The 112,896-nt window shown below is 44.3% G+C and overlaps 1 protein-coding gene across 1 annotated transcript; it reads right to left on the bottom strand.

Annotated features, from left to right (window-relative positions):
- Nucleotides 1-251: 251 nt before the first annotated feature.
- On the bottom strand, nucleotides 252-76,051 carry MEST (mesoderm specific transcript). Its single transcript, XM_082255541.1, has 12 exons — nucleotides 75,990-76,051; nucleotides 55,204-55,358; nucleotides 53,463-53,542; nucleotides 46,303-46,380; nucleotides 46,086-46,222; nucleotides 37,011-37,069; nucleotides 28,749-28,789; nucleotides 26,487-26,557; nucleotides 25,323-25,424; nucleotides 21,720-21,796; nucleotides 18,890-18,953; nucleotides 252-709 (listed from the first exon to the last, which is right to left on the bottom strand). The coding sequence occupies exons 2-12, from the start codon at nucleotides 55,355-55,357 to the stop codon at nucleotides 592-594; spliced, it is 981 nt and encodes a 326-aa protein (XP_082111667.1). The 5' UTR covers nucleotide 55,358; nucleotides 75,990-76,051; the 3' UTR covers nucleotides 252-591.
- Nucleotides 76,052-112,896: the final 36,845 nt, after the last annotated feature.

Consider the following 112,896-nt stretch of genomic DNA (forward strand, 5'->3'; position numbering starts at 1 on the left):
ATACAACCAGCCTGCCCAATACATGTTTTGAATCTCGGCCAGGCCCTGCTGAAATGGCCAAAATTCAAACTGTCTATGGCCAGATTAAACTTCCAAAAGGTCTTAACTAGTGGTCTTCAAGTTGTGTGTCAACAATATGTGCTGTGATAGAGCCTGCAGATAATGACAATCAAGCATCTGCTTTGTTCTGTCTCAAGAAGTGCCCCTAAAGCCAGCACAATTCCAAGTTAGAGGGAATTACCAAAAAGTCCCATCTATTTTTTGCTTGTGTCAATGCATTGCATCTTACAAGGTAGTTATCTGCCAAGACAACACCACCTACCCATGTATACATCATTACATTTCAGCACACATACCGTAAATAACGAGGTTAGTATTCCCTTAAAACTGATCAGTCAGCTTTAGGTCACGCTCTCAAATGGAAAGCAATGGAAAATGGCTCAGTATTTGCCTAGACAAAGTCACTGAATTGCCATCCCTGAGATCTTTAATCACTTGTATCTGAATGTAGTTCCAGCTGAGGAGTAAGGTCATCAAAATTATTATTGCATTTATTCACACCACAGCTTGTCATCTGAAACTGAAGAGCCCTCAGAATGAATTGATAAAACTTAGATAGGCATTTAGGAAGCCAGTAGGATCCTCCAGCTGGGGGTAGTGACTAATGTGGTCATCCAGAATAGTAAAGGTTGACTTCGGTATTAGTTTTCTGTGGAAAAAATAACAGCCTGAAATTAAAAGCTTTTTAGTCATTCAGATTTCATCTCAAATCATACAGATTTCCACTATATACTGACAATATTTTGCAGGCAGAATGGCAACTATTTCAAATATGCTTAATAGTTTGAAAGCTATTGGGGAGGAATTACTAAAGTGAGAACGCTGTTCACGTACCAAAGCGAATGACAGTAAACAAGGTAAACCTGTGTGTGAATAACCAATCACATGCAAAGAAAAAATAAAAATTTTGCAAGCACGCCTAATTACAGTAAGGGAAAAAAGTATTTGATCCCCTGCTGATTTTGTACATTTGTCAACTGACAAAGAAAAGATCAGTCTATAATTTCAATGGCAGGTTTATTTTACCAGTAAGACAGGACAAAAAAATCCAGAAAAACGCATTTCAAAAGGTTTTAAACTGATTTGCATTTTAATGGAGTGAAATAAGTATTTGATCCCCTATCAATCAAAAAGATTTCTGGCTCCCACTTATCTTCTATACTGGTAACAAGCTGAGATTAGTAGCACTCTCTTAAAAGGGAGATCCTATTCTCAGCTTGTTACCTGTATAAAAGACACCTATCCACAGAATCAATCAGATTCCAATCTCTCCACCATGGTCAAGACCAAAGAGCTGTCCAAGGAGGTCAGGCACAAGATTTTAGATCTACATAAGGGTGGAATGGGCTACAAGACAATCAACAAGCAGCTTGGTCAGAGGGTGACAACAGTTGGTGCAATTATTCACAAATGGAAGAAACGCAAAATAACTGTCCATCTCCCTCGGTCTGTGGCTCCATTCAAGATCTCCTCTTGGAGTTTCAATGATGATAAGAATGGTAAAGAATCAGCCCAGAACTACACGGGAGAATCTTGTCAATGATCCCAAGGCAGCTAGGAGCAACTATTGGTAACACTACGCCGTGAAGAACTGAAATCCTGCAGCGCCCATAAGGTCCCCAGGCTCAAAAAAGCATATGTACAGGCCCATCTGAAGTTCGCTAATGAATATCTAAATGATTCAGATGATAACTGGGTGAAAGTGTGGTCAGATTAGACTGAAAATCAAGCTCTTTGGCATTGACTCAACTCGCCGGGTTTGGAGGAGGAGGAATGCTGCCCATGACCCCAAAAATACCATCCCCACCGGCAAACATTGAGGTGGAAACACTATGCTTTGGGGGTGTTTGTCTGCTAAGGGGACAGGACAACTTCACTGCATCAAAGGGACGATGGACAGGGCCATGTACTGTAAGCCCAAAACACATGGCCAAGGCAACAAAGGAGTGGCTCAAGAAGGAGCACATTAAGGTCCTGGAGCCAGACCTTAATCCTATACAAAATGTGGAGGGAGCTGAAAGTTTGAGTTACCAAGAGGAACTGCAGTCTGCTCACATAATTTGTAATAAAAACATCTTTGCCATACTGAAGCTTGCCTCCAACCACTTTGCATATTATGTTATATGTACCGTGATTCTGTACTTGCCAAATATGCTGCAGAAATCTCCCTCCACCAAGTCTGGCTACAGCCATTTTAACTGTGGGCAGCTGAAGCTGCTGACTGTTCACTTCCTGGATTTACACATACACATACTGTATATAAAGACAAACAAACACCCTCACACCACTGCTTGCCAGCACATTTCTCCTCTCTTGATGAATAATCATGGATCTCTGCAGTCTCCTGTTATCTCGGCCCTCATCCAGCCCACTCCAGCTCTCCTTGGCTTTATTATGACTAATCCCTCTTTCCCTTGCTGGCAAACTCTCACGAAAGAGAGAGATAGAGAGCTGTACATGAGGTCATTAGCCTAGGCTTATTACCAGACAAGAAAAAGGAAGTGGGCTATAGAAGGTACATTCTAGCAGGAGAAAAAAACAATGCTTTATTATCCAAGGTTAAAACAATGGCAGAGGATTTAATAGATGGAAAAATGAAAAAATTACTGAAGAGTCACTTTAATCACTTGGAGAGGATCTAAAAAGAGTGGGACGAAATCCCTCCTGAGAGTGTGCAAACTTGGTGGCCAACTACAAGAAACGTCTGACCTCTGGGATTACCACAAAGAATTTTGCCACCAAGTACTACGTCATGTTTTGCAATGGGGTCAAATACTTATTTCACTCATTAAAATGCAAATCAATTTATAACTTTTTTGAAATGCATTTTTCTGGATTTTTTTTGTATTGTTATTCTGCGTCTCACTTTAAAAATAAACTTACCATTACAAATTATAGACTGATAATTTCTTTGTCAGTGGGCAAACATACAAAATCAGCAGGGGATCAAATACTTTTCCCTTATTGTATTTACCACGTTCGGTAACCGTTCACATTGCTTGGTGAACACTCCATTTCTTTAGTAAATTAACATCCTTAAGCCTTTATCTACACCAGTGTTTCTCAACTTTTTTTCAGTCAAGGCACCCTTTAAAAAGCATGGACATTCTGGAGGCACCCCATTCTAAAATATAAAAACTATTCTAATAGTTTTACATAATGCAGCAACATCCAAACAAGTAGAACACCCAACGTTAGAGGGGATTTAGTCTTCAAAAGCAAGTACACTTTTGCAAACTGGTCCTCACTAGTACTACAATGTTTCTCTTCTTACTTCGTTTTTCTCAATCATTTAGCGAATGTGACCCCAACGCTGATGGAGAGGGGGTACAAGGATGCTGTGCAGGCGACTGACATCTTCCATATCAACTGATGATGACATTGATCATTAGGACGCCAGCAGCTAGAAGGTTGTAATGGTGCACAATAAAAACCTGTGGCTTTTTATAACTAAAAGGCAGGCTTCATCCACACGTTGGCCTGTATACAATTTTTGGGCAAATTTGCCAAGGCACCCCTGAAAAAACCTCAAGGCACCCTGGTTGAAAAAGGCTGATATACACTAACGGCCAAAATTGTGAACAATTATAAAAACTCTGCCTTGCACACCTGAACTACTGACGCCTGATGACGGAAGGCCCAGAAGGCACTAAGCACCCTTGTAGAATGCGCCTTGACAGGGAAAGAAGGAACCTGACCCTTAATGGAATAGGCCTGCACCACCGTCTGCCTGATCCACCTGGAAATGGTCGCAGCAGATGCGGCCTGCCCCTTACGAGGTCCGTAAGAATAAATAAAGAATCAGATTTTCGAATCGACTCAGTCGCCGCCAGGTACACCAGAATTGCCCAAACTACATCCAAGGAACGTAGAGCAATTTCTTTAGGGTGTTTTGGCTTAGGACATAAAGACGACAACACATTATATTCATTCAAATAAAACCTAGAGAAAACCTTAGGAAGGAAAGCCTGACAGGGTCCTACCACCACTTCGTTCCTGTTAACCACCAGGTAAGGCGACCGACAGAACAACACAGCCAACTCCAACACCCTACGCACATAAGTATTAGCGACCAAAGAGGCAACCTTCTACGATAGCGTGAGCAGATGAAGTTCACAAATATTTTCAAATGAAACCTTTTGAAGTACCGACAATACCAAATTGAGATCTCACAGAGGTATCAGGGATCTCACCGGATGAGACAGATGGCAAACCCCCTGCACAAAAGAGTGAACCAAGGACTTAGTCGCCAACGGCCTTTGGAAAAATATGGCCAAGGCGGAAATCTGGCCCTTGATGGTGCCCAGGGCCAAACGTTGATCTACATCTAGTTGTAGAAACTCTAACAGGCGAAACACAGAAAAGGAACAGGGAGAAACCCCCCGAGACCCACACCATGTAATTTACGCCTTCCAAACTCGATGATAAACCTTCCTAAAAGTAGATTTCCTAGCTTCCAACAGTGTAGGAATCACTGACTCATACAGCCCTCTGTCCTTCAACACCTGGCTTTCAAAAGCCAGGCCGTTAAACTCATTGACTGTAAAGAAGGATGGAAGATTGGTCCTGGAGACAGATATTCCCTGAGAGGAAGATTCCAAGGTACGTCTGCTACCAGCCTTACGAGGCTTGCGTACCAAGACCAACGAGGCCGGTCTGGCGCCACCAGAATGACTGGAATCCCTTCAACCTCTATTCTGTGTAGCAGTCTCGACAGAAGCTGTATTGGAGGAAAAGTGTAAATAAGACAATATTGACCCCAGGGGGCCACCAGGGCGTCTGTGGCATCAGCCAGAGGATCCCGAGACCTTGACACAAACCTCTGCACCTTATTGTTGAGACGGGAGGCCAACAGGTCCACATGGGGAGTCCTCCACCGGAGACACAGTTGATGAAATACCTCCGGATGGAGAGACCATTCTCCCTGATCGAAAGTCTGCTGACTGAGATAGTCCGCTTGCCAATTCTCTACCCCCGGAATGTGCACAGCAGAGAGGGCCGTAACATATCATTCTACCCACCTTAGGATGCCAACTACTTCCCGAGCCACCAGGGCACTTCTTGTGCCCCCTTGATGATTGACATATGCCACAGTCGTTGCATTGTCCAATTGTATCCTCACCGGGCATCCCTGCAGACGATCCGTCCACTGGGACAGACAAAGCGTGATCGCCCGAATCTCCAGGATGTTGATCGGCAGACTGGACTCCTCTCGAGTCCAAACACCTTGAGCCAAGTATACTCCCAAGACACCTCCCCATCCAGACAGGCTGGCATCTGTCGTGACCACTGTCCAGTACCAGGGGAGAAAAGACTTGCCCTATAGCAAGGTTGGGGAATGCAGCCACCAGACCAGAGAACTCTTTGTCGCCTGACTCAGACAAATCACATTGTCCTGCAACTTGGGACACTTGTCCCATTTGACCAGAATCTCATTTTGAAGGAGTCTCATGTAGAACTGTGCAAACAGAACTGCCTCGAAGGTGGACACCATCAGGATCAACACTAGCATACATGCCCGAAGGGACGACCACTTATGGGCTAACAGTTGAATTGCAGAATGCAACTTCTGCAACATTTCCAGAGAATGGAACACTCTGGATAGAGCTGAATCCAGAGTCAGCCCCAGATAATCCAATCTCCTGGTCGGAAGCAGGGCAGACTTCTGAAAATTCAGAAGCCACCTGATCTCCCGCAAAGTCTGGAGAATCATTTCCACATCAGCCATCAGAGCCGACCGAGACTCTGCTAGCAAGAGGAAGTCGTTCATGTACCCCAGCACAGCAATCCCCCACCGATGCAGCAACGCTAAGACCGAGGCCAACAGTTTCATAAAGAACCGTGGAGCGGAGGCTAGATCAAAGGGTAATTCCACAAACTGATAGTGCTCCTTTCTCACAGTGAAGCAGAGAAAATCCTGATGCCGGGTGCAAATAGGAATGTGCAGGTAGGCATCTTTGACGTCTAAAGAAGTCAGGAAACCTCCTTGATGCAGGGAAGCCACCACCGTCCGAAAGGAATCCATGAATTATTGCACCCACGCAAATTGGTTCAGGGCCTTGAGGTCCAGAATCGGACGAACTTGCCCTCCTTCCTGGGAACTATGAACACTGGAACCAGGACGATCACGCCCTGGGATAACAAGTCCTGCCCTGCCCACAACAGAGCTTTCAGCCGATCTGGGGGCAGGTGCACATTGGAAGGAAAGCACCTTTCCGGAGGACAAGAAACAGAATTCCATCTTGGAACTGGATACAATCACCTCGTGGACCCACAGGTCGCTGACCCGGAAGGTCCACAGCCCCCAGAACCAGCAAAGACATCCCCCCACCCCAGACATGGATGAGGGCAACCGTCATGCCGAAGGGGTCTTGTCAGCAGGTCTGGAGAAGCCTATTCTCTGACTGCCAGACCAAGGCCGCTAGAAACCTCTCGAAGAGGCTTTGAAGGGCTTGGAACCTTTTTCTGAAGTTCCTGAGGGACAAAAAAAAAATTCTTGTGGCCACGAGTGAGGCACCTTCCCAGACTGTGTAAGGAAGGCACTCCCCCCCCCCCCCCCCCCCCGTCAGACTCCTAATGAACAGGTGCTCACCCTGGAAAGGCAATTTAGTCAGAGCCTTCTTGGAGGTGTGATCCGCAAACCAAACACTTCAGCCACAAAATACACCTAAGCACCACTGCCGAGACAGATAGCTTAGAGACTCACAGGAACCGCATCCAAAGACGCATCGCAGACAAACTGCAGACCTTAGACCAAGCAGTCTGCCAGTTCACCATAGGCAGGGGGAAATCAGTCGCCCCCATCATGGTCAGACGCACAGGCATCGCCCACCCAGTCAGTGTCTGAATAGGGCACCAGCCATAGTAAATATGTAAGTGGGTCTTAGAGATTCTGCCCGCCTGTCAGCCGGATTCCAAAAGCCAGGGATTCTACCACCAGAAACATGATTGCCTTAGTCAACCTGGAAATAGGGGAACCCAGAAACTCAGAAAACGCATTTACTCAGAAGCGACTCCTCAAAAGGGATTCTGGACAGCAAAGCATCTTGGGACCATCAAGGGTTGTATTAGATGCACCAGCACTTCTAGACACAATTGTCAAAATAAGCTGGATAAGAGAAACCCCATAACCGCATGGGACGGCTTATAGGTGACAAACGGAACAGATATGTCTGCAGCAGCCTCGGCTGCATCCTCCAACATAAATGGCTCCTGCACTGACGCAATCAGTGCATCTACAAGCGCCTCTTGTGTGGCACAGCAGCCATAGAGGAATCATCCTCACATTCTGACGGGTCAGGGAAATGTGGACTCAGACCCCATAGGGTGGTCCCATCCACAGCGACTGAGCCAGATGCAGCATCTGATAAGAAAGGAGAGCGCAGGGGATGCATTCCCTAAACCAATGTCCAACGCACAGGGGTTGGTGACTCAAGCCCACCAAAGTGGGCACCGACTGAGACCTGCAAAAAGGGGGGGCAAATGACAGAACCCCACAAGGGGGTCCCCCGTATGTGCCATTCCAATGAGGCCCGCATAGGAGGCCGCAAACAGACCCCCCGAAGGGGGGGGCCGCCTGCCACTAATGCGGGAAGACCCACAGACAGGCTACCCTCACAGAGCCTGCCTGAGCGCGTGGTACTCGGACCCACGGATACCAGGCTACCCCCCCCCCAGGTGTCCCAAGAGAACCCAAGAAATCAAGCCACTGCATAGCAGGTACACCGAGGACAGCACACCCTCAGGCACCAAGGCCAGAGTCACCCACAGCCTGGGCACCAGCCACCCCCAGCTCAATGCCACCCAGGGAGAGGGAGGGGCAGGAGGAAGCGAACCCTGGAGGGACCAACCACCCCACGGACTACCCGCGCCCCACACCGAATCCAAGGAAGGAGAGGAGGGGGCACTTACTTACCGATCCAGCAAAGCGTGTGGGTAACTCCCAAGACAGAAACCTCCTTTCCATCAAAGTGGGGGAGCTGTCAGCCAGAAGGAATGCTGCAACTCAGGCCAAGACCCGGTCGTATGTGACCTTGCGAGACTTTTAAAATCATGGGCCAGCCCCTGTCCAGTGGGGCTATGACGCGGCTGACCGAGCATGGAGCTACGGTCTGCACGCGCTTGCTGGCCGGGCTGAGGGGACCACTGGAACTTCAATAGTCCAGGTTGTCGCTTAGCCCGGCAGTTGCTAGAAAAAGATAAAAAACAGGAAGAAATCCAAAACCAAACAGCAAAAAAAATAGACAAAAAAAGCCAGGACCTAAGGCCTGGCAGGGAGACTAGGTAATACTCCTGAACTAGGCAAACAAAAACTGAGTATCTCTAAGCAGAGAGGGGGGATTATACCAGCTGAGGATGGCCCACAGGGCGCAGCAAACCTTTTGTGTTGTCTGCCTAATCCTACTTCTGTAGAGGGCAGCATAACCCCATGATAAAGAATATGGAGCTGTGTCTGTCAATAGACGAAAGAAAAAAACCTACATTTCACAGGATGTCCACAACGTTGGCCAGTGTAGTTTATATTACATACATTATTGCTGTTTACAACATTACCAGATATCACAGTGAAAAAAATCTAAATGCTACATGTTCAGGGTCAAATTCAATTTCAAAGCATTGTAACTAGCCTGCCACAGCAAGAATGTAAATCGGTATTACAACATCATAATCTACTCCAATAAAGATAAGCTTTTCCTTTTTCTGACATTTAGCCCTCATCCTCACAGAAGGTTTTAAAAAGGCCAGTAGCATTAGCTGTAGCTGAAGAATGAGTTTTGCTAAATCTTTGCAGTAGTTTTTTTCAGAAGAGATAGTTAGAGCGTTTTTTACAGCTGAAAAACTCCTCTTCAAACACACTAGTTCTGGGTTTTCCAGCCAGAAAACACCCATGCCAAAAAAGCTGATAGCTTATGTGTGCATGGACACATAAGATAACATGCTAGGGAGTCTACTGGCTGCAGCAAAAAATGCCTGAAGCCAAGAACAGCTCTAAAAACATCCAGTGTGCATGAGGCCTTAGTACAGGTACCAGGTTGTAAACGGAAAGCCCGATTCTCGATCAACTGATCACTGACTCCGATTGGCCATCACTGTGATCAATCACTGTAAAGTCCGCCCCTGTGTATGCTTTCGCCTCTGAATAGAGAGGAAGACATCTTTGTGGGGTCAAAAGTCAGAGTCAGTATATTTTTAAGTAGGATAGAAAGAAAAAAAAAAAGCATTATTTTTTTTCAAATTAGTGTCAGTGTGTTTTTAGGACAAAAAAAACAAAATGCGCACTGTTGTTTCTGGGCCCTACTATGGGTACAAGCAACAACACACATACGTGTGTGTTAGTTCTGTGATCGCCAAGAACAGGATACTTTATCTTGGGGTGTTTGGTGGTAGGTTAAATAAAAAAAAAACTGAATTTTTGTAAAATCTTACTTGTAAAATTCCTTTCTCTGAGTCCTCCGACAGTCGCCGCCCCGCCCCTCTTTTGGGGTTGTGTTCTTATTACCTACTGCTATGCTACCAAACTGAGTTGGGATTGGTCACTGCAGGGGGGCATTGACCATATGGGACAGCTCCCATGGGTGTGTATATGCAAATGCCTTTGTTCTTTTGACTAAGTCATTCTGCCTAGCTACTCCTGCGGAGCGGAAGTCAATACCCAACAGTGATGACTTAGAGGCGGCGGCGACTGTCGGAGGAAGCAAGAGAAAAAAATATATATATATATATGTGTGTGTGTGTGTGTATGGGGTTTGATGCATATTTAAGAAACGATTGGTTTTAGGATGAACTTTTGAGATGGGATGGTCCTGATTTTGATTGGATCAAGCAGAGGCAATGTGGCGTCATTATCCACTTCTATTCCCCCCCCCCCCCCTTTATGGAGCAGAGCAATTTTCTCATTTCTGCTGAGCCCTTTCTTTTCCTGAATATTGTCCTGCAACAATGAATATTTTTTTGCAATCCTTAGATAAATAAACGTAATAAAACAAAATAAAAGTCACTTTCTGTTTTGAGCAGTGTTCGTTAAAAATAAATAGTGTTATTGCACATAAAAAAGTGTGCATTTTATTCTGTAATTTGTCCAGTTTAAAACACAAATTATGATTTTGGTACAAAGCATTGCAAAGTTGTTTTGCAAATGAAGTAAAGTAAGGCCCCGTTCACACTGGGGCGATCCAACTTGCCGGGGCGACCTCATAGGTCGCGGCGCGCTGCTCGCATCGCGACCTCGGAGCGGCCGGCACGGACTTCATAACATTGAAGTCTATGCAGGTCGCTCCGGGTCGCCCCAAAGAAGCTCTGGACCCTTTTTCTAAGTCGGAGCGACTTGTGTCGCTCCTATTAGAACGGGTCCACAGCTTCTCTATGGCAGGCGACCAGGTCGCCTGACAGGTCGCCCCAGTGTGAACGGGGTCTAATTGTTTTCAATTTGGTGCTTTTTTCAGTGTGATGTGTAAGTATATGTAAAAGGTGTAAAAATATCCGGTGTAAAAATATTTAGAAAAACTGTTTAAATATTAGTTAGTAAAATAGAAAAAAAAAAAAACACCAGGAAAAATATAATTGAATGGAGGACAAAAAGGAGTTATTTGTAGCAGATTAGAGTAAACTAAGGGTTAATAGGGGTTAAACAGAGGAACATTTAACTTTTTTATTTACTTGTCAGGTTGCTTTAACTGACTTCACCTACAGATTGAAGTTCATCCATTTGATCTATAGATGAAGAAACCCAAAGATAAAAAATGATACAATGTTTCATTGCAGCTTTCTGTATTAGTGCCGGGTCACACTTGTGCGATGCGGGAAGGCTGCGAATTTGCAGCCTGTTCCCGCATCGCAAGCGCACATCTGGCAGTTCACACTGCCATATGCGATACGCTGGGGGTGTCAATGAAATGTTAATGACACCCCCAGTTTGATCGCATATCGCAGTGCGATCTGACAGTTCGCACAGGATCGCACAAGTGTGAACCACTGTGCGATCCGATCCTGATGCGGCTGAAAAAATGCCTCATGTGCGACTTTTGTGCGGGTGCAGTGCGAATTTAGCCATACAAAGTGTATGGCTGAATTCGCACTGCACATCCGATCGCATGTAATGAAGGAGCAGTGCGCTCCGATATTACATGCGCTCGCCGCACACGCGGAAGTGTGAACCGGCACTTAGTGGCTGAGCAATGTTGTTTAATAAACATTGCCAGACTGCTTTTTTTTTTTTGACAGCTCCTGCTGCTAACTTTCTCTGTGTACTCTCCAACGCATGTGTGATTAATAAGAGCTGAATTACCCTGCACTTTGAAAGGGGGGATTCTGGCAGCAGGGCAGAAGGACTGAATGTACAAGACACACCCTGTGTACACAGATTACTTTTTTTTGCGTGTCTATTACACCCAAAATCTGCAACTGGTTTTTGAATATACACTGCGTGCACAATTATTAGGCATTTTGACCAAATCATAATTTTTATGAATATTGTCCAACTCCAAGCTGCATAATCTTGAATGCCTATTGGATTTAGGAATATCAGATGTGTATTTGTGTAATGAGAGAGGGTATGGCCTAGAGAGATCAACACCCTATATCAAGGTGTGCATAAATATTAGGCAGCTTTTTTTCCTCAGGCATAATGGGCCAAAAAAGAGCGATTTAACTGACTCTGAAAAGTCAAAAATTGTTAAAAAAGAAAAAAAGTCTCAGAGGGATGCAGCACTCTTGATATTGCTAAGATATTGGGGCGTGATCGCAGAACCATTAAACGTTTTGTTGCAGTCAACAGGGTTGCAAGAAACGCGTTGAGAAGGGAAAAAAAAAAGACGCAAATTAACTAGTGATCGACCGATATAGTTTTTTCGTTGCCGATACCGATATTTTGCCGATCGTATATCGGTATCGGCTGATATTTTCACACATGTAAAAATTACCCCCCCAAAAAAAAAAAAAAAACACAAAATTCTACACAAATCTCTTAATAAACAGGTTAATCTTTATTTATTAAAATTGTTAACATTAAGTGCTCATTCTTCACACCTTAACTACATAAAAACTGATAGGAAAACTTCAATTGCAGGGACATTTGCTTTGCATTTCACATCATCTGATTGTGCATTAATGCATAATAAAGTGCTGCAGTAGTGGACTCACACACTGCAATATTTTACTGCAGTGCAGTCAGTGCAAACCATCTAGAAAAAAAAGCTAGGCAACAACAGCTACACAAAATACACAAACACAGTGGATTGGATGGACTGGAGTCAGTGGAAGAGGACCACCTCTGCAGTAAGGCACTGACTGCAACTAATGCAGTGCAGTGCAGTCAGTGCAAAACTGCTAGAAAAAAAAGCTAGGCAACAACAGCTATACAATATACACCATGACCACACATACACAGTGGATTGGATGGACTGGAGTCAGTGTAGGAGGACTACTTCTGCAGTAAGGCACTGACTGCAACTAATTCAGTGCAGTCAGTGCAAAACTGCTAGAAAAAGAGCAAGGCAACAGCTACACGTCACAGTGGATTGGAATGGACTGGAGCCAGTGGAGGACTACCTCTGCAGTAAGGCACTGACTGCAACTAATGCAGTGCAGTCAGTGAAAGACTGCTAGAAAAAGAGCAAGGCAACAGCTACACATGTCGCAGTGGATTGGACTGGAGTCAGTGGAGGACTACCTCTGTCTGCAGTATGGCACTCACTGCAACTACTGCAGTCAGTGCAATACTGCTAGAAAAAAATCAAGCCAACAGCTAGACAGACTGGATTCGATTGGAGTCAGTGGCACTCACTGAATCGACAGCAGTCAGTGCAAAACTGCTAGAACAAAAGCTAGGCAACAGCTAGACATTGGATTTGGACTCTTAGCAGTAGGGCACTCAATGCAACTACAGAAGTCAGTGCAAAACTGCTAGAAAAAAGCTAGGCAACAGCTAGACAGTGGATTGGATTGGAGTCAGTGGACTACCTCTGCAGTAGGGCACTCAATGCAACTACAGCAGTCAGTGCAAAACTGCTAGAAAAAAGCTAGGCAACAGCTAGACAGTGGATTGGATTGGAGTCAGTGGACTACCTCTGCAGTAGGGCACTCACTGCAACTACAGCAGTCAGTGCAAAACTGCTAGAAAAAAAGCTAGGCAACAGCTAGACAGTGGATTGGATTGGAGTCAGTGGACTACCTCTGCAGTAGGGCACTCAATGCAACTACAGCAGTCAGTGCAAAACTGCTAGAAAAAAGCTAGGCAACAGCTAGACAGTGGATTGGATTGGAGTCAGTGGACTACCTCTGCAGTAGGGCACTCACTGCAACTACAGCAGTCAGTGCAAAACTGCTAGAAAAAAAGCTTGGCAACAGCTACACAAGGGATTTGTCGGGGTTATTGGGGGTTGATTAAAATAATAATAGGTAAAAAGAAAAGGGATTTTAAAAGCCATGTATTCATATAATGCATAAGAGATTCTGAATGGCTTCCATGTTGTTTCTAAGGTCAAACAAAGTTCATATATATTTGTTAAACAAAATGTCTCGTACAAGCTTACAAGAGAGCATGGAATTTCAACAATAGGGTCCTATACTTTCAGCAGACATTTCTATTTTCTTTTGTCATAAATAGGATTTCTTTTGACATCTCGATCAGATAAAACTTAGTCAGTCTGACGCTATGTTAAGGGGGGATATCTCAGTCTGTCTATAAGTATATAACAATGGACAATACCCCAGTATATTCTAGCAGACATTTAAAGATGAACCATATAAGTTTTTATAGATACATTATCATATGTGAGAAGATATTAGCCATAATTATGTCATTATATTATGTAAGGCATATACATATATATTTAGGAATGTTATATCACATTTTGGGTTTATATTCTCAGTAATAATCTTACTTAGAATTCTTTTTCTAATAAGTGTAAGGACATATGTATCTCGTCACTAGTTGCCTCATTTCAGAGAAGTCTAGTCTAAGTGCTCAAGGTGTCGTAAATATTCCCAAACCTAGACTATATCTGACAGCCCTTTGGCATGGTCAAATAAGTAATTGCTTTTCACTAGCCGACAGGTCAGAGGTCATGAGATAAGAAGGATGGGTAATTGTTTCAAATTATGTTAAATACAGAATCTAATGAACGGTACGATACTGCCCTCTGGAGGCGAAATACCAGGTGCAGTCTTGAGATAATTTTAGATATTCCAATATAAAAATATTATATTGTGTTAAATAATATAATTATTGGAATGGCATTACTTGCCCAGGTGAATTATGGAGATACAGGTGGACATTTATGTATGTACTGGGAGTCTGGAGAAAGTTTTATGTTGTGTTATATGATTAATCTTACATATAGAGAAATCATCATTTAACTTTATTATCCAAGTATGGGGTTAATTATCAAAAGGGGTGTGTCTCTGACCTCACTAGTTTAGGTATAGAATATCCCGACCAATTGGGATAATGTTTCATCCCTCTGGGTTTTACTTATGGTAATTTTTATAGCTCTTTGTTCTTACCATATAAAAGACCAACCCAGATGAGAGATAGGACACACACACTTTACACTACTGACAACACACCTCACACTTACACCACACACGCTATTACATTTTTCAATAGACTCATCCAGACATACTCCCTGATCCACATCATTCATCTGAAACTTGAAGGGAATCCACCATCTTAAGAAAGGCATCCATCTTAGGACTCTGGTAACGATTTGAAGCTAGCAGCCATAAGTGTGGTAAATATGCCTTGCTATGTTATTTGATTTTATTCAACAATTGTTTATTCCTTCCTTATATGTTTTATATTGCATATTTAAAGGGTAATGAGATTACAATCCCAGCCGTATAAGCCATGGTAGATTTTTCTCTAAAAAGCTGATTTTTGTTTTTATACATTTTTATTAATATCAGATTAAGTGCATTATTTGCAATTTTAAGTCTTCCGTTTTGCATGGCTTATTCTCATTCCTTCTGCAGTGGAATGACTTTGGGCCCTGTGATTCGCAGACCATTGTAGTCTGTTTATATAGAACATTAATTTATGGCTTATACTATACCTGGGAAGAAATGGTAATCTTGCTTTCGTTTTGCTTTCACTTTAACTTTGTTTTAGTTTCACTTTCATTATTGAGCTAAACATCACATTGCATTGATTATTTGAAGTTAGTATTTTTCTGTAGAGTTATCTTTTTGTGTCATTTCTTGTTTGATCATATATCGTGTTTGCATGTCTTGAGAATAAATATTTTTATATATATTCCACACTGTAGACTGTACTCACTAAGATTGGTATATGCTTTTAAAAAGAAATTAATCAATTAAAAAGAATTCTCGACATTGATTTATGGAATAAGTGGAGACTCTCCTACAGCACAGATCTTTGCTTATTAACCATAAATACATACACTGCTATATTCAGAGCAGTATAAATATTCTGACATAAGTACTGTATGAGCGCAAGATATTTATTATTAAATATTCTTACAGATTGGATTGGACTCTTAGCAGTAGGGCACTCACTGCAACTACAGCAGTCAGTGCAAAACAGCTAGAAAAAAAAGGTAGGCAACAGCTAGACAGTGGATTGGAGTGGAGTGGACACTACTTTTTCAATACTCCCAGTTAAGTAGAATAATATTATAATGCAGAAAGCAGAACATTTCAGCATGTCCATGGTCACCTGTTAAAGGTCTTCTGTTTTGTTGAAATAATGCTGCAACTTCGTAAACATGCTCAGGAGTGGAGGACAGAGGAGCAGAGAGAGAGAGAGAGAGAGAGAGGGGTATCTTCTAGCATGGGAAGCAAGTCTTTTGTAGCGTGCCTCATTTTCTCTCCACCACTGAAGAGGATAACGACTTCTGTCAATTACGGCTTCTTTCAAATAGTGATAAAGTTCGTCATCAAGGCTCATCATTGCAGATTCAGAAGAAATTGAATCCTCCGCATGAGGCCCCAATAAAACACAGAAAATGTCCTGATCAATTAGACGACAATGAAGCAGATTCTCTTCTATTCGTTGATGTATTTTTGGACATTTGTCTGTTTTTTCAGCATGCTGCTCTTTATAAAAGTAGTGTTCTGGACTTGTCTTTTAGGCAGGAACCTTCTGCACCTCCATATCTTCTGTCAGCCATTGTTTCACCTTAGCCAATACATCATCAGAAGAGAAAGCATGGTTCTTGTATCAAGGATTCAAAAGACTTGCAAGCACAACATTTTTAATCTCTTCATGCTTCTCAAAACATATCAATCAAAGCTCTTTGGCTTGACAGACCATCATTTGAAAGTTGGAGGGTGTTGTGTGCAATGATGACACAGAGGTCTGACCTATCAGCAAGCCTCATTCCTTTAGGCATGTTTGCTCCACTGTCTCTAAGCTGCGCAATCATCACTCGATCTTTGTTGATTTCCCATTCTTCAAGCATGCCTAGAAACATTTCTTTACCGTACTCAGCTGTGTGGGATCCTTGCATCACTTTTGTATTCAAGACCAATTGCCTTTTTGTCCATCCGATGTCAATGAAGTGGCATGTAAGAATGAGTAGTGACTCGGACTCTGTGACCAGCAGTCCGTCGTGAATGAGAGTGAGTTGCCAGCATTCTCTGGTGGCAGCATAGCCTTTACTTTGTCAACTACCTTTTGGTGTAGCTTTGCCAGCATTTTGGTTCGATAATACTTCTCACTCTTCAGTGTGTAGCTTGGCTCAAGCATGGACATCAACCGCTTAAATCCTGAGTAAGACACCATTGTAAATGGCTGGTTATCAGTGACAATCATCTCTGTGATTACTCTGTCCAGCAGTTGGGATCTTCAATCTGAATACAGACAGTGACATCTGTTTTTTTTCACAAACATATCTGGTATTGTTGCCTGGGAATGGGATAGTTGAGGTTGTATTGAATCAAAATCACATTGATATTCATTTTTTTTCTGTGCTGCATGATACAATTCAATATGATGATCTCTTAGATGGGCCCAAAGATTTGACGTATTTTTGTTTTTTGCAGTTACTGATCCCATGCTTATGTTGTTTGTACATGTGTTGCACACTGCTGCTTTTTCTGGAGATGGTTGAGATGAGAAATAGTCCCAGACCACACTTTTACTCTTTCTCTCCTTATCCATCTCCATTTCAACTTGAAAGACACAAAACAGATTAAAGAAATGGCTTGCTGAAGTTGCTGCTGATGCTGGCACTGGCACCCTGTTGTGGGTTGGTGGCTGACGCCTGGCAGTGTGGCTGGCTTGGTGTCACCCTGTTGTGGGTGGCTTGCCGGAACACTGTGGTGGCTGGCTGGCGTCAACCTGTTCTGGGTGGCTGGCTTGCAGGAACACTGGGGTGGCACTGGCTGGCTGGCTGGCTTGGTATCACCCTGTTATGGGTGGCTGGCTGGCTTGGTGACTGGTGTCACCTTGTTATTGGTGGCTGACTTTCAGAAACAGTCTGTGTTTGCTGGTTGGCTGGCTTGGTGTGACCCTGTTATGGGTGACTGGCTGGCTTGGTGACTGGTGTCACCTTGTTATTGGTGGCTGGCTTTCAGGAACAGTCTGATTTTTTTTCATCACTTTTGGATGCATTTATTTTGCACTGCACCCTTTTTTGGGACTGTCTTTATAAATGTTTATTACACACTTGTTTATCAGCAGAACATAGTTAGTCAGATGAATATAAAATACTGCGTGAGATCATCATACACTGCTCAAAAAAATGAAAGGAACATTTTGAAAACACATCAGATCTCATTGAGGAAAAATATCATGCTGGATATCTATACTGCTATGGACTGGGTAATGTGTTAGAAATTAAAGGATGACACATCGTTTGATAGAAATTAAAATGATCAATCTACAGAGGGCTGAATCCAAAAATCAAAGTGAAAAAACGATGCAGCAGTCTAGTCCATTTTGCTGAAAATTCAATGCAACAACTTAGTAGTTTGTACGGCCCCCATGTGCTTATTTGCATGCCTGACAACGTCGGGGCATGCTCCTAATGAGACCACGAATGGTGTCCTGGGGTATTTCCTCCCAGATCTGGACCAGGGCATCACTGATCTCCTGAACAGTTTTTTTTTTTTTTTTGCATGCTAGCCACATGTTATAAAAAAATAGGTTACTACAGTAAGGAAAATTCTCGTAAGATAGGATACAACTTCCTGCGACAATGTAATGTAATCTTTAGTTACCGAGCATGCATGGTGTTGGACCAGGGCATCACTGATCTCCTGAACAGTTTTTTTTTTTTGCATGCTAGCCACATGTTATAAACAAATAGGTTACTACAGTAATGAAAATTCTCGTAAGATAGGATACAACTTCCTGCGACAATAAAATGTAATCTTTAGTTACCGAGCATGCATGGTGTTGGTCACATGATTCCCTCCCCCCCCCCCTACATAAATACTGTACTAACTACACAAAAATCGTTTGTTCTGTTATCTTATGAGAAATTTTTGTGCTTGTCCCTTCAGATAAATTCACATGAACTGTCGGGATCGGCTCTCGAAAGCTGTGTACCAACAATCTCTGAAAACACTTTTTTCCATCCGATTTTATCATTGTGTGTACCAGACTTTAGAGTCAGTCCTGTCTAGATCAGAAGCAGTTTACAAATGTAGAGCTAATGCTGGGCTTTCCTGTTCACACAACATGCACTGCACCGGGTTCATTTTTTTCAAAGGATTGTATACAAATTATATCAGATTATATAAAATTCTAAGCTTTAAAAAAAATACTAAAAATCACAAAACCCAATAACTTCCCCTTTATAAACCAAGATGGTTAACTTAGATACTTGCTACTTCTTCCCTAATTACTATAAAATGCTTCACTTACTTGTACTGCTCCATGAACTCAGGGTGGGGATTAACTGGGTCCAGTGGTCCATATATAATGTGCACTATAATTAATTACAAAGTGAAAATTAGAATCTACAACTTTACATTTACTTCTTCCTTCCAGTGTAACGTTTTGATGCAATATTAACCACTTGCCGACTGCCGCACGACTATTTACGTCGGCAGTCAGCCCCTCACAGGCAGAGTGACGTAGATCTACTTCGCTAGCCTGTGAGGGTCTAGGGAGCGAGCACGCGCCCCCGGAGGCGCGCTCCCGCTCCCACGTGGTCACGGACCCCCCGCGCGTGTGACCGGCGGACATCGGGGGTCGTCGGTGCAGAGGGAGAAAGGCAGGCGGCTGATGTAAACAAGCCGCCTGTCATTCTCCCCTGTGTAGAAACAGTGGTCATACGGTTCTACTATGTAGGACCGTTGATCACTGTTCCTACAGCTCAAGCCACAGCCAATCACAGTTAGAATCACGCCCCTAGGGACACACATCACCCCTCCCTCTCAAAAAAAAGTTAACCCCTTCACTGCCAGTGTAATTTTACAGTAACAGTGCATATGTATAGCACTGATTACTGTAGAAATGTCACTGGTAACCCCAAAAGTGTCAAAAAAGGGTCCGATCTGTCCACCGCCTTTGTTAGTAAACGCGATAACTTTTGCGCAAACCAATCAAAATACGCTTTTTGCCATTTTTTTTACCAAACATATGTAGCATAAAACAAATTGGCCGAAAATGTTAAAAAATTTTGATTTTTACATTTTTGTTTTTGGGAATTTCATATAAAAAAATGTGAAAAATATTGTTATTTTTGCAAAATTGACGCTCTTTTTTTGTTTATAGCGCATGATCAAAAAAAAAATCGCACAGGTGATCAAATACCACCAAAAGAAAGCTCTGTTTGTGGGAAAAAAAGGACGTCAAATTAGTTTAGGTACAGCGTCGCACGACCGCGCAATTGTCCGTTAAAGTCACGCAGTGCCGAATCGCAAAATAGGCCCTGGTCAGGAAGGGGGTAAAATCTTCCGGGGCTTAAGTGGTTAAGAAGAAGCTCTCGCGCTTACTACATGAGAAGATTCTAAATAAAAATAATTTTAAGTGAAAAAATTAATATCCCACTCAAATATTGCTGCAGTTGTATAAATAAATCTATATAAATAAAGTGTAAATCAAGGCATACCAACTGCGCACACCCTGTAAAACAGATGAAAAATTAATAGTAACCAGATAATTTAATAAATCAGTGAAGATTACTAAATTATCAAATCAATAAATGTGCATAAACTATGATAATAATCAATATGACTACATCACATAAAAAAGTGCATGTATATAAAGTCCACAATTCATAACATATGCTTGGAAACATAAATCAGTGATCCGGTGTTAATAAATGCCGTGCTGTGTAAAGGGTCACCCAGGGTTCCACAACCGCTGTGATTCACTCTCCTTCAGCCAGAAAACTCACCACACAATATGGCCCACCATAGACATGGTTAAGGCAAACAGAGCTGTAAATGTATACAATTCTGGCTCCAATATGCACTGCTTGGTCAGCTTATCCTCCACATATAAGAGAGAAAAACAGCCCCACTAGCAGAATAACGTTTTTAAACTTTTTATTGGATGCTAAAAAAGTACAGATCCCATCATGATTGCACTCACATATTTCACAAAAAACAGACGCTTAAAATCACATATTGCGGGGGTTCGAAGTGTTCACCCAGTCTTCACTGCCTCCACGGCGGTATGTCAGACAAGCGAGCCCCGCCGCAGCTCACCCGATCTGCCGAGTAGCCATGCTCTGACGCGTTTCGTCACATCCAACTTCGTCAAAGAGGGGGCCCCTGTTATACAGGGTGTGCGCAGTTGGTGTGCCTTGATTTACACTTTATTTATAATGTTTTGATGCAGCCAGACAGGGACCACATTTGTCAGTAAACACTGTTGACATCCATTTTTCAATCCTTCGATTGCTGGTGTAAAGCTTGCTTTAAAGGGATATTAAACCAAAAACCAAAAATGTAATATATTGCACCTTACCAATCATTAGATGAGATGGCTGCATTTGTTTTCTTTTAGGCTTTTTTCCCTCAGTTTTCACCTGGTGATGTGGCTAGTAACGCATCTCCTTTATTAGAGTGCCCCCACTCTAGGTGAAGGAGTACGGGGCATATTTGGATAGCAGCACTGTCAGTTTAGGGGGAGGGGAATGCTAGATATACTAGCAGATTTAAATACACTAACTGAAGCCAAACTCAAGCTAATACTTTATAAGCAATTACAGCCTACTGTTTTGACTTCAGGGATAAAAGGTTTTACATAAATGAAAGATGATCCTTGTAGGCACTCCTGCCAGTGTTAAATGGTTTGTCTCATCCCTGTAACAAACATCTGCAAGAGTGCTTTTTCTTTTGAAAAACAGACTTCCTGGCTAGATTATCCGATGAAAATAGAAGGAAAAAGAAGGAAAAAAAAAAGAAAAATCAGCATCAAAATCACATCTAAGAATTGCTAAGCTGCAATACAGTTTGTTTGAAATCTTTGCAAATGTATTACACCTCCCCCCCCCTTCAGAGGAAGGAGAAAGCAGACACAAATGACAGTGCATTGGGGAGAGGCAAGTAAATGCTATAGAAATATGTGCTTTGTTAAGATTTCATGTCTGAGGTTTGCAACCACAAACGTTTTGGAGGTTAGTGTCAACCCTGGTGATCTGGTTGAATACAAAAATAGAACCAATACTGTAAAACAGATACAACATAATACATGAGCTCTGTATAGAAGTGTTTTTGCTACACAGGGAAATAATACTTACAAGGGACCGATGTGTTGGACAGGGCTTCCACCCAGCGATCTCTGTGCTTTCTACGCTGGTTTATATACTGCAAAATACTAATTGCCAGAAAATAGTTAGGAAAAGATGTCACACCAACTAGGAATATATTTATAAAAAGCCTTTACTCAAACCAACCATACACTGCTCAAAAAAATTAAAGAAACACTTTGACAATACATCAGATCTCAATAGGGAAAATGCTATAATGAGATGGACTGGATAATGTGTTAGGAATGAAAGGATGCCACATTGTTTGATGGAAATGAAAATGATCAAACTCAATTCAAAGACACCCCTGAAAATCAAAGTGAAAAATTATGCAGCAGGCTAGTCAATTTTGCTGAAATTCATTGCAGCAACTCAAAACGGTACTCCGTAGTTTGTACGCGCTTCCCCAAGTGCTTGTATGCATGCCTGACAATGTCAGGGCATGCTCCTAATGAGACAACGGACAATGTCATGGGGTATTTCCTACCAGATCTGGACCAGGGCACCACTGAGCTCCTGAACAGACTGAGATGCAACCTGGCTGCGTTGGATGGACCGAAACCTATTGTCACAGAGGTGTTCTATTGGATTTAGGTCAGGGGAGTGTGGGGGCCATTCAATAGTATAAATTCCTTCATCCTCAAGGAACTGGCTGCATACTAGGGACCGACCGATTATCGGCAAAGCTGATAAATCGGGGGCCGATATGCACTTTTCCCGATATATCGGAATCAGCCCCGGAGGTTACCGATAAAGCCGATATTTCAGGAAAGTGCATGTACCGGAGTGATGCCTGCAGCTAGAGGCATCAACCTGGTACCGGCGTCCATAGCTGATGGTCGGCTGTCTTGTAATGACAACCGATGCGGCTGAGAAGCCGCTCGGCTGTCATTACCCCGCGGCTCGCCCTGGTCTCCCGTCCCACCGGAAGACCCGGACAACCAGCCTGCACAGCCGCCAAAGACCCGATCAAAGCCGCATTCAGCTCTGATCAGGTCTCCGTGCAAAAACCCGGAAGTGATGTCATGAGTGACATCATTTCTGGGTACTGTCTGGCGCCAGATTAAAAAAAATGACAGCATTCAAAACAGCCAAACTTGGCATTTTGAATGCTTTTAAGTGCAGAGGAGGGGTTTGGGGTATTTTAGACCCCCAGATCCCTCCACAAAAGTACCTGTCAAAAAAAAATAAATAATAAAAACATTTTTTTACATGTACAAAAATATAGCCAATACCGATATGCATTGGCCAAAATATCGGTATCGGCAACGAAAAACCGATATCGGTCGATCACTACTGCATACCTTGACCACATGAGGCTGGGCATTTTGTAGGGCTCTGGCAGTGCTCATCCTGTTCCTCCTTGCAAAAAGGAGCAGATACTGGTCCTGCTGAAGGGTTAAGGACCTTCTATGGCCCTGTCCAGCTCTCCTAGAGTAACTGTCTGTCTCCTGGAATCTCCTCCATGCTCTTGAGACTGTGCTGGGAGACACAGTAAACCTTCTGGCAATGGCATGTATTGATGTGCCATCCTGGAGGAGTTGGACTGCCTGTGCAACCTCTATAGGGTCCAGGTATCGCCTCATGCCATCAGTAGTGACACTGACCCTAGCCAAATGCAAAACTAATGAAAAACAGTCAAAAAAGATAAGTAGGGGGAATAAAAGGTCAGCGGCCCCCACTTTTAAACCATTCCTGTTTTGGAAATCATCTCATTGTTGCCCATCTAGTGCAACTGTTCATTTCATTAACACCAAAGCAGTTGAAACTGATTAACAACCACCTTTGCTACTTAACGGATTAGATCAATATCCCAGGAGTTTAACTGTCTTGATGCTATACTCTGATAAAAAGTATTCCTTTTTTTGAGCAGTGTATAATGGATGAAAGTGCACACACTCATGTTGAATTTGAGGGCATGCACAACCAAATTAGAGGAAGAGTTTAGGAATTACAGCTTTTAAGAATAGCCATCCCCCATTTTCAAGAGACCAAAAGTAATTGGACAATTGAATCAAAAGCAGTTTCATCAATTAAGCAGGTAAAAAGGTCTGGAGTTGATTCTAAGTGGTATTTGCATTTGGAATCTATTGCTGTGAACCTACATCATGTGGTCAAAGAAGTTGTACATGCAAATGAAATAGGCCATTGCAAGGCTTCAAATATGAAACAAATCCATCAGAGAGTTAGCAGCAACATTAGGAGTGGTCAAATCAACAGTTTGGTACATTCTGAGGAAGCAAGAACACACTGGTGAGCTGAGCTCACATAAAAAGGCCTGGACATCCACCGAAGACAACAGTGGTAGATGATCGCAGGATCCTCTCTATGGTAAAGAAGAATCAGTTCAGAACATCCAGACAAGTGAACGACACTTTCCAGGAGGTGGGTGTATCATTGTCAAAAGTCTACAATCTAGAGAAGACTTCACGGGAGAAAAGACAGAGGGTTCACCACAAGGTGCGAACCATTCATAAGCCTGGAGAATAGAAAAGCCAGATTAGACTTTGCCAAAAAACAGCTAAAAAAGCCAGACCAGTTCTGGAAAGGCATTTTTTGAACAGATAAAACTAATATTAATCTGTACAAGAATGACGAGAAGAAAAAAAAGTGTGAAGGCATGGAACAGCTCATGATCCAAAGCACACAACGTCATCTGTAAAACATGGTGGAGGCAGTATGATGGCATGGGCATGCATGGCTTCCAGTGGCACTGGGTCACTGGTGTTTATTGATGTGACAGAAGCAGCCGGATAAATTCTGCAGTGTTTAGAGATATACTGTCAGCCCAGATTCAGCCAAATGCAGCACAGTTCATTGGACAGGGCTTCACAGTACAGATGGCCAATGATGCCAAACACACTGCAAAAGCAACCAAGGAGCTTTTGAAGGAAAACTGGACTATTCTGCAATGGCCAAATCAATCACCTGATCACAACCCAATTGAGCATGCATTTCACTTGCTGAAGGCAAAAAACTAAAGGCTGCAAGACCCACAAACAAAGAACAACTGAAGACAGCTGCAGTTAAATCCTGGCAAAGCATCAGAAAGGAGGAAACCCAGTCTTTGGTAATGCCCATGGGTTACAGTCATTGCCAGTAAAGGATTCCCAACAAAATAATAAAAACAAACATTTTATGTATGATTATATTCATTCGTCCAATTACATATGACCCTCTGAAAATGGGGGGACTGTGTATAAAAAGTGTTGCAGTTCCTAAAATTTGTACTTGGTATTTATGTTCAACCCCATTGAATTAAAGCTGAAAGTCCGTACTTCAAATAAATTTGGATTGTTTAGTTTTAACTTTACTCTGGTGGCATACAGAGCCAAAAGTATGAAATTGTGCCCAAACGTATATGGACCCAACTGTGTGTGAATGTATATAATTTATTATATATTTTTTTTTTATTACATACACACACATTTTAATTCAGGTAAATATGAAATATAACATGTTAATACTATAATTCTGTTTTTAGGCCAGCAGGCAGAGCTATGGGCTTCTCGCTCTCTAGTTACAGCCTGTTGACAAAGGCCTTCCATCGAAAGAAAAAAAAAAAAACCCCAAGCCATTACTCTACAGTAGTACCTGTCTACAACCAGATTGCCTTCATTGATCCTCAGTGCTGTCCACATGTCCCAGTATTCAGCCTCTGAGGGTTGTGTGTATGGACCAAACACTTCACTGATCCTGGATCAGAGCAAAAAAGGTGTAACATACAAAAGTAAATATACAAGATGTAACAAATTGCACATATTTTTATTAAAAAGGGCTAATGTTTTTTTACATATTTATAAATTTTAGGTCCAAATTAGTCACTTTATTGGATAGCAAGAGCATATCTTTTGGATGATGTAATCACTAGATCAGGAGTTCCCAAACTGTGGGTGGGTCGTGAGCTGCATTTGAGTGAAAGAAATCACTGAGAGCGGGCCCGCTTAAATTGTGCTGTGCGAGCCCGCGCAAATTACTGAGAGCCAGAGCAGTCAAATCGCGATGGATTCAGGACCCTGCCCACGCAGTATACAGAGGCTGGTCTGCATTTCCCGCAAGGAGGATACTTGCATCAGTGAGTAACCATTTCTATGGCAATATAATGTTGTATTTGTACGTATGTGGGCTGTTATGTAGGATACAATCATGGGGTGCAGAGCCAGCTCCTCGATCCTGCTGGTGGCAGCTAGACTAGCGGCGGCATTCTCTCAGCTATAGCGGGCAGTAACGGCAGCCTCTGTGTCATAGGAGGACCAGGTGGCCCGGCGGCGTTAGGACGTCATGGCAGCTTCTGTGACCCCAGTAGAGGATCTGAAGGAGAAGAGCCAGGACACCAAGACCAGCATAGAGCTCCTCATCATGGAGACACTGGGTGAGGTGTGCTGGGCCCTGGAGAGGGCAAACAGGGGCTTCAACTTCACTGTGGACCACTGGGAGAGGAAGGAGGGTGAATGCCATATAGCCTGCTGATCACTGTCCTGGAGTGGTTGATTTCTGTCCTCTGCCTGCCTTATACTGTCTAGGATAGTGGTGATTACTTACAACTATTATTATTTGCATTTATATAGCGCCAACAAATTCTGTAGCGCTATACAATATTCAATTACAAGCGAGTGGGTCCCGAAAAATAACTGTATTCAGAAGTGGGTCTTGGCGTAAAAAAGTTTGGGAAGCCCTGCACTAGATCATTCACATCTTGGAAAACTCTACGCCTAAAACTGAATAACCCCCATACATCTCAAATTTACACCTGCTCACCCTTTGCTGAAGAAAATGAAGTTCATCAGCCTAGTAAGTATTGGCGAAAAAATACCACCATCTTTCAGCAGCTAGACGGAGAAAGTCAAAAACAGACTGTTATGTAATGTAGGTTTATACCATGACGTGACAAGAAAAAAAAAAAGGAAGGAAGCATATCATCACTGGTGCAAACAAACAGTCAGCTCTGCCAGGGTTCATTCATGGTAAAATTTACAGTATTTCATATCACTGAGGGCCCATTCAGTTTTTTTTCTATTTTGTGTGGCAACCCAATGAACTATTACAGTCTAGTGTAGCACACCACACTGCAGTAGGCAGCAAATAAGCACACAATACCAGATGGCAAAATGCCATAGTTGAGCCACAGAAAAAAAAAAAACGTTTCTTACTTACTCTAAAATCAGTTACAGAGACAACTGGTTCATCCTGCTGCCTACAGAAGGAGAATTTAAGAAGAAACTAGAAAAAAAAAAAACACACACACACTACACAATAGTCAGCCTGATATAACCCCTTCCAGTTTTTAGAAAAGCAGTACTAAGATAATAAAACACAAATCGACCGGTGTTCCTCAACAAGTTCCAGGAAACAGGTTTTATAGCAAGTATAAAAATCGTATTTTATTTCTTATTCATGGAGGGACACAAGATTCAGAGTCATTGGGACATCCAAAAGCAGTCCAACTGTGGGATGGCAACAGAACGGGGAGCTGCCTGCAGCTCAAAGAGCTGTTTTAAAGACCTTACGTCTGAAACTGGCATTGAACCAACAGAAGAAACAAGAGAAGCCCAAGTGACCAGGGGAGAGCAGGTCACTATAGGCAGCAGCCAGAACTAACCAAAGGGGAACTGCATGCCCATTTCAATCCGGAGCAGCAATGGGAAGGTGCTACCTAAGGCTGAATGCTGGGAACATGTGTGTGGAGTGTGGCACTTCATTGAATGACACAGTAATAAGTTCCTCAGCATTAGTAACAATGGAGCCTAACAGTTCTAACAAAATAGCCCCCTGTGCTCGGTCAAGGTGGCCTACTTAAGGAATCAGACTTCAGACTTGGGTTAGAGCAGAGGCTGTTGCAATGGCTCTGGACCTGGAAAGCATTCTGCAGTGAACTAACCTAGTACACGAAGGTCTGGAAAATTCCACAATGCAGAGCCCAGTGCCCAAATGATCACATTTCAAGCAGATCCCATGATAGCCCAATCCAGCAGGGTTTGGGTATGGCCAACGCTATTGCTGAGATTATGCCAATCCGGATAGCTGTGTAAAAGGCTACCTCAAGCAGCATGCAGATTGAAGTCCTAATTGAAGAAATAAAGAATTGATAAAACAGAAAAAAATGGCTAGCAGAAAAAAACGTCTCAGTAAAGACATCCACTCTCATAGGACACTAGCAAAAAAGCTGAGGCATGCTGGGAGTGGGAGGGATTATACCAGGTTGATCACTATTTTTTGCCAGTGTGCAAATCCTCCTGTAGATGGATCCCAATGGTCTTTGAATCCTGTGTTCCTTATGCAGGGCTCGACAAAACCCAGGCGCCAAGTCGCAATGGCAACTGGAAATCGCATCCTGGCGCCGGGGTTACAGTGGTCGGGATCCTCCCATGTGGCCCAACAGCGGGTTCGTGGACTAGTGTTGGGCTGGCCGATAATGGTGACTGCGGCCTTGCAGCCTGCTGGAGCAGAATACCATGTGCGAACTAGCTCCTATGTGCGAACCGACGCCCTCTGTAAACGGTGCTGTGATGAGCGTAGCTTGCTCTCACTGTCCGCCCACCTCCGAAATCATCCTCCCAGGTTGAAAGCTGATCGGTCGCCTTTTCCTTACTGACGCTAAGTGCATGGGGAGTGCCGTCTATCAATGCCGCCTAATGAGCGTCACCTGTTACTGCCCATCAGCGCAGCCTAATCAGCGTCACCTGTCAGTGCCCATCAGCGCAGCCTAATCAGCGTCGCCTGCCAGTGCCCATCAGCACAGCCTCATCAGTGTCACCTGCCAGTCCCACCTCATCAGTGCCACTCCCCCCCCCCCCCCCAATTTTCAGTCTCTTTTCAATTGGCATCAGGCGTGAGCAATTCTTATTGCCTGACACTCCGGAAATGCAGTTTAGGGCACAGGGCAGCAGATTTAAAAAAATGACTTTAACTTTTTTAACTGGCTCCTGAATTCTAAGCAAATTTGTCAAGTCCTGCCTTATTGAATAAGAAACAAATACAGTACTGATAATTTATACCTTCATAAAAAAAAAAACTCCTGACCTTTTGTATTAGTCTGGGGTGGTGAGTCTCTGGAAAAATACCTGCAATAAAAAAAAACAAAGACAAAACACTGGATTTTCATCCAAACAATAGCTACCTCAATATACAAATGTATTAACGAGTCTATATATACTGTAACAGGTGTTCATGACATAACAACTGGGTTGTCTATAAAAGTCAGGATTGCAAAATACTTTCCCAATAGAAAATGGACAAGGTAATGCAAATCCTACACACCTTATTAAAAGACCAAACACCATGGTAAGATACGAGAGTACCTACCCTATCACAACTATCCTGAGCTGATCTATAGCGAAGAGCAGTAGCCCTACTTTTCCCTTGCGGATTAGGTAGTATTATGGGCAAGCAAAGCTTATACCCCGTTATAAGAAACAACTTTTTCTTTGGAATCCTTTTAGACATGAAAGCTTCCTTCTGTGCTGGACTCTGCATGTAAAAAAAAAAAAAGTGCTGTAGAAACTGCTGGTCAGTAACTGGCTTCTGCATTTTGCTTCCAGGACAGCCTACCGCTGTCAACAGTGAGCATGTCCATGTAGGAGAGCCGGGCACGGAAGTATCAACATACTTCTATACTTGCTTTGCTCAGAATATATTAGAAAACAAAATTAATAAGAAACCTGTAATGATTCTGTCTTCTGCTGCAAGGGTATTAAATAAAATCACCGTCTATAGACAGGAGTCCTTTTAGTGTTCACATAGAATGTTCTTCCATAGTGGTCATTATAATATGCTGAACTAAATCCTCCTGCCATCATGGAAGTATCTTTTAGAGATTAAAACCTTTTACAAAATTGAAAGCTGTTTAAAATTTTGACTAAATACATTTAAAGCATGAGTTTCTAGAAATGTCCTTAGCACAAAGCTAGAGAAACAAGGACCGATGGGGCAAACAACTTGCTTCAAGCTTCAACTAATCAATATAATAACTACAATAACAAAACAAAAACAACAAAACAAGCATAAAACATTGTCAATCTGACATTGTAACAATACATTAATCAAAAGGCATGAAGTAATTAAGAGTCACTCGTTCATTTTGTAATGAGCAGTTTGTAGAACTAGAAGATCTTTTACACTTTTTTACCATGTGAAAACCTAGTTTAGTTCTTTTAACCATTTTATGGCCTACAATAATGTTCTGCCTAGCAAAGTGTTCATTGTTTTGCAGTGTTAAACCATTTGAACCAATATAAAGCAGATATTTTGTTTTGTTTTTTTTAGCATGGAAGAGAAAATATGTACAATCTACAAATGAACTTCCAGTTATGGTGGCAAAGCTCTGCTGCATGATGTCAGACTCATGGTCTGGAGCCAGATAGGAGTTTGGCATTTTTGCTGATGGTTAAATGTTTTCTCCAAACTGTATGACTTAGACGTATGATATGCCTTCACTGAGAGATACAGTTGAACTAGTATACACTTACAGAGCCAATACTTTGAAAAAGCACTAGTCTAGAGCTGCTTAAAATGCCTTTCCAAACAAAATTAAAGGAGAAAAGGAGGTATTTTGACATCTTGGGAGTACAGTACAGGAACTTTATTTTTAGACCCCGAATTATATGGCACTACTTTCAGGCGATTGAACACTTGCAATGTTTTGCTGGGAACACCCACTAGAGGATCCTATAGCCTCACCTCCGTGAGAAACTAAGGAAATTTACTATGAAATTTACAGGCATGTCAAAATTCTTATCTTAATTGTACAGAGCAAGGGCTCTTGGCCTGGGACTCAGGAAGCCCAACTTGAGAGAGCTGTGGGTGTTTGATATGAGATTGCTTTGAAAACACAAACTCTGGAGTAGAGCATGTCCATAATTATGTGGACAGCAAACTTGGAGATGGGGGTGAAGATCTCTCATTGTACAGAACCTGAATAAAGTGCAGGTGATAATATGACTTGGGCTGTCTGAACAGTGAACAACTATTATCTTGAGGAGCTTTTCTAATCCCATATGTGGTGTTTTTTTTCCTTTCTGCGACACACCAGTGTTTTTCTTTTAGATAGCACTTAGGCAATTTCCCAGTGAAGGAGGAATAACATGCTGGAGAAAAGTTTGCCCTTTGTTTGAAGTTATTGGACCTCTGAAGACGTCATGCGCTCTGACGAAACGCGCGTCAGGTGAAACGCACACTGTACGGTTTGGGAAGCCTGGTGGAACGCAAGCCGGTAGTTACCGCTCTCTACTCAAGGCACCGCTTTTAACAGATGGAAATTCAAATTTTAAACTTCTTATACTCTACTATACACATTAAAGGAAATTTTTAACGGTACTGCACTATCTGGAGCATTTTATTCTTTACCCCAACAGGACCCTGAGGATCTAGATTATCCAGGAGAGGGACCCCGGACCGCAGGGGACTACAAAGCCCAGCAGTTACCTTCCTGGCCCAGGAGGCCACTAGGCTCTTTAGGTCTTCTTACCGTATGGTAACTAAGACCCACTACTTCTGGTGAGTGTGCACCCCCTTTATTCCTTAAAGCCCACACTACAAGTACCAGCAGTTGGACTATTGGAGGATCCAGCACTAGCACCTGCACTTTCCCTAACTTGGCACTGAAGCTTTTATTTATGCACCAAAGTCACTTATGAACTTTTTTACTTGGACTTATTTAGCACAAATTTGCACATTATGGCACATATGTGATTATATTGTGATATTATTTTTATGGTGTAATATATATATTGTGATATTTATTGTGCTACACATATTACCCAGTTATAAGCTACACAATTTTATTTGAGTATATTATTTTATCTACTGGCCACTTTGACCTACCCATTATTATTATCCAGGCTATAGACAAGCAATTGCTCTTTTCTGGTTAATACTAGCAAGCGCTATATAAATTCCAGCTACTCTGGGATTTTTCTTTTTTATACACGTCACTTATCCCAGTGTTTCTCAACTCCGGTCCTCAAGGCACACTAACAGGCCAGATTTTAAGTATTGCCTTGGGGAGATGCAGACTAGAATACTGCAATCACTGAGCAGCAAATGATATCACCTGTGATGTATTTCAGTTTTCTTGCAAACCTGGCCTGTTAGTGTGCCCTGAGGACCGGAGTTGAGAAACACTGACTTCTCCTATAGCAGCTGCTAAAATCACACATTTTATTTATATATTTGTTTATTCCCCAATTCCCCCACTCTCCAAATAGGCCACACATAGGCGCGAGGGATATACGCTAATCAGTGTATATATCTTTACCAATGTACTGTGACATATTGAAGCAGAGCATGATCTCCCCCATTTGGAGACTGGGCCCCAGGGCAGTATTCCAACATAACGACCCCAAACACACCTCCAGGACAACCACTGCCTTGCTAACGAAGCTGTGGGTAAAGGTGATGGACTGGCCAAGCATGTCTCCAGACCCAAACCCTATTGAGCATCTGTGGGGCATCCTCAATGGAAGGTGGAGGAGTGCAAGGTCTCTAACATCCACCAGCTCCGTGATGTCGTCATGGAGGAGTGGAATTCTATGCCCAAGAGGTTTAAGGCAGCGCTGGAAAATAATGGTGGCCACACAAAATATTGATGCTTTGGGCCCAATGTGGACATTTGACTTAGGGGTGTACTCGCTTTTATTGCCGGCGGTTTAGACATTGATGAATGTGTGGAGTTATTTTGAGGGGACAGCAAATTTACACTGTTACACAAGCTGTACACACACTACTTTAAATTGTCGCAAAGTGTTATTTCTTCAGTGTTGTCACATGAAAATATATAATAAAATATTTACAAAAATGTGAGGGGTGTACTTACTTTTGTGAGATACTATATTTCTAGTTATATTTCCGGTGCCACTTCCTCTTTAACCACTTCCCGCCCGCCCTATAGGCAAATGATGGCGGGAAGGTGGTTGCATTATCCTGACCGGACGTCATATGACGGTAACAGGATAATGCGCTCTGCGCGCCCCCCGGGTGACACACCGCATCTCCGATCTCGGTAAAGAGCCTACTGACATAGGCTCTTTACCATGTGACCAGCTGTGTCCAATCACAGCTGGTCATATAGTAAATAGGAAGTGCCGTTGGCTTTCCTCAGTTCGTGCCTGTCAGGTACGGGTAGAGGAGAGCCGATCTGCGGCTCTCCTGACAGGGGAGGGTCTTCACTGGTAATCAGAGCATTGATTATCAGTGCAGACCCTCGGGGGGGGGGGTTGCCACTAGAACCACCAGGGATGCCCACCCATGACCCCAGGGATCCCCACCATGGCCACCAGGGATGGCAATCAGGGCTCAGGGAGCCCGCCAGTGCCCTCCCCATCAGTGCTGGCCGCCAGTGCCCTCCCCATCAGTGCTGGCCGCCAGTGCCCATCATTGCCATCAGTGCCACCCACCAGTGCCCATTATTGCCCACCAGTGCCGCCTATCAGTGCCCATCAGTGCCGCCGATCAGTGCCGCCTATCAGTGCCGCCTATCAGTGCCCAGCAGTGCCGCCTATCAGTGTCCAGCAGTGCCGCCTATCAGTGTCCAGCAGTGCCGCCTATCAGTGTCCAGCAGTGCCGCCTATCAGTGTCCAGCAGTGCCGCCTATCAGTGTCCAGCAGTGCCGCCTATCAGTGCTACCTATCAGTGCTGCATATTAGTGCCACCCCATTGGTGCCTCCTCATCAGTGCAGGAAAAAACGTATCTTTTTACAAAATTGTATAACAAACAAAAAACTTTTTTTTTTTTCAAACTTTTACCGTATTGCGCCGGAACCGGAAGGAACAATGCGATGCGGTCGCGTCTTGATGACGCACTTCCTCTTCGGTCTCCATTGGACCACTGGGCGTACCTTGCTCTCACTCCCTCGGTGACGTCAGACGCCGAGGGAGTGGAGAGGGTGTATAAATGCCGGCGCAATACGGTCAGTATTACACTAGACCACCGGGGAACGACATATGAGCTTCGAGACCATTTGCGGTAAATGAAATCTTCTAAACCCTGCTTCTCTCCTTACATCTTTTGTATATTAGATGCTGACTAAGTCCTTCCATGCCTCTCTCTTCTTTCTCCTCCCGTGCAGTCTCTTTCATTTTGAGCGTACTATTGGAAATTTGTTCAATTACAATGGCGGTGAACTTTTGAATACTGCATGATAATCCATGTGCCCAATTTTGCCAAAGTATGCATACCCTCAAAACTTGACAGACCCGCATTACGTTTGTCATTGTTATTAATACACTCAATTTTTCTCTTTGAGGGATACCTCCCATTTGGGGATACTAAGGAAACTTTGTTTTCCCTCCCTGCTTTCTTACGTTGGGGTACCTAGTGAATCAACTGCACATTCATTATAATCAGGTGAATATTTTAGCAATTTTTCAACCTGATATTTAGCCCTATACAACTGGAGATATAGCAATCTTGGGTTGAAGTGTATTTCCATGCTCTGGTCTCATTATTTCTACCCATCATTCCTAGCTTGGTTGTCACCCTCTCTATGGGTCAACTTTAAGAGGTTGGATGTCTCGGTTCCCGTACCCCTCTGTGCTCGCTTGGGTGGCGTCACCTTTATTGCCTCCACCTTCGGCATAAGAAAGGATTCAGGTCATCTTAAGGTACTTTTATTGGTATCATTGTCTTTCTAATATGTAAATCAATTGGGCACTCAACTTTAGGACCATTGAGATAAGCCCTATGTATATACACATGCTATGTTTTTTATGTTCTTTCCTTCTGTTACCTAGAAATGTTCACTCTCGAGAAATGTCTATGAAAACTCCTGAAGAAGCTATTATGAAGATGGCGAAACATGTAGAGTTGATATTTTCGAGTGCATTTTCTTGATTTTATCATTTTATATTGATGTACTGTCTTGTCCTCACCTTCTATGTGTAATAAAATGTACAATTTTTGAGAATTCAGATTTTTCTCCATCATTTTGCACCGTTAAAGTCCCACTTTGCCCCCCTCCATTGTAGCTACTTTAAACAAAGGGATGTGGTGCTTTCTACTTCTTCTCTAGCAATATTTCTTTAAAATTTTGTTTTCAATTGATTACGGGACTGAAAGATACCGATTGCACCTCACTATGCAGCTTATGTATCTTGTAATGCAACATATTTTGTCATAATTCAACTAAGGTTGCATTTATACAAGATCAATTTCAATTTGAATTTCAATTTAAAGGTACAGTGCAACATTTCTTTTGATAGATCAACTCAGTTGATTTCATACATTTAAAAAGGAACAGCGCACCATTTTGTTTTTTATTTTATATATATTCCCTATCCCATATTTGAGTTCCAGCCATTCTATAGAGGTCTAGCGTGGACTAATATTTTTGTTTCTGAGTGCATAGTAATCAATCAACTTCTAGGTTTTTTGTCTTAGCTTAATTGAAAAGCTGAAATTGGAAGCCGATTGGTTACTATGCACAGCTGCTACGGTTTTAGTTAATCACCCCTGCTGCTTCAAAGAATCCACCATAGCCAGCTTATGGCAAGAAGGTGAAGAAAGGACTTAACTAAATTCTGGAGGTGAAAAATCTGGTAAAATATCAGCCTTCTGCATATTTAAGTGCACCAGACAGTTCAGGTTGTAACTCGCAATGAAAAAATTGAGAACAAAAAAAAAAAAAAAAAACACAACCTTCTCCAACAGATAAATGCCATCCCCCGATGACACGAGACAAAAAAAAAAAGTGGAGCTTCAGGGCTACTCTAGGGGACGTTCCCAGCAATTCTTCGACAGTGTCCAATCACCTGACAATAAAATTCCAGTACTGTACAATTAAGATAAAGTGCTTTAGGATATTTCAAGAACCTGTTCACAATCCTACTATGGTCATTTTCTATCAGCCTAAGGCTGGCCATACATGTCCAACTTTTGTTGTACAATTTTCGGTCAGATCTACCACAAACCACATAATGTGAGGTCAAAGCTAAACAACACATTCACTTGTATCCAATTAGGTAGGCCTTCGTACTACATACTTGAATGTACATTTCAAGAAAATCTGACAGAAAACTGAAAGAAAATTGTATCATGTATGGCCAGCCTAAGTTAATGCAAACAAATCACTTGCGGATCTTGCCTTTTCCCTTGATTATAGCCTTTCCAGTGCCAGGCAGATGCTGCCATTGAGCCACTATTTAAATGGCTGATCCCCTGTGCACTGCCAGAACCTGGAAGCTGCATTGATGATTTTGTATACATAAACTACGTGCCCAGCGAACTTTTGTTGTAGTACGCATGCGACAGGCTCTAATGACACTCTGCGCCTAAACCACTCTTGACATTATGGCTAAAGGCTGCAAAGCTGATCAATGCCAAGGACCACAGACTCTCCTTCCTCTGGTCTTAAGGTCAGTGCTGAAGGAAATCTTTGACCATGTTAACTAAGCAAGCAGAGAAAACCAGAAACAAGGTATTTTATTCCTGGTTTTTATTGTTTAAACATAAACATATGCAATCCAATGTCAGAAGTACTATTAGGGAAGGTAACATGTTGCTTTGCCTTCTACTCTAAGAGCTGCATTTGAATTGGTGCACTTATCAGCTATAACTTTATGATCACCCACCTTATATGGAGTAGTTCCCCTTTATACCACCAAAACAGCCCTGACCCATGAAGGCATGGAAGTCACTAGACCTCTGAAGGGCAGCAATAATGTTTAGGTAGGTGGTACATTTCAAATAACTTCCACATGAATGGCAGGACCCAAGGTTTCCTAACAGAACATTGCCCTAAGTATCACACTGCCTCTGCTGGCTTGCCTTCTTCCCATACTGCATCCTGGCATCATCCCTTTTCTAGGTAAGCAATGCACTTGCACCCAGCCATCCACATGGTTCATGATTTATCAGACTAGGTCACCCTTTCCATTGCTTCGTGGTCAAGTTCTGATCCTCATGCTTTCAACACATCAACTTTAGGGACAACATGTTCACTTACTGCCCAATATTGCCCACTGACTTTCAGACACCAATGTAATAAGCTAATGTTATTCACTCCATGTCAGTGGTCAAAGTTATGACTCATTGATGTAATTTCTGGAGCAGTTCCAGATCCAGAAGACAGACAGAGGAGACAAGACACCTAGGTGGATACATCAAGTGTGCCTCTAAATTGGTTCATTCATAGAACACTGCCAGATACTACTGAGCTGCTCATCATCCACCATCAACCAACCAAAGTGATTCAGAATCCTTTAAAACATGGGTGCAGTATACCGGTTCTATTATGTTTGAGTGGCACTTTCAGATGGTATGGCCTTCCTATTACATATAAACCCTCTTACCTCCATTGGAAAGACAAAGGCTGCCAATGTTAATGTGTCCTTTTTTTCTGTTGCCATACCTACAAAAGAAATAATGTACAGGTGTGATGACTAGATGTACTTATAAATATCTGTAGACAAAACACTATAATCACGACGTTTATGTCCGGCAGAAAAAAAAAAAAAGGAGGAAGACACCTCTTGTACTGGCCTAGCCAGTGGAAGATGCCGCCTCCCGCACTCCTGTTTGAGGATAAAAATTTTACACAGAAATCCCTCCCCACCTCCATGGAGCCTGTATTGCCTGCCAAATGGGACATACCCTTTTTTTTGCTGCACCATTTAAAAGACCATTGCTATCAGCTGCCATAACCCCGATATTAACATCAAAGTAGCAACGCAACACTGCGGCGGGCGGTCTGGAAGTGGTTAAACATGAGGGGTGGGAACAGCGAAAAATACGTTCCCAAGGCTAACTATAGCCAAGTAAACAGGAGCTCAACCAAAACAACTGGAGCTCACCTGTAAAAAAAAAAATACACCCTCAGAGGACCAGGTCCACTAAACAGCAGCCTGCAAAACCTTGTGGCCAAAGGAAACATTAATATACGCCAACACATCCACTTTATAGAACTTTGTGAAGGTGTGCGCCGGCGACCAGGTAGCCGCCTTGCAAACCTGCGTCACTGACGACTGATGACAGAAGGCCCAGGAGGCACTGAGCGCCTGAGTAGAGTGTGCCTTTGCAGGGTAAGGAGGAACCTGACCCTTCATGGAATAGGCCTGAAATGGTGGGTATGACTTCCTAAAAGACTCCGTTGTTGCCAGGTACACCCTTATTGCTCGGACCACAGCCAAGGCATGCAAAGCAATTTCCTTCAGATGTTTTGGCCTGGGGCACAGGGAAGGCAACACAATGTCTTCATTAAAATGAAAATCAGAGACAACCTTTGGAAGGAACGACGGACAGGGACAAAGAACCACCTTATCTCGGTGAACCACCAAGGACGGTGAACGACAGGATAATGCTGCCAATTCCGACACCCTGTACACAGAAGTGATAGCCACCAAGAGGGCCACCTTCTGGGTCAGCGTAAGCAGGGGAATCTCCCAAACATTTAAGTAGTAGGGCTTCTGAAGGACAGAGCACCAAATTGAGATCTCAGGGCAGCAATGGAGACCGCACTGGAGGGGCCAAGTGCCTAACTCCCTGAAGAAAAGTAGGCACCAGGGAGTGTGTGGCCAAGGGCCATTGAAAGAAGATTGCTAAGGCCAACACCTGACCCTTTATAGTACTCAAGGCCAGTTTTTGCTCAACCCCCCATTAAAGGAAGGTCAAGATCCAAGCCACGGAGAGAGCGAAGATGAACCCCAAGAGATTCACACCACGCAATGTACGACTTCCACGTAAGATGATAGATCTTCCTAGAAGTAGATTTCCTAGCTTTAAATAGCTTTGGAATCTCCGATGCAGACAAACCTCTATCCATCAGCACCTGGCGCTCAACAGCCAAGCCGTCAAAGCCCTGACTGTAAAGCAGGATGGAAGATTGGTCCTTGGGACAGCAGATCCTCCCTGAGAGGAAGCTTCCAAGGAACATTGGTGACCAGCCGCACCAGATCAGCATACCAAGCCACTAAGATGACCGGAATCCCTTCTGCCTCGATCCTGCGTAGAAGTCTTGGCAGAAGCTTGAGAGGAGGGAAGGCATAAATCAGATGATACTGACCCCACGGGCCACCAGGGTGTCGGTGGCGTCCACCAGAGGATCCAGTGACCGAGCCACAAACCTCTGCACCTTACTGTGGAGCCGAGACGCCCCACTGGAGACACAACTGATGAAACACCTCCTGGATGAAGGGACCACTCCCCTTGGTCCAACGCCTGCCAACCAAGATAATCCGCCTGCCAGTTTTCCACCCCGGGAATGTGTACAGCGGAGAGGGCTGTACAAAAACATTCTGCTCGCCTTAGAATTAGCTACCTCCAGAACCGCCAGGACACTTCTTGTGCCCCCCCTGGTGATTGACATAAGCCACGGCCATGGCAATGTCCGATTAAATGCGCACTGGACATCCCTGAAGATGATCCGTCCAATGGTCCAGGCACAGTCTGATTGCTCGGAGTTCCAAGACATTGATCGGTAGTCTGGACTTTTCCAGAGCCCCTGAGCAGAATTTTTGCAGGGACCGCGTATGGAACTGTGCAAATAGAAACGCCTCAAAAGGTAGACACCATCAGGCGCAGCACCCGCATGCAAGTCTGGAGGGATGACCATCTGCTGGACATAAGGAGACGAATTGCAGACTGCAATTTCTTGTCCAGAGGAAGGAACACTCTGGCTAAGGTCAAGTCCAGAGTTAGACCTAGATAGTCCTGCTTTGTGGACGGAACCAGAGCAGACTTCTGAAAATTCAGAATCCAGCCGAACCTCAGAGTTCGTATGGTGATTTTCAGGTTTTCCACCAGAGCAGTAGGAGAAGGAGGTTGTCCAAGTAGCCCAGTACCGCGATCCCCGTTGGCGTAACAATGCTAGCACCGGGGCTAACACTTTGTGAAGACCCAAGGAGCAGAGGCGAGACCAAAGGGTAACTCTACAAACTGATAATGCTCCTCTCCCACGGGAAAGTGGAGGAAGAGCTGGTGAACAGCACATATTGGAATGTGTAGGCAAGCATCCTTGATGTCGATAGAGGCAAGAAAATCCCCCTGATGCAGCGATGCCACCACCGTGCAAATGGACTCCATCCTGAATATCTGCACCCGCACAAAGCAGTGCAGCACCTTGAGCTCAGAATTGGACGCACCTTGCCTTCCTTCCTGGGAAATGTAAAAAGGTTGGAGTAAAAACCCTGAAAAAGGTGTGATTGTCCGGGTTCCGACTTCCGACCCGGACAATCACCCCTTTGTATTAACAGGGCTTGTACCGCCCCAAACAGTGCATGTAAGCGGTCCGGGGACAGGCACAAGTTGGAAGGAAAGAACCTTGCTGGGGGACAAGAGCAAAACTCGATCTTGTAGCCAGACCAAATGACTTTGTGGACCCACTTGTCTTGTACCAAGGAAGCCCTTGGGTCCAGAAACCAGCGAAGACGTACCCCCCCCCTTCCCCCGATACCGGTGAGGGTGAACCTTCATGTTGAAGGAGCCTTATCTGCGGGTTTGGAGAAGCCTGCTCTCGGCTTGCCATCAGGTCTATTTGGAACCTCCAGAGGAGGCCCTGAAAGGCTTTGAGCCCTTGTCAGTCGACCCTGAGGGATCAAAAAACTTCTTATGAGTTGAGAAGGAGGGCCCACGTCTACAACGAGGGTTCCTGCCCTTAGTAGCCTGCGGAAGAAAGGTACTCTTTCCCCCTGTGAGGCCTTTAATGAGGCCAGGGTAGCTCCAAACAGGCAATCTCCTCTAAAGGGAAGGCCTTTTTCATAGTCTTGTCCGCAGACTAGCATTTGAGCCAAAAGACACGCTGAAGGACCACTGCTGAAACAGAAAACCGAGCCACTAGGTGGGCCGCATTTAAAGAGGCATCATAAATAAACTGCAGCCCCTGGACCAGCTTGTCCACCAGCTCAGCAAAAGGCAGGGGTTAGCTGTTCTCCCTCCAGGTCACGGCATAAAAGCTTAGCCCATTCAATCAGAGTTTCCGACACTAGGGCAATGCTGAATACCAGCCTCAGTGCCGAACCAGCCAGAGTGTACATATTGGGAGCCACAGCCTCCGCCTTCATGTCAGCCGGATCCTTAAAGGCCGGGGATTCTTTAACCGGAATCATGGCTGCCTTGTTCAATCTGGAAACCGGACGGTCCACTTCTTAAGAATGGACTCCTCATAGAGGTATCACCTAGCAAATTGCTTAGGGACCCCAAGGGAACGTTTTGGGTGTCCCCACTCTTTACACTCTTTGACAATTCTGCAAAACAGGCAGGAAAAGGGAAAAGGGAACACCTTTGCTGGTCTGGATGGCTTGTGAGTTCCAAAGGTAACCTGCGCCTCCATCGCAGCTGCATCCTCCATTTTTAAGGTCTCACGCGCAGATACAGTCAGTGCTTCCACCAGCGCCTTTTCGTGAGTGGTTGTAGAAGTGGAGGAATCATCATCACTATCGGAGAATTCTGGGTGCGTGGTCGCAGACCCAGCAGGGAGACCCACGTCCACGGTGGCCGAATTAGATTTAGGATCTGATGAGATAGATGAGGCAGGGGAAAGCAGGGGGCACTTTTTGCTTGCCTGTCGCCCGAAAACGACCTCCACTCGGGACACAAAGGACTCCAAGACCGCCGTCAGTGCATCGATGGATTGTTGGGACCCGGAGGGCCCAGCAGCCTCTGAGAGGGGTTAAGATGGGAGATGTGTTCCAAAGACTCCATGAGTCACCTGGGGAACCCCACAAAAAGTGTAAAACACTGCAAAGGGACAACCCCCACCACACTTGGCAGCAACTCCCGGCCGCCAGGCACAAGGCACCAAGCGATTCTCAGCAGAGAGGGAGAGGACCCCATCAGACTCACCAAATGTTCCTGCAGCCACCAGAATAAACTGCAGGGGGGACAGCTACTTACCATACCAGGAACCAGGTGGGCACTGTTCCAGACAGAACCCCTTGCAATCGAAATGGGGGGGGATGTCGGCTAGGAGGAACGCTGCGACTTGGGTCAAGACCCGGTCGTATGCGACCTCACGAGGCGTTTAACTCACAGGCCAGCCCCCCATCTGGTGGGGCTATGTCACGGCCGACCTAGCAAGGAGGTCTGCGTGTGCTTGCTGGCCAGACTGGGGTGACCACTGGATCTAGATTATCCAGCCCGTCACCCAGTCCGGCAGTTGAAAAAACAAGGAGAAAAATTTCAAAATCTAAAAAGAAAAAAATTGCCAGGACCAGAGATCCCAGCAAGGAACTAGGTCCTTATTGCTGACTAGGCAGAAAAAAATAGCTGAGAGAGGGAGTATATCCCCTGGGACTGCCCATAGGCATAGCCAGACTTTTTTTCTGCCTAGTGTTCTACTCCTGTAGGGGGCAGTATAACCCAATGGTTAAGAAGATAAGGAGCTGTGTCCATCAATGAACAAAAGAGAAACACCCTTGTTCCTTGAGTAGCAAATAAATGTTGAATAAAAGAAAAGCAATTTATCACTCTCTGGATTTGTACATAAGGATGCTGAATGCATGAGAGCATCAAACACCAATGTTATCTGAGGCACTCTGCTCATTCCAGAAACATTGTGCAGGGAAAGGGGGACAAAAGGAAAGGAAATGTACTTTTTTGGCCTAGAACACCAAATATTGCAAGCAACATTAAGTTGGAGTAATGTGAAAAACAAGCACCTTGAAGGAGAGCATTAGGTGAGATTTGGGCTGTTCAGTGGGCATCAAACCTGCATTTTAAGGACCCCGAATCAACACCTTTAGTAACAAGCCTATATTTATTTTTTACAGCTGAATTTCAAAAAGCAGACACTTATTGGTAGCTAATTTATGGAAAGTGACACGCTTAGGTAAACAATGTTGGTATGCAAATAATTATTTCATGGAATATATACAGTGCATTGCGAAAGTATTCGGCCCCCTTGAACTTTTCCACCTTTTGCCACATTTCAGGCTTCAAACATAAAGATATAAAACTGTAATTTTTTTGTGCAGAATCAACAACAAGTGGGACACAATCATGAAGTGGAACAACATTTATTGGATATTTCAAACTTTTTTAACAAATAAAAAACTGAAAAATTGGGCGTGCAAAATTATTCAGCCCCCTTAAGTTAAAGCGGAGTTCCACCCAAAAGTGGAACTTCCGCTTAGGGAGTCCTGACCCCCCGACATGCCACATTTGGCTTGTCATTTTTTGGGGGGGGGCGGGTACCTAGTTTTGACAGGTACCCGCTCCCACTTCCGCTCGGAGCGCCGCGGCGCCCTGAGCGGAAGTTCTCCTCTCCCCCTCCCTCCCTGCAATCTTCTGGGACACGTCAGAGGTCCCAGAAGATTGCCGGCCAATCACGGCGCGCAGCGCGACTCGCGCATGCGCAGTGGGTACCCGGCTGTGAAGCCGCAAACTGTAACAGCCGGGTGCCCACAGCAGTGATGCCGGCGCCGAGGGAGAGGATCGAGGCTTCCGGCGGCCGCATCGCTGGACCGTTGGACAGGTGAGTAAATGGCTGGAACTCCGCTTTAATACTTTGTAGCGCTACCTTTTCCTGCGATTACAGCTGTAAGTCACTTGGAGTATGTCTCTATCAGTTTTGCACATCGAGAGACTGAAATTTTTGCCCATTCCTCCTTGCAAAAGAGCTCAGTGAGGTTGGATGGAGAGCGTTTGTGAACAGCAGTTTTCAGTTCTTTCCACAGATTCTCGATTGGATTCAGGTCTGGACTTTGACTTGGCCATTCTAACACCTGGATATGTTTATTTGTGAACCATTCCATTGTAGATTTTGCTTTATGTTTTGGATCATTGTCTTGTTGGAAGACAAATCTCCGTCCCAGTCTCAGGTCTTTTGCAGACTCCATCAGGTTTTCTTCCAGAATGGTCCTGTATTTGGCTCCATCCATCTTCAAATCAATTTTAACCACCTTCCCTGTCCCTGCTGAAGAAAAGCAGGCCCAAACCATTAAAGAGGAAGTAAACCCTCCTCAGGAAGTTGTACCTATAGGTAAGCCTATGATAAGACTTACCTATAGGTACTGTAAATATCTCCTAAACATGTACCGTTTAGGAGATATTTACCTTACATGCAGCCAGTGACGTCACTGGCGCATGCGCTCTGAAGGAACGGCTGATCGTGCCGTTCCTTCAGAGCCCCGTGCCGTGACTGTCGGCTCCCGCGCGCGTGCGCAGGAGTGACGTCACCGCGGCTCCGGCCAATCAGATGGCCGGATGCCGCGATCCCGGAAGACGGGCGACTAAACATGTCGCTCGTCATACAGGTAAGAGAGCGGCACGGCGGGGGCTCGTTCTAAGGTAAGTATTTCATAATGAGCTAGTATGCGATGCATACTAGCTCATTATGTCTTTCTCTTGCAGGTTGTAAAAGAAAAAAAAAAATTTTTAACGAGTTTACAACCTCTTTAAGCTGCCACCACCATGTTTGACAGTGGGGATGGTGTGTTCAGGGTGATGAGCTGTGTTGCTTTTACGCCAAACATAACGTTTTGCATTGTTGCCAAAAAGTTCGATTTTGGTTTCATCTGACCAGAGCACCTTCTTCCACATGTTTGGTGTGTCTCCCAGGTGGCTTGTGGCAAACTTTAAAGGACACTTTTTATGGATATCTTTAAGAAATGGCTTTCTTCTTACCACTCTTCCATAAAGGCCAGATTTGTGCAGTATACGACTGATTGTTGTCCTATGGATAGAGTCTGCCACCTCAGCTGTAGATCTCTGCAGTTCATCCAGAGTGATCATGGGCATCTTGGCTGCATCTCTGATCAGTCTTCTCCTTGTATGAGCTGAAAGTTTAGAGGGAAGCCAGGTCTTTGTAGATTTGCAGTGGTCTGATACTCCTTCCATTTCAATATTATCGCTTGCACGGTGCTCCTTGGGATGTTTAAAGCTTGGGAAATTTTTTTGTATCCAAATCCGGCTTTAAACTTCTCCACAACAGTATCTTGGATCTGCCTGGTGTGTTCCTTGTTCTTCATGATGCTCTCTGCGCTTTAAACGGACCTCTGAGACTATCACAGTGCAGGTGCATTTATATGGAGACTTGATTACACACAGGTGGATTCTATTTATCATCATTAGTCATTTAGGTCAACATTGGATAATTCATAGATCCTCACTGAACTTCTGGAGAGAGTTTGCTGCACTGAAAGTAAAGGGGCTGAATAATTTTGCACGCCCAATTTTTCAGTTTTTTATTTCTTAACAAAGTTTGAAATATCCAATACATTTCGTTCCACTTCATGATTGTGTCCCACTTGTTGTTGATTCTTCACAAAAAATTACAGTTTTATGTCTTTATGTTTAAAGCCTGAAATGTGGCAAAAAGGTCGCAAAGTTCAAGGGGGCTGAATACTTTCGCAAGGCACTGTAGCTGCTGCTGATAAAAAAGGAACACCTTTCTAAACGGAATAAATAGTATGTATCAGCGCTGCTGAATAAAATATGCGCAGAATATCAATAATTATATTAAAGTGCTATAAAAAAAAATATAATAAAGTGCTATACCGTGCTTAATCACAATTAATTATTATACAACATATCATGCTTATCACAAAAAATCAATATGCAAATGTAAAACATTGGATAAAATACATTATATCATAAAGTTTCCAGTGCTTGTGTGAAAATAATGTAATATAATATAAATAAATAATATAAATAAATAAATAGTCCTCATCATAAGCAAGTGCTCCGTGCTTGTTGTGAATAAATATATAAATTATTCAACCTTCTTCCTTAATAAGTGCTCAGTGCATTGTCTGAAAACACAAAATCTTCAAAGTGCTGGTGCTTGCTGGTGCGCATAAGGCGATTTTTCATTGATTGTCTGGTGAGTAGGGGACTGAGTGGGGAGCACTTGAGCGCACCAGCACTTTGAAGATTTTGTGTTTTCAGACAAAGCACTGAGCACTTATTAAGGAAGAAGATTGAATAATTTATTTATTTATTCACAACAAGCACGGAGCACTTGTTTATGATAAGGACTATTTATTTATATAATTTATTTATATTATATTACATTATTGTCACACAAGCACTGGACACTTTATGATATAATGTATTTTATCCAATGTTTTACATTTTTTGATATACATTAATATACATTGATTGCATATTGATTTTTTGTGATAAGCATGATATGTTGTATAATTATTAATTGTGATTAAGCACGGTATAGCACTTTATTTATTATATTTTTTGATAGCACTTTAATATAATTATTGATATTCTGCACATATTTATTCAGCAGTGCTGATACATACTACTTATTGGTAGCTGTATGCCAGAGTGGGTGGACTTAGGAAACATGTCTGAGACATTGTAGCCAGTGTACTATTAGTGTAAGTAATAGCTGGATGACGTGAACAAAGCATAGCATAATATACAAGCATACTTAAGGTTTATATTTTGTCTGTCCATGTAGACATTGCAGCACTTACCTATACAGTAGTTCCTGAGCTACAGTATCGCCATAATCGTGAGACAATAAGTTTATTTTTTGATCAATTAGGCCCAGGTGGCGGACAAGTGCTTCTACAATACTGGCCTGCTCAAAAATTGAATAGCGGTGGAACCTCTGCAAAATTAAAGCAGACAATAAAATGTATTTCCTAAATATGCTGGAAAATATATGTTGAATATAACTGTTATACTCACCGGTTTGTCGCTGAAACCAAATCCTATAAAATCCAGTGCAATGACTCTGTGAAACTTCTGAGTTAATCCTTCCCAGATCTGCAAAGGAATAGGAAGCAAAGACTGCCATAAACAGTGACACTCCCAAATTTTATCTGATGCTTTATAACTAGCCACTCCAAAATGCCTTTTCATTATTAGATTAGTATTTTAACAAAAACAAGAAAAAACACCAGTGAAACACTTCTTCAGTGTTAGCCCTCTACTACATTAGCAATTTCTCAATCGTGCTACTCCGTGGCTGCAGTATTTTTAGCTATTGTAAGTCAATGCCCCCATGTATTCTACCTCTATAAGTTCCTGCATTCACTTTTGGGATAGTCATTCTTAGTCTCAAAACTAAGAATTTGCCTCTGTTGCCAGCATCACAAGTAGGAATGAAGAATGATCCTTGAGCAAAAATATACTTTCTCTTACGTCCTCCGACAGTCGCCGCCTCTTCATATTCGTCACTAATGGGGGTTATTGACCTTTGCTCCGTAGGAGTAGCTAGGCAACAGAATATATTAATATCAAAGCTTTTAACATATCCCACCCCCAGGGAGTGGTCCCCTCAGTCAATACCTCCCTGCTTCCTGCATACCAACTCAGTTTCATATGCCTAGCTCAGGAGTATGCAGGCTGTTCCTGTGCTGGGGCTCTTAGTCTCAGCTACTTTTCTCTTTTTTTGATTTTATTTGAAGTTTTTTCTCTTTTTACCTAGCTGTTTGTTTTCAGCGTTAGTTAGTTTCTTCTGATGAAGATGATCGTGCGGTGCTGGGTCTCAGTCTGGCCACCCTGGATCCCAGGGCTCAGGGCCAGGGGCTTCCCAGCCTGCCATTGAGCGTTCAGCTTAGGTTTTGCCCTGGCACATTGAACGACCCATCCCTGTTCGCTGCAGGGATGCTATCGGTGAGGTGGCTACCTCACTGGACGCCATTGCGGTTTCGCACCGCAAATCCACTGCGTCATGCTTGCTACACTCCCTGTCCTCAGTACTGCGGTTTGGTCGCTGGAGCAGGCTCCCCACGCCATCCGGACTGGTACGTGTAACTCTATGTGGGGACCTGTCTATTTGGGTGTCAGTCTGGGACTGTGTGACCCTGCGTGTCTGTGTGGCTGCTGTGCTCCCTGTCAGCTCCTGTGTGAGCTTGCTGCCTGTGTGTGGGCTGTGAAGGGGGGGGGGCTCTCCCGCTCTGCTTGGTGTCATATGAAGCAGCCTGATTTTAGACATGCTGTGCGGTGATCCGACATTTTTTTGGGGCAAAATTATGGTGGCAGGTCCTGTGAGGTACTGCACAGCGTTTTTGGCGCCAAACGCCGCCATTTTGAGCGGCGATCTATCACCACATGTCAGCGCCATGTTCTATTTGCCCGGGGTTTTCCATCAGCCGAGCGGCCATGTTTGTGTAGCCTTGCATAGGCTTCATAGGGGCGGTCAGTCTTGCATCACTCCCTTTTGCTCTGGGACAGCGATCGGTGCAGCAGCCTGTGTGATCTCTCCAGGTTTTTATATTTCCTTCTTTCCTGTATACCTTGCCCAGTTTCTTGTCCCTGTGGGGGTCAGTGTGTTTAGTGGGTGCGGTGGGCTACGCTCGCCGCGATCTTGAAGGGGCAGTACCCTTTATTGCTTATTTGGCTGGGGCATGGATTCTCAGGATTGCAAGTTTCCCCCCACCTTGGTGGGGGGCCAAGGGGCTGCTGCTTCCCCCGAGGGGGCTGATCTGGCCACTATTGTGGCAAACTTAGCTGCTCAAGTGCAGATGCTGGTGGCTGATCGATCCACAAAACGGCCCAGGGTGTCTATTTCCTCTGATTCAGAGGGTGATGGGGCTGCTATGGCCGGTGTGCCCTTCTCAGGGTCTCACTCATCCCTAGACCTCGTGGGGTCTGACGGGGAGGCTGAGGTGGAAGGGGTTGATAATTCTCCCCCTGGCTCGTCTGAAGAGCTTGCACTCATGGATGAGTTAGTTGCTTCTATCAAGCAAACGCTGCATTTGCAGGATGAACCATGTCCTCCTGCCTTGATGTCCTCTTATGGGACGCAGAGGAAACGCAGAACATCGCAGGTTTTTCCTTGCTCTACGGAATTTCAGCGCGCGGTTGATGAGCAATGGCGCAATTTAAAGAAGCCTTTTGCTGTACCGAGTAGGTTCAAACTGCGTTATCCCTTTACACCAGCTACTGATGAGCATTGGTGTGTGCCGCCTCAGGTGGATCACGCGGTGGCGATTTTGAATAAGTCTACTGCGATCCCTGCTGAGGATACCCCGGTGTTCCGGGACTCGACGGACAGGAGATTGGGATCTCTGGCCCGTCATGCCTATACGGTTGCTGGCTCTATGCTGAAGCCTATTTTTGCTTCCATTATGGCAGCCCAGGCTATTGCGGATTGGACGCAGGTGCTCAAGCGCACTCTGGTGGCTGACTCTGCCCCGCCGACAACTTTGGCTATGGTGGATCAGATTCATCAGGGTGTCATGTATTTGTGTGATGCGGACTTGGATTTAGTCCCTTTGGCTGCGCGTCTTTCTAGTGTGGCGGTCTTGAACCGTCGCCTGATATGGCTGAAATGTTGGTCGGTTGACCAATCTTCTCGCAAGACTTTGGCTAATTTGCCCTACGCGGGATCTCGCCTTTTTGGCGAATCTTTGGATACTCTGATAAAGGGTATTTCTGGGGGTAAGAGCACTCTCTTGCCCCAATCTCACAAGAATAAGTTTCTTCGTGGTAAGAAGAATGCTTCGTTTAGGCCCTCTCAGGGGTCCTTTCGTGCCTTTCGGTCGCATTATAAGGGCAAGCCCTTCAAAGGCCAAGGCTCCCAGAAGAAGCCGTGGGCGGGTAAGCAGAAGTCCGGCCAGTCTGGATCCGCTGCCCATAACAATGCGGCCTGAAGGGGCGCCCTCACCCGTTTCTGGGGTGGGGGGACGTTTGCTTGGTTTTCTTCAACCCTGGCTGGACCGCGTTCGGGACAGGTGGGTTCAGGAAATCGTTCGATCTGGATACAAGATCGAGTTTCTCTCTCGGCCGGCGGGCAGATTTTTCCCCTCAAACCTTCAGCTGACTCCGGAGCGCTTGCAGGATCTGCATCTGGCGGTGCGGGACCTGCGGGCCCAGGGAGGGGTGGTTCCGGTGCCTCATAGGGACAGATTTCGGGGTTTCTATTCCAATCTGTTCACTGTGCCCAGAAAGGAGGGCAAGGTACGTCCGATTCTGAACTTGAAAGCTCTGAACCGCTTTGTGCGGGTTCGCAAGTTCCGCATGGAATCCCTGCGCTCGGTGGTGGCTGCCCTGGTTCCGGGGGAATTCATGGCCTCCATCGACTTGAAGGATGCATACCTTCACATTCCCATTTTCGAGGGTCACCAGAGGTACCTTCGATTTGCCATTGCGGAGGATCATTATCAATTCGTGGCGTTGCCCTTTGGTCTCGCCTCGGCTCCGCGGGTTTTCACCAAGGTGCTTGCGCCGGTGCTGGCCTTGCTGAGGGCCCAGGGCATTTCTGTCCTGGGGTATCTGGACGATATCCTGATTCGGTCCGCGACCAGTCAGGGCCTGGTGAACGACCTGTCCATCACGATGCAGACTCTGCAGGAATTCGGCTGGACGATAAACTTTCCAAAATCGACGTTGTGTCCGTCGGTTCGTCTTCCCTACCTGGGGATGATCCTGGACTCTGTTCAAGCGAAGGTCTTCCTGCCAGAAGACAAGCTTCGGACACTTCAGTGCGAAGTCAGGTCCCTCAGGGACAATCAGTGCTCGTCCCTCCGGACGTGTATGAGGTGTCTGGGATTGATGGTTTCGGCCTTCGAGGCGATTCCCTTCGCCCAGTTTCACACACGGGAGCTTCAGGCGGAGGTCCTGGCCATGTGGGACGGGCGTCCGCAATCTCTGGATCTGCGGCTGTCGTTGAGCCATCTCACCCGGTGGGGTCTTTGGTGGTGGCTCCAGTCCCCGGCGGTGTCGGGGGGCAAGTCCTTTCGTCCTTTGTCATGGACGGTGATCACCACGGATGCCAGCCTGTCGGGCTGGGGTGGTGTTCTGGGCGTTCTGTCCGCCCAGGGAACTTGGTCGGAAGAAGAATCCTCCCTTTCGATCAACATTCTGGAATTGCGAGCGATAAATCTCTGTCTTCTGCGTTGGACGGACAGGGTTCAGGGCCGTCCAGTTCGGGTACAAACGGACAATGCCACAGCCGTGGCCTACATCAACCACCAAGGGGGCACCAGGAGTGCCCGGGCGGCTCGGGAAGTAGCCGGCATTCTGTCTTGGGCCGAGACGCACGTCCCGGCGATCTCTGCAGTTCACATTCCGGGGGTGGAAAACTGGCAGGCGGATTATCTGAGCCGCCAGACCCTGGACCAGGGGGAATGGTCCCTTCACCCGGATGTCTTCCAGATGTTGTGCGCGAAGTGGGGGTCCCCAGATGTGGACCTGTTCGCGTCTCGTCTAAACAACAAGGTGGAAAGGTTCATGGCAAGGACGCGCGATCCTCGGGCAGACGCCTCGGACGCGTTAGTGACGCCCTGGCATCAGTATCGCCTGATGTATGCCTTTCCACCGATTCAGCTGCTGTCCAGGTTCCTTCGCAGGTTGGCCTCGGAACCAAAAACGGTGATTCTGGATGCACCGGACTGGCCTCGCCGGTCTTGGTACGCAGACCTCGTGAATCTGGCGGTCAACGCTCCGTGGCGTCTGCCACTTCGAGAAGATCTCCTGTCTCAAGGACCGATATTCCATCCTGCTTTACAGTCGCTGGCTTTAACGGCCTGGCTGTTGAAAGCCAGGTCCTGAAGGATAGGGGTCTTTCCCCTGAGGTCATTCCCACTTTGATCAAGGCCAGGAAGGCCTCTTCAGGGAAGATTTACTACCAGGCTTACTTTGCCTGGTGTGAGTCCAGGGGGTATTCCCCTCGCTCATACTCGGTGTCGAGAGTGTTGGCTTTCCTTCAAACGGGCGTGGACCAGCGTTTGGCGTTGGCCACGATTAAGGGTCAGATTTCTGCACTGGCCGTTCTCTTTCAACGTCCTGTGGCGTCTAACTCTTTGGTTAGCACCTTTGTTCAAGGGGTGCGACATTTGGTCCCTCCTAGGAGGGAGCCTTTGCCTCCATGGGATTTGAACCTTGTTCTGTCCGTGTTGCAACGTGCTCCTTTTGAAAATATCAGGGAGATCTCGTTGTCTTTGTTGTCCAAGAAGGTTGCCTTCTTAGTGGCGATCACTTCGGCTCGCAGGGTGTCAGAGCTGGCGGCCTTGTCCTGCAAGTCTCCGTATTTGGTGATTCACTTGGATAAGGTGGTCTTGCGACCTAATCCGTCTTTTCTTCCGAAGAGGATCTCGGAATTTCACCTCAATGAGGACATTGTCTTGCCTTCGCTTTGCGCGAAGCCTAAGCATTCGAAGGAGGTGGCTTTACATTCCTTGGATGCTGTTAGGGCAATCAGGGTTTACCTGTCATCAACTAAATCCTTTCGCAAGTCGGATTCTCTCTTTGTCCTTCCTGAGGACCTCGGAAGGGCATGGCGGCGTCGGCTTCTACCATCGCCAAATGGATCAGGCAGACCATTGGGCAGGCCTATGCTTTGAGGGGGAAGGTTCCTCCCGTGCCTGTGAAGGCGCACTCTACCAGATCTCTGAGTACGCCTTGGGCCTGTCATCATCGGGCTTCTGTGGCCCAGGTGTGTAAGGCGGCGACTTGGTCGTCCGTTTACACCTTCTCAAAATTTTACAAAGTGGATGTTCAGGCATCGGCAGATGCTTCTTTTGGCCGGAAAGTTCTAAGTGCGGCGGTGCCTTAGGGTCCCTTGTTTGGGCCCTTGGCTGTTGGGGTGTTTTTACCCCTAGGTTACTTGTTCTTTCCTGGGTTGTTGCTCCTGTTGAGCACGTTTTCCTGTTGCCCAGTTGGTTCTCTTACTTTGGTAAGGTTCCTTTCTCTGATGTGGGTACTGCGTTGCTTTAAGCGCGGCTGCGTTTTTTCCCACCCCTCATGTCTACACTGCTTTGGGACGTCCCCATTAGTGACGAATATGAGGAGGCGGCGACTGTCGGAGGACGTAAGAGAAAACGGAATTTTTGTAAAATCTTACCTGTAAAATTCCTTTCTCTGAGTCCTCCGACAGTCGCCGCCCCCGCCCCTCTTTTGGGGTTTTGTTTATGTACTCTACTGCTATTCTACTGAAACTGAGTTGGTATGCAGGAAGCAGGGAGGTATTGACTGAGGGGACCACTCCCTGGGGGTGGGATATGTTAAAAGCTTTGATATTAATATATTCTGTTGCCTAGCTACTCCTACGGAGCAAAGGTCAATAACCCCCATTAGTGACGAATATAAAGAGGCGGCAACTGTCGGAGGACTCAGAGAAAGGAATTTTACAGGTAAGATTTTACAAAAATTCAGTTTTTCATACATTCCTGACTAGAGACTCGAAACACATTAGCCTACGTTTTTCTCTATGGCTGGATGCAAGACTTGGCCAAAGCCCTGGCTATTTCTCTATAGTTCCAGGTAAGTTGTTTTAATTTTTTTCCCCTAGTGTTAAAGGGATAAGTTCACCTTTTGAAAATAATTCACATTTTTTTTGCAGGTATAAAAGTGTGTATTTTTTTTTCCTATGGAGCCTGCAGAGAATTGCACCCATGATCAGCAGATCGCGGGCGCAATGCCCTGATCTGGCAAACTCTCAGGATAGTTGTTTGCCCATACCTCTCAGATATAGGCAGGTAGTTACTTGAGAGCAGGAACATCAACAAACTATGAGAGCGTTTACCAGCACCCTCGCAGTTTTTTTGAGAACTACATGCATCAGCCACAATGGCTGACGGTACTTGTAGTCTATTCATTCACAAGAAACTGTGAGCATACGATGCGGCCGTGTGGGCAGAGATTTACACGAAGATTGAAACGTGTGGCCACCTTTATTTAAAAAAAACTTGAATTCCTAAAACATTCGAATGTAGTTAGAGATGCTCTTGTCATAAAACTGCAATCTACCAGGCTGCCTCAACTAATGTACAGGCAAACACTGCAAAAGAAGAACACTGGAAAAAACTGTATAGTTTGGTAAGTCTTATTTTTTTCAGTCTATGAATGATGCTTTGTGGAAACAGACAATTGCATTAACATCGGAAGCACCATAACATTACCTTGTACCAGTCATAGCTTGATGTTGGAAATCCATGTAATATAATGATCACATCTGAGCTTCCCACTGCTCCCCATGATTCTGGAAGTAACAATAATTAAAAGACAATAGTTAAAAGAAAAAGAAATCGATCATCAGAGAAATATGTAGTCTGTCACCACTGACCTTCTGAAAATGTTAGCTGTCTGGCAGTCACGTTGATTTAGTAGTTTGACTCATTAACCTAGAACAGGTTTAAAGCCAATAAAATGAAAGCTACATACCTGTACTGGGTCAGTGACTTAAAAGTTTCAAAAGGCACTGGATCGGCAAGGTAGCCAGGGAACTAACATTTTCAGAAGTGGCAGTAATGACAGCCTCTATACTTTCCTAATGCTACATTTTGCTAATTTTCCTAAAACCTTTAAAAGGCGTCTATAGATGTGAGATTCATCATTCTGTAAAACCCGAACAAGAATATTCCACCCTTTTCTCCCAAAGTAATAACTCTGGCATTACCCCATAAGGAGAGCTTTCAATCTTTACTGCAAAACAAAAGAAAAAAAAAAACTCCAGAAAAATTGTTATTTTTAATGGTCGGACAGAAAGTCAGAAATGGTGGTATGTCAATCCACTGCTTACTGATGGGGTGCTCCCAACTACGAGCCCCTCCCCATTAACTGTTTGAATAGTGTCGGATGTGGTTATGACTTGGTTTTCTGCAATATCATTTGTAGGGGCTACATGGTGGCAAAGAAAGTTAACAAGTTCTAAGACGCAGTAGCATCAGGGTTGTTTGCCAGCACTGCATAATCCATTTATCAAGGAGAGCTCCAGATATAAAAGGCCATCTATGGTAGACATCCAGGACATTCCCAAGTTTTCCTATTTAAAAGTGGAAAATTCTAAGTGCCAAAAGAAAAGTTTTACCTGTGACTCAAGCTATTCTTACTCATGAAGGCTGATTATCATTTTTGATTATGCATATGGAAGACCTGTCAAGTCTATATAGTTTTTTGTCCTTCCATAATGTGTACTTTCAAGCCATACAATGGCTGATTATCACAAATAAAGCAAGTATAAAAATAATCCTGTTTGTGGCCAGCTTTATCAATTTAAAGCGATATTAAAGCCTTGTTTTTTTTTTTTTTTTTTTAAATAACAAACATGTCACACTAACCTGCTCTGTGCAATGATTTTGCACAGAGCAGCCCGGATCCTCCTCTTCTCGGGTCTCACGCCGGCCCCCCAACTCCTTTCTCCTGCCAGGTGCCCCCACAGCAAGCAGCTTACTCTGGGAGCACTCAAGCAGGCACATTCCCGACCCACGGCTCTGTGTCCATTCATACACGGAGCCACGACTCCGCCTCGCCCCCTCCATCTGATTGGCTTACTGGCTGTTATTGCAAATGGCTCCTGCAGCTACAAATTCAATCAGGATTATGAATCCCCAGAGGCAAGGCTCTTGTGGTCATTGCTGGATCAAGAGGGGGCTCAGGTAAGCATTGGGGGGGGGGGGGCTGCTGCACACAGAAGTTTTTTTACCTTCACGCATAGAATGTATGAAGGTAAAAAACATTGTGCCTTTATATTCACTTTAATTCAATCAAAACAGCTCTACTGAAACACAAATTAAATTTCAGAATGGTTGGGGGGGGGGGGGGGGGCGAAGAGGGATCACTACTGAGAAACACTAAATTCAGAAATTCCATGAACACATTCATTCCACAAGTGATTTTGAAGGACAATGGGTATCCATGCACCTCTATAGAAAATCTGCTGCTCATTGAAGGTGAAGAACGCTCCAGTTGATCTCCATGCGAAGAGTGCAGGGGAGAGGTTAGGAGGAGGAATGTTCAGATACACAGCAAGGAGGGGAACAGTAAGAAGGCCCACCTGAATCCACCATTCCTTCATCCTGCAAGAAAGGAATATACACGTAAGAATTCTGACAAAATTGCTATTACATTACAGCTTTTAATAAATTGTATTTATTAATAATGGAATACTAGCCTATGGCTTACAGAGAGGGTGACTGCTACAAGGAACCTTCAGAAGCCCCAGGTCTCTGCTGTTACCCCTGAATGATGGGGTACTCCCAACAGGAAAAGCTCCAACACCTCCTGGTAGTGTCAAAGCTTACCACTCCCTACATTCCTACTAGCCTAATACTAGGATTGGTTGTCTCACTTGCCAATGACAATATGCTGGAGGAAGAAAGAAAGGGCAAGTCAAGTTTAAAGTTACTGAGAAGTGCCAAAGCTCCACCCATTAAAACAGCCCGGTGTTTAGGCATATGCAAAAGGGACCTGGGGTTGTTGAAGATTATGTGCAGGCAGTGACAAAAAAATAAAAAAATCACCCCCCTCCTCCCCAATCCATGACAGAGATGATTTAATTCTTTGCAGATTAAAGGAAAACAAAAAAGGGTTGGGACTTTAGATAAGGTGTGCATCCAGCCGTAGGTGTAATTCATGAACATGGTATACATGTACAAAAAAAGAGAATAAACATATGATGGAATCAGGTATTTATTGAAATCTAAAATAGGTAGTAACATTGTATTGTCATATTTGGAGCATTCATAAAATACCTTGGGTCCATGGGTGATATGGTCGAGCCATGGCACTAATAAGTAAATGGAATAATAAATATATATATCATACACACACACACACACACACACACACACACACACACACACACACACACACACACACAAATCTGGTTGATACATGATAAAAACTGCAGGGATTGCATCCTAAATGCTCTAAATTTACATACAGTAAAAGCAATACGCATCACTAGCTGTACTTACAGATCAATACAAAATGTTGCCCCAGGGGATTAGAAATGAGGGTCTACTGGAAAGGTCTCTACTGGGAACTGTGGGAGCTGTGTCTGCACACGTAGGTGTGGCACAAGGACTGCAGAGAAAAGTGCCAATCTCCATAGAGGGAATACTAATGCCTCAACTGGCCATCCAAGTGAAACTCTATAAGAGGTATTGATATATGTGTATGGTTAAAAAACAATGTATGATTGACAAAGTAACCTATATATAGTGTAGTGAGGCTATAGTAGATCCCAAAGTCAGGAGACAAGAAGAAAGAATGAGAAAAGTGCCCGAGTAGTGCAAACCATGTCCACTGTGCTAAGAATGGAATTGGAAACCTGAAAATAAGAATGAAGTGTGAAAAAGGAAAAAAAGACTCTGCCCAACAAATCAAGGCCAGAGGAGAAACAGAAATAAGTAAACCAATAAGGAGCCTAAAAAGTAAGACAAACCACAAAGGATAGAAGAACCGAATACAGTGACCTAAATCTATGTACCAGTGTAAGTAAAATTACATGTATAGTCGTAGATGGATTACCTGGTGTGGTCTGATAACTCAATGTGTGAATAAGGGGAAAAATGTGCCCAGAGAAAGTGCAGTCAACCCACAGGGAGGCAAAGATATGCTCCCTTCGGCGTGCATCAAAGAACTCCCATCGTCACGCAGCTGTTCGTGAGGAAGGCGTGCATCACAACCTTAACAGCGGATGCCGATGAGGCGTTTGGTGCCAAATGTCTCCCTCATATAGTGAACGCTGATGGTCATCACGTGCCGCACAACAACACCGCCTTGGTGACGTCATGTCTGGCACGGTGGGGCATGGCGCAGATGCGCTGCGGCACCTGCCCGCCCCCACCGCCGCATCAGGAGGGTGAGGAGGGGGGGCGGCCAGAGCGCCTCGCAGTTCCCGGGACAGACAAAACCAGTTTCCCCACCCATCCACAATCAGAGGGGGCAAACTAAAATTGCCAGGCAAGATCACACAACATGCACCAGTCAAAATGATAACCATATGGCTGAATATAAAAGTATTGTAGACCCAAAAAAAAAAAAAAAAAAAAATCATGTAAATAATTCTTTGCAGATTAAGGATGACCATCTTGAGAGATGGTCCATCTGACTGGCCTTAGGTCAAGCTGTTTGTAGAGCACTCAAACACAGGTTCCTTTGGAGAAACATTTATATTTTATTTTAGGTATGTGTAGTTAGTTAATGGTGGGTCAACTGGCTTCTGATATTTCCATTTAGTTTGGTCTCTGCAATCCTTACCATGAAGTCTCACTCAGCTCAGAGCACTAAAAAGATTCTACTAAAATCAGCAATGGAATGTAAAATAAAAATCCAACTAGGGAATAAACTTCCAATGTCATTTAGAAGGGGTGGACCTGGGAACTCCAGTGCAGAGATTTCAGTACCCGAAACCTCCAAAAGTTAGCCAGCAAGTGTTTAAACGTTATGCAGTCCTGTTATTCTATGCCGGTCACATCAAACTGTCAGTTTTGGATGCACTAAGTGTTAGTGCACTCCTTCCTTAGTGCAACACACACACTTTGATTAATTCTTCTGGAGTTATGTGGTCACAGCATACAACTGCACCAGCATTGTAAAACCAATACAAACAATAGTTTTTTTTGACAATCCAATATAATCTTACTTGAAAAATCTCCTTTCACATTGTGATTGCTGCCTATCTGCTGGCTATCTATTACCACAACTCCCTGGAATCCCTGCATGCTTTGCAGCTTCTATACTGTTTGCTTTTGATTTCTAAGGACTATATATCCCATGGTACCTTGCTGCCTGCAATCAGCGATTCCTGTACTAACTTCTCCTCCTGAAATTTCTTCCCTCGGCACCCCCGAAGTTCAGAGTAGGTTCTTTGAATTACAAGACACAGAATCCCAGCAAGTAAATGTGTGGGATCTACACAAAGTAAGTTTAAAAAATGTAAGATTATTCAGATTAACAGAAGTAGGCTAGAAATAACTGAAATACAATGTGGAAATTAATATAAAGATTTTACATTTTGAACATAGATACACTTTTAATTGGCCAAAAGGGCACATTGATTTTTCTGCACAATAAACTAGCAATACTATATTGTTTTAATGCAAAGCTTGGTGTGTATGGCATTAGAGAGAGAGATTTAATCCTATGTAGTAAATTAATAATATGTAAACAGATTCAGTATTATAGCAGTCAAATGTTATATATGTCCATTCACAACTCTGCCCCCAGCTACACACACTCAGTTCACACTGGTGCAATGCGGGAAACCTGGCAATTCCTGTGTGGGTTCCTGCGTCCCACATAAAAATCGCAGGGGGTTCACACGAACATCTGCGAACGGCTGTGGGTGTCAAAGTTAAGGACACCCCTCAAAATCGATTTGCTGATTGAAGTGAGAACTGTGAAATGGTACAGGAATCAGATTGCATAGATGTGAACACCCATGCGATCCGATTCTAGTGCGGACCAAAAAAGGGTCCTGCATCATTTTGGTCCAAATGTGATGCAAATCCAGCCATACAAACTATGGCCGAATTCACATTGCACAGACATCGCATGTGATGTGCACAGCAACGCAGTGCAAATCACATGCCAGGTCTGATCGCACCAGTGTGAGCCTAGGCTTAGACGATTCCTGAAAATCCTTCTCTTCAGAGAGGCATACCCTGCCCCCACCTAACAACTATACTTTTAATTTTAATTTTTCGCCATTGGCTCATCCCCCACAGGTATTCCCTTCTGCATCCCTTCTTCTTGACCCTTCCTTTAGATTGTAAATTCTAACAAGCAGGGCCCTCTGATTCCTCCTGTATTAAAATTGTAATGTAACTGTACTGTCTGCCCTTATGTTGTAAAGCTCTGCCAAAACTTTTGGCACTATGTTAATTCTGTATAATAATATAATACTTTAGCGCAATACATTTTCTAACAGACAATTTATACTTAAAATTAAGTCATAACGCCTGTGCCTCTACATGGCTGTAAGCAGCTTTAATAACCTAGACATTTAATCTTCTTAGCAATTCTGCTTGCTCAGGATGCAGCGCAGAAATCTGCTGTACAATCAGCTCAAACTATGACAAGACAGGGATATTCCTTAAAAATAAAATGACTTTTAAAAACAAACATATTTACTGTATTCTAGTGATAAGGAGATGGTAATTATAGGTACTTGTAAGCTGTAGCTGAATGGCATTCAGTTAACTAAAGCACCGTGTATCAAACAATTGTTATTTTAAAAATATAATACAGTTTCTGCTTTTTCAACTTTTCTTGAATCCTAGCACTGCTGGACTACTGCAGCCTCTTTGCAGTCACTGTCTACCTGGATGACGACTGCATGACATTTCTCAGAGTGCCTTTGTGTCCTTATGGTGATAGTACATCAGCACATCCATGTTGGTTGGGAGAGCACGTAGCAGGGTGACAACACAAACTAAAGACAAGGACAAAGACAAGACCCTACAGCAGGAAGACCCTGAGCAAAGACCTTCAGAAATTATTTTAATGACACCTACAGATTTAACCACTTAAGCCCCGGAAGATTTTACCCCCTTCCTGACGGTCGTGCGACACTGTACCTAAACGAATTTGACGTCCTTTTTTTCCCACAAACAGAGCTTTCTTTTGGCGGTATTTGATCACCTGTGCGATTTTTTGATCACGCGCTATAAACAAAAAAAGAGCGTCAATTTTGCAAAAATAACAATATTTTTCACATTTTTTTATATGAAATTCCCCCAAAAAAAAAAAGTAAAAATCAAAATTTTTTAAAATTTTCGGCCAATTTGTTTTATGCTACATATGTTTGGTAAAAAAAAAAAAAAATCGCAAAAAGCGTATTTTGATTGGTTTGCGCAAAAGTTATCGCGTTTACTAACAAACAAAGGGAAAGATTTTTGTCATTTTTGTTGTTTTTTTTTTAACGCGTAATGGCGGCGATCTGCGATTTTTTTTTGCGGTACTGCGACATTGCGGCGGACAGATCGGACCCTTGACTGACATTTTTGACACTTTTGGGGTTACCAGTGACATTTCTACAGTAATCAGTGCAATATATATGCACGGTTACTGTAAAAATACACTGGAAGTGAAGGGGTTAACTTTATTTGAGAGGGAGGGGCTGTGTGTGTCCCTAGGGGCGTGATTCTAACTGTGATTGGCTGTGGCTTGAGGTGTAGTTACACTGATCAACGGTTCTACATAGTAGAACCGTATGATCATTGTTTCTACACAGGGAGAACTGACAGGCAGCTTGTTTACACAAGCTGTCTGCCTTTCTCCCTCTCCCCCGCCGATCGCCGAGTGACCAGCGGACATCGGGTCCGCCGGTCACACGCGCGGGGGGGGGGGGGGGGGTCCGGGAGCGCGCCGGCGGCGCGCGCTCCCCAGACCCTCCCAGGCTAGTGACGTACCGATACGTCACTCTGCCTGTGAGGGGCTGACCGCCGCAGTATATGTTCGTGCGGCGGTCGGCAAGCGGTTAAAAAGATTATTAATGCCTTTTCAACTTCCTTTAACATGTTTATATGCCATACAAGCTTATATAAGATTTTAGTGTTTGGGTTTACGTACTTTACCTGTCTGCCTAAAAGTATTTAATACCCTCCCTTCATATACTGTACATTTATATTTTTTACTATTTATTAAATGTAAACATATTACCCAATATAAGGAGCAGCTATGAGCATATACCAGAGAACTTCAACAGACATAAAACTGCCAGAAACAAAATAAAGCAAAAAAACAAAATACAAATCAAATAAAAATACAGCAAACACAGGTTCACCAGAGAACGCGTAAGAGCCGGTTCACACTGGGGCGACTTGTCAAGCGACCTGGTCGCCTGCCATAGATTAGCACAGGACCCGTTCTAATAGAAGCGACACAAGTAAGGGTCCTGTACTACTTTGGGGCGACCTGCATTGACTTCAATGATATGAAGTCCGTGCATGCCGCTCCGAGGTCGCGGTGCATGCTGTGCACCGCGACTTCACAGGTCGCCCCGGCAAGTCGGGTCGCCCCAGTGTGAACCGGCTCTAATAGTCATTACAGTTACATTTTTTTTTAATAAAAAACCTTGATGGATTTACCTAGGGATAGCCATGTTTGCTTACTATACACAGTACAAAACATCTTCCTGCTTATTACTGTTGCTGATTGTACTTTACTATTCCCTCACTCAGCACATAAGTCTACCTCTCTGTAATGGAATATTATAATATAGGTTGTATGAACTAAAAATATCTTCTTGTTTTTATCTAAAAAATAGAGTCCTCTAAATATACATGATAACTACAAACATACTGTGCCTATTTTGTTATATGTACGCCACTGCGCTCTCTATGAAGTCCAGTATCTTGGCACCTCAAATAATGATTTGAGAATCACTTTAGTAAACCACATATTTTATTCATGGCTCTAGAGCCAACATTTAAATAATGCAAGGAAAAGCCAAAAAGGTAGAACCCGTTCCCTAGTAAAAAGGTCTCATGAAGTTCTCTTAACAATCTTTTCCCAGTAAAATGTACCAGAAGCAGGAGGCTAGGATGTTTCACCTGCTGACAATCAAGGAAGGCACAAGACCCTACAGCAAATGACCTCCACCAGCCATGTAAAAATCACATCCAAGTGCATAAACCTCTCTTCTCTGGGGAAGACACTGCTGGTTTAGCAGAGCCAGTTTTTAAATGTTCTTCAGAATGACACTCTACAAAGGCGATCACTCTCAGCATTGTCCAGCACAGAGGGCCAGTCTCTCTCCCTGTTGCAGGGGGACCCCTTATTCTCCCCTGTGACAGGGGCACTACAACACCTACATGGTGTCCGACAACTCAGACAAGACAGGGTCCACCACCGTAGAGAGAACTCTCTGTTCAGAGGAATCAGACAGTCTCAGGGATGAAGGTTGTAGTCATAAGTGGAATGCCCCATAAATGGGAGAAAGGGTCTTCACCACAGCTAGATAAATAAAGTGAACAACTGTGGCAGGAACTACCTAATCTGCAGAGACAAGATCACAGGTCTTTTCAAAAGCCAAACCCACAATGGCTCAGAGGGGGGCTGAAGAGAGTCAGGAAGAAATGGGAAAGGAGGAGGCCATCCTGAAGAAAGGGGTGTAGCCGAGTCCCGAACTCCCTTGATGGTGGAAAAAGGATGAACTCCTTTGCTTGATGACAAAAGCTGGATCATACAGGAGTGACTTGACTGTACGCGCCGAATACAATGATCCATAAAGCTTACTCTTAACAGGTTTCCTGAGCGTTCCACAAGGGCAAATGCTCTGAGAAGCAGCAGGTATCCCAGTAGTGATGTCAGGTCCTTATTCAAGCAGGGAATAGCTATGATCAACCATATAGGTCAGGAGAGGTTACTATATCTACGCAAGACTCCTGCAAAACACTGACAAGTTCCTGATTTTGTTGGTGTTTTGCATACTAACAGTGCTGCTCCCTCCTGTGCCCTAAACATCTTTAGGGAAGTGTTAAGTGATATCATGTTGCTTCAATGTGAGTGCATTATCGGTATTTTTTTTTTTAACAATAGCTATAAATTATTACGGAGAGCTATGTACAGTATCTCACAAAAGTGAGTACACCCCTCACATTTTTGTAAACATTTTGTTATATCTTTTCATGTGACAACACTGAAGAAATGACACTTTGCTACAATGTAAAGTAGTGAGTGTATAGCTTGTATAACAGTGGCAATAAAAGTGAGCACACCCCTAAGTGAAAATGTCAAAATTGGGCCCAATTAGCCATTATTCCTCCCCGATGTCATGTGACTCGTTCGTGTTACAAGGTCTCAGGTGTAAATGGGGAGCAGGTGTGTTAAATTTGGTGTTATTGCTCTCACTCTCTCATACCGTTCACTGGAAGTTCAACATGGCACCTCATGGCAAAGAACTCTGAGAACCTGATCTGAAAACTGAACCTGAGGATCTGAAAGAAAGAACTGTTGCTCTACATAAAGATAGCCTAGGCTATAAGGATTGCTAAGACCCTGAAACTGAGCTGCAGCACAGTGGCCAAGACCAAACAGCGGTTTAACAGGACAGGTTCCACTCAGAACATACCTCGCCATGGTCGACCAAAGAAGAGGAGTGCATGTGCTCAGCGTCACATTCAGAGGTTGTCTTTGGGAAATAGACGTATGAGTGCTGCCAGCATTGCTGCAGAGGTTAAAGGGGTGGGGGGTCAGCCTGTCAGTGCACAGACCATACGTCGCACACTGCATTAAATTGGTCTGCTTGGCGTCCCAGAAGGAAGCCTCTTCTAAAGATGATGCACAAGAAAGCCCGCAAACAGTTTGCTGAAGACAAGCAGACTAAGGAAATGGATTACTGAAACAATGTCCTGTGGTCAGATGAGACCAAGATAAACTTATTTTGAGGGAACCATGAATGCCTACATGTACTGTGACATACTGAAGCAGAGCATGATCCCCATTCCTTGGGAGACTGGGCTACATGGCAGTATTCCAACATAACGACCCCAAACACACCTCCAAGACAACCACTGCTTTGCTAAAGAAGCTGAGGGTGATGGACTGGCCAAGCATGTCTTCAGACCTAAACCCTATTGAGCATCTGTGGGGCATCCTAAAATAGAAGGTGGAGGAGCGCAAGGTCTCCAACATCCACCAGCTTTGTGATGTTATGGAGGAGTGGAAGAGGAATCCAGTGGCAACATGTGAAGCTCTGGTAAACTCCATACCCAAGAGGGTTAGGGCAGTTCTGGAAAATAATGGTGGCCACACAAAATATCGACACTTTGGGCCCAATTTGGACATTTTACCTTGGGGGGGGGGGGTGCTCACTTTTGTTGCCAGTGTTTGAGACATTAATGACTGTGTGTCGAGTTATTTTGAGGGGACAGAAAATTTACACCGTTATACAAGCTGTATACTCACTACTTCGCATTGTAGCAAAGTGTAATTTCTTCAGTGTTGTCACATGAAAAGATATAATAAAATATTTACAAAAATGTGAGGGTGTACTCACTTTTGTGAGATACTGTATATCTTCCTTGTGTCTGAACTCGGTTGCCCGATACATTCCTGGGTGACTGGATATCCTTGTATCTAATCAGTGAGCGTACAGCCTGGTCCCAGATATAAAAGAATATTGCACTTAAGACAAGTCAAACTCCACAAAAGTGAGAGTGCCCAAAGGGGTTATTGAAGGTTCCACTTCACAAATATTGCAAATAATCACTTTATTGCAAGATTTTTCGGACCAGTTTTGTAAGGACTCCCTGGACTTAGCATTTTTTTTTTGATGGATTTAAAATACCACATTTGCACTTATGCACTGGAATTGTTCATTATCGTTTTTTGTATATTTAGTTGATCAACCAGTTTATGCACTTTATTCATGAATATTGCACAATTTAGTTTTAATAATTAATATGAGAACACTGATTATTTTTAGCAAAGTTATATATAGATGTATTTATTTTATCTGTCGAGATTGGTTTACTTGATGCTTGCGGCTTTGTTTTGAGCTTGTGCACAAGTTTAATTCATTTATCATTCAAAATGTAGTTTGCTTTTAACACTCAATTTTGGAGTGAACGGACTTTTACTGAACAAAAACTACATACACCGTTAGAAATTGTGAGAAAAAGGTTCTTTCCATTTTTTTTGTCATTCTAGTAGAAAACGAATGTTGATTTGACCCAACAATCAGAAAATTGAACAAACACATTCTTAAAATTGAAAAAAAACTTTAACCACTTAAGCCCCGGAAGATTTTACCACCTTCCTGACCAGGGCCTATTTTGCGATTCGGCACTGCGTGACTTTAACGAACAATTGCGCGGTTGTGCGACGCTGTACCTAAAACAAATTTGGCGTCCTTTTTTTACCACAAACAGAGCTTTCTTTTGGTGGTATTTGATCACCTGTGCGATTTTTTGATCATGCGCTATAAACAAAAAAAAAAGCGTAAATTTTGCAAAAATAACAATATTTTTCACATTTTTTATATAAAATCCCCCAAAAAAATGTAAAAATCAAAATTTTTTAACATCTTAGGCCAATTTTTTTTTTTTATCATATGTTTGGTAAAAAAAAAAAAAAAAAAAAAAAAAAAAAAAAAAAAAAAAAATCGCAAAAAGCGTATTTTGATTGGTTTGCGCAAAATTTATTGCGTTTACTAACAAAGGGAAAGATTTTTGTCATTTTTGTTGTTTTTTTTTTTAATGCGTAATGGCGGCGATCTGCGATTTTTTTGACACTTTTGGGGTTACCAGTGACATTACTACAGTAATCAGTGTTATACATATGCACTGTTACTGTAAAAATTACACTGGCAGTGAAGGAGTTAACTGTATTGGAGAGGGAGGGGTTAAGTGTGTCCTAGGGGCGTGTTTCTAACTGTGATTGGCTGTGGCTTGATGTGTAAGAACAATTATCAACGGTCCTACATAGTAGAACAGTTTGATCACCATTCTTACACAGGGAGAACTGACAGGCGGCTTTGTTTACACTAGCCGCCTGCCTTTCTCATCGGGTCTGCCGGGCACACGCGCGGGGGGGGGGGGGTGCGGGAGCGTGCATCCAGCGGCGCGCGCTCGCTCCCAAAACCCTTACAGGCTAGCCCTACGTCGCTCTGCCTGTGAGGGGCTGACTGCCGACATAAATAGTCGTGCGGCAGTCGGCAAGTGGTTAAACAAAATCCTACTAGTGTATAACTACCTTTACACAGACAAGACACCTTTACTGCACAATATTTTGCCTGCCACCTTTAGCCACTAGTTAAGTAACACCAAATAGCAAGTACAGTTTTAATAAAGGGTAATTTAATTGTCAAGGACAAAACAGACCACACAGTTACTCCTTCCAGTAGTTTTGTAAGCTGTGGAATACCATATCACAGAACTACTTGGAACAAGGTCCTCTGGTCCGATAAGCTGACACCAGGCACAAAAATCTTTCTCGGCTGTCATTAGATTGCAACCTCAGACCCTTTAGTGGGAGGAAGTAAAGCTGGCCATAGATTACCCATGCTTGTTCAATCAGTCAGTGGATACAGGAATCCTCCCAGTCGAGACATTGGGACTGGTGCACACAGAATCTGGTACAGCTGAGAATAGTAACCAATCAGCTTCTATGTTTTATTGCCACAGCTTAATTGAACAAGCTGATGTTTGAAGCAGATTAGTTACTATGTACAACTGCACCGGATTTTCAGCGTACTCCAGTTTTAGTAAATCCACCCCATGGTGTTCTTACAGCGGGGATTCTCTTATGTTGGAATACACTGATTGGTGGCTTGCTGATCAAGAAACATTTTACCATCAAGCCCGATCGACTTCTGTTTAAGAGAGAGAGAGGCCACACATGAATCGAAATTTGGCCAGTCCCTGCTGGACTTTGATCCATCTATAGCCAGCTTCAGGCTGGGTTCACATATCTGCGGCTGTGGTTTGTAGTTCAGAGTCTGGTGCGTTTCTGTTCACCGATGCAGGCGCAAATCAGATGCAAGTTTTTCCCTGACTTCGCACCTGAACCGAACCCAAAAATGCACAGGATCCTTTTCAGGCCCCCCTGCACATGTGCGAACCCGCTCCATTGAAAGCTGATCACATTCACATGTTATGCGCATTGAATGAGGTTAAAAATGCATCCAGTTCGCATATATGTGAAACAGGACACACTTCTTACCAAGGTAAAATAGAGGAGCTATTATTTTCATAATAGTGATGTGGTTGTGCTATTGTAATGCTTTTAGAAATCAGTTTAATTAAAAAAAATGTAGACTGAATTTGCTGACAAGCTTGGGTTCACACAAGAGGGGTGTGGAAACAGCATGTGATTCGGACAGAAATCGCACTGCATTTTTGTTTAAATTGCATGCAATTCTTTGCAGTGTGATTGGATTAAGTTTGGATGGATGCAAATCGCACCACAAAGTATCAGTAGTCTCAGTAAGTATCGATACTCGTAGTCTGATAAAAAAAAAAAGGTATCAGTGTATCCCAAATTAGCCTACATTTTTCTTTTGTTTATTATAGACAGAGTAGGGAAGTTTTAGCATTTGGGTTGGCAACAGATAGATTGTGATCTACCAGTCGATCACAGCCATGTTGGAGCATGGAATATTTTGGAGAATTTACTGGGCCCCTGTCTCCCTAGAGTTAAGAACTATTGTTTTAGAGGATTGGTTCAGAAGAAGATCGCATTGAACCACATTTTACAACTGTGATGCCAGATATAGTCACCATAAAAAAGGTTGTAGAACTTATCAAGTAGATTTTTTTCCACCTGCAATAAATAGGGACAGAGTGCATATAATGTGCATAGTGCAAGTCTGCAAACAGTTCCCCATATACATTCCAGAGAACAGATATACGTGTAAAAGGTAGAACTGTAGGTTTCATAAAGACATTTGACCTCTGGACTAAAGCTGGATAAACACTGGAGCTATTTTTCTGGTTGGACAAAAAAAAAAAAAAAAAATACAGTTCAAAGATTCCTGCATCCACACAAGGAATGTGAATGCAGGTATCTCCCCGTACTGCGCTATTGTATTCCCCCCCAGTCAGAATACACTGATCAGTGATGTGGCCATAGGTCATTATGCTGACTTTCCGGCAGGACCATTCAACAGAACCCAGTTTAACGTATGACTTCATACTGGTCCGTTGTGGTGTTAAGGCTGGGTTCACACTATTGCATTGTCAGACATCGCATGTGATTCGAACCGCATTGCGGATTGTATGGCTGAATTCACATTGCATTTGGATCAAAATGATGCAGGACCCGTTTGTGGTCTGTACTGGAATCGGATCGCATGGGTGTTCACAGAATTTTCAGGCTTCTGTCGCACAAAAGAAGTAATGGAACTGCTTTTGAGTGAAAAGCCTCCCGCAATTCTGTTTGCGCCATTTTACCGCGATTCGTCGGGGCTATAATATCGCTCCACGATTTGAGTGCTATTGAAAAAAAAAAAAACGGGATTTGGAATGGCAGGCAGAATCGTGCCGATTTGCAATCCGGAACACCATAGTGTGAACTGAGCCAAAATTGTGTGAGTTTTCCGTGCCATTAATGGCGGCAAAATGCCAATAACACCATTTTCGGCCAATAGGTTATGGAGGACTAAATTTCCGAGCATCTCTAGTTGCAGAGATGCTATATTTCTCATATTGCACCAATTAGAGCCAACAAAGTATGATATATATCATTTGCATGCATATTCCTAATATTTGGTACCCATCAGCCCAGTAAACCAATTGGCACAGCACCCACTTAACTAATATACAGTATAATAGTATTTCCAAAATACCACTGGCTCAAAATGCACAGATGTGAACTAGATCCATAGCAAACCATGTTAAATGGACTGCAGTGTGTTTCTGTGGACACAGGCCAGCAGAATGGGCACCCTGACTGGTCTGACTACTCAGCCCCATACACAACAAACTCATGCACTGTGTTCTACCACCTTTTTTATCAGAACCAACATTAATCTTTGCAGCAAATTGAGCTACAGAAGCTCTTGTGCTGGATCGGACTGCTCAGGCTATCCTTCTCTACCCACGTGCATCAATGAGCCTTGACTACCCACGACCAGGTCGTTGCTTTGCTTTTCCTTCCTTGGACCATTTTTGGCAAGTCCTGACCACTGCAGACCAGGAACGGAAGAGCTGCAGTTTTGGAGTTGCTCTCACCCAGCCGCCTAGCCATTACAATTTGGCCCTTGTCAAATCCTTATGCTTGTCCATTTTTCCTACTTTCAACTCAACTTCAGGGACAACATGCTTGCTGGCTAATATATCTCACTCATTCAGATGCCATTCCAACGAGATAATCAACATTATTTGCTTTATCCGTCAGTGGTCATGATATTACGGCTGATTGGTGTATGTGGGGGTAGGGACCTTGGATTGTAAACTCCTTGAGGGACAGATGCAATTGTACAATATGTCAATTGCTGGGTGGATTGCCAGCGCTACATAAATACATGGAATAATAATAATAAAGCAGTGTACATTTCTCCATCTTTAACCACTTCGGCCCTGGAAGATTTTACCCCTTTCATTACAAGGCTATTTTTTGCTATTCAGCACTATGCTGCTTGAAGGGGCAATTGCACGGTCATGCAACGCTGTACATAAACAAAATTTAGGTAATTTTTTTTCACACAAATAGAGCTTTATTTAGGAGTATTTGATCATCACTTACTTTTTGCAATATAAATATCGAAAAATTTTGAAAAAGAATACAATATTTTTTACTTTCTGGTATAATATCCAATAAAATAAAAAAAAAAAATCTAATTTCTTCATAAATTTAGGTCAAAATGTACACTGCTCAAATAAATTAAAAGGAACATTTTGAAAAAAAATCAGATTTCCACGGGGAAAAATATCATGCTGGATATCTATACTGATATGGACCGGGTAATGGACTGGGTAATGTGTTAGGAAGGTAAAGGATGCCACATCGTTTGATGGAAATTAAAATTATCATCCTACAGAGGGCTGAATTCAAAAGACACCCCAAAAAAATTATGCAGCAGGCTAGTCCATTTTACTGAAATTGAATTGCAAGCAATTCAAAATCGTACTCAGTAGTTTGTATGGCCCCACATGTTTGTATGCATGCCTGACAAAGTTGGGGCATGCTCGTAATGAGACGACAGATGGTGTCCTGGGGTATTTCCTCCCAGATCTGGACCAGGGCATCACTGAGCTCCTGAACAGATTGAGGTGCAACCTGGTGCCGTCGGATGGACCGAAACAAAGTCCCAGAGGTGTTCTATTGGATTTAGGTCAGGCGAGCGTGGGGGCAATTCAATGCTATTAATTCCTTCATCCTCCAGGACCTGGCTGCATACTCTCACCACATGAGGCCGGGCATTGTCGTGCACCAGGAGGAACCCAGGACCCACTGCACCAGCGTAGGGTTTGGGTCCAAGGATTTCATCTTGATTCCGAATGACAGTCAAGGTGCCATTGTCTAGCCTGTAGAGGTCTGTGCATCCCTCCATGGATATGCCTCTGCAGACCATCACTGACCCACCACCAAACTGGTCATGCTGAATGATGTTACAAGCAGCAGAACATTCTCTACGGCTTCTCCGGACCCTTTCACATCTGTCACATGTGCTTAGGGTGAATCTGCTCTCATCTGTAAAAAGCACAGGGTGCCAGTGGCGGACCTGCAAATTCTGGTGTTCAATGGCAATCGAGCTCCACTGTGCTGGGCAGTGAGCACAGGGCCCACTAGAGGAAGTCGGGCCCTCAGGCCACTCTCATGAAGTCACATTCACACCGGTGGCCTGGTGGGGGTCATTTTGTAGGGCTCTTGCAGTGCTCATCCTGTTCCTCCATGTGCAAAGGAACAGATACCAGTCCTGCTGATGGGTTAAGGACCTTCTATGGCCCCGTCTTGCTCTCCTAGAGTAACTGCCTGTCTCTGTTGGAAGGAGTTATATATTTGTCTAATTATGTGTGATGTGTGTACAGTGTGCTGCTTTTGTAGGGGTGGGCATTTTCCTTCAATGTAATAGTAATCCTAGTGGCCAAAAAGCCACTGGAATGGTGGTGGAATGGGGTCCCACCCCTCTCCCGTATTTACCAGGCTCTTCTGTGCGATCGCACAGCCTGGTAAGGATGTGACCTGCGGCATCCGATTCCTGGAACAGAGTGAGATTTGTTTCATGTAAATGAGCCGGTTTGAACAAACATCTGATCAAACTGATCTTTGGAGGGCAGAAGAGGGATCTGGGTTCTTATGGCAGAGACAACTTTGGGCAGGAATGATGTACAGGGACAAAGAACCACTTTATCCCTATGGACCACTAAATAGAGACTGCAACAGGATAATGCCACCAATACCGATACTCTGCGGGCCGAAGTAATAGCCACCAAGAATGTCACCTTCTGGGATAACGTAGGCACGGGAATCTTCTTAATATTCTCAAATGAAGGTTTCTGGAGAACCAAAAGTACTAAATTTAAATCCCATGGTGGCAAAAGAGACTGTATAGGTGGAGCCACATGTCGAACCCCCTAAATGAAGGTACGAACTAAAGAATGCGTGGCTAGGGCTCGCTGAAAGAAGATTGCCAGGGCAGACACCTGGCCCTTGATGGTACTCAAGGCCAACATGAGTCTGATCAATGCCCTGTGAAAGAAAGGTTAAGATCCGAGCAACAGAAAAGGATCGAGAATGATCGCCAATCGACTCACACCAAGAAATGCACACTTTCCACATACGATGGTATATCTTGCTGGAAGACGACTTCCTTGCCTTCATCTTAGTAGGGATCACTGATCCAGACAGACCTTTATCCCTCAGTACCTGGCTTTCAATAGCTAAGCCATTAAAACCAGTACCTGTAAAGCAGGATGGTAAATCAGCCCTTGGGACAACTGGTCTTCTGTGAGAGGAAGCCCCCAAGGGACATTTATGGCCACCAGGCTGATTGGAAGATCCTCACCCTTGATTCCTCGCAGGAATTGCGGATGAAGCCTGAGTCGAGGATGATACTGGCCTTACCATGGCCCTTGGACACCTGCGGTGTCTACCAGAGGAACCCGTGATCTTGCCATGAACCTCTGTATCCTCCTGTGGAGCCAAACCTGCTAAAGAAGCCGGTTCGACTGTGCAAACAGAACCGTCTTGAACTATCTGTGTGACAGCAGCCAGCGAATCACGGCCTGTGGTTCATGAAGTTTGTCAGGAGTAAGGATCACCCTGGTCAGAATTAGAATTGGACCTAGGTAAATCAATTCCCTGGACAGGGATAGGGGGGACCTTAGATAGTTCGGACGGACATCACCTGAACCTTTGCAGGAATGAAATTCACGCAAGGAGACTCCGGACCTAAAAAGGACAAGCTTTGCCCCCTTTCTGGGTACCCCAAAAAAAATATTTTGAGGATCCCCCTTGACGCTCATGAAGGAAGTCCAGAAGGGTGGAAACCAGCGAAGATGTCCCCCTACCCCAATAATGGGTGAGGGCAGACCTTCATGCTGAAGGGGTCTTGTCTGCAAGTCTGGAGAAGCTAGCTCTAGGCTTACCAGACCAAGGATGCTTTTAACCTCCTGGGGAAGATTTGAAAGATCCATTTTCCTTATTCTCCATCCCAGAAGCACAAAATAATTTTCTATGTGCTGAGAGGGAGGGCCGACGAGGCTTCCTTCCTTTCCTAGACTATGGAAGAAAGGTACTCTTCCCCGCTCGTGATACCCTTAATGATGTCCAGAGTAGCCTCAAACAGGCATTCACCTTAAAGGGCAGATCAATGAGAGCTTTCTTAGAAGCTTGGTCTGCGGACCAATTCTTAAGCCACAGCACACGCCTAATCACCACCGCTGAAACAGAACAGTTTGGACAGCGCAGGAGCTGTATCCAAAGCTGCATCACAAATAAACTGCAGCCCATGGACCAGCTGGTCCGCTAAATCAACATAAGCAGCGTGGCCCTGCTCATCCCCAAGGCCCTGGCATAAAAGCTTGGCCCATTCAGGTAAGGTCTGAGACACCAGGGCTGAGGCAAAGACTGGCCGCAATGTCGAATCAGCCATAGTAAACATGCTACGTGCCACAGCCTCTGCTTTTCTGTCAGCCGTGTCCTTAAAAAACAGGGATTCTTTTACTAGGATCATGGTAGCTCTGTTCAACCCGGAAACAGGAGGGTCCACTACTGGTGGACTAGTCCACTTTTTTAAAAGGGACTCCTCAAAAGGGTAACGCACAGCAAAACATTTGGGGACCTCAAAGGGTAATTTTGTCTGTTCCCATTCCCTACAGGAAAACCTGTCAAAATAAGGCACATAAGGAAATACCATTGGAGTGCAAGATGACTTATGCGTACAAAACAACACAGCCACGTCCGTGGTTACATCAGCCGCATCCTCCATTTTTAAAGTCTCATGCACTGCAGTGATAAGTGCGTCTACCAGCGCTTTTTAATTCGCTGCTGCAACAATGGAAGAATCATCCTCACTATCAGATGGATCTGGGGGTGTGATATTAAGCCCTCCTGGACAGGCCCCGTCCACTGCGCCATTAGGCTCAGATTTAGATGAGACAGACTGAGCAGGGAAAGGCGGGGGACACTTCCTCCTGGGCCTTTGCCCACACACCACTTCCACCCGGGACACTAAGGACTGCAGGACCACAGTTAGTGCAACCATGGGAAGCTGGGTTTTCCGAGGGACCTGCCGCCTCCATGAGGGGGTCAGTGAAGGAGATGTGACACTGAGGCTCCATAAGGAAAGGAGGACCTTGCTGTACAAAAACGATCTTTTGGCACCGCTAAAGGATCCCCCCAAGGCTCAGGGTACCGATCAGCAGAGAGAACAGGGATCCCAAGGGCTCACCCTACCGATCGGAGGAGCACCGGAGAATTCGAACCCAGCATCAACATGGACACCATCCCAGTTCATGTCGGCATCCCCACGAGGCTTTGGTCGTCTCCAGCGTCTCCCGGACAAAGGGAAAATGGTCCTCCGTAACATCATCCGGCTACATAAACATGGTCGCCAGCTGGAGACCAGCCAGACTAAGGGAAAATGGCCCCTGTGACATCATCAGGCTACACAAACATGGCCGCCAAACAGAGACCAGCCAGACTAAGGAAAAATGGCCACCATCAGCTACAGCATGCTGACAGAATCTGCCCTGTGCCCTCTGCAACGCTGCACGCTCTGCACCGGAACCCCCCTGCAATTTACCCACACTGCTAACCCCACCAGACTCCAGGTCCAGACAAGGGTGGAAAGGGAGTGGTAGACGCCTTGCTCACTGAGGGATTTTTAAGGATGGGAGGAGCGAACCTGCAGTCAGGTCCGACCATCCCTGGAGGTTACCTGCGTCCACCCCAAAATTGCTGTAAACTTTATAGCGAAGGCAATCATTCTAGCCCCAGACCGCCTGTGTAAACTCTGAGCTGGTAAAGGTAAACCTGTAAAGGTTTATAAAATTTTAAATGAAGATTTTTTAATATCATAGTTTGGAGCCGTTCCACAAGCGTGTGCAATTTTAAAACATGACATGTTAGGTAACTATTTACTCGGTGTAACATCTTTTATGCTTTACCAAACAATTGGGCATCATATTGTGTTTTTGTGCATTACAATTCACTAAAGTGTATTTTTTCCAAAACAATTGCGTTTGAAAAATCAGCTATGCAAATATTGCGTGACATAAAGAAAATTGCAACACCCACCATTTTATTAATCTAGGGCCTAGTTTAAAAAAAAATATACATAATATTTGGTGGTTCTAAGTAATTTTGTAGCAATTGTTGTACTTCAAAGCTTGGGCGAGCAACACTACAGTGCTCTTGCAGTGCAAGCAATCAGGCCCTCCCAAAGGCCATATATAGAAACAAATCCAGGGATTGCTGCACTTCAAAGTTTATTGAAAAGTATTCACATACAAGCAAGTCGCATATTGTTCCATAAACAAGTTTCAGGCTGTAAAGCTTGCGTCCTTCTTTAGGTAGGAACAAACATGAAAATCTTTCAAAATGTTCATGATTGTTTCTACCTGAAGAAGGGGGCGCAAGCTTTACAGCCTGAAACTTATTTATGGAACAATATGCGACTTGCTTGTATGTGAATACTTTTCAAAAAACTTTTAAGTGCAGCAATCCCTGGATATCGATCAGAATTGGCCCGGCATTGAAGAGGTTAAAACAATTGCTTATACACTGCACACCGTCATGAAGAGCTCCCATAAAAATGGGGTGTAGTGTGCCCACAGAAGTGTGGTGTAGCATGTAATGTGCCCACAGAAGTGGGCTGTAGGGTGGCCACACAAAAGCGGGCTGTAGGGTGGCCACAAAAGCAAAGTGTAGGGTGTAATGTGACCACAGAAGTGGGGTGTAATGTTCCCACAGTAGAGGATGTGGGGTGTAGGGTGCCCACAGAAGTGGGGTGTAGGTTGCTGTTTGACCACAGAAGTGGGGTGTAGGGTGCCCATAGTAAAAGCTGTGGGGTTTAGGGTGCCATGTGACCACAGGAAAGGGGTGTAGTGTGCCCACAGGAGAGGGTGTAACGTCACCACAGAAGCGGGGTGTAATGTGCCCAAAATAGAGGGTGTGGGGTGTAGTGTGCCCACAGCAGAGGGTGAAATGTGACCACAGAAGCGGGGTGTAATGTGCCCAAAATAGAGGGTGTGGGGTGTAGTGTGCCCACAGCAGAGGGTGAAATGTGACCACAGAAGCGGGGTGTAATGTGCCCAAAATAGAGGGTGTGGGGTGTAGCGTGCCCACAGGAGAGGGTGTAACGTCACCACAGAAGCGGGGTGTAATGTGCCCAAAATAGAGGGTGTGGGGTGTAGTGTACCCACAGCAGAGGGTGAAATGTGACCACAGAAGCGGGGTGTAATGTGCCCAAAATAGAGGGTGTGGGGTGTAGTGTGCCCACAGCAGAGGGTGAAATGTGACCACAGAAGTGGGGTGTAATGTGCCCAAAGTAGAGGGTGTAGTGTGCCCACAGGAGAGGGTGTAATGTCACCACAGCAGAGGGTGTAATGTGACCATTGACTCCCCCTCTATATAAAGAGCCGCACTCCTGCCCTGCCATACAGTGCCCCCGTTTTATCTAGCTGTGTTGTCACGTCTAGTGACCTCCTCGTACCAGCAGACAGACATCTGGACATGGAGGAGTCACATGTGGAGCCTTCACATGTCCGTGCCGCCCCCCTGCACGCACACCTTGCTCTCCCTCTTACCTGCGCTCAACTTCCAATCATACTGCCAAGACCAACTCCAGCGCGTTCCCGCGCCCACAGCAAGGCTGCCGTACGTGTGCGCGCCTGAGTAGGTACAGCACGGAAACAGGGAATACAACAAGCGGGCGGCCATCTTTCTTTCTGGCAAAAATTACTATTTTGATCATATACAAGACCAGCAAGTGACAGGACGAGCAGAGAACGGCGCAGGACATATAGGAACATCGGGTCCAGCAGGAACCTTATTCTAAACCGGTGTCCTTTCATAAGTGGTAAACCAGTCGTGAGGGAAAGGCAAGATTCACTCTGACCACTTCATGGCCAAGGGAGTTTTTAAACAAAATCATTTTAAATAATTGTCACCAAATGTACCCATGGAGGCTTTATCAGTGACTATATCTGGCCTCCTAGTCTAGGCTATTCTGGCCTGGGTACATCAGCATGGGAAGAGCACTCACTCAGCCTTCTTCTCAGTATAATATTTGTGTGAATCTGATCTCCAGGTTTCATTTAACTTCAACCATTTGACCTCCGGAAGGTTTTACCCACTTCACGACCAGGGCATTTTTTGCTTTGTGGCACTGTGCCTGGCAATTGTACAGTCTTATACATATGCAGATCCCCAGCACTGTCCCCTTAAATTATACGTTTCATACATTTGCACAGTAAATCATAAAAAAAATATTAGTTCATAAAATTCAGTTGTGCGAAATATTACCAAAGTCCCCCCCATGAATCCATAAACTTAGGCCAAAATGTAATCTGCTACATGTCTTTGGTAAAAACCAATCTGCGTGGGGCAGAGCCGCGCTATGCGACGTGAAGACGTGTCCTGTCTGAGTTCCGTGCCTGCTGCCTTAAAGATAGAGGATTTCATGCCGTTCCACACAGCTCCTATCCAAAAGATTGATGCCCAAGCGGGAACCTGGCAGATCGCAACCCGCCTCCATTCAGCTGTTTTTTGGCCTGAGAACACCAAACACTCGGTCGGCCTCCTGTGACAAGTTGGCGCCTCGGCGAGGGATAAGCCTGCACACCCTGCGCCTAAACTGCAAGTGCACAGCTCTCCCCCGCTCTCCTCCTCTGCAGATAGTGACCCTGCATCCCCGAACTATCTCCTCTCTGATATACCATCCCTGCTAGGAGAGGACAGGCCGGCTAGCCCATTACAAACTGGCTTGATGGCTGATGGGGCTGGCAGTGGTGTTTCAGCTATCCCTGGGTCTCCTGTTGTTCTCTCTCCCACGGCAATGTCAGCCATATTGCTCTCACTCCCCACTAAGCAGGACATGAAAACTATTGCTGCCAACATGGTGTCGTCCCTGCGCCAAGATATTACTAAAATTAATCATACAGTGCAAGCCCTTGAACATAATGTGAGCACCTTATCTTTTGATAGAGACTTGATCTTGCAAAGGGTAAATGCACTAGAGGCCTCATGTAAACAACAGCAATCTGCTCTTACTTACCTTCGTCTACAACATGACAATCTGGAAAATCGCCATAGGCGTAATAACATTAAACTTCGTGGCATTCCAGAAGCCACTAGACAGGTGGTTCTGCAGGACACTGTTGTCAGTATTTTCAACAACATCCTAGGCAGGCCTGCCTCCACGTCTATAGAGATCGATAGTGTGCACAGGTTTAATGTCCTGGGCAATGGAGAGCGAACCCAACCTAGAGGTCTTATACAGGTTTCACTTTTTTCTTTTGAAATAGGAGATCATGTGACGTGCCTGGAATAGGGGCTCAATCCAATTCGATGGCGCCACGATCCATCTTCTACCAGATCTCTCCCGCAGGACTCTATAAATGAGGCGCCTGGTGAAACCACTTCTGGATAAAATTCGGGACTGTGGAGGCACGTATGTTTGGAGGTACCCCTTTGGCCTAATTATTCGCCTACAGGAAGACAGTATCTTCTTAAACGACCCTAAACAACTGCCGGACGTTTTCCGTTTCCTTGACATAGAACCCATTATCCTACCTGATTGGTTGGCACTGGACCTGGTTCCTCCTGGTCCCCCTCTCCCGCAACGCAGAAGACGCAGACCCTCAACTAGAAGCATTCCCAGATCACAACCTATGGACCCCCTGGCTAGAGAGCTTTAATGGCCTTATACTGTGGTCTTCCTTTTACCCAGGATCAGGATCCATTGCTACTTTCATTTTCTGACACATCACCCCTCTGCTCTTATTAGTCGCTCCCCATGAGCAGTTGTTTTCTCATTCTGTTAATAAGTTTGCCCATGGTTATGACAAATCCGGCCAAATTCTGCCCTCAGGTGATTCACTGGGATGATGGCTGTATGACTTGTGCGCCACCTACCCTTGCATTTTGGATCAGACTGTGAGGCTTGGGTCTGCGCCCCCTTTTTTTTTTTTGCATTCTATTGTGCCCCCTCACATGATTGTGGGGCTTGTACCGTCCAAGGGCAGGGATTACCTTCTGACATGTTACCCTTTTAGTTTTATATTGTGCTCCGAGCTGACCGGAGTACAGTATAATATGACTATAATATAACATACAATATTGTATGTGCTTGCCTAGCTTCCCCTTCGCATACTATATAGCTGTTACCTTTTGACCCGGTACAAAATGGGTGGTGGTCGAGCTTTCAGTGGACTGCCTTGGGTTGAGATTCCTCCCTGGATTCTCCTCATGGGGGCGAACCGCCTAAGAATATAGCCAGGGAAATTAACTTGTTGATAATGTTGTTACTGAATGTTATGCTGTGTGTGTGTGTGTGTGTGTATGTATATATATATATATATATATATATATATATATACTGATTTCTATCTGTACCATTTTTAGTCTCCCTCTATCTTCATTACGCTACAGGTGGCTTATGACATTACAGCATAGCCAATGCTTAGACACACTGCTTAGTGGACAACTCCTTTCCCCACATAGAAATCAGAGTTTCTATCTGTGTTGTTTTTTCAGGACAGGAAAAATCTGTTGGCTTTTATAGCCACTCCTGCATAGGGTACGTAAGTGGTGCTAGATCTAATGCTAGCATCTTATTTTCCCATTTACTCTCTTTCTTCTCATCCTTTTTTCACTCTTCCCCTTCCTCTCTTCTTCCCTCACCCCCTTTCGTTTCCCTCCCCCCCTTTTTTTTGTCTGTACCGCCATGAGGGGGTCCCGGAATGCTGCTGCAGTTAATCTCTGCTGGTTTAACACCCGTGGCCTGAACAAACCATCCAAGAGATCACAGGTATTGTACGAATTTCACAAGTCCAAAATTGATGTCATCTTTTTTCAAGATACCCATTTTCGCTCGAATCATATTCCTGTGCTACAGAATAAATATTACCCGTCCTGGTTCCATAGCACTTATGCCCAGTCAAAATCCAGGGGCGTGGCAATTGCTTTCCATAAATCAGTAACCTATAATCTTCTAGACTCGTGCACGGACCCTGAGGGGGGTTTTCTCTTCCTGAAAATTTCTCTAAGTGGTAAATTATACACTCTTGCCAATGTACATTCCTAATCAAGACCAAACAAATCACACCATTTAATATCTTCACAAATTGATAGAATTCACTGAGGGAATAGTCCTTTTGGCTGGGGATTTTAACAGTGTCCTTAACCCCTCCATTGGATGCTTCCTCGGGCAAAAGTTCTGTTTCCTACGCCCAAATTAATAGGGTTAAGGAGATTCATTACTCAACAAAATCTAGTCGATGTGTGGTGCATACTCCACCCCTCCGACAGGGACTACTATTTTTACTCTCATGCCCATAACTCCTACTCCCGCATCAATTTCTTTCTTGTTAGCCAATATGCTCTGACACTCCATCCTCAGAGTAGGATAGGCAGCATACTGTGGTCTGACCATGCCCCAGTATACTTGTCCCTTTCCACACCTGACCTCCCTACGCAAGCTTGGATGTGGTGACTGAACGACTCCCTGTTACAAGACGAACTATGCTCTACTGAAATACGGACCAGTATAGTTAACTTCATTTCCGATCATAGTTCTGACGATACAACTACCCTGATTCAATGGGAGGCCCTAAAATGTGTTCTAAGCGGGATCTTTATTAAGCATGGCTATAGGCTCAAACAAATTTGTCTTTCTCAAATTCAAGAGCTGACGGGTCAAATCGCTGATCTGGAATGCTCACATAAGCATAACCAAACATCGACTACACAACTTGCCCTGTCTGAGGCCAGGCTTAAGTTATTACACCTCTTCGAACAAAGGACCATGTCCATCAAAGACAAGATACCTAAGCTATTTTATGTTGAAGCCAATAAACCTGGGAGGTTATTGGCTAGAGCCCTCCATACTAAAAACTGCCTTACCTCTATTCCCAAGCTGAAGCGCCCCGATGGCCAGGTCACCCACCATCCCAAGGAAATATAATGGGACATTCCGATGATTTTACGACAATTTGTGTAATATACCCACATACCCCCTCGGGGACACCCAGAAACATTTCGAACCAAGGTAGACCAGTAAATAGCCAACACAGCGCTCCCGACCCTTCCTGCAGGGACAGTGCAAACTCTTGAACAACCATTTACTGAAGAGGAGGTTGCAGCTGTGATCTCCCTTAAACCCAATAAAAGTCCGGGCCCAGATGGGTACTCTACTCGCTTCTATAAATCCTTCCTTGATCCCCTTTAATGTTTCTTACAAAATAATTTAATTCCATTTCCCCCAACTCTCCTTTCCCAAGACAAGCTCTAGAGGCTCACATTGTGGTTCTTTCCAAACCTGGGAACGATCCTACATTCTGTGGCAGTTATCGCCCAATCTCCCTAACCAACATAGATGTCCAACTATATTCCAAGATACTAGCTAATTGCCCTACACCATTGATACCCAACCTGATTAATCTTGACCAGGTGGGATTTACCCCCGGTAGGGAGGCTAGGGATAATATGCTTAAAATGGTTACCCTGATGGAGTTTGCCCAAAAATGTCACATCCCAGCATGCTTGATCTCGGTCGATGCTGAAAAGGCCTTCGACCGGGTTCACTGGCAGTTTCTTGACAGGACGCTCGAAAAAGTGGGTCTGGGACCTAATGCTATGTAGGATTCGTGCTTTGTATGAGGACCCTACTGCAAAAATTCGCTCTAATGGCATGTTATCAGATACAATACGGATATGTAATGGCACCCATCAAGGGTGTCCCCTTTCACCACTACTTTAAAATCTTACTATGGAACATCTAGCTAATGCCATCAGACAAAATACTGATATTGAAGGCATTTCTGTTGGCCAACGTCATTATAAATTGTCCTTATTTGCAGACGACCTTTTATTGGATGTCTCTAATCCCTTGAAGTCTATACCCGCCATTACCAAAACATTCTCGGAGTTTAGCGTGGTGAGCAACTTTGAAGTTAACTACGATAAAACCAAAGCCCTTAATGTATCTTTGCCCGAAAATCTCTTATCTAGCCTGCATACTACCTTCTCCTTTAAATGGTAAAATACAGCTATCAAATCCCTTGGCATCAATATACCTTCCTCTTTGTCTACCCTGGCAGATATCAACTACACACCCCTGTTCTGGATGATACACGCATGTCTTAAAACATACGATAAACTGAACCTTTCTTGGTTTGGCCGTATTAATGCTGTTAAGATGGACATTATACCCAATATTCTATATGTCTTTCAGGCACTTCCTGTTTCTCCACCCCGGGGCTTTTTACGGAATATCAATAAAGCTATCCAAAACTTTATTTGGCAGCACAAGAGATCTAGAATTAGCCCACACACCTTGAAATTGCCTAAAGCTAGAGGAGTCGTCGCTCTTCCCAACCTACAGGTATATTTTCATGCGGCAGTGCTTCTCCGGGTGGCTGATTGGTATTACGGCCACTCCACTAAATTATGGTCTATTTTGGAAAATGATCTGATACTTTCAGATCGAACATCCCTTCCTCAGACAGACCCACCCACCCCCTCTGCCCTATTGCCTCTTGCAACATCCAACACACTACAGATATGGAAAACATATCTGGCTAAGGGATTGTCATCCTCTAGACCTAGTCCCCTGACCCCTTTGTTTGGCATCACATTCTTTTCCCCTACTTCTACAAACACCAAATTCCTGTCCTGGCAGAAATCTGATAATCCTTTGCTGACACACACGCTCTGTAAAGGTAAAATAAATCCCTTGCTTCAACTGCTCCCCGAATGCCACAACCCACCTGGAGCTTGGCTTGAACACACCCAATTAGCTCATTTCTTTGAAAAGCTACCGAACGCTAGTGACCTCACTAGATCAAAAACAACATTTGAATACTGTCCCAAACTGAGAGACCAGGCCACTTGTTATCCCAACTTTATCAAGAAACCCACCCTGACCCTCCTCCTTTTATGTCTAAATGGGAACAGGAACTGTGTGTACCTGGTGAGGAGATGGAGTGGAACAAAACACTGGCGCTTTCTTTTAAATTGTCTGTCAGCTCTATAGCCCAAGAATGCAATTACTGAATCCTATCTAGGTGGTATTGTTGCCCTATTGTCCTATATAAACTTGACCATACAATACCAGATACATGCTGGAGATATTTGCAGGCGCCTGGCTACATGTCACACATATGGAGCTCCTGTCCGCGGATTATTCCCTTCTGGGATAAGATTCTTCGCCTGTATGACAACCTCACGGGGGACAAGTTCCCAAATGAACCTCGTATAACTGTACTGTCCATGTTGCCCGGCTGCTATAAACAAATTTAAAAAAGCCTAATTCGACACTTCCTGACATCTGCCCGCTCTGTGTTTGCTAGACGTTCGAGGCAGCCACTGGCACCCTCAATGGCGGATTGGACTTGTGAAATGGACAGGATGGAACATTTGGAATGCATGATTTCCTGGAACACAGGTACCGACGAAGCCCACTCTATTATGTGGACTGTATGGCTTCATTTCTGATTCTCCTCAGCCTTTGCTGACTTTATAGCGGAGGGTCCGGGCCATTCTCAGGGGTAGAGATTTTCTTTAACCTTGTCCCCTTTAGTGTGTTTTTCTTTTTCTCTCCTTTTCTTTCTATCTTCGAATCCTCTTATCTTTCTCTTAACTTTACTCTATATAAATAAACCCAGTTTCCATACCTACTTCTTCCATACCCAGTTTGTTTTATGTACTCATGACATTGATCTAATTCAGACTCTGATCTCTTGGTTTACCAAATAATATATTACTATATTAATGTTGATGGTTTCTCCTGTGTGCTAGTTGCGCTACAATCTAGATTGGGCTAAAGCTTGTAAAATCGGGCCTCTCATGCAGTTTGAGGCATGGTGTACTGCCCTGTGCCCTAGGACACAGCTTGTACCCAGTAGGGGTGTTGCGGAGTTGGTGGGACTACACACATGAAGTTCGATGATACCATACCTTGCATTTATTATTTGATTAATAAGGACACAGGTTATATTACTGTACATTCCCAGTAACTGTCTGACATGTACCTTAAGCTTTCCAGATTGCACTGACAGTCATTTATCTACTATGTTCTCTTTTCTCTCCATGTATTGTTCATGATTTTGTTTGGAAATCTAATAAAAACGATTGAACATAAACCCAAAAAAAAAAAAACAATCTGCGTTTTTGGGGACACTATACTATTGGGGACACTATACTATTGGGAACACTAGTATAGCTCTGATTGTAATCAAGATACGGATCCATACTAGTAATGGCATTGACCAGTGACCTATAGTGTGACTGTGATAGTGTAGCAGCAAACAGTTTTTGGAAACCAGAAATGGAGTCCGGATGCAAACTTCAGGAAAACAAACCTTTTTATTCGCTACCAAAGAAGACTTAGCAACGACTCAATTCAATTTGCCAAGTACCCAAATAAGTGTGTACTTCACATATATATATCAGCAGTTACGCCACAGATACATCTTTTCCTAACTAGTTTGGCAAGCAATGCAGATGTTCCTTGTAACTTTATCTATGGCAATTAACATTCCCAGTTTAACACTTATCTGTATTTCTGTAACAGTTCACAGTTCACCTTTCCCCCTATACGGTATAAGTCTCCCTTGATGTCTTTTATGATGGGTGGGGGCCTACCATATAGTACTTCAAAAGGGGACGAATTCTCAGCAGAGCAATGAGCAGCATCAAGGTCCACTTCATTTGGGTTTCCTGACAGCGTTTGGCCAGTGGCGATTTCAGGGTACGATTCATCATTTGTACTTTTCCAGAGCTTTGAGGTCGATACGCGGTATGTCGTTTCCAAGTGGTCTTGAGTTCTGTTGCTAATTCCCAGAGGCACCTTTGAACAAAGCCTGGGCTGCTGACTGAGTCTATGGATGAGGGTATTCCATATCTGGGGTTGATTTAATGGAGCAGGCATTTGATCACTTCTTTTGTAGTCTCAGTTTGTGTGGGCCAGGCCTCTACCCAGCCCAAATAGGTGCTGATGGCCACCAGCAAATATTTGTATCCTCCTGAGTGAGGCATGACAGTGAAGTCAAGTAGTAATTCTTCCATCGGTGAAGGCCCTACAGCTTGTATTCCGGGAATTGGTACAGGCCCTTGTCTGGGGTTATTTCGGGCACATTCTATGCATCTGCTGGCTGCAGCTTGTGCCAGTGTGGGTAGCTGGGGAATAAGAAAATGTCTCTCTAGGGCCTTTTCAATGGCTGTTTTGCCATGTGTGTTCGTCTGTTGAATTCTGTCATTAATTCAGTTGCTAATGCAGCTGGGATGACAACTTGTTCATCCTGCAGCTGGTACCACCGGTCTTCCCTGTACTTTCCAGGTTCAGCCTCTATCCTTTCTTGTTCTGCCTTTGTGTAGATTGGATCCCATTCAGAGAGTGGTACTGTGAACAGGGGGGTCATTTTCTGTTGTGGGGGCCGCAGGAATGCTGCATCTCTGGCTGCTCGGTCTGCTGTCCTGTTGCCTCTAGCTACCCAGGAGCCTCCCTTCTGATGGCCTCTACAGTGGATCACTACAACTTCAGAGGGGGGGGGGGGGGCTATACTGCTTCCAAGAGTTCCAGTATTTCTGTCCCATATTTGATGCTCTTCCCTCCAGGTGTAATGAGCCCTCTTTCCTTATACAGGGCTTTGTGAGTATGGAGAGTCAGGAAGGCATACTTTGAGTCCACATAAACATTCAGTCTTAGGCAGCAGTTGTAATGCCCTTGTTAGTGCAATTAGGTCAGCTTTCTGAGCAGAAGTTGCCTGTGGTAAGGCTCCTGCCTCTATCACTGTCTCCTGTTTAATCACTGCATAGCGAATCCCATCCTTTACAAAACTGCTGCCATCAGTAAATACTCAACATCTGGCTTTTCCAAGGGGCTGTCTTTCAAGTCTGTCCGACTTGCATAGACCTGATCCATTACCTGAAGGCAGTCATGTGACAGAGGTTCTGGTGAGGTGGGAAGCAGAGTTGCTGGGTTTAGGGTATTAACAGTCTCTAGATGAATTTGAGGATTTTCACGCAACATTGCCTGGTATTTGACCATCTGGCTGTTAGTGAACCAGTGATTTCCTTTGTAATCCAATAATGTCTGTACCTGGTGTAGGACCCAGACATAGGTTTCCTGACCTAGTAATAGCTTGTCAGCTTCGGCCACCAAGAGGGCTGTTGCTGCAACGGCCCGCAGGCAAGGTTGCCAACCCTGTACTACAGTGTCCAGTTGTTTTGAGAAGTACGCCACAGGGCGTTGCCATGATCCCATGTACTGTGAGTAGCTGCAACAGGTAATTTGTTCACATTACTTGCTGTTTCTTTATTTTGATCCAGGTCTGCGCATTTTCTGCCTTTCTGAGTTTTTTTTTTTTTTTTTGCAGTGCCTCTGCTAACATGTCAACTTTCTGTTTCATTCTGTCAGGTTCTCTATTCATTGTGTAACCTACCCAATGGGGCCACAGCTGTTTTTTCCTAACTCTTCAGCATACTTTAAAACTGCTTTGGCTTATTCTGTGTCTCTCCTCTGCATTGAAAAGAATCAGTAGGAGCTGCTGGCAGTCCGCCAAAGTGGGACTATAAGTTTGAATTATTGAGCAGAATAAGTCTGTCATATGTGAGTTGAAAGACTGGGCAAGAGTCCGGTTTCTGTCACCAGGAGTCTTTGGTGTGGAAGTGGACATTTTACCTATGCACCCATTGGTTGCTTCTGTGGCTGTTTTCATCCTACTTATGCTGAGAGTGTCAAGCCCAGGTAACAATCTGGGGTATATACACTGCAACTGAAGACTGACGGGGTTTGGTCATCTTCCTGTGCAACATAATGACTTAAACTTAATTCCCCCAGTCTACAGGGTGGGGCATTGAGACTTGCTCTCTGCTCATACCTGCCCCTGACATGTCCCTCTATGTATGGAGGAGGCTGTACAAATGATTTCTCAGTTAAACATACAAAAACTTTCTACAAAGGCTTCTATCCTTCTCATATACAGTACCACTTTACAAAACTTTCACCTTAATTTGATTACTTATCTCTCCTAATAATAAACTTACATACTTAGCTTTACCTTTCTGTCATAATTCAGGTAACATTGCCACGTTTACTACAGAGAAAACAAAATGCATTCAACATCTTCATACAAGCCACATTTCCTCATCATTAGTTAGCGAACACAACAAAAAGAGCTCAACTCATACACACATCTTACGTTACTGCAGTTTTACCGCCTAATCGGTCAGCTTATCGTTTTCGATATTCAAACAAGTCTCATTGCTCTGAAACTTCTACAGACCAATGCTTTTTTACTATTACCAATTGAGACTTCCTAAAGATACAAAAGTTTCATTGGTATATCAGTCTCTCGCCCAATTTATCAAACAATAACAAAATTGCAAGCCGGTGTCCAGTCATGGGCACCTTTATCCAGTCAAACCCGAGTCCAAGTCATATCCCAAGATTTTGCCAATGATTATATAATTTAGTTCAGGTGTATCCATGGATTTAATTACTACATCATTTCCCATTATAATAAATGGAAATTGCATCACTGGTCGTACTTTCTGCCCTGATCATAATGTAATAGGGGAATATACCACTGTGGAGTCAGGCGATGAGGTACTTGCCACACCCTTATCTTCCCTTGGAATTTCTTCTCCTCTTGCTCTTAGTTCCCTTTCCGCACCATGCTGGCTATCTGGGAGTTGTTGTCCTACTTGATGAACAGGGGCAGGAAGTGATGTGTGGGCATAGACACAGTACCATTTTGGTCTTAATTGATCTTCTTTCTTTAGTGGGAGAGAGGAGTATACTGCATCATACCTATATGGGGATGGTCCAGGGACTGAGGGAACATTAGAAAATACCTGTGGGGGCTCAGGAGTATATCCCGGGGCATACTGCAAACAATTTAATCCTCCCGCTCTCACATACCTCATGCCCCACTCTGGATTCCCTGAAAACCATGGGAATGCTTCTCTGTCCCCCAAACGCAATTTCTTTACCATATTTATGTGGAACTCATCATTTGCTTCATCTTGTAGAAAAGAAATAATTTTTCACTCCATGTTGCAAAATCCATTCAATCCATGGGTTTACATATTATTCGTACCAGGGAGAGATTCTCATAACATACTCTTTACTTTTTTTTATTTTTATTTTTTAACTTCTATATCATTTGCTCTACTCACTTTCTTTTTTTTTTTTATAATATTACTTTTAACTTACTATGCAGAGGCTCAGGTACAATCTTACAGCAGAACAGCAGTTAACCAAAACACTAAATATTACGGTATCAGTGTCTATTCTTTTTTTACTAGGAGGCTTGCATGTACTGACAGACACTGCCGATACATTTTTAGTTTAGAAGTTTAACACTTAAAGATGCAGACACAACAATAACCCTATTGTGTTACCTTTGAGCATCCCTTCCTGAAATTTTTTATCATACACTCTAGGGGGTAAAAGGACTGACTGGTTCCCACCCATTTTGTAACCTAGGGACGTTAACACAGACACAGAGGGTAGGGTAAGGTTTTGAGAATCTGGTAAGGGGTCCAAGACTCTTGACACAGCGTCTCATGCACACTATTCACACCTACCTTTTGCCATCCAGGATAATTAACAGACTGGATCAGACTTGGGGTTTCCTTGAGAGGTGATCAGGATCCCCTTCCCTCGAATTGCGAGGTCCTGTCTGACTGTTATCCCAACCAAAAGGCAAAGATCTTACCTGGTCCTGAAGTGGAGCTCCAACTGCTTGGTCAGTTCCTGAGTCCCAGTTCAAGACATCGTTGGGTCGGCTTTGGAGCAGGCGGCCAGGATGAAGCGTAGTCTCACAGACAGTCTGTCTGGTATCTGCCTGAGACATAGGCGTGATCCAAGGGGTAGGCTCTGGACCGATCCCCACGAGTCGTGGTGGAATGTCCACCCATCTCAAATTTTCCACCTGGTTTTCCAGCCAACGCACCAAGAAATGTAGCAGCAATCAATTTTTGGAAACCAGAAATGGAGTCTGGATGCAAACTTCAGGAAAACAAATCTTTTTATTCGCTAGCGAAGAAGACTTAGCAACGACTCAAGTCAATTTGCCAAGTACCCAAATAAGCATGTATGTCACACACACACACACACACACACACACACACACACACACACACACACACACACACACACACACACACACACACACACACACATATATATATATATCTCAGCAGTTAGGTCACAGATACATATTTTCCTAATTAGTTTGGCAAGCAATACAGATGTTCCCTGTAACTTCTTATCTATGGCAATTACCATTCCAAGTTTCACACTTATCTGTATACTTGTTAGTAACAGGGGAACAGAGAGAAAGACATAAAGGGAGAGAAGGGGGTCTAAACTGTGCAGCTTGACTGTTTCTGACTTTGTATTACTACTGGGATAGTCAGAATCAACCATTTTGTTTTGCTAACTATTCGCCATTTTAGAAGGCTTTCCAGGTGATGCCACAATAGTGTGGCGCCAACATGGTGCTAACTGACTGATACTGACGTCGCTAGTGACAGTAATATAGTGATAATACTGTACACACTGGACTAATGACACTGGCTGGGAATGGGGTTAACTGTGTACCTAATAGTAAAAGCAGCACACATTAAACCTAACAGATATGGCTTATTTTTCTCCCTAAACTCAGAACTGATTTCAGGGAGAAGAAACATGACAGATCACTGTCCTCGCACAGAGTTCTATGTTACACAGAACTCTGTGCTGTGATTGGCTACAGCCGATCAGCAGGTTTCAGCCAAAATCAATTGCTGAAATCTGCTGACAAACTCATGCTGTGTCCAATCCCAGCAGGGGGCGTGCACATGCGGGCCCCAAACCTTAAAGATTGGTGGTGACGTATGGGTACGTTGCATAGCCTGGCTGTGCTGCCTATCCACAGTAAACTGGTCCAATGAATCATTTGCTTCCTAACGGTTACAGAGGCTTTGTGCACTGGATAGGGGCCCATTCAGACAAGCATACATGTATTTTCTGCATAAAAGAAAGGTTCCTGCTGGCAGAGCTAGAAGATCCTGTGTAAAATCTGCAGCTGTGTCCTAATTTTTTTTTTTTATGAAAAGCTTAGCACAGATCCCCTTTTTCGTAGGTAGATGCAGCTGTGTGTATGGGCTCATTGATTACTATATTGCTGCATTTACAGTAGATGCATAAAAAACTATTTTCCATATTCATCTAAATGCATATTTTTTTCTGCCCATGTGAATGAGCTTTAAATTGTATGTGGCCTCACATACATACAGTATACTGTGCTGTGTTCCAGCAGCAGGACAAGAACTTCCTGTCCTGCTCCTGGAACAAAATCAAGTCAGGTTGAAGACTGTTCAGCTATTCACAAGGAACTTTGTATTCTATAAATGGATACAAAGCTTCCTTTGATTAGCGGAGACAGAGTTTGTGACATCATCAGCCCGCCTCACCACCTCAGCCAATCAGAGACCCAATCACCTGATTATGGGGACTCTGGACCCCAATGGGTTTAAGCTTACCTCCAGGAAGCAACACTTAAGACTGAAAGCCCCTAGTGCAGAGGTGTAGTAGTAGGAGTTTGGGAGAGGAGTGCTAAAAGCTGCTTAAAAAATGTTTTTTTTTTTTTAAATCATACTTACCTAGGTAGATGCAGCATCAGTCCGAAGTTGCATCTTTCCCCTGCCATCCCTAAGGGTGAGAACTGAATGATCAAACCCCGCTGATCATTCATTTCTCCCTGCCACTCTGAGCAGAGAGTAGAGACTGTCAGTAACTGTTGTCTGCTCTGCCCTCCACCCCCACCCTATGCTCACTGGACTGCTGGGTTGTGGAGGGGGCAGGAGGAGCGGCTGGCTCAGTCTCTCAGAAGCTCACTGAGAGGCTGAGTTAGGTGACGGTCAAGGCTCCTAGGTGGATCCAACCATATGGTCGCAATCTTTCCCCAGCCTGGACTGGCTTTGTGATGTGAATGAACTGCACTCCTGTGACTCACAGGAGAAGTACAGCCAAAGAAGATTTGGCTGTACTTCTCCTCTAACTCCTTTCTGCCCGGCGGATTGTAATATGACAGCCAAGCAGGAGCCCTGTTATCCTGGGAGGACGTCGTATAACAGTCTACCAGACCCAGCCGATGACAGATCATTGTACCAGCCTGCTGCTGGTACAAGGTGATTGCTGTGATCAATCACAGCAGATCACATGACAATTGTACACAATGAATGGCTCTGATTCATGCCATTCATTGTGTACTTTTGTGATTAGCTCTGTGATTAGTCACAGTGATTACATGGTGCAGTCAGTGCCAATCACAGCCCATTTGTATCATGTGATTAGCTGTGGCCAGTCACAACTAATCACAATAGTAAACACTGAATGAATACTTTTCATTCAGAAAAAAAGGGTTTTTGTTACAGTAAAATCCTTTTCTCTGAGTTCATTAACGGACACAACGCTCCATATTCAGAACCATAGGGTTATATTGCCCCCTACATGAATGGAACACTAGGCAGAAAAAAGAGTTGGCTACGCCTATGGGCAGTCCTAGCTGGTATACATCCCCCTCTCTGCTATAGGCCTTTTAGTTTAGTAACAATCAGTGTCAGAAGTATTCAAACTCCATTGAGGGGTGGGTGCTGTGTCTGTCAATGAACTGAAATGGATTTTGCGGTAAGTACAAAAATCCTATTTTCTCTTTCGTTCATTGACGGACACAGCGCTCCATATTCAGAACCATAGGGACGTCCCCAAGCAGTGCCAAACATGGAGGGATGGGACAACAAAAATTCCCAAGGCTAAACACAAAAGCCAACCAAGTAACAGGAGCTCAACAAAAACTGGAGCCCAACCTGAACATTACACCCCCAAAGAGGGAACAGACCCTCTAAACAGCAGCATGCAAAACCGTGCGGCCAAAGGAAGCATCCCCACATGCCAACACATCTACATTGTAGAATTTAGTGAAAGTGTGCACCCACGACCAAGTGGCCGCCTTGCAAACCTGCGCCACTGACGCCTGATGATGGAAGGCCCAAGAAGCACTAAGCACCCGTTTAGAGTACGCCGTTGCAGGGAAAGGAGGAACATGACCCTTGATAGAATAGGCCTGAGTCACCGTCTGTCTGATTCACCTGGAAATGGTCACAGAAGAAGCAGACAGCCCTTTTTTTTTGCCCGTCTGTGATCAAAAAACAGTGAGCTTGACCTCTGAAACGACTCTGTGGCTGCCAGATATACCCATATTGTTCGCACCAAATCCAAGGCATGCAATGCAAATTCCTTCGGATGAGGGGGCCTGGGACACAGGGAAGGCAGTGCAATGTCGTCATTTAAATGGAAGTCAAAGACCACCTTAGGTAGGAACGACAGATGTGGACAAAGAACCACCTTATCTTTGTGGACCACCAGGTAAGGGGTTCGACAAGATAACCCCACCAGTTCTGACACCCTGCGAGCAGAGGTGATGGCCACCAAAAAGGCTACCTCCCTAATATTTTTAAAGGGAGGCTTCTGGCGAACTGAGAGCACCAAGTTCACAGTGGTAGAGGAGCCTGTTGTGTGAAGGAGGGGTTTGGGCTGGAGCCACCTGTCATTCTATGGGGATGCAGCACCTGTACGAACACAGCCATAGGCCCTAATTGGACAGGTGTGCAGGTGAGCGGTCCCCAAATGCACATGGTCTGTTTTCCGGCTGTACACCTGCATCTCCACGCCTGTCAAATTAGGACATGCAGCTGTGTTCGTACAGCTCCAGGTGGCTCAAGCCACATAAATGAACCACTGATTCACACTGTATTGACCATAGCACACATGTGAATGAGCCCCAAGACCGCATTCACACACAGAGATTTATCAACTCAGTTGCATCTTTTAGATTTAGCAGGAATTCTGTTGTTTTTGTGTCTGCTAATAATGAATTTATTGTATTTTTATCAAAATATAGCTTTTATATTTTCTTGGGGGGGGGGGCCCCACAATTCCTATAAGTAGCCCTGACTCCAGCGTCCAAAAACCCTGAGCGGAGCTCAGTCCCAGGACACCTCCTCACCCAGACAAACTGGCATCCATAGTGACCACTGTCCAATTCAAGAAGAGAAAATATTTACCCTGCCGGAGAGCAAAGCCACCAGACCAGGGAACCCCTGGTTTCTCGGCTCAGCTGAATTTGATTGTCCAGAGACTTTTGACACTTGTCCCATTTTACCAGGATCTCCATTTGGAGGGGGCTTTATATGGAACTGTGCAAATGGAACAGCCTCGAAGGTAGACACCATCAGGCCCAGCACCCGCATGCAAGTCCGGAGAGAGGACCACCTGCTGGACAGCAATAGATGAACTGCAGCATGCAACTTCTGGAGTTTGTCCAGAGTAATGAACACTCTGGCTAGGCTGAATCCAGAGTTAGATCCAGATAATCCAATTTCCTGGATGGAATCGGAGCAGACTTCTGGTAGTTTATAAGCCAACCAAACTCCTTCAGGGTTTATATAGTTATCTCCACATCATCCATCAAGGCAGAAGAGGACTCTGCTCGCTAGAGGAGGTGGTCCAGCTACCTTAGTACCGCAACCCCCGTTGACGTAGCAGCGCAAGAACCGGGGCCAACACTTTTGTGAAGACCCGAGGCAAGCTCAAAAGGTAACGCCTCAAACTGATAGTGTTCCTCCCCCACAGCAAAGCGGAGGAAACGCTGATGTCAGGCACATATTGTAATGTGCAAGTAAGCATCCTTGATGTCAATAGAGGCTAAAAAATCCCCCTGATGTAGGTTTGCCACTACCATGCGAATGGACTCCATTCTGCTTTTCTGTACCTGCACAAAGCAGTTCAGGGCCTTGAGGTCCAGAATTGGACAGACCCTGCCCTCCTTTTTTTGGACCGTAAACAGGTTAAAATAAAAACCTTGAAACAGTTCCAAGAGCGGGACGGTCACTCCCTGAAGCAACAGGTCCTGCACCGCCCTGAAGAGAGCTTGCAAGCGGTCTGGGACAGGCGTACATTGGAAGGTTAAGAACCTTTCCAGAGGACAAGAATTAAATTCTATCTTGTAACCCGGACAGAATCACTTCATGAACCCATTTGTTGTTTACCAAGGAAGTCCATGGGCCCGGAAACCAACGAAGACGTCTCCCTACCCCAGGCACCTGTGAGGGGGCACTTTTCTTGCTGAAGGAGCCTTGTCTACAGGTCTAGAGAATCTTGCTCTCAGCTTGCCAGACCAGGGCTGCTTGGAACCTTATGAGGAGGACTTGAAGGTCTTGAACCCTTGTCAGTGGACCCTAAGGGATGAAATTTTTTTCTTATGTGCCGAGAAAGAAGGGCCGAATGTGTGACGAGGTTCTTTCCCCTTTCCAGACAGCATTAGAAAGGTGCTCTTCTCTATGTGAGACTCCTAATGATGTCATCCAGTGTAGCTCCAAGCAGGCCTTGAAAGGGTAAATCAGTCAGAGCTTTTTTTTAGAAGTCTGGTCCGCAGACCGAAAACTTAAGCCACAAAACAAGCTTATGCACCACTTCTGAAACAGATAGCTTAGAAATCAAGGGAGCTGGGTCTAAAAAGGCATCGCAGACAAACTGCTACTTGTTTGCACCCTTTTCCATACATTATTGACCATGGATTAGTGGTTGTTTGCTTGTCTCTTATATACACAAATGTATGCTTTTATAAAGATTTGTTTTTAAAATGTTAAAATAAAAGATACTTTTTTAGACTCCAATCACACTACGCGACTTGTCAGGCGACTTGGTCGCCTGACAAGTCGCGGTCGGTCGCCCGCCATTGAATAGTACAGGACCCGTTCTAATAGGAGCGACACAAGTCGCTCCGACTTAGAAAAAGGGTCCTGTACTACTTTGGGGCGACCTGCATTGACTTCAATTATATGAAGTCCGTGCAAGTCGCGCCGAGGTCACGGTGCACGCTGTGCACCGCGACTTCACAGGTCGCCCCACCAAGTCGCGTCGCCGCAGTCTGAACGGGGTCTTATAGTTATGTTTTGATTGCCTTTAAAATCCCATTCAATAAGGATACAATTCTTTGGTTATTAATAAGGGATGATGGCAATCGCACCAACAGCCATTCAATTTTTAGCAAACTGCAGCCCCTGGACCAACTGGTTCACCAACTCAGCAAAGGCAGGAGGAATCTGTTCACCCCCCAGATCATGGGGCAAAAGTTTTGCACGCTCAGTTAGTGTTTGCGACACCAGGGCAATGGCCAGGACCGGCCTCAGCGCCAAACCAGCAATGGTGAACATATTGCAGGCTGTAGGCTACAGACTCCGCCTTTCTGTCTGCCAGATCCTTAAAGGCCGGAGATTTCTCTACCGGAATCATGGTTGGCTTGTTCAACCTGGAGACAGGAGGGTCCACCACTGGTGGGACAGTGCACTTCTTGAGGAGTGACTATTCAAAGAGGTACCTCACCACAAAGCATTTAGGAACCACAAAGGGGCGTTTTGGACCTCCCATTCTAATAGAAAAACCTTTCAAAAGTAGGATGGATAAGGGAACACCTTTGACATGCAAGACGGCTTCTAGATGCCAAAGGGGAGGGCCACCTCTTCAGCTGCGTCAACCAGCGCATTCTCATGCGCAGCTACAGGAGTGGAAGAATCATCCTCACTATCTGATAGATCAGGGAGCGTGGCTACAGGCCATGCAGGGTGGTCCATGTCCATGGTGGCTGAGCCAGATTCAGTATCTGATGAGACAGATTTGGGGGGGGGGGGGGCTTTTTACTAGCCCGCCTCCCCAAAGGCCACCTCCACACTGGAACCAAAGGACTCCGGGTCTGCTGTCAGTGCATCAATGGAGGGCTTGGACCCCGAGGGACCTGCTGCCTCCGAGAGGAGGTCAGGTGGGGAAACATGCTGACTAGAAAGAAAAAAACTGACGGCCTATATCAGAGAAGGAGATGTATACCAGCTAGGACTGCCCATAGACATAGCCAGGTCTTTTTTTCTACCTAGTGTCCTACTCCTGTAGGGGGCAATATAACCTATGGTTCTGAATATGGAGCGCTGTGTCCGTCAATGAACGAAAGAGAAAAATGGTTGCTTATAACTGTAAAATTCACCAATATAAGCAATCATATTGCCTAGTGCGTAAAAAAAAAAAAAAAAAAAAAGAGAACATTCTGATCACCTCCTCAGAGTAGTAAAGTGTTACTATGTCACCAGTCCGTGTCTCTGATCATCGCCACACCAGTTATATGATGACACTGTACTGCACTGGTGACAGTGTGTAAAAACAATTATTGATAAAAAAACATTTCTTAATTTTCCTAAAAATCTGACAAAAATTACAACTTCAAAAAACTTGCTACGCCTCTTACTAAATATCTTGAACTGTCAACTTTCCAAAAAGGGGTAATTTGGGGGATATTTGTACTCCTGACGTTTTCAGGCTCTTAGACTGGGTTCACACTGGTGTGAATGTTAGACATCGCATGTGATTCGCACCGCACTGTTGTGCAGATCACATGCGATGTCTGTGCGACGCGATTTCGCATCGCATTCGTACCCAAATGGTGCAGGACCCTTTTTTGGTCCGCACTGGAATCGGATCGCATGGGTGTTCACACCTATGTGATCCGATTTCTTCACCATTTGACAGTTCACACTGCGATCTGCGAAACGATCTGGGGATGTCATTTAATTTACATTGACACCTCCAGTGGTTCGCAGATCTCAGTGTGAAACAGTGTGCGATTTAGATGAGATGCGGGAACCGGCACTGAATCGCAGGGTTTCCAGCATTGCACCAGTGTGAATGGGGGCTAAAGAGATGAGATAGGCAGTCAGTACATCAGGATTGATCAATTTTCAGATAGATAGATAGATAGATAGATAGATAGATAGATAGATAGATAGATAGATAGATAGATAGATAGATAGATAGATAGATAGATAGATAGATAGATAGATAGATAGATAGATAGATAGATAGATAGAGATTTTATATATATATATATATTATACACACACACATCATAGTTTTGTAGATGTTATAACTTTCATATTGACAAACATTACTAGTAAAAAAATACAAAAAATTAAAAATGACATAAATCTTTCCCATAGGTAGTAAACGCGATAACTTTTGCACAAACCAATCAAAATATGCTTATTGCAATTTTTTTTTTACCAAAAATATGTAGCAGGAAACAAATTGGCCTAAAATGTTAAAAAATTTTGACTTTTACATTTTTTTTTTGGGAATGTTATATATCAGAATGTGAAAAATATTGTTTTTTTTTCCCAAAATTGTTGCTCTTTTTTTTGTTTATAGCGCAAAAAATAAAAATCGCACAGGTGATCAAATACCACCAAAAGAAAGCTCTATTTGTGATTAAAAAAAGGACATAAATTTTGTTTGGGTACAGCTTGCAAGACTGCGCAATTGTCCGTTAAAGTAAGGCAGTGCCGAATCGCAAAAATCGGATTTTTGTAAGATCTTACCGTAAAATCCTTTTCTCTTAAGCTCATTGACAGACGTAGTCTTCTTGATTCACAAGAACTGGTTATGTTGTCTCCGCAGGAGCAGGACTAGGCAGAAAGAAAAAAACGTTCTGGCTCCACCTTAGGGGCAGTCCCTGAGGGTATATCCTCCCTCTCTCTGCTACAAGGCATCAGTTCTGTCACAAAGCAGCAACAGAGAATTTAACCCAACCCAACTCAATGATAGAGGGGCGGGTACTACGTCTGTCAATGAGCTTAAGAGAAAAGGATTTTACGGTAAGATCTTACAAAAATCCGATTTTCTCTGTCGCTCATTGACAGACGTAGTCTTCTTGATTCACAAGAACTGGGACATCCAGAAGCAGTGCCACAAATGAGGGGTGGGATTGACCGAAATCAAAATCCAATGTAGAAGGCCCAACCGGTGCCAAACTAGAAGTTTTAAAGGCTCATTATAAACAAAGAATGAGACTCAAATGAAAATTTCCAACGGAAAAAAACCCTCGAGGCAGACCACTGGTCTCCTCAAATGGCGGCCTGCAAAACCTTGCGGCCAAACGAGGCATCAGACGATGCCATTACATCAACTTTATAATGTTTTGTAAAGGTATGCACCGACGACCAGGTAGCCGCCTTGCACACCTGGACCACTGACGCCTGATGGCGAAAGGCCCATGACGCACTAAGTGCCCAAGTGGAGTGCGCCTTAACAGGGAACGGGGGCTCCCGACCCTTAATAGAATATGCCTGTACCACCGTCTGTCTGATCCATTTGGAAATAGTCGCGGCAGATGCAGGCAACCCCTTTTTGGGTCCATCCGGGATCACAAAAAGTGAATCCGTCTTGCGAAACAAGTCTGTCGTTTTCAAGTATACCCTGATCGCCCGGACCACATCCAAGGAGTGTAAAGCAAACTCCCGAGGATGACTGGGCTTAGGACACAGGGAAGGTAATACAATTTCTTCATTCAGATGAAATTCTGAAACCACTTTTGGTAGGAAGGATGGATTCGGACGAAGAACCACCTTATCTCTATGAACCACCAGATATGGGGAACGACAAGATAAAGCGGCCAGTTCTGACACCCTGCGTGCAGAAGTGATAGCCACCAAGAAGGCCACCTTCTGGGACAACGTAGGTAGAGGAATCTCCCTAATATCTTCAAAGGGAGGTCTCTGAAGAACCGACAATACTAAATTAAGATCCCAGGGTGGTAACGGCGCGCGCACTGGCGGAGCCAGATGTCGCACCCCCTGGATGAAATTCCGCACCAAGGAATGAGTAGCCAAAGGCTTCTGAAAGAAGATAGCTAATGCTGAGACCTGACCCTTGATAGTGCTCAAGGCCAGTTTCTGCTCAACCCCTTGTTGCAGAAAAGCTAATATTCGACTAACCGAATAAGACCGTGGACGGAACCCCAGAGGTTCACACCATGCAATGTAGGACTTCCATGTACGATGATAAATCTTTCTGGAAGTCGCTTTCCTTGCTTTAACTAGAGTAGGAATAACTGAAGCTGTCAATCCCTTGTCCTTCAGCACCTGGGTCTCAATAGCCAGGCCGTTAAAGCCAGCGATCGTAAAGCAGGATGGAAGATCGGTCCCTGAGACAGTAGGTCCTCCCTGAGAGGAAGTCTCCACGGGACGTCCGCCACCAGTCTGACCACGTCGGCGTACCAAGCTCGGCGAGGCCAGTCCGGAGCTACCAGGATTACTGGAATTCCTTCCTCCTCTATCCTGCGAAGAAGTCTTGGCAGTAACCCGAGAGGAGGGAAGGCATACATTAGCTGGTATTGCCCCCACGGGGCGATCAGTGCGTCTGCGGTCTCTGCTAGAGGATCGCGGGAGCGAGCCACGAATCTCTGTACTTTCCTGTTGAATCGTGATGCCAACAGATCCACATCCGGGGTGCCCCACCGTAGGCACAACTGGTGGAAAACTTCTGGATGGAGGGACCATTCCCCTTGATCCAGAGTCTGACGGCTGAGATAATCTGCCTGCCAATTCTCCACCCCCGGAATGAACACCGCAGAGATAGCTGGAACAAATCGTTCCGCCCAGCGAAGAATGCAAGCCACTTCTTTGGCCGCTCGGACACTCTTGGTGCCCCCCTGGTGATTGACATAAGCCACGGCCGTGGCGTTGTCCGACTGGATCCGAACCGGGCTGCACTGGAGCTGCTCGGTCCAGTGAATCAGACAAAGTCTGATCGCTTTCAGCTCCAATACATTTATCGGCAACCTGGATTCTTCCAGGGACCAAAGTCCCTGGACAGATAACTGACCGAGAATTCCTCCCCATCCGGATAGACTGGCATCCGTGGTCACTATCGTCCAATATATTGGCAGAAATGACTTTCCCTGGCTGAGCATCGGAGACCGAAGCCACCAGACCAGAGACTCTCTGGTCTGTTTGCTCAATCGGATCCGATTGTCCAGGGATTCCGGATTCCGATTCCATTTGAGAAGAATCTCTTGCTGAAGAATACGGGTATGGGACTGGGCAAATGGGACTGCTTCGAAGGAAGCCACCATCAATCCCAGAACCCTCATGCAAGTTCGAAGAGAAGACCAGCTGTTGGATAGTAACAACTGGACTGCTGATTGAATCTTCCGGAGTTTCCCTACCGGAAGGAAAACTCTTGACCTGACTGTGTCTAGAATTAGACCCAGATATTCGAGCCTCTGGGTGGGAACCAGAAATGACTTTTGCTGGTTCACCAGCCACCCGAATTCCTGTAAAGAAATTATAGTAATTTCTATGTTTTGTAGCAGAGTCTGAGGAGACTCTGCATGAAGCAGGAGATCGTCTTGGTAACCTAGAATCGATATGCCTCTTTGGCGCAGTAGTGCCAACATTGGGGCCAACACCTTCGTGAAGACCCGAGGAGCCGTGGCGAGACCGAAAGGTAACGCCACAAACTGATAGTGGTTCTCTTCTACGGAAAAGCGTAGAAACCGCTGATGTCCTGCGAAAATGGGAATGTGAAGATAGGCGTCCTTGATGTCTATGGACGCTAGGACATCCCCTGGATGCAGGAAGGCTGCTACTGTGCGAATGGATTCCATCTTGAATTTCCTTATGTTGAGAAAGGAATTGAGTGCCCTTAAGTCCAGAATTGGACGCACTTTGCCCTCTTTCCTGGGTATTGTAAATAGGTTTGAATAAAACCCTTGAAAACGTTCTGTCCAAGGAACGTGGACTACCACTCCTTGTTGTAGTAAATCCGTGACTGCTCTCCGCAGATCTTCTAAACGATCCGGGGATATTCGGATATTGGAAGGGAAGAATCGCGCCGGTGGGAGAGATCGAAACTCGATCTTGTACCCTGACCTTATGACTTCGCAAACCCACTTGTCCGGGATTCTGGAAAGCCATGGATTCGGGAACCGGCGAAGACGTCCCCCCACCCCAATTATGGGTGGGGGCGCACCTTCAGGCTTTGGACGATTTATCTTCAGGTCTGGAGGGGGCGGGCTTTTGCTTGCCCGACCAACGTCCCCTGAAGCCTCCTGAAGGAGCTTTGGAGGACTTAATTTTTTCACCAGCGGGACGAAAAAACTTTTTGTGAGCAGAGAAAGAAGGCCCTCGTCTTTGACGAGTTCCTTTACCCTTAACATTTTGCGGTAAAAAAGGTGCTCTTTCCACCCGTGAGATCCTTAATGATCTCATCTAAGTTGGCTCCAAATAGACGCTCTCCTGAAAAGGGGATATTAGCCAATGCTTTTTTGGAACCTTGGTCGGCTAACCAACCTTTTAGCCACAGTGTACGCCTGAGAACCACTGCTGAAACTGATGCTCGCGCCAATAATGGAGTGGCGTCTAACGCCGCATCACACACAAACTGTAACCCCTGTATCATTTGTTCCAACAAATCTGATACCGCCTGAGGGATCTCTTCTAAGTCCCGGCGTAACCACTTGGTCCATTCAGTTACAGTCTGCGAAACCAGACCAATAGCAATTATTGGTCTGAAAGCTGATCCAATCAAGGAAAACATGGTGCGAGACATAGCTTCTATCTTGCGATCCACTGGATCTTTAAAAGACGGAGCGTCTTCTAAAGGAATAACCTTGGCTTTATTCAATCTAGCAATTGGTGAATCCACCACAGGTGGTTCTGTCCATTTCTTAATGAGGGTTTCCTCAAACGGATAACGCCTGTTAATGCGTTTAGAAATAGCAGAGGTGCGTTTTGGCAGACTCCATTCTTCTTTGATTGGATTGCCAAAACATTTGGGCAATGGAAAAACCTTCGCCACTTTCATGCGTTTTTTAGTCCCAAAAGGGATTTCAGTTTCAGCTATTTCCGACGGAATACCCTGTAATCTTAAGGTTTCTTGAACAGATATAATGAGTGCGTTTACCAACGCTTCCTCTCGGGCTATGGCTGATGCCAAAACATCCTCCTCACTGTCTGAAGAGACAGTACCCGAGACACCAATCCCAGATGAAGTACCTGCAACTGCAGAAATAGGCTCAGAGTCTGAATCCGAAGTTTCAGATAATAAAGGGTTAGGCGGGGGTCGCTTTCTTGCGCCCTGTCCCTGACAAGCCACTTCCACCCGGGACACAAAAGTTTCCATAATAGCTGACAATGATTCAATCGTAAGCGGGGTGCTGGAGGATCCTGCAGACACCTCGAGGGGATCCGGTGGAGATACATGAGTGGCAGGGTCCATGTTAATTCAGGACACCTCTGCCAGAAAAAACAAAAAACTTTTTTTTTTTTTTTTTTTAAATCAAAAAAATACCTCTTTTTTTTTTTTTTATGTGTCTCCCCCTAGCGCAATAGCGCCCCTCAGAGTACCTGCTTCTCGATCCCCAAGAGAGAGAGAGGGACCCCCAAGGCTCACCACCCGATGCAGAGAAGTTTCCAACCAACTGCAGTCAGCGTCTGTCTTTTACAGACTGGAAAGAGCTGTGTTCGTTTTCCTGGGTAGAAGGACGTGGCTCCGCCCCCTGTGTACGCCTTCCGGCGTTCCCAGCTCTCCACGAGGTAGCTGGGCTCATCAAACATGGCCGCCCCCATACAGGAGACAATAGACTCCAAAAACATGGCGGCCGGCGTGACCTGAGGACAAACCTGCACCTGGTCTACGGCAAAATGGCGGCAGACCGCCGAAATCGTTTTTCCCAGCACATCCACCTGCATCTCTGCTAAGTGGCAGTTTATCGATCTGCAGGAGGTACACTATAATTAAGGTAGGATTATACCTCCTATGTCTGCTGTAATACTACAGTCTGCTGGGTAGAGTGTTAGCTCTCAAACCAAGTCCACTTCCCACCAAACACATACTGTATTTACAAGGGGGACTTTTAGTGTCAGATATATACTGACCATGTATGGAGGGGCCCATAATTCATACTGCCTCATAACGAGGAAAAAAGGGAACGTTTACTCACCATACCAAACCGACAGGCACCCTCTCTTCACAATACCCTCTCCACCGGGGTGGGGGGTTGTGGACCACTCCGGACGCCTCGACTCTCTGGTTCCTGGCGTCCAAGCGAGACTTTTAACTCGCAAGGTCAGTCCCTCCAATGGGACTCCGTCGCGGCCGACCCAGCGCGGAGCTCTGGTCTGCACGCGCTCGTAGGCAGAAACCGGGCTGACCACTGGATCTCAACATCCAGCCCGTCGCCCGGCCCCGCATACTTACTTGAATGTGTCGCGGCCGACCAAGCGCAATGCAATGGTCTGCGCGCGCTCGTAGGCCGGCTGGGGTGACCACTAGTGTCGCCCAGTCCGGCGTATTTGCTTGAAGATCTCACAGGAAAAAAACACTGGAGAAAACTGCCTAAAAAAATATTTTTTCTAAGAAAAAAATCTTGCCAGGACCCAAAAGATCCCAGCAAGGAACTTAGGTCCTTACTCCTGACTAGACAGAAAAAACTGATGCCTTGTAGCAGAGAGAGGGAGGATATACCCTCAGGGACTGCCCCTAAGGTGGAGCCAGAACGTTTTTTTCTTTCTGCCTAGTCCTGCTCCTGCGGAGACAACATAACCAGTTCTTGTGAATCAAGAAGACTACGTCTGTCAATGAGCGACAGAGAAATATGGTCTGGTCAGGAAGGGGGTAAAATCTTCCGGTCTTGAAGTGGTTAAACAGTTGGATCTGGATGTGAACTTTGCACTTATGTTTCATTTGTGTCTAAGATAAGTGGACTTTTGCTTGGTGTTGCTGAAGATAAGCTGTTTGCTGCTGGATGCTCTGCTTTCATTTGTATGGCACTTCACTTCTTGATCAAAACAGATTTTTTAATCCTTATGCTGCTAACATTAGTTTATTTATTTACATTTTTTTTTCAGTTACTTCCTGTTTTCCAGGCCTAGGCAAATGATGTCATGACATCCCTGGAGCTAGCTAAGCACACCCTCCTGCCTGCATGCCTGAGCTAAGGGCAGACAGATTTCAGTAAGTAAATTCTACATTAATCATCTGCCCTTACTCAAGATGGCCATGGTCAGAAATGCTAGGTGGTGTTTTTCAAAGTGATTTCTCAGCAAAATAAAGCATTGAGACATGAATAAGATGGGGGAGTTTACAATGAATATCAAAAATTAATTAAATACCGTTTTAGGTTTGTGCTTTGCAGATGCAGTGTAGTTCCACTTCAAAGAAAATAAAGTATTTTTCCATGTTTAAGATAAACAGTTTTTTATTTGATCCCAAAGCACTATCACAGTAGCTATACCCCCTAAACTTTACAATCACAGACTGGTAGGATGCACGCTGGCATGGAAACGCATGGTGGTATGCAGCCAAGCAGCACAGTGTAGCAGGTCTGTATGGTACCGTCAACAAAGCTGTGTTCCAAGGCTGCCCAGCAAGTTTAATTCCTGCGTGTTGCCTTGTAAAAATGACTGGGCAGAGAGTCTGTGTGTTATGCACTCTGCACTGTGTTTACAAAATCCCACCGTACAGCTGTGCTTGCTGCTGAAGAGGGGTGCAGTTTTACAGTTTTAATCTGTGGAGAAATGATCTGTGGATGGAGGTGGTGTTACAGAGGTGAAAGCTGCTGATTGGGGGGGGGGGGGCTATATGTGATATAATCCTGGCCACTCCGATTGCTGGCAGTGCAGCTGTTACACCACAGTACAAAGAATTCAGCAATCAAGAGCATGTAACGTACACATAGCTTACAGAGCACAGTGGTCAAGACTAACATAAATCCTAATGTAAAGAGAACATATGTCGGCCTGTAGTGCAATATACAGGTGCAGTGGTCAGAAGTATGCAACGTACAACATAGCAAAGTGCAGCGTGCAGCATCCAGCATTATGCAACAGTGTGCACTACATATTCCTGACCATACTTTGTAAACTGTGCTGTGTGGTACATAACTTTTAATGTTGTATCTTATATACAGTCAGGTCCATAAATAATGGGACATCAACACAATTCTAATATTTTTGGCTCTATACACCACAATGGATTTGAAATGAAACAAACAAGATGTGCTTTAACTGCAGACTTACAGCTTTAATTTGAGGGTATTTACATCCAAATCAGGTGAAAGGTGTAGGAATTACAACAGTTTGTATATGTGCCTCCCACCTTTTAAGGGACCAAAAGTAATGGGACAATTGGCTGCTCAGCTGTTCCATGGCCAGGTGTGTGTTATTCCCTCATTATCCCATTTACTACAAGGAACAGATAAAAGGTCCAGAGTTCATTTCAAGTGTGCTATTTGCATTTGGAATCTGTTGCTGTCAACTCTCAATATGAGATCCAAAGAGCTGTCACTATCAGTGAAGCAAACCATCATTAGGCTGAAAAAACAAAACAAACCCATCAGAGAGATGGCAAAAACATTAGGTGTGGCCACATCAACTGTTTGGAACATCCTTAAAAAGAAAGAACGCACCGGTGTGCTCAACCAAAAGACCCAGAAGACCATGGAAAACAACTGTGGTGGATGACCGAAGAATTCTTTCCCTGGTGAAGAAAACACCCTTCACAACAGTTGGCCAGATCAAGAACACTCTCCAGGAGGTAGGTGTATGTGTGCCAAAGTCAACAATCAAGAGAAGACTTCACCAGAGTGAATACAGAGGGTTCACCTCAAGATGTAAACCATTGGTGAGCCTCAAAAACAGGAAGGCCAGATTAGAGTTTGCCAAACAACATCTAAAAAAGCCTTCACAGTTCTGGAACAACATCCTATGGACAGATGAGATCAAGATCAACTTGTACCAGAGTGATGGGAAGAGAAGAGTATGGAGAAGGAAAGGAACTGCTCATGATCCAAAGCATACTACTTCATCAGTAAAGCATGGTGGTGGTACTGTCATGGCGTGGGCATGTATGGCTGCCAATGGAACTGGTTTTCTTGTATTTATTAAAGATGTGACTGCTGACAAAAGCAGCAGGATGAATTCTGAAGTGTTTTGGGCAATATTATCTGCTCAAATTCAGCCAAATGCTTCAGAACTCATTGGACAGCGCTTCACAGTGCAGATGGACAATGACCTGAAGCATACTGCAAAAGCAACCAAAGAGTTTTTTATGGGAAAGAAGTGGAATGTTATGCAATGGCCAAGTCAATCACCTGACCTGAATCCGATTGAGCATGCATTTCACTTGCTGAAGACAAAACTGAAGGGAAAATGCCCCAAGAACAAGCAGGAACTGAAGACAGTTGCAGTAGAGGCCTGGCAGAGCATCACCAGGGATGAAACCCAGCGTCTGGTGATGTCTAGGCGTTCCAGACTTCAGGCTGTAATTGACTGCAAAGGATTTGAAACCCAGTATTAAAAAGTGAAAGTTTGATTTTTTATGATTGTTAATCTGTCCCATTACTTTTGGTCCCTTAAAAAGTGGGAGGCACATATACAAACTGTTGTAATTCCTACACCGTTCACCTGATTTGGATGTAAATACCCTCAAATTAAAGCTGAAAGTCTGCAGTTAAAGCACTCCTTGTTTGTTTCATTTCAAATCCATTGTGGTGGTGTATAAAGCCAAAAATATTAGAATTGTGTTGATGTCCCATTATTTATGGACCTGACTGTACTTATGGTTGTTGTGCTCTGTACTGTATATTACATGCCCCTGCTCACTGCACTCTGTACTTTATGTACTCCTGACTCTCTATATCAGGGCAAGGACAAGGGGTGGGCAGGAGGGGTAGCTGCCCTGGGCGCAATGGTTTATTGCAGAGATGTGGGCACCCTGTCCCTAACCCTAAGGGAAGGGAGGGACACATTTTGGCATCTTTGCCCTGGGCTCTGGATGGCCTTGTCCCCGACACTGCTCTATATGGTATATTGTAATCACATAGACCTGACCAAAGTGTTTATTGCCTCAGCAGCTGCCAATTGCTGAGTAATCCCTGACTGTTTTAATGAAGTTCTTCTTTAAAAGGTAGGCTCAGACAGTGTTAGCTCTCATCTATATTCTTTGTGCAGAAAAGCATATGTAATGAAAGAGCTATTATGTTGCGGTTTTTAGGGGTCTTAAAGACTTGCTTGGGACAAAAATGGAAGCATATTTTGTGGGTATCAGTGCTGTTCATACAGTGAGTAGGCATTTAAACATGCCCCTTTAAGCTCCTCCCACTGTCAGTGCAATGAGGCCACACCCATCTTTTGCCATTGGGCACTGTAATTTTTTTTACCTAGTGCATAGGGATAACCCATTTTTTTCCACAATCCTCCCAACGCCCCTGCTGTGGCCTACTATGCTACAGAGGCAGGAGGGGTACTGGGACAAACAGTGTACAGGGAACGGTGCTACCTCTGTGAAATACACTAATGGGGGGGGCGGCAGATGACTCTAGTAGTCACCAGTACAGATGTCGGTGTCCCTTAGCCCCTTTCTCTCCCCTAGAGTCACACGGTGCACCCCAAAGAGCCACCCAACCTCCCAGCTCCCCACCTTCAGCCCACTGATATGGATGCCATAAGCCTGGACACTTCTGATGGAAGATAGAATAATCAAATTTTTGTATTCGCTGGGTTGCACATTTTGATGCCTTCACAACCCTATTAACTGTAAAACAAACAGCATAGAAAACACACTATTAATTATTATTTTTTTTTAATTTAAAGAGTGTGTGTGTGTGTGTGTGAGTATATTTTAATAAAAACATAATAATAATAATAAAAGGAGGACAATACAAAAGTCAGCACTGCCTTCAGTAGCAGCAAATGTAATTTATTAAAATAAACATTTAAAAACAATACAACATTCACAAAATAAGGCGTCTTTTCCTACCAGCCTGCTTCCATAACAGTATATAAAGAGTTAATTTAGGCCCCTTTCACACTTGTGCGACCTAAAAGTCGCACGATTTTACAGCAATTGTGACTGGACTTGAAGCAATGCCTGTGCAATCTTGAGGTCTATGGACCTCAAAACGCATTAAAGTCGTACCAAAGTAGTGCAGGAATTACTTTGAAGTTGTTGAGACTTGAAGTCGCACAGATATGAATGGTACTTATTGGAAATCATGGAATACGACTTGTCATGCAACTTTGCAGTCCCAAATTGCAGGACAAGTCGCCTAAAATGTGAAAGGGGCCCAACAGGGCATTTTACATCATGGAAATGCACTCAATTACACCTACTAATTCACTACTTTGGACACGATAAATTTCAAGGCCCTGGCACAGGATATGATGACTGTAATCCCAAATAAACTGGCATGTATTTTAGTCTTGAATTACCTCTTGTAACCAGCATGCATGTTTATAAAATCCAAGAAAAGGCACATTCCTCATGCTTATAAATGAATAAAGGCTTCATTTAGGGCCCATTCACACTAGGCACTGTATGTGAATCGCACAGGAATGATTCACATGCAGCTCTGTGCAGTGTGATTTCAGCCCATTCATTTTGAATGGGCTGAAATCGCACCACACCGCACGAGTTGCACTATTTTTTGAACATGCAGCAACCGCACTTCTGGCCTGCATTTTGGCTGTCAACTTGAACTGACCCCCACAGCATATCCCAAGGGCATTATGATCAGAATGCGGTGCGGGGCGCCACGCGAGAACACGGCTCTCCTGTACTGCATTAAAGTGTGGATGGGCCCTTATACCCAAGCATTTCAGTGTAGTGTATCTGAAAAAAAATCTAGTTTACTTCATCTTGTGTCATTTTCAGCACATCTGCCATAGGGATAAACGATAGCACTTATTAGCCCTCAAATCACACCTGAGCGCGACAATACTCATCATGAAGATTCCTATTCTATACAATGGTGCCTGTTCACACCTTTGCATTGTGCTGCTACTTGTCATGCAAAAAAGTAGGTTATCTTTTTTTTGGACAGAATCACGCATCTTTGGCCCCATAGACTTTAACTGGGTTGCCTGAAAAGGCACAGCACAAGAGTTTTAGCATGTTTTTGCACCTAACAACCTCAGGCTTGTGAGCAAAATGAAGAATTCAGGAGTGTCCACACTGAATGTAGATACTTTGATCCACCTGGTGAGGGCCCTTAAGAACCTCTAGAACCCAGTGATGTCCATTACAAGAACCGTAGCAAGTGGCAGAGGGCCTGGGAAGACACTGGTATAGCAGACAAGTATCAAGAGCTCAGATAGCACAAGATAACACAACACCACACATAAAAAGCTTTAAAATGTGCATTCAAACATGCAAACAAGAAACAAAAATATGCTTCAAAATCACCTAAAACGCTCAAGCTGAAGTGTAAATGGAGGGTTAAAATGCTCTGCATGAAAAATGCAGGACTGTGAATATTGACCAAGTTGCAAAAATGATGCTACAATTAAGTTAAGGCTGCCATTGTAACCCAACAAATATTTACACTAAAATAATGACCTGGAAATAAATGAAACAGTACCTCATATAATAAAATAAAAATAAAAAGAACCTAAGTCCCCTACTCATCAGAAAGCAACATAACATTGTAGTATGCGAAGAGAACAAAGTGAAAGTTGATTCAAAGTCAATGTCTATGCAAAAACGAAAGGGGGACCTCATAAGAGAACTTGCAGTTTTTATTTTTTCCAATGATATCACTGTAACGTTAGAATTCCATACCCCGTGAAGAAACCATACCCTCGTCACTTCCTGTGGGAAACAGCTGAGCAGCGCAGCAATGCGCATGCTCAGAGCCCCGGATACCTAATAGACAATCAAAGAATTTGACAAGTGCGCATGCTCAGAGGTTAGGGAAAAACTCACGGCACTGTGTGAAATTTAATGCTTGCGGCGGGTACATGAAAACAGTTCGGCTGCAACATAAATCATCTCCTCACCTATCGCTGTCACTTCCCTCATCTCCGGTAATAAATATAAAAGCGGCGGCGGGAGTATGAGAGGTAAATGACGGCGATCGTGGCTCCGTGATCCGCTTTTATATTTATTACCGGAGATCAGGGAAGTGACAGGGGAAGGAGCGGAGATGATGTATGTTGCAGTGGAGCTGTTTTAATCGAAGCGCCGCAAATGGAACTACCGTGAGAAATCCATACCCTCCGTAGGAGCACCGGAAGTGACGAGGGTATGGTTTTCTCACGGGTATGGTTTTTTCACGGAACAATCACATTTTCCCCTCTCTTTATTATGTGTTACAATGTGGTCCACCATGTGTCCAATAAGTAATGTGGTCCACCATGTGTCCAATAAGTCATGTGGTCCACCATGTGTCCAATAAGTCATGTGGTCCACCATGTGTCCAATAAGTCATGTGGTCCACCATGTGTCCAATAAGTCATGTGGTCCACCATGTGTCCAATAACTAATGTGGTCCACCATGTGTCCAATAAGTCATGTGGTCCACCATGTGTCCAATAAGTCATGTGGTCCACCATGTGTCCAATAAGTCATGTGCTTAACTACCATTCAGTCAACTTGCTTGACATTTTTATGCAGCGGGTTGTAATGTATTGGCACGTTTTAAAGATGATCATACAGGACTACTAAACATAGGCCATCTTTATTCAAATATCCTATTCAATTAGGAAATTATTTTAATTAAGTTTATTCAAACAAAAGCAACAAGCATGTGCAAAGTGAAGCAAGTCATATCAATCCAATTTCACCACTGTTGCAGATTACGGATTGGTTCATATGGATTACTGAACTCTGCACATCCCATTTGCACCTATTTACAGAACACTACTGTATTGCTCTTATGCTGAGCCACCATGCTAAACAGTATTTAATGGCTAAAAAAAGTGCATTGCACACTCTGCTACATAAGTTCCCTCTTTAAAAATATAAACAAACCACCCATAGGAAATATATTTTAGAATGCTTCATAGTAAAATACACAAGGTCTAATTCATAAGACCTTAAGTAAAAGAAGTAAAAGTATTGTGTTGCACACAGCATCCACATTTTATTTAATCGTTTCACTTCAATGGTGCAGTTTAAGGGCCTATTTACACCAGCAGATACACATTACGCTCTCTATAAAGCATACCTGCCGATGTGCACTGTGAATGGGTGGTGCAATTTGTAGCTACCTTTTTATTTTTATTTATGTAACAAAATTCAATTTCATTCATTTCCAAGCACTGCAGTGTGTTGCGATGTGCTATAATGCAATGCAACTGCACAAATATGCAGCATGTACTTTTTTTTTTTTCAGCGCACACCAATGCATTGTTTTGGCAAGGCCTGAATGAACTAAGGACATAAGGCCGATTGCCTTATATGTGCATTGAGTAAAGCTCCCCAATGCATATAGCGTGAATGGGCCCTAAAGCTAACACTTGTTTGGCTGCTATTGAAAACAGCACTATCTTTCCTTTATTCAAATACATCATATGTGACTAAACAGAATTCATTTTATAATAAGGAGGGTTTAAGTCAGCTTTGAACTGCTTGTCACACAATGATTCACAAATACATAAAGTATATTTGGCAAGTGCGGTACACCGTAGTTTAGTATTGGCGGCAATAAAAGAGTTCCATAGGTGCCCACAGGGAACCAAATCTAATCATACTGGCTGCTCTAAATCAATACCCCAATCTAAATCTAAAATTAAAGTAGAATTTCAGCTAAGGCATAAATAGTCTTAAAAAAAATGTTCCCTCCCCCTCCTGACACCTATAATACCTCGAAAATTTCACATGATCCCCTGTGTCAGTCAGCAGCAGCCGTAGGGGACAGGCTGACAATGGCTATAAAGCTGGATGACATCACCAATAGGCTCCCATGGTGCAGCCGTTGTCAATGGTCACTTCAGCTAAAGTTAAGCCTGGTACACACTAGAAGTTGTTTTTTTTTTTTTTTCCTCCAAACCGGCAGGCTGAATGAAAAAAAAAAACGAAGAGATCGCTATACTAACACACGTGTGCTACACGAGCCGAAAGTCAGCCGGTTCTTGCCGAACTGGACGATTTTGGCCCATGTGTACAAGGCTTTGACTGGAATTCTACTTTAAGTTACAAAAGACAATACCATGTAACAACAACTAGCAAGTGATATGCAAAGCTTTAAAGAGGACTGTAACTGATATTTTGAATATTACATTCCAATGAATGTACAAACTAGTACACAACCAAAAGATCAACTTATCCAAAGCCAATATATCATTTAGAGATGAGTCTAGTGATTTTATGGCACTTTTCCACTGCAAGTACCGGCTCAGCTCTACTCGGCCCTGCTTGCTTTTCCACTGCTGGTACTGCATGGTACGATGTAGGAACGGTTCGGTACGGTTTGGTATGGTTTGCTTTTCCACTAAAGTAGTACTAAAGTTAAGTGGGTGGGATAATAACGATTCTCTGACCAATCAGTGGCTAGTAGTGACTGCATGCAAAGGATTGTGGGATATGGTACCGGTATGGTACCTCTTGGAACCACAATCGAGGTGGTACTGTTTTAGAGAGCCGTACCGTTCGGTTCCATGCAGTGGAAAAGAGCCGCCGTACCGTACCGTACCGAACCGTTCCTACACCATACCATGCGGTACCAGCAGTGGAAAAGCACAAAAGCGAGCCGTACCATTCGGTTCCATGCAGTGGAAAAGAGCCGCCATACCGTACCGTACCGAACCATTCCTACACCGTACCATGCGGTACCAGCAGTGGAAAAGCACAAAAGCGAGCCGAACCGTTCGGTTCCATGCAGTGGAAAAGCGCCATTAGTTACCCACGACCATTCTTTTGGTGGCTCCAATAGAAAGATCTCCCTGTCATAATTACCAGCCACCTTCAGGCTGTCTCACTTCTCTTGTTGCATTCTTTATAGCATATAATACAGAGCTCAACTTCCCTACAAATATAAACTGACACTTTGTACATTCAACTCATTCAAGCATGGTTACGTAACCTCAATAAACATGGGGATGGTGCGGTGGGGAGAATTTCTTCATACACTGCTATTGGTTTTCAATATGGTGCTCCAAAATGCATTAAGATCTCCTTGGTAAAAAAAAAAAAAAACCCATCCAGTCTGGATGTAGATAACATTTTGACCTCGTTAGCACCATGGTGTAGAGGCGCCAGTTTTTCTGCAGGCATTCTGCAACAGCACAAAAAAAAAAAAAAAGAATTGTTCTCTATGTGCCCTGTTCACACCACAACGTGCATATTTTTTTTCTGCGCAGGAATCTGCAACATGTATGCAGTTTTCTGCATGGGAAAAAAACGGACATGATATCAACATTGGTGTGAACAGCGCACATAACTGACGCGCATGAAAACTAATGTCAGCGTGCATAAAAACTCACTGAAACGCGCACAAAAACTGATGTGAAACTGATGCAAACTCGTGTCTCTGCAGGTGAAACCTGCACAGTTTTCCCATCAGTTCTCATGCACGTCTGGTATGAATGAGTCCCTAAATAGCACAGCAATAACAATAGGAGTATTTCAGAAAAAATACTGCATTTTAGTCGCTAGAGGAAGCCGACAATCATAGAAAGTCCTAGTATTAGAGAAAAGTTGGGGAAAATCTATGCAGCCTGGACGCATGCTTGTGACATTCATCCAAGGAATGTTTTATAAATATACTACTAAGCGTTGATAAAAAAAAAGGAAATTGGTCTTACAAGATGTGGAATGTGCCCATGATAGGTTTTCAA

The sequence above is a fragment of the Pelophylax lessonae genome, assembly GCF_965119305.1.
Source record: "Pelophylax lessonae genome assembly, chromosome: 4".
Lineage (NCBI taxonomy): Eukaryota > Metazoa > Chordata > Amphibia > Anura > Ranidae > Pelophylax > Pelophylax lessonae.

Coding starts and splice junctions, on each gene's coding strand:
- MEST (XM_082255541.1), bottom strand. CDS start 55,357: ATGAAGGAATGGTGGATTCAGGTGGGCCTTCTTACTGTTCCCCTCCTT. Junction 46,381..53,462: donor CAAGCTATGACTGGTACAAG/GTAATGTTATGG, acceptor ATTCCTTTGCAG/ATCTGGGAAGGATTAACTCA. Junction 21,797..25,322: donor GGCAATCTGGTTGTAGACAG/GTACTACTGTAG, acceptor TCTGGCAATTAG/TATTTTGCAGTATATAAACC.